This window comes from Zootoca vivipara, chromosome 8 (assembly GCF_963506605.1).
Source record: "Zootoca vivipara chromosome 8, rZooViv1.1, whole genome shotgun sequence".
Taxonomy (NCBI): Eukaryota; Metazoa; Chordata; class Lepidosauria; order Squamata; family Lacertidae; genus Zootoca; species Zootoca vivipara.
Genome location: NC_083283.1, coordinates 6,750,382 through 6,893,521, shown reverse-complemented (window position 1 = coordinate 6,893,521; position 143,140 = coordinate 6,750,382). Strand labels below are relative to the sequence as shown.

The 143,140-nt window shown below is 42.1% G+C and overlaps 14 protein-coding genes and 2 pseudogenes across 18 annotated transcripts in view; 13 read left to right on the top strand and 3 right to left on the bottom strand.

The window, feature by feature from the left end:
• Nucleotides 1-3,084: 3,084 nt before the first annotated feature.
• On the top strand, nt 3,085-4,062 carry LOC118089676 (proto-oncogene Mas-like). The gene has a single exon (XM_035124445.1). The coding sequence runs from the start codon at nt 3,085-3,087 to the stop codon at nt 4,060-4,062; it is 978 nt and encodes a 325-aa protein (XP_034980336.1).
• An 8,773-nt stretch (nt 4,063-12,835) lies between these two features.
• On the top strand, nt 12,836-13,795 carry LOC118089677 (mas-related G-protein coupled receptor member H-like; annotated as a pseudogene).
• Nucleotides 13,796-22,349: 8,554 nt separating this feature from the next.
• LOC118090453 (mas-related G-protein coupled receptor member H) lies at nt 22,350-38,508 on the top strand. 4 transcript variants are annotated; one of them, XM_035126199.1, is made up of 3 exons: nt 22,350-22,400; nt 35,989-36,176; nt 37,049-38,508. In XM_035126199.1, the coding sequence occupies exon 3, from the start codon at nt 37,096-37,098 to the stop codon at nt 38,059-38,061; it is 966 nt and encodes a 321-aa protein (XP_034982090.1). In that variant the 5' UTR covers nt 22,350-22,400; nt 35,989-36,176; nt 37,049-37,095; the 3' UTR covers nt 38,062-38,508. The 4 variants fall into 4 exon arrangements, with proteins under 4 accessions (XP_034982090.1, XP_034982091.1, XP_034982093.1 ...); XM_035126200.1 differs by lacking the exon at nt 22,350-22,400 and adding an exon at nt 35,814-35,874; XM_035126202.1 differs by lacking the exon at nt 22,350-22,400 and having other exon boundaries at nt 35,827-36,176; nt 37,052-38,508.
• Nucleotides 38,509-42,428: 3,920 nt separating this feature from the next.
• LOC118089679 (mas-related G-protein coupled receptor member H-like) lies at nt 42,429-43,521 on the top strand. Its single transcript, XM_035124447.2, has one exon. The coding sequence runs from the start codon at nt 42,467-42,469 to the stop codon at nt 43,448-43,450; it is 984 nt and encodes a 327-aa protein (XP_034980338.1). The 5' UTR covers nt 42,429-42,466; the 3' UTR covers nt 43,451-43,521.
• A 3,587-nt stretch (nt 43,522-47,108) lies between these two features.
• LOC118089680 (proto-oncogene Mas-like) lies at nt 47,109-48,077 on the top strand. Its single transcript, XM_035124449.1, has one exon. The coding sequence runs from the start codon at nt 47,109-47,111 to the stop codon at nt 48,075-48,077; it is 969 nt and encodes a 322-aa protein (XP_034980340.1).
• Nucleotides 48,078-53,736: 5,659 nt separating this feature from the next.
• Nucleotides 53,737-54,747, top strand: LOC132592582 (mas-related G-protein coupled receptor member H-like). The gene has a single exon (XM_060278218.1). It carries the CDS (start codon nt 53,764-53,766, stop codon nt 54,745-54,747), a length of 984 nt encoding a protein of 327 aa, XP_060134201.1. The 5' UTR covers nt 53,737-53,763.
• Nucleotides 54,748-58,748: 4,001 nt separating this feature from the next.
• Nucleotides 58,749-59,907, top strand: LOC118090116 (mas-related G-protein coupled receptor member H-like). Its single transcript, XM_035125468.2, has one exon. It carries the CDS (start codon nt 58,749-58,751, stop codon nt 59,739-59,741), a length of 993 nt encoding a protein of 330 aa, XP_034981359.1. The 3' UTR covers nt 59,742-59,907.
• A 3,084-nt stretch (nt 59,908-62,991) lies between these two features.
• LOC118089681 (mas-related G-protein coupled receptor member H-like) lies at nt 62,992-65,414 on the top strand. Its single transcript, XM_035124450.2, has 2 exons — nt 62,992-63,183; nt 64,359-65,414. The coding sequence occupies exon 2, from the start codon at nt 64,403-64,405 to the stop codon at nt 65,369-65,371; it is 969 nt and encodes a 322-aa protein (XP_034980341.2). The 5' UTR covers nt 62,992-63,183; nt 64,359-64,402; the 3' UTR covers nt 65,372-65,414.
• A 2,063-nt stretch (nt 65,415-67,477) lies between these two features.
• Nucleotides 67,478-70,725, top strand: LOC118090334 (mas-related G-protein coupled receptor member H-like; annotated as a pseudogene).
• A 6,849-nt stretch (nt 70,726-77,574) lies between these two features.
• On the top strand, nt 77,575-85,617 carry LOC118089682 (mas-related G-protein coupled receptor member H-like). Its single transcript, XM_060278185.1, has 4 exons — nt 77,575-77,610; nt 81,063-81,224; nt 82,635-82,645; nt 84,095-85,617. Exons 1-4 carry the CDS (start codon nt 77,575-77,577, stop codon nt 85,017-85,019), a joined length of 1,134 nt encoding a protein of 377 aa, XP_060134168.1. The 3' UTR covers nt 85,020-85,617.
• A 7,570-nt stretch (nt 85,618-93,187) lies between these two features.
• Nucleotides 93,188-95,949, top strand: LOC118089683 (mas-related G-protein coupled receptor member H-like). The gene is made up of 2 exons (XM_060278184.1): nt 93,188-93,204; nt 94,566-95,949. Exons 1-2 carry the CDS (start codon nt 93,188-93,190, stop codon nt 95,479-95,481), a joined length of 933 nt encoding a protein of 310 aa, XP_060134167.1. The 3' UTR covers nt 95,482-95,949.
• A 5,212-nt stretch (nt 95,950-101,161) lies between these two features.
• Nucleotides 101,162-108,030, top strand: LOC132592532 (mas-related G-protein coupled receptor member H-like). The gene is made up of 3 exons (XM_060277587.1): nt 101,162-101,244; nt 102,756-102,766; nt 105,122-108,030. The coding sequence occupies exons 1-3, from the start codon at nt 101,230-101,232 to the stop codon at nt 106,080-106,082; spliced, it is 987 nt and encodes a 328-aa protein (XP_060133570.1). The 5' UTR covers nt 101,162-101,229; the 3' UTR covers nt 106,083-108,030.
• An 8,811-nt stretch (nt 108,031-116,841) lies between these two features.
• LOC118089684 (mas-related G-protein coupled receptor member H-like) lies at nt 116,842-117,822 on the bottom strand. The gene is given in 1 exon segment (XM_035124452.1): nt 116,842-117,822. A coding segment is annotated over 1 exon segment (981 nt).
• A 4,786-nt stretch (nt 117,823-122,608) lies between these two features.
• Nucleotides 122,609-124,874, top strand: LOC118090253 (mas-related G-protein coupled receptor member H-like). The gene has a single exon (XM_060278217.1). The coding sequence runs from the start codon at nt 122,873-122,875 to the stop codon at nt 123,857-123,859; it is 987 nt and encodes a 328-aa protein (XP_060134200.1). The 5' UTR covers nt 122,609-122,872; the 3' UTR covers nt 123,860-124,874.
• A 535-nt stretch (nt 124,875-125,409) lies between these two features.
• Nucleotides 125,410-132,598, bottom strand: LOC118090317 (mas-related G-protein coupled receptor member D-like). Of its 2 annotated transcripts, none has more exons than XM_035125922.2 (2): nt 132,381-132,598; nt 125,410-130,539 (listed from the first exon to the last, which is right to left on the bottom strand). In XM_035125922.2, the coding sequence occupies exon 2, from the start codon at nt 130,514-130,516 to the stop codon at nt 129,500-129,502; it is 1,017 nt and encodes a 338-aa protein (XP_034981813.1). In that variant the 5' UTR covers nt 130,517-130,539; nt 132,381-132,598; the 3' UTR covers nt 125,410-129,499. The 2 variants fall into 2 exon arrangements, with proteins under 2 accessions (XP_034981813.1, XP_060133568.1); XM_060277585.1 differs by having other exon boundaries at nt 132,353-132,397.
• A 10,279-nt stretch (nt 132,599-142,877) lies between these two features.
• Nucleotides 142,878-143,140, bottom strand: part of LOC118090002 (uncharacterized) — a 10,532-nt gene continuing 10,269 nt past the window's right edge. Inside the window, exon 2 of the mRNA XM_035125260.1 lies at nt 142,878-143,140. This exon is cut by the window's right edge and continues 754 nt beyond it. Within this exon, the coding sequence (XP_034981151.1) occupies nt 142,878-143,140 (263 nt within the window).

Sequence of the window (143,140 nt, the reverse complement as noted above, 5' to 3'; positions counted from 1 at the left end):
TGCACTGTTGCTGGCAGACACTCAGCCTTCAGCTGACCCTCAAGTGGATCTTCCCAGATCCTACTGATACTTCTACCTGGAGCACAAACAGTAAATCTAGAAGATAAAGCAAACCAAGGGCCATTGGCAGTCAATAAGCAAGGAGGAAGAGTTATACAAACCAATTATCAACCTATCTCCTCAAAATGCAAAATTATTCTGCCATAGGTTTCTCTTACATGATCTCTTCGCTCCATCCCAAAGTGCAGTAAACAAAACTATGAAGCTGGCCTTCCTTTTCCTCAATTACCCTTCCAGTTTGACCTGTTATTACACAAAGGCACAGAATGACTCTGGGGGAACTGAACACAAGGATATTGCAGATAGATATCTGATATATATGTACTTCCCAATACATGAACATAGCCTCGGCACATGATAGCGGGAGTTAAATGTCAGACAGTTATGGTCTATCATCAAATCTATTTTGCTTGGAAATGTAGATATGAGAGACAGAGTATTCTTGAAGGTGAAGCAGTACTAGAAACAAAGTGGATGTTCTTGTTTCCCCTCACCCCGTGTTCCTAAATCTCAATTCCCTGAAATTATCAAAAATGACGGGAAAAACCCTCCTGAGAAAACTCCCTTGTCATGTCAATATTCTTTTGCTGCAATTCAGAATTGTGCCTGAACCCCTCCCCCCCAAAAAAGTATTTTGAAACTAGTAGAAGCAACAGTAGTAACTTTGTTTCAAATCCAACAAATATTTCCAGCTATGAGGCATCTCCAAAGTTTGGCCTTTGTTTCTTTATTATTTTCTTTTTAAATTTTATTTATGGGACATCTTACATTTGCTATAGCCTTGAAAGTGTTTTGTGCTCTTTTCCATATCCTAACCCAGTTAAGAATTGAAATTTAGAAGCCTTTTTATGATTCTGTTCAACCACTGCATCTCTCCTGAAATAAAATAAAAAAATTCCTTCCAGCAGCACCTTAAAGACCAACTAAGTTTTTTATTTTGGTATGAGCTTTCATGTGCATGCACACTTCAAGCTCATACCAAAATAAAAAAAAACTAAGTTGGTCTTTAAGGTGCTGCTGGAAGGATTTTTATTTTTATTTAATTTCGACTACGTCAGACCAACACGGCTACCTACCTGTCTCCTGAAATAGTCAGAGTTGATTTTACCCTCCTCCACCACTTGGAAACCTACTTTTCTTCCACCTATTCTTAGGAAGAATCTCCTCCTAAGTTTGCTGGTGACAATCTTGATAACCCACTGGCAATCATTTTCCTCATCACATGATACTGGCAAACTGTTCAAGTACAGATGAAGAGTTTTGTGTGAGTTCCGGTATATTTTGCAGTAAGCTTGAGACACTGAATTTCCCTCAGGACCTCAAGGTTTCTCTGGTTTCTGCAAATTTCCTGATTGCAAGCTATTCCAGCACAGAATTATTATTTTTTTGTCTCTTGGTCTCTCTGATTCAGAATACCTGATCCAGAGTTTGCCACAGGTAAGTGAACAACTCAAATTCAAAGTTCTTCATTGCCAAGGGCAGGAGGGAAGTCATTGCTCAGTGGCAGAAGTATGCGGTCATTTTATTCTTGCAGACAGGCACAGGTTCAGGCTCTTGGGGTGAACTGGTTACTGGGGTGCCAACTTAAATAAAATATTGGGGGGGGGAGTAAGCCCTGTCCTGCTCAATCGCAGGACACGATGCACACACACCATTTGAATGGCAATGCCCATCAACGTTGGAGGGGGGCGACCCCCTCAAATTTTATGGGGGGCGGAAGACCCCTTGGGCCCTCGGAGTTGGCTCCTATGACTAGTTAACAGGTGACATTGGTTCATCTAACCCAGTATTGTCTACACTGGCTGGCAGCTGTTCTCCAGGCTTTCAGACAGTGGTGTTTCCCCAGTCCTACCTTAGACACCAGGGATTGAACCAGCGACCTTCTGCTTGCAGGCCAGATGCTCTACCACTGAGCCACAACCCCTTCTCTAGGAAGCATTGGTCTGGTACATTAGCACTAGGCTCAACCCTTGGAGTTAAAAAGTCTCCTGTTTCTGTGTTTGCCTTATTCATTAGGACAGTGAGCTTGAGGTTGTACTGGATCAAGCCAGCAAAGCTCTGTTCTGCAGCTTCTGAACTGCCCGACACCCAGCTGTGACACAAGGTGAGCTCCCCGTTGTCCCTCTGCAAATGTGGATGGCTCCACTGAATGACCACCAAGATGCCTGTAATAAAGGAGGGGTGGGGGACCTCTGGCCCATGGGGCAAACAGGCTCATCTGTCATCCCCATTTAGCCCATGCCACTATTTGGGGCCATTTTGGAAGTTATAAATGACATCAGCTGTGACAGCTTGGCAAACACTGTCCCCATGAGATGCGGTCTGCAGGGACAGAGATGAGAGAGGGAGCCCTGTTTCAATGCAAATTTAGTTGGATTAAAAATGTAGCACTTTTGCATACAGATATATTTACTCTGGGACCCAGGTGGTGCTGTGGTTAAACCACTGAGCTTAGGGCTTGCTGATCAGAAGGTCGGCGGTTCGAATCCCTGTGACGGGGTGAGCTCCCGTTGCTTGGTCACAGCTCCTGCCAACCTAGCAGTTCGAAAGCACGTCAAAATGCAAGTAGATAAATAGGAACCGCTACAGCGGGAAGGTAAACTGCGTTTCCATGTGCTGCTCTGGTTTGCCAGAAGCGGCTTTGTCATGCTGGCCACATGACCTGGAAACTATACGCCGGCTCCCTCGGCCAATAATGCGAGATGAGCGCGCAACCCCAGAGTCGGTCACGACTGGACCTAATGGTCAGGGGTCCCTTTACCTTTACCTTTTTATATTTACTCTACAGAGATGTATAAAAAGGGTGGGTGTGTAAAAAAAAAAAGCACTTCAAAGCATAGAGAATAGAGCCTTTATTGATTGCATACATGTTGGTGAAGATGCAAGAATAAGAATAGGCTCCCAAATTGACACAAAGATGACAAAGATCATCATTATTTTTTTAGTAAATACAAATTCCAACTTTTCTCCCTTCCCAGGCAGAAGTGTCTACACCAGAAGAAGCAAAAGAGGAAAGGTTGGCCAATGACCAATTTAAGCCTAACATCTGTGTCTCCTCTGAGTGCTGGAGAAGACTATTATGGAGCAGACAATGAAACTGTTTTCTACAACAATAGCCACAGTGATGATGATTCAGCATCAAGTGATGAGCTAGAACGAAATATATTGATGATCAGCTGCATGTTAATCAGCATTTTGGGGCTTTGGGGGAATGGGACTGTCATCTGGCTGCTTGGCTTCTGCATTAAGAGGAACCAATTCACCACTTTTATCCTGAACCTCTCCATTGCTGACTTTGGGTCACTCACAGCTAACTTTATTCTGGGCATTTATTTGATTGGATATAGTAATAGGATAGGCCTTCTGTATGCATTATTTGATGATATCTTCTTAGTCATGTACAATGCTGGGCAATTTTTACTGATAGCAATTAGCATTGACAGGTGTGTGTCCATCCTGTTCCCACTTTGGCATCGATGCCACCGACCAGTGAATTTGTCCACCACCGTGTGTGCCATTATATGGGTACTCTCTTTCCTCCCCCCTGCTGCTAACTTCACTCTTTGGCTGACTGTTGACATGGATTATCAGAACATAAGCATTTACCAGTATATTTTAAATGGCTTCCTTTGCCTCCCACTCATGACTATCTCCACTCTGGTTCTCTTCATCAAGTTCTGCTTTAAACCACAACAGCAGAGGCGGAGGAAGCTTCTGATAGTCATCTTGTTGACTCTGTTCTTCTTCCTCTTTTTTTCTTTTCCATTGAATGGCATTTACATTGCCCTGTTTGTTTTTGACTCCCCATTTCCACATCGTACATTTTATGTCTACTTATGTGTCTGCATGAACGGCAGTGTTAACCGTTTGACCTACTTCCTTATTGGAAGACAGAAGAGAGGCAGACCAAGGAAGAGCATGAAAGCCACACTCCAGAATCTTTTCAAAGAGGAAGAAAACTCCCAACAGAAACTTGATATCTCCGTTGAAACTCAGCTATGATGGCTCCAAATGATCGTCACTTCTAGCTTTATCATTCCAGTTCTTCTAATGAAGCTTTCTAGTTCCTACTAATTAAACCTGCCTAACTTTGTGTTACTGGGACCCAGGTGGCGCTGTGGGTTAAAACACAGAGTCTAGGGCTTGCTGATCAGAAGGTCAGCGGTTCAAATCCCTGTGATGGGGTGAGCTCCCATTGCTCGGCCCCAGCTCCTGCCCACCTAGCAGTTCGAAAGCACATCAAAGTGCAAGTAGATAAATAGGTACCGCTCCAGCGGGAAGGTAAACGGAGTTTCCGTGCGCTGCTCTGGTTCGCCAGAAGCAGCTTTGTCATGCTGGCCACATGACCTGGAAGCTGTCTGCGGACAAACGCCGGCTCCCTCGGCCTATAGAGTAAGATGAGCGCCGCAACCCCAGAGTCGGACATGACTGGACCTGATGGTCAGGGGCCCCTTTACCTTTAACTTTGTGTTGAGTTGCTTGTAGCCTTGATGACCTGTGTTCATTGTGGGTTATGGATCTCAGGGTTTGCATAGAATGACTTCTAAAGTCCCTCCTCAATCTGGGAAAGGTGCTAGGTAAAGATTCGTTGAACAACCAGGCATATGCGAAGGATCTATGTAGCAACATTGATTAAATGAATTTTTTTATTTGATTTCTTCAGTTGAAATGATGCCCATGGAAAGCAGAGCAGGATCCAGTCAGGGATTTCAGACAGTAACATTTGCACACTGAAATACATATATCCCAATAGTTGCATACATAGTCCTTGAAACAACATTTTGCAGTGAGGTGTATTTGGTTCAGAATTTTAGCCATCGTGCTCTACTTATAACATTTCCACTTCCACCATATTGATTCACATCCCAAATAATCATAATCCTACCATTTATTAATTTTCAGGGTTTGCGGGGTGGGGTGGGGTTTCCCCAATCTATAACACTATCTTCTCCCAGCTTTGTTTCTCTTCAAAGGTGTGTTGAAAACCATAGTGGGTTTGGCTTTGCATAGCTCTAAACAGGAGTATACAAGAGAATGTGCTTTGGAAGGCAAATTCCATGCTAGGGATCATTGAGAAAGGAATTGGAAATAAAACTGCCGATATCATAATGGCATTATACAAATCTAACAGCTATCAATGGCAATTTAAATGAACTTATGCATTTATCAAATAGATTCTAACCAAAAGGAAAACATTCAGGGAGCTGTTCATTCAAATCCTAGTTTTAGTGTCATCTAAACATTGGGCAATGTAAATGCTGGGGAAGCATTTACATGTGTATCCAAACAGGTTTGCAGACATAGACAGAGGATTTATTCAGTGCAGTGCAGACCTGCATACCAATGTGTGGCACATTTTAAGGTGTGGACGGCAGCATACTTTTGAGGCTCCACATGCCAGTGTTCATGATATCTGGGATGAACTGGCCTTTTTTGCCCTCTACTTTCCCTCCTTACATGACATGTCAGCTTTGGTGCGAATACTGGCTTGCATTGTGCTACAGTCCCCTGTTTCTTCACACCAAGAAACTGCGGTCCAGTCTTGGTTCAACAGAGCAGGAGTGAAGGATGGTGAGAAGTGCTTGGCCTCGATGCCTGTTTATAGCATCATAAACAATTTACAAAGACTCAAATTATCATCCAAACACAGCTTGTGTTTACTTCCCTTCAGCTATCAGTGACAATTTAAATGAACCCATGAATTTATCCAATGCATTCTAACCAAAATAAAACAGCATTTTTCACTGAAGGAGTTGTCCATGCAAATCCTAGTTTTGGTGTCAGTATCATTTAAACTTTGGACAATGTAAATACTGGGGAAGGATTTACATGTGTATCTGAACAGCTTTGCAGAAGTAGATGTAGACTTATTCCGGGCAGGACAGAAAATCTCATTAATGTGTGGAACATTTTGGGGTGGGGCCAGCAATGTTCATGTGAGGCTACATGGGCCGTTTCTCAGAAAATCCAAACCTCCTCTGCAGTAGGAAGTAACACTGGGACAATGAATGTATTCTAAGGAGCTCTAATCCCCCAATCTCTGAAGGTGTCTGATATGTTCATTTAGCTTTAGCTATTAGATAGAACAGGCATCCCCAAACTTCAGCCCTCCAGATGTTTTGGACTACAATTCCCATATTCCCTGACCACTGGTCCTGTTAGCTAGGGATCATGGGAGTTGTAGGCCAAAACATCTGGAGAGCCGCAGTTTGGGGATGCCTGAGATAGAATGTGTTAGTTAAGGACAGAAACGTGTAAAGCAATTATATATATTTGATGATTAAATGATATATAATTATCATTTAACAGAGATAAAGAATGCAATTAAAGATGTGGAATTAGACTTTATTTAGTTTAAAATTGTTATCTCACCCTTCTTCCCTATGGAGGAAAATCACTGAAATATGTGGAGTTAGAATCATTTAAATAGAAACAGTTCACAGGGTAGAGGAGGAATTGGATAAATGGTTACATAATTGGTCTGTATATTAAGTAGGCAGGTAGGTAGGTACTCCTCGGAAGATTCCATCAATGGTGTCTCCCCAAAAAATTTACACATCACTTGGGAAGACAGGCGAACTAATATCAGTGTACTGGAAGAAGCAAAGATCACCAATGTTGAAGCAATGATTCTTCATCATCAACTTCGTTGGACTGGTCATATTGTGTAGATGCCTGATGATTGTCTTCCAAAGCAACTACTATATTCCGAAGTTATAAATGGAAAGCATAATGCTGGTGGTCAACAAAAGAGGTTTAAAGACTGTCTCAAGGCAAATCTAAAAAAATGTAGTATAAACACTGACAACTGGGAAACACTGGCCTGCTCCAGTTGGAGAACAGCCTTTACCAAAGGTGTATTGGGCTTTGAAGACACTCAAACTCAGGATGCAAGGGAGAAACATGCTAGGAGGAAGGCACGCTTCGCAAATCCACACCGTGATCAACTCCAGCCCGGAAACCAATGTCCCCACTGTGGAAGGACGTGTGGATCCAGAATTGGCCTCCAGTCACTTACGGACTCATTGTTAAAACCGTGTTTATGGAAGACAATCTTACTTGGCTACGAGTGATCACCAAATAAAGAAGGTAGATAGGCTTATAATATGAATGGAAGAGGGAGAGACAGAGACAGAGGAAAAAGATTCCTGGCTCCTTATACTGCTAGATGATCATGGAAGTGTCAGAGGCAGACTGAGACAGAAGAAACACAGGCTCCATTGGTTGTAGAAGGGAGGGGAGAGGCAGAGAGTGATGCAGGCAGAAAAACAGACGAATGAAGTTGGAATGGAGCTTCAGTCAGCCTCTGCATGTCTCTCTCTCTGCCTCTGTTATCCCTTGTGTAGCAGCTGCAGAGGAAGGCTGGTTGCCATTCCCTGCTCTCTCCTTCATGCTTTGACACACTGTAGAAGAGAAAAAGCAATTTGCTACTTCCCTCCCAATACAGTGGAACCTTGGGTTATATACCTTCCCCTTACAAATGCTTCAGGTAACGAGTTCCGCTAATCCGGAAGTAGATGCTCCTGGTAGTGAACTCTTTGCCCCAGGATGCGAGCAGAAGTTACGCGCCGGCGGCATGGTGGCAGCGGGAGGCCACATTAGCGAAAGTGCGCCTCAGGTTAAGAGCGGTTTCATGTTAAGAACAGATGAATTTTAACAAGGAGAAATGTAAGGTACTACACTTGGGCAAAAAAATATATGAAAGGCACAAATACAGGATGGGTGACACCAGGCTTGAGAGCAGTACATGTGAAAAGGATCTAGGAGTCTTGGTAGACCACAGACTTGATATGAGTCAGCAGTGTGATGCAGCAGCTAAAAAAGCCAATGCAATTCTGGGCTGCATCAATAGTATAGCATCTAGATCTAGGGAAGTAATAGTACCACTGTATTCTGCTCTGGTCAGACCTCACCTGGAGTACTGTGTCCAGTTCTGGGCACCACAGTTCAAGAAGGATACTGACAAGCTGGAACGTGTCCAGAGGAGGGCAACCAAAATGGTCAAAGGCCTGGAAACGATGCCTTACGAGGAACGGCTTAGGGAGCTGGGTATGTTTAGCCTGGAGAAGAGAAGGTTAAGGGGTGATATGATAGCCATGTTCAAATATTTGAAAGGATGTTGTGAGGGACAGGGGATATCGCGAACAGACCCCCGAGGGAGGGGGGGAGAGGGGAGGCAGGGAGCAACTCAATGAAGCCACGGCCATCCTTGATTCACGGAGAGGGGTGGGGGGCCTGGAGTACCTCATGGCATGGGAGGATGCCCCGCCTTCCCAGAATGAATGGGTCCCAGCCACTCAGATACAGGAGGAATTCTTGGTGGAAGAATTCCACGCCCTCTTCCCACACAGGCCCAAGTCCTGGCACATGGAAAGGGAGAGGGAGGGGGAAGGGGAGGAGGTCGCAGAGAGCAGTTCACTGTGGAGATGGGAAGCGGAGTTTGAGGACCCGGAGGAAGAGGTATGGGCGTCTCCGAGGTCCACCCTGTCAGAGGAAGAGGCAGACTGGCAGCGTATTTTTACCCCCACCAGCTCTGACGCCACGGACTTTTTGGGATTTCAGTCTTCTCAGGCGGAAGGAGGGAGCTCGAGGGATTGGGAAGAGGTGTTCACACCAACCGGCTCGGACAGCACAGAGTTTTTAGGCTTTCAGTCGTCACCGACGCCCTTGGAGCCCCTCGGGAGGGGAGAAGGGGGGCCTGGGAGGGGGGTGGATGTGAGGGACAGGGGATATCGCGAAGTCCCTCCCCTCCTGAGTTCCAGCCCATCCCCGAGCGCAGGGGAAAGCAGGGAGAGTTCCGTCTCAAGTGGGGAAACAGGAAGTGGGGTCCGAGGCTCAGACAGGGTAGCAGAGCCAGCATCCCAGGTGGGACAGGAAGGGGGAAGCAAGGGGGGCAGACCTGTCCCCCCAACTCCGGAATTGCGCAGAAAACGTAGGGGGAAGAGGATGGGTCTCCCCAAGTTGTTATGTTGGAGAAAAACGCGCCAAACGCCATTCGGAGGTTCTGATTCAAGCGGATAAGATGTGTCTCTGTAAATAGCACTGCCTTTAGCACTGTAAATACGCAGCACCAATAAAAAGATAAAATGCAGAGCTGTGTAGAGTCATTACTCTGAAGTAGCCCACTCCGGCCACTGTGACAGATGTCATATGGAGGAGGGAGAAAGGTTGTTTTCTGCTGCTCCAGAGAAGCGGACATGGAGCAATGGATTCAAACTACAAGAAAGAAGATTCCACCTAAACATGAGGAAGAACTTCCTGACAGTAAGAGCTGTTCGACAGTGGAATTTGCTACCAAGGAGTGTGGTGGAGTCTCCTTCTTTGGAGGTCTTTAAGCAGAGGCTTGACAGCCATATGTCAAGAATGCTTTGATGGTGTTTCCTGCTTGGCAGGGGGTTGGACTGGATGGCCCTTGTGGTCTCTTCCAACTCTATGATTCTATGACCTCCGGAATGAATTAAGTTCATAACCGGAAGTACCACTGAAAAGCAGTGGAGACACAGGGAGAGCCTTTGGGCAGGGCATCACCCCAGATTGTTAGCCAGAGGCTTTTGGTTATGTACGGATTTTGCACAAACACACTTCACCTGTAACAGAATTCTTGTGTGTGATGATTGCACTGTAATGCATAATGCACAATGGCACATAACACATAACAAATGACACATACAATGCAACACATCAAATTATACACAATATCAACCCAGCAATACATTGCATAACTCAACCCATTAAAAATAGGAAGTCAGATCACACATGCAGAAGATTGCTGAAGAACCCAGAAGGAGAAAGAGAACCTGCACCTGCTAATGGATTTGCACATTTTAACAGGATATCGGTTTTCTACCCCACCTTTCCTGAACAAACACAAATCTCTCTGATGTTGTCTGACCAAGGTTGAGTGCTGCCTTCTGAATGGGCAACATCTCTTTTGAAACCAGAAAAGAGAGATTGATTCAGACCCAAGAATTCTAAGAGAAGATCCCAAGCCTTGTGGGGGGAAACCAGGTGGGATTGAATAAGGTAGGATATTTTGGGTGGTCCATTTTCCTCTTCTTTGATGCCACTTCCTATTCTCCCTTCCTTCACATCCTCCTCAAAGAAAACCTGTTCTCTAAAGATTTTGGCTTAACTTCTTTGTCATCATCCTAACCAAAATGAAAGCAACCCATTTCTAAAAGACTTTGCTCATATTCATCTACTGTACTGTATTCCTTTCCAGATCTCCTTCTCTGTTTTTGACATTTAAGTGGTGGGTTCCTCTGAAATTTCTCCAAGTGTGACCATGGACCCAAGTAATAGCAGGATGGTCACTGACACACATGTATGTTATATCTATCTTTTCCATCAATGAGATCCACACTACTTGAGTATTTTGGATGGCACATCCCTTAAAGTTTGCATGTACCCTCTCTGAGCAGCTTTGCAAAGATGACTAACTGCAAGGGAAAAGCTTGTTTTCTAGTAACCACTATAGTACAAGATAATACTAAAAACAGGGTGGGTTGAGAAAAAGGAAAACTAAATTCTGTTCCGAAGGAGAAATTGACATGCTGTATCTATGCTATCTTTTCGTAAACCACTTTGAGTATTTCTTTTTTACAATTATAAATATGATTGCAACTTACACACATTTATCATGTGTGAATTGGACTTTATGTGGCTGAAGGCCAGCCAGTGTAAATTATTATTATTGTTACTAGAGATTTATTCATACCCCACCTTCTTCGCTGGCCTGACTCAAGGTGGCTTACAGGTAAAAATACAGACCACTAAAAACACGGGGGGGGGGGAAACCCAATCATTAAAAAACCATTAAACATTGATAGAATTAAAACTGTATACACATAATCTATTAAAACCGTACAAATAATTACAATGAAAGCAACACAGCACTAGCACTTTTGTTAAAAGCCATCAGATCCCAAAAGCCTGTTGAAACAAGAAATCACACAGACGAAATGCACAGAAGGTGTAGAGCTTAAAAACTCTTTTTTTGTACAGAGTTTTCCTGGTGCAGAAAGTGCTTTTAAGCTCTCTGCCTAGCATATTATCCAGGATGCTCTCACGCATGGCCCACTCAGTGCATGGTCCTAGAAAGATAAGAATGGGGGCAGTTCCAAAGAAGTGGTTTGAGTATATGCATTTTTTGTAGATGCACACCACCCCTGGAACACGATCATACTGTGTAAATGTTGTTAAATAAATAACTATTGTTGCATGGTATCTGTTGCAGAACCACCCATTCATTTGCCTGCATTGGCTCCTCTGGTGGCTTCAAAAGATCATACCACGTGGCAGCGTATGAAGTAGGTGACTGACCAAGTCCCGCCAGGACTTCATGTTCTCTGCAAGCAACCATTATTTAATGGGGAAGAAGACAAAAATTCTGCAATCCGGGTGTGTGCATATTCTTGATGGCATATTCTTCCCCTCCCCCAACTCTCCCCAATTGTCTCCCCCCCATGCTGTCCAGAAAGAGAGAAAGTATGTAATCTTCCATCATATCTTCTCAGTTGTTTCCTCTGGGGATGGAAGAATCTGTCCTTTGTAGTTTTCCCCACTCCTCATATTTTTATTTTTATTTTTGCATTATTCAATTCAGTTCTCCACACTTCTGCAGTAACTTGCCATTTCTTAAAATAAAAAAAATTCAAATTAAGATTATTCAGCATTTTAGGGCACTTTATGCAAATTTAAGCAACATTTGTTCAGAGCAGACTCCCCTCACCCCTATGCTGGGCATGTAACACAATTAATAATGTTACACGTATAGAATGTTCTCCCCAGAGCGACTCACCTGGTGCCTTCATTACATATATTTAGGTAAATACATTTATCTTCCTTCAGGTCTTTGGCTAATTAAATAATAGTTAGCCGTTTAACCTGCGGTGGGGTATTGTTTTTGTTTGTTATGATGGTATGCATTTTTGTGGGTTTTTTTAATATTGTAAACCACCCTGTGATCCTCGAATGAAGGAAATTTAATTGATAAAAGATAATAATAGATAAGTTTCTGAGCACACTTGTAGCTAAGCATGTTTTCTTACTGATAAATCATATTATTTGGCATTAGCACACATAGCAACATGCCGTAAGAATTTTCAGGGCACTTCAGTCTCGATTCAGGTGCAGTTTGCAGACTGAATCAGCCTTGGTCACTCTAATTGGAGACCCATATTGAGGGTGAAACTCTGCTTCCACCTCTATGATTCTATGATTCCATGCTCTGCAGGAATGGAGAAGAAAGAGGGATTATCTCAGCAACTATCTGCAGTTCAGCTTCAACCTGGAATTGTTTTTAAAAATCTACAGGAATGTATGGAAAGATAGAAAAATTAATCAATTCAGAGCACGTAGAATAAGGTCATAGAATCATAGAACTGTAGAGCTGGAAGTAACACAGAGGATAATCTCGTCCAATCACCTGCAATGCAGGAATCTGCAGCAGTCCCATAAAGGGATTGAACCTGCAACCTTGACGTTGCCAATATCAAGCTCTAACCAACTGAACTATCCAGGCTAATAATTATCATTATTTTTATGTGTGTTCCTGAAAATGCAACAGTAACTGGAGATGAGCCAGGAAGAAATATTTCAATTCAACAATATTTTATGAAATTGCTATAATGGATGAGGCAAGAAAGACTAAACAGAAAGCTTTAATTCAATCTTCATTTGCTCAGCTTCATTAGCAAAGACTAATTCCACCCTTGATTCTTTACTTCCAGCAGGAATATATACACCAGAAGAAGCACGGAAACCAAGATTGGAGATGACGACCAGTTTCAACCTTACATCTTTGTCCCCTTTGTACAATGAAACTGCTTTTTCCAACAATAGCAACAGTAATGATGACCCCAAATCGATTGTGCATTATGGATTAGAAACATATGTTGTATTTGTATTAATAATTATAATTTGCATTTTGGGGTGCTGGGGGACTGGAAATGTCATCTGGTTGCTTGGCTTCCGTATTAAGGGGAGCCCTTTTACCGCGTACATCCTGAACCTCGCCATTGCTGACTTTGGCTTACTCACAATTGAATTGATTTTAGAAGTAGTTTGGGTAGTAGGAGGTCTGAATGAGAGCATTCTGAATGTATTCCTTGGTGACGTTTTCCAATCCATGTACAATGCCGGTCAGTTTCTGCTGACAGCTATCAGCCTTGACAGGTGTGTGTCTGTCCTGTTCCCACTTTGGTACCGATGCCACCGGCCGCCACATTTGCCCACCATTGTGTGTGCCTTAATATGGGTGTTTTCTTTCCTTCTCCCTGGAATTCACTTCATTGCCCTCCTGACTATTAAGGAAAAACAGGATCTCATAAAATACTATCAGTATACTTTTAATGGCTTCTTTTGCCTACCACTCATGGCTTTCTCCACCCTGATCCTGTTTATCAAGGTCTGCTTTAAATCACAACAACGAAAGCGGGGAAAACTACTAATGGTTATCCTGCTTACTCTGTTCTTCTTCATCTTTTTGTCTTTTCCAATGAATGCCTATTACATGTCCACTTATATTTTTCATTCACCAATGCCCTATTCCTTACCTTTTTGCTACTTAAACACTGCTCTTAACAGCAGTGTGAACCCTTTGATATATTTCCTGATTGGGAGACAGAAGAGAGGCAGACCTAGGGAGAGCATGGAAGCCAGGCTCCAGAATGTTTTCAAAGAGGAAGAAAACTCTACAAAGTAAGTGCATACTTCTGTTGAAATTCGCTTATGATGACTCCAAAGAATATAGGTTTTAGCTATATCACTCTAGTTGCGATAAGACACTATAGTTTCTACTTATTTAGATATTTATGCCAAATCTGCTGATATTTCTTTTTTTGTTCAAGGGAGATGAGGTTTGGCTGCCTTAGTCCAAACATGAGAAGTTCCACATATGAAAACTTAATTTTTTAAGGACATTTATAGTTCACCTAATCATATACCAAAGAAGCATAAGGAGCGAAGTGACCATTGGACCCTATAGCTCTGAATTGTACAGGTGAAACTTGGAAAATTAGAATATCATCGGAAAGTGCATTTATTTCAGTAATGCAACTTATTATTTTTTTAATTTTTACAAATGCTTTCTTTTGGAAATTCCACAGTAATAAAACAAATAGTTACAATAATACAAAAATAGACAAAAAATAAACATCGCTATTATATTTCTATAATTACATTCCACTTATAATTGGCCCGCCTAATGACAAATAATTACAATTACAACACATAAAGGCTTGACATATCTTGCTTTGCATGTCATGCATCTTTCTCATATATTGGTTTCACCTTTTAAGTCGCACTACTGAAATAAATGCACTTTTCAACGATATTCTAATTTTCCAAGTTTCACCTGTATATCACTGACTAACAAGGGGTGCCAACTTGAATGAAATATCGTGGGGGCCCAGGAAAGCCCCACCCCACATAATCAATCACATGGCACAGTGCACACCCACCACCTGAATGGCAATGCCCATCAACTTTGTGGGGGCCCCGGTCCCCTCAAATGTTTTATTGTGGGGGCCAAAGCCCCCATGCCCCCTTTGAGTTGGCACCTATGCTGACTGGTAGGAGTGTTTCACAGCCCTATCTGGAGATGCCAGGGATTAAACCTGGGATGCTCTGCAAGCAAGACAGATGTGCTAACATTGAACTACATCCCTCCCCCTGGACACAATATAGAGAATACAATAATAATAATTCACCATAAAACCAAACAGAATCAAGAACATGCTATGTGGGGCACATGCTCTTGGCTGTTAAATGCCACGAAGTTTTGATCTAACAGCATGGCTTGGACGTATATAGATTAGATTTGAGTGTTTTCTGTGGTGAAGGCAGTTACAACTGCATTTGACACAAAACCCATGTCATGAGAAAAATAACTGTGCTTAAAAAAGAACCTTCCCAAGGAGCCTTCTGTCAAAATCATTTTGATTCCCTTCAAAGGGAAAGCTTCCAGATGTAAACTGCTCATCTGGAAAAGCCCACTGACAACCTAGGGACACACGAGAAAACTCTTCAATCGCATTTTGCGTTCTGTCTCCAAAGTTGCCTCTAGTTTTGCTCTTGCTGACCTTTTGGGTGTCAGTTCCAAATATAATATGGCTTTTACTAGCATAGAGGTTCACATGTGACTGTCTTATAGACCAGCTCAGATCCAGCAACAGGGATACAGAGTTTTACCAATGGTGGAAAGGACTGGGAAGCCATGGAAGGGAATCAGGGGAGATACAACAGAGGGTGTGAATGGCTGGAGATGTGAATGCTTGGGGCAGCCGAGTTTTGGATAAAGTGGAACAGTGAGGAAGCTCAGAGAGGAAAGTGTCACAGTAAACCATGCAGGAGATGATCACTGAGAGTCTGAACCATTTTTAACTGAGGAGATGGAGAAGAATGGCAGGATATTCAGAATCATAGAATCATAGGATCGTAGAGTTGGAAGAGACCACAAGGGCCATCCAGTCCAACCCCCTGCCAAGCAGGAAACACCATCAAAGCATTCTTGACATATGCCTGTCAAGCCTCTGCTTAAAGACCTTCAAAGAAGGAGACTCCACCACACTCCTTGGTAGCAAATTCCACTGCCGAACAGCTCTTACTGTCAGGAAGTTCTTCCTCATGTTTAGGTGGAATCTTCTTTCTTGTAGTTTGAATCCATTGGTCCATGTCCGCTTCTCTGGAGCAGCAGAAAACAACCTTTCTCCCTCCTCTAGATGACATCCTTTTATATATTTGAACATGGCTATCATATCACCCCTTAACCTTCTCTTCTCCAGGCTAAACATAACCAGCTCCCTAAGCCGTTCCTCATTTGTGCAAGGAGAAGCACCATGACTGACTAAACATGGGGAGCAAAGTACAAGGAAGAATGGAGTTGGGGGAGGGGGCACTGCCAATTCTTCCTCCATTTTCCACTGATGCTGCTATGCGACCAACTCGGAGAATGTCAGTAAGGGAGGGATATATATCCCACTTTCCAGTTTGCCAGAAAGGATGTTGTTATGATTATTCTTAGGTTGTAATATTGTATGTATATATGTGGGTGTTTTTTTCCCCTTTAATCAATGCATTTTTATTTAACAAAAGTAATAATCTTAATAACAGGAGAGATGTATAAGTAGCCTATTGCTTCATGAAATAAACCCAGTAGATTTAGGAATTCCAAAGTTTTAATGTTACTGTTGGGAGCTGTTGATGTAAAAGATGCATGTTTACACGTGTAATAAAATGCTGCCATATATCTTGAAATGGAGTTGTTGTTGTTGTTTAGTCGTTTAGTCGTGTCCGACTCTTCGTGACCCCACGGACCATAGCACGCCAGGCACTCCTGTCTTGCACTGCCTCCCGCAGTTTGGTCAAACTCATGTTCGTAGCTTCGAGAACACTGTCCAACCATCTTGTCCTCTGTCGTCCCCTTCTCCTAGTGCCCTCAATCTTTCCCAACATCAGGGTCTTTTCCAAGGATTCTTCTCTTCTCATGAGGTGGCCAAAGTATTGGAGCCTCAGCTTTACGATCTGTCCTTCCAGGGAGCACTCAGGGCTGATTTCCTTAAGAATGGATAGGTTTGATCTTCTAGCAGTCCATGGGACTCTCAAGAGTCTCCTCCAGCACCGGTTACAGGTAGGTAGCCGTGTTGGTCTGGATCGAAGTAAAATAAAAAAATTCCTTCAGTAGCACCTTAAAGACCAACTAAGTTTTTATTTTGGTATGAGCTTTCGTGTGCATGCACACTTCTTCAGATACAGTGAAATGGAAGTTTCCAGGCACTTATGTAGAGAAGGGGTGGGGAGGGGTGGGGATGGGGAGGGGGGATCACTCAGAAGGGTGGTGGAAATGGGTGATTGACTGACTGATAGCTGTTGATGACCGCAAACGACTGCAAATGGTTTTGCATGAAAAAGCAAGGGTTGAGATGGCTGAAGATCGCTTATCATGTATAATGAGATAAGAACCCGATATCTCTGTTCAAACCAGGTCCCTCCATGGTTTTGAGCTTGGTGATAAGTTGCAATTCAGCAACTTCTCTTTCCAGTCTATTTCTGAAATTCTTTTGTAGTAAGACAGCTACTTTGAGATCTTGTATAGAATGTCCTGGGAGATTGAAGTGTTCTCCTACTGGTTTTTCTGTCTTCTGGTTCCTGATGTCAGATTTATGTCCATTTATCCTTTGGCGTAGGGTTTGGCCTGTTTGTCCAATATAGAGAGCTGAAGGGCACTGTTGGCATTTGATGGCATACACAATGTTAGAGGATGAGCAATTAAATAGTCCTGAGATGGTATGTTGGATGTTGTTGGGGCCAGTGATGGTGTTGTCCGGGTGTATGTGGCAGCAAAGTTGGCATCTGGGTTTATTGCAGGCTCTGGTACCAGTGTCCATGTTAAGTCTGGTGGTTGTATTATTGTGGGTGAGGAGTTGTTTAAGATTGGGTGGCTGTCTGTAGGCAATGAAAGGTCTTCCTCCCAGAGCTTGAGAAAGGGAGCGGTCATTGTCCAGGAGAGGCTGTAGATCTCTGATGATGCGTTGTACTGTTTTAGCTTGGGAGCTGTATGTGATGACTAGTGGTGTTCTGTTATTTTCTTTTTTGGGTCTGTCTTGCAGCAGGTTCTCTCTAGGTATCTGTCTGGCTCTGTTGATCTGTTGTTTAACTTCATCAGGTGGATATTTTAGTTCTAAAAAGGTTTGCTGTAGATCTCTTAGGTGAGATTCTCTGTCTGTAGAGTTGGAACAGATGCGGTTGTAACGTAAGGCCTGGCTGTATACGATGGATTGTTTGGTATGTTTGGGATGGTAGCTAGAAGCATGTAGATATGTTTGTCGGTCAGTTGGTTTTCTGTATAAGGTGGTGTCTATACGTCCATCCTGTATTTTTATAGTAGTGTCCAAAAAATGTATTTCTTGCATAGATTGGTTCATTGTTAGGTTGATGGTGGGGTGAAAGTCATTGAATGTCTGGTGGAAGGTTTCCAGGGTCTGTTGTCCATGTGTCCAGATAATAAAAATATCGTCAATGTATCGCAGGTACAGGAGAGGTTTGAGTGGGTAGGAGTTAAGGAAACGTTGTTCTAAATCTGCCATGAAGATGTTGGCATACTGTGGGGCCATGCGGGTGCCCATGGCTGTGCCGCTGATCTGGAGGAACCATCACCAAATTTGAAGTGGTTGTGGGTAAGGACAAAGTGGCAGAGTTTGGTAGCAAAGTCCGCTGTGGTTTTATCTGAAATGGTGTTCCTTATGGCTTGTAAACCATCATTGTGTGGGATGTTGGTATATAGAGATTCCACATCCATAGTGGCTAGTATAGTATTGTTAGGAAGATTGTTCAAATATTGTATTTTCCTCAGAAAATCTGTGGTGTCACGTACGTAGCTGGGAGCACTGATAGCATATGGTTTCAGAACAGAGTCCATATAGCCGGAAACACCCACTGTAATGGTGCCAATACCTGAGATGATGGGGCGTCCTGGGTTTCCTGGTTTGTGTATTTTGGGTAGAAGATAGAAAGTTCCTGGCCGAGGTTCCGCTGGTGTGTTTGTGAGGATCTGTTCTTGGATGTGTAGGGGTAGCTCCTTAATAATCTTGTTCAGTTCTTTTTTGTATGCTTGTGTGGGGTCTGAGTCCAATTTCATGTAAAAGGCAGTATTGGAAAGTTGTCTGTGGGCCTCTTGGATGTAATCAGTTTTGTTCATGATGACGACAGCTCCACCCTTGTCTGCCTCTTTAATTATAATGTCTGGGTTGTTCCTGAGATTTTCTATGGCTCTCCTTTCAGCATGGTTTAGATTTTGTTGTAAGCGATGGTGTTTTCTGGTCACATCCGTTTGGATTCTGTGGCGGAAGCATTCGATGTACAGATCTAGTGTGGTATTGCGTCCATCAGGAGGGGTCCATGTGGAGTCCCTTTTTGTGTAACTTCTTTTCGGTGGTAGTTGGTGGTCAATGTTCTGTTCATTGATGCGTTTGGAGGGTGATGGTTGTTCCCCAGTAAGTTGAGAGGTGTTGTGTTGTGGGGATGTAGTTTGTTCTACTTTGTCTTGTTCTTGTGTGTGATGAAAATACTCCTTCAGGCGTAAACGGCGGAAAAATGCTTCCAGGTCCCCGCAGAACTGAATCATGTGTTGGGATTTGGCAGGGCAGAATGATAGTCCCCGTGAAAGGACGGATTCCTCAGCTGGGCTGAGTGTTTGCTGTGAAAGATTGACAATGTTGTTGATCTTGTTTTGATTGGTGGCCTGTAGGTTGGAAAGGTTGCAGAGTTTTTTATTTTTCTGGTTCTTCAGTAACTCCAGTTGAGAGTGGTAAATGGTTTGTTTTTCCTTGTGGAACTTCTGCCAGGCCGGGTGATTCCTGATGGAGTTCTCCAGTGCAGAGAGTTCCTCCTTTATTAACTTCTGTTTGGAATACAGAACGCCGATAAGATGTTTCAGCAGTTTCTTAGATAAAGTGTGGCATAGTTTTCTGGCATATTCTGTGGGATAAGTTGATTGAAGAGGGTTCTTAATTCTAAGACCCTTAGGTACAATGTCCAGGTTTTTGCATTTAGATAGAAAGAGGATGTCAGTTTGTACCTGGGCAAGTTTCTTGGTGAGGTTGATGGACTTCCATTTCATGCGGCTCAATGTGGTGCCTTCCATAGTTCTGGTTACAGGTAGGTAGCCGTGTTGGTCTGGATCGAAGTAAAATAAAAAAATTCCTTCAGTAGCACCTTAAAGACCAACTAAGTTTTTATTTTGGTATGAGCTTTCGTGTGCATGCACACTTCTTCAGATACAGTGAAATGGAAGTTTCCAGGCACTTATGTAGAGAAGGGGTGGGGAGGGGTGGGGATGGGGAGGGGGGATCACTCAGAAGGGTGGTGGAAATGGGTGATTGACTGACTGATAGCTGTTGATGACCGCAAACGACTGCAAATGGTTTTGCATGAAAAAGCAAGGGTTGAGATGGCTGAAGATCGCTTATCATGTATAATGAGATAAGAACCCGATATCTCTGTTCAAACCAGGTCCCTCCATGGTTTTGAGCTTGGTGATAAGTTGCAATTCAGCAACTTCTCTTTCCAGTCTATTTCTGAAATTCTTTTGTAGTAAGACAGCTACTTTGAGATCTTGTATAGAATGTCCTGGGAGATTGAAGTGTACTCCTACTGGTTTTTCTGTCTTCTGGTTCCTGATGTCAGATTTATGTCCATTTATCCTTTGGCGTAGGGTTTGGCCTGTTTGTCCAATATAGAGAGCTGAAGGGCACTGTTGGCATTTGATGGCATACACAATGTTAGAGGATGAGCAATTAAATAGTCCTGAGATGGTATGTTGGATGTTGTTGGGGCCAGTGATGGTGTTGTCCGGGTGTATGTGGCAGCAAAGTTGGCATCTGGGTTTATTGCAGGCTCTGGTACCAGTGTCCATGTTAAGTCACCCACAATAATACAACCACCAGACTTAACATGGACACTGGTACCAGAGCCTGCAATAAACCCAGATGCCAACTTTGCTGCCACATACACCCGGACAACACCATCACTGGCCCCAACAACATCCAACATACCATCTCAGGACTATTTAATTGCTCATCCTCTAACATTGTGTATGCCATCAAATGCCAACAGTGCCCTTCAGCTCTCTATATTGGACAAACAGGCCAAACCCTACGCCAAAGGATAAATGGACATAAATCTGACATCAGGAACCAGAAGACAGAAAAACCAGTAGGAGAACACTTCAATCTCCCAGGACATTCTATACAAGATCTCAAAGTAGCTGTCTTACTACAAAAGAATTTCAGAAATAGACTGGAAAGAGAAGTTGCTGAATTGCAACTTATCACCAAGCTCAAAACCATGGAGGGACCTGGTTTGAACAGAGATATCGGGTTCTTATCTCATTATACATGATAAGCGATCTTCAGCCATCTCAACCCTTGCTTTTTCATGCAAAACCATTTGCAGTCGTTTGCGGTCATCAACAGCTATCAGTCAGTCAATCACCCATTTCCACCACCCTTCTGAGTGATCCCCCCTCCCCATCCCCACCCCTCCCCACCCCTTCTCTACATAAGTGCCTGGAAACTTCCATTTCACTGTATCTGAAGAAGTGTGCATGCACACGAAAGCTCATACCAAAATAAAAACTTAGTTGGTCTTTAAGGTGCTACTGAAGGAATTTTTTTATTTTCCTCCAGCACCATAATTCAAAAGCATCAATTCTTCATGGATCAATGCCTTGTCGTGGCAAAGGGGCTTGAATAACTCAGAGAAGCTATGAGCTATGCCATGCAGGGCCACCCAAGATGGACAGGTCATAGTGGAGAGTTTTGACTAAACGTGATCCACCTGGAGAAGGAACTGGCAAGCCACTCCAGTATCCCTGCCAAGAAAACTCCATGGACAAAGGTGAAATGGAGTACCTTTAGCCAATCTCTGCAGCCTTAAGAAGGATTAGTCTTCCATACATTTCTTATGCAAGAGCATCACAGAAATCCTGTAAAGTTTTCCATTTTTATACAACAGATAAAACATTCAGTTACCAAGAAAAAATGTTTCAAGTTCTTTACATGCTGTGCTTTTATTATCTCGATCAAACACAGAGAGAAGTGCTATCTGTGGCACCATCTGAAACTGTACCTGTGCAATATCTGATACCTTGGGTTGTGGGTTGTGTATCCCTGATTCTGCTAAGCAGCTTAAGCATGGAAATATAAAATCAAGGCATAACTACAATCAATAAAGGGATTTATCCTGATGAAGTTACTATAGCAGTGATCTACAGGTCAGGAGAACAACAAAGACTTCTCTAGTGCCTCCTCCGTGTCTCTTCTGAAAAGTGGGCTTAATATTATTTCATGTGTGGTCAGGGCTTTTCTTCCTGCCAGAACTCATTGGAACTCAGTTCTGGCACCTCTCAGGTGGGTGCCATTTCCATTATAAGGGAGGCATTCATGGCGAGTTCTGGCACCTCTTCCTCTAGAAAAATAGCACTGTATGTGACCTCTCACTAAGGACTATGTCCACAACATTAATGGGAACACTAAGTCTGTTGTAATCTCAAAGATAGTTTTATGAACAGGATAAAACTATTTTTGAGATTACAACAGACTTAGCGTTCCCATAAATTTTGTTTTTTTTTGTTTTTTCTTAACTGATCATTTCTTCATTTGACTCCTACACATTTTTAGTTATTATGCAGCTGTCTAAATATCATATTTCATCCACTGGTGTGTTTCCTGTTTGGAAGAAAGAAAGGGGGCTGATCTAAGCAGAACATATAGGTCATACTCCAGATTCTTCTGAAGGAGAAGGAAGATACAGAGGAGCTAGAGTTCCAGGAGCAAAACCTGGTATGTTGTCTTCAAAGTACCGGTAATCAGAAACTTTTGCATTTCTCTTCTGATTATAGTGCATGCTCCTTTCAGCTTTTTATTCAAACAAATGCATTTACCATACAGTGTATATGTCTGAAGAGCTTCAGAGATCTCCACTTATTTTATTTTTCCAACTGCTGAGTGATGTTTTTAGATTGTGATGCTTGCTATACTATGGTTATCCAGAGAGCAGCAAGGATGGCTATCTGGAAATCCTGAAATATGATTCATGATGTAATGTGAATTATATGATTTATGCATGAAAGAGATTGCCTTATTATGATATTATTATTTTGATGCAACAATTAGTTGGGATAAGAATGAGAGTTTAGAGAAAGGTAAACTTCCTGAATCGAAGAACAAAGTAAAAGCAATATTAATTGTAAAACTCAACAGAGATCCAACTTGAGTGCCATCCTGTAGACCAGTTTGCTTCTTGATTAATGATTTCAAAGTTTATATTAATATCAGTACTGCACAATTGTATTCATCTGGATCAAAGAGACTTTTCATTGAAAGCATTTGCGGAAGAGCACTATTAATAAAGCATGTTAAAAGCACCTGACACCAGACTCTCGGGTGTCAAAGGCCAGGATAAAGAGGTGCAGGATCTGTATATGGTAAAAGGTGCATAATGAAGGTACCAGATGCATCTGTGTAGGGAGGGAATATCACAACTTAATGTGTGTAACACAGAAGTTATATCTCCTTGCACTCAGCCCCTGAACCTCTGAGGGTGGTGAAAGTAAACAACAACAATATTTAGTCAGATGACACTAATGTTATAGACCATATGAGGATGGGAGAGAAGAGAGGCATGGGGGGAGAGAAGGGGGGGTATAAAACTTTCATTCTTTGACATAATGTATGTGCGAGTTTTTTGTGTCACCGATATGTGGGCAGATTCTTTTCCCATTCATTTATTAGTTTGTTTGTTTTTCCAGTGAGAGAAGTTGCAAGGAGCCCAGAGCTTGGTTGCTTGCCTTCAGTTGACTGCAGTGAGTTTTGTTGGCATGTGTGAGGGGGAGGGTAGGGGATTCCCAATACAGTGGTACCTCTGGATACACACACCTCTGCTTGTGTATCCTTCAGGATGCGAATGCGGCAAACCCAGAAGTATTTTTCTGGGTTTCGCCATGCACACATACGCAGAAGCGCTCTACGAGCCATGCGCATGCGCAGAAAAGGCAGCCTCAGTTGTGAATTCCTCAGGATCCAACCGGAGCTCCGGAATGGATCCCGTGCACAACCAGAGGTACCACTGTATAGAACTCTACTCCATCGCCAACCAAGTGCACCACATAATCCTATAGGACAAGACGAAACAATGGGTGCACATGGAGACAGACACAATTGAAAACACTCCCATCACCGCTTGGTGTTCTTCCAGCCCTACCCGAAAATTCTAAGACTGAATGGTGTTTCCTGCTTGGCAGGGGGTTGGACTGGATGGCCCTTGTGGTCTCTTCCAACTCTATGATTCTAGGATTCCATGAATCTGGAACCTTTGCATGCTCTAAGGAACCAAGTCCATGTTCCTATGGTGTGTGTGTTTTTGCCAACTCAAGTATATGATCACGTTACATTTGACACGTAGCACACTTGTGAGAGGGGAGTCTTGTATGACGTTCTGGAATATCTCAAACCTGTCTGTTCTCATCTGTGATCAAATGATTGGTTGGAAGTAGTATGTTTGAGGCTTGAAATCCCTCGGTCTTCTTTCATCCCAGATGTAGTGTAGATAAAATTGGGCAAGAGCATAAAGCAGTTGCTTGCAGGGATAGAATACAGCAATGTGAGTGCGTAATCAGGAACTGGTGTTTTAACAAGGCAGCAAGAAACCATTTGCAGTATCATTTGGAATCCTTTTAAAGCAACACTTTTAATGGGCTGGCACTGAAGCATGAAATCTTTCCTTCCTGCTTTTTTCCTCCTTCTCTGTGCTGCCCCCACTTCTCCCTCTCTTTCATTACACTCCTCTTCAAAAGCAGCATTTACAGAAAAACCTTGGGTTTGATTCCTTTGTCCTGATCTTTCCTTCAGTCTGTTTTGGCCTCTGTCAGGTCCACAGCTCAGATCTTAAGGTATGTGCATGTCTGTGAAAGCAGGAACATAGGAAGCTGCCTTATACCAAGTTAAACTTATTACTCCATCTAGTTATCCTGCATCACAAGGGGTTGGATTACATGGGCCTTGGGATCCACTCCAACTCTACCATTCTATGATTCTAGTTCAGTACTGTTAACACTGGTTGACAGGCGTTCTCCAGGATTTCTGACAACAACCTTTTACAGCTCTGCCTGAAGATGCAACAGATTGAAAAGCTCCATTGTCGCCGTTGATTCAGTACAGAATCTGACTATTATTGCAACATGATGCCACTAAGCTTGAAACAGCTGCAACTACAAACTGCCAATATCTTCTGAGGCTTTGCTAATTTACAACCAAAACAATTTGAAGCGCACACAGGGGATTGCTGATGCATCCCGGGAAAGGAAGTTAACCCTAACCTCGCCTTTTCTGAAACACCAGCTAATGGATTTGCACATTTTAACAGGATGTTAGGTTTTTCCTTTAAAACTGATGTGGTCAATGGTGCTACACAGAGATGTGTGTTTGTAACCTTGTTCTGAATGTTAGCACACCTGTGAGCTTTTGCTAATTTGAATAATTGAAGGTAGAGTTTGCTTACTGTAATGTGATTGGGTAATTGACTATTTTGAATTCTGTATTTAAGCAAATGGTTCATGGGTGTGGTGGTGATGTATTGTGAAATGAGAAGAATGGAGTAGAGGGGTGTGGTGTATATAATTGTAAATAAAAGCAAGCAGAGATACTGAAGACGACTTTGTTATTTCGTCGACCCTGCCGCTGTTGCCACTCGGTTGGTGCGTATTTTGCCCAACATCCGGTTATGGGCCCAGAAACTGTGCATGGGTGTTTGAACTGCTTGCTAAGAGGGCTGCGAAGCTGAGCTATCTGCCGGTCGAAAAGGAGCCATAAGTATATCCAGGATGGATGACGGCGAAAAGATGGCACTTACCTATCCTCAACTAACTGATGGTAATTATAGCCTTTGGTCCTTTAGAATGAGAGGATTACTCGAATGTAAGGACCTGTTTGACTACGCCACAGATGACCCTCCTCAGATAATCACCCCTGAATGGATACGGGGGGATAACAAAGCCAAAGCCTTTATAAACTTAGCAGTGTCCGACCAGCAAGTTGTATATATCAGAGATAAAACATCGGCTAAAGAAATGTGGGAGAGTTTGGCTGCGGTCCATTTGAGAAAAGAGTCTGCGTCAGCCTTGGCTTTTTACCGCCAGCTTTATCAGGCAAAGCTGCAACCTGGCGGTGACTTGGCAGCTCACCTGAGACATTTACAGGAAATCAGGTTGGAGCTTTTGAGAAGAGACGTTGTGGTTCCTGTTAATCAATTTTGTTTTATAATCCTCTGCTCATTAAACAAAGAGTATGATGCAGTCGCAAGCCAGCTCGCTTTGGTCCCTCCTGACCAGCTGAGTATTGAAGGCGTGACTGCAAAACTGATGGCGGAGCTGGACAGGCGAGACGCCTCTGTTATGTCGGTTCCCAAAGAGCAGAATGTGCATTCAAATGACAATAGGGATGTTGTAGCTTTAAGAGCCAACAAGAAATGCTTTGCCTGTGGCCTTTTGGGACATTTTGCTTCGGAATGCAGAGCAAAGAGTAAAAAAGACTTCCTCTAGGTCGCAAAAGGGACACACAGCCACTCAGGCATGGAAGCCTTCGCAGCGACCGCAACGAGGTAGTCGACCCGAGCCACAAGCATTCTTTGCAGAACCACAGGCTTGTGAAGTTAAAAGAGGTAACTGGGACTTCTTCATCATCGATAGTGGCGCATCGCAGCACTTGTGCAGCAATCGCAGTCTCTTCATAAATTACACACCAGAGACTGGAAATGCGCATTTAGCGAATGGAATAGTTTTGCCCTCACTTGGAAAGGGTACTATAAAACTGCATAGTTTGAATATTACTATATCAGATGTTGTTTATTGCCCTGAACTGTGTGGGAACTTATTATCAGTTTATCAGTTTGCACGTCAAGGTGTTAGAGCTAAATTTACTGAAAAAATGTGCCAATTTTATCGGGCCAACAAGCAGGTTCTCTATGCAAAACAGACTCATGGGCTTTACAGGCTCAAGTTTCACTCCTCTTCAGGAGGAAGCAATAGATGTTGTGGTGTAGCCAATAGGAGCAGGCAGGGGTTGGCAAATTGCCAGCCACATAAAAACTGCCTACATGAAGCTCACCGCAAACTTTGCCATAAAAACTTTGCAGATGTTTTGAAAACAAGGGATATAGTGCATGGTCTAGAGATTAAACCGTGTAAATTTTACATGAACTGTCTGTCATGCTGCAAACATAAAATTAAGGTGGCACGAAAGGGCAAAAGCACTATGAGAGAAGTAGTAGAGCCTTTCGAAAGGGTTCACTGTGATTTAGTAGGACCATTGCCAGAATCACTTGGAGGGTCCCGATTCTGGCTAACACTTGTGGACCAGAAAACCAGATATGTTTGGACATATGCAATCTCTAAGAAGTCTCAAGCACTAGAAATGTATAAAAAGTTTTGCAATTGGGTTAAGACTCATTTTGGTAAAAATATACAAAATCTGTACTCTGATCTTGGAGGTGAATTTATGTCGCAGGATTTTGAAGAGTTCCTAAATGCGCAGGGGACAGTACACCAAGTGTCCTCACCCAGGAGTCCCTGGCAGAATGGGATTGCTGAGGTTGTTAACAAAAACCTACAATCTGGGATAAAAACAATGCTCCATGATGCTCAACTTCCTGATAGCTTCTGGGCTGAATGTTTGAGCTGTTATACTCATATAAAGAATCGATCCTATCATTCTGCATTAACAGTAACACCTTATGAAATGCTTTTTGGAAAGCATCCCAATCTAAAGTATTTGTGCATTTGGGGCAGTGATGTTATGATGCATTACCCAGCTAAAGGGAAGCTGCAGGAAAGAGGTATCCCGGGTAAATTTATGGGATATCAACAAGGGAATTATCGCATTTATTTACCAGACACAAAAAAGTTTCACCTTACCCGTAGCATTATACCTTCAGTACACTGGGATGGTGTAGCTGAGTTTCAAGATAGTGATGGTCTTAAAGAAATATCCCCAAAGAGTACAGCTGATGCTAACGAGCAGCCAGTTGACACCGATCCTGACAGTAATCAGTCAGAGATTGGAGAATGTGAGTTTAAAGGGGAACAAGAGGCAATGGACAACTCAGACCATACTTTAAGTCCAAAGCCCTCTACTAGCCGCATTTCTGAAGTTTTGGAAGGAAATTTAAAAGCTGACAGTGAAAGTTTACCAGAGCTTAGACGCTCCAGTAGAATAACTAGACCGCCACAGCGTTACATCAATGAACAAAAGCTACAAAGGCAGAAACGACAGGAGCAGTTGTTTAAACGTAGAAATATTGCTACTGTTGATGAGGAAATAGAAGAAGTTGCAAACAATGTATATTGTAACCATGTTAATTTTGAACCAATAAGTTTTAAAGAGATACAAACCATGCCAAAGTCACAAGCTCAACAATGGATGAAAGCGATAGACTCTGAGCTTGCATCTCTAAATCAAAATAACACCTGGACTTTTGTGAAGCAAACACCTGATATGCGGGTCATAGACTCAAGATGGGTGTTCAAAGTAAAACTTAATGATAAAAATAAAGTTATGAGATATAAAGCTAGGTTAGTAGCAAGGGGTTACCAACAATTGGAAGGCATTGATTATGAGAATGTGTTTTCTCCGAGTGTGAAGTTTGAAAGTATAAAGTTGATGATGCTAGACGCTGTTAAAAATGAGTGCGAATTGTACCATTGTGATATTTCCACAGCTTATCTTAATGCTGATTTGCATGAAAACATATACATGAAAGTTCCGGATGGTGTAGATGCTGCACCTGGAGTAGTTTGTAAATTAAACAAATCTCTGTATGGCCTACATCAAAGTGGCAGGAATTGGCATGAAACTTTAAAACAAACCTTGATTGAATTTGGGTTTGCGCAGGGGAAAGCTGATGATTGCATTTTTACCAAACAATGTGGAAATTCTGTTGTCAAATTGGCCGTTTATGTTGATGATTTATTATTTTCATGTAAACATTTAAAGGAATACCAGTTGTTTCTTTCTCAACTTTGTAAACGTTTTGATGTAAAAGATTTGGGGAAAGTTAAGAATTACCTGTCCATGCAAATAGACAGGGCTGCAGATTGTTCTTTTGCTGTACATCAAACTGCAAAAATTAAAGATTTAATAGAAGTGCTAAATTTGGAGAACGCAAAAGGAAAAGAAACCCCATTAACATGTGGATTTACTTTTACTAAAGAGGATACACCTTTTCATGACAAAACACTTTACCGGTCGATATTAGGAAAGCTGAACTTTATTCAGCGCGTGTCCAGACCAGACATATCTTTCAGTTTTAATTTTCTTTCCACATTTGTGGAGAATCCAACCAAGCAGTGTTTTCGAGCGTTAAAAAGAGTGGTGCTTTATCTTAAACACACACTGCATTACAGGTTACATTTTAAGGCGCATAATGACTCAGGGTTCGATATTTTTTGTGATGCATCTCATGCGTCTGAACATTTCAAATATAAAGGTGTGTCTGGTTTTGTTTATAGATACAATGAATGTCCATTTGAATGGAGAACGCGCAGACAGCATATAATTTGTATGTCAACCACAGAAAGTGAACTTTGTGCATGTTCTGAAGCCATCAGAGACATTGAATGGTTTTTGCAGTTGTTTGCAGACCTAAAAATAAAAGTAAAATTACCAATACCTGTGCACATTGATTCCCAAAGTGGAATAGCCATTTTGACACCAGAAGGCAATACCCAACGTACCAGAACGTTACGGTTACACTTGGAGTTTGCAAAACAAATGATTAATGAAAAAATTATTACTTTTGAATACGTAGCTGGACTAGAGCAAATAGCAGATATTTTCACAAAGGCTTTGCCAACAGCTACGCATCTTAAACATACACAGAAAATGCTAAATGTTACTGCTACGCATCATTGACCAGCAGGGGGTTGTTGGGTTTTTCCTTTAAGACTGATGTGGTCAATGGTGCTACACAGAGATGTGTGTTTGTAACCTTGTTCTGAATGTTAGCACACCTGTGAGCTTTTGCTAATTTGAATAATTGAAGGTAGAGTTTGCTTACTGTAATGTGATTGGGTAATTGACTATTTTGAATTCTGTATTTAAGCAAATGGTTCATGGGTGTGGTGGTGATCTATTGTGAAATGAGAGGAATGGAGTAGAGGGGTGTGGTGTATATAATTGTAAATAAAAGCAAGCAGAGATACTGAAGACGACTTTGTTATTTCGTCGGCCCTGCCGCTGTTGCCACTCGGTTGATGCGTATTTTGCCCAACAATCAATTACCTGCCCCACCCTTGCTGAAGCAACATGATATTCCATCTGATGTTCTCTGCTCAAAGCTGAGTGCTAACATCTGGATCGGCAACTTGTTTTGACAACGGAGAAGAAATACTGGCTCAGACCTTAGAATTCTAAGAGAACAGCTTGGAGAGCAAACATCTGTGATTGGAATTAAGGTAGGACATTCTGTGCAGATTCCCCCCCCCCTTGGTGACACATCTTCCTCTTCTTTGAGGCCACATTCAAATCTCCCTTCCTCCACACCCCACCTTAAAGACAAAAGCTTTGGGCTTAACATCTTCACCTTCATCCAGAATGAAGGTAAATTATTTCCAAATGCCTTTGCTCATATCCATCTCTTCCTTTCCAAATTGCCTTCTCTGCTGTTGTCATTTAAACAGTGTGTTCCTCTGATGCTATTTCCCCATGGATCAAAGTCACGGCAGGATGGTGACTGTCACCCTTGCAGTCCCCATGTTTTTCCCAGTGGTATTGCTGCTTCTGGGTATTTTTGGGTGGGGCACTCTTGAGATGGATGGGGCACTCCCATCCCAGTTCAGCTTTCTGCAATTGATTAAGTGCAAAAAAAGAGCTGGCTTTTGGGTTACAAGTATAGAACCAGGATACTATTAAAGGGAGAAAAATCACTGCTTACAGAGGAAAAAAAAAAGAACTCTACTAGAACCAGGATAGTATGAAATGCAAACAAGCAACAAGAACAAGCAGCAGCAACAACAACAATAACAAAAACAAACACACACACTTTTTAAGAGGGAGAAAAGAAAACTAAATTCTACTATTTGAAATGAGACATTGACAGCAAGAGTGAAACTATCGTCTGTCACTGCATGATTTCTGTTCCAGAACCTTCCATTCCTTCACCTGCCTTGCCTTCTTTACTGCTCTGGATGGCCGCATTCAAAGTAGGCAAGCAAGTCCAATTGGGATAGCTTCATGTCCTCTGCAAACAATGGGGTAGAAAAATGAAACAATGGAAAGTGGTAGGATAACTTTATTGTCTGTATGTGTCTTTCTGAAAATGCAACTTTAACTGGAAAGGGTATAATAAGAAGCATTTCACCTTAACAGTGGTTTCTCAGACTGAAGCAAGAAAGACTAAACTGAAAAAGTTTGTTCACCTTGTTAGCAAAGGCTAACGTGATCTTTTCTCGCACTTCTCCAGGCAGGAATCTCTACACCAGACAAAACACAAAAGCCAAAGTTGAACACAATGGCCAGCTTCAGCCCAACACCCCTGTACCCTTTGAGTGCTGGAGAGAAATATTATGGAACATCCAATGCAAGTGCTTTTTCCAACAACAGCCACAGTAATGACGACCCAGAATATATATATCAGACAGTAACAGTGTATATAGTGTGTGTGTCAATAATTATAGTTTGCATTTTGGGATGCTTGGGGAATGGAACTGTCATCTGGCTGCTTGGCTTCCGTATTAAGAGGAATCCCTTCACCACCTACATCCTGAACCTTGCCATTGCGGACTTTGGTTTACTTGCTGTGGACTTTATTTTAGAAATACGCTGGCTTCAAAACCGTAAACAGGATGAAGGCATCGTGTTTGAAGTCTTTGAAGATATTTTCCAATCCCTGTACAACACTGGTCAGTTTCTGCTGACAGCCATCAGCATCGACAGGTGTGTTTGTGTCCTGTTCCCCCTTTGGTATCGATGCCATCGGCCGCCACATTTGTCTACCATTTTGTGTGCCTTGATATGGATATTTTCTTTCATTTTCCCTGGAATTCACTTCCTTCTCTTCCTCACTACTAAGAAGGAACACACCTATATAAGGTGCTACCAGTATATTGTGAACGGCTTCATTTGCCTCCCACTCATTACTTTCTCCACTTTGATCCTTTTTATCAAGTTCTGCTTTAAAACACAACGGATAAGGCGGAGGAAGCTGATCACTGTCATCCTGCTTGCACTTGTCTTCTTTCTTTCCTTTTCTTTTCCAATGAATGCCTTTTACATAAGCCATTATGTTTTTGAGTCACCAACTTTGCATCGCTTACAATATGGCTACATGTGCGCCACTCTGAACAGCAGCATTAACCCTTTGATCTATTTCCTGGTTGGGAGACAAAAGAGAGGCAGACCTAGGAGGAGCTTGAAAGGCATACTTCAGAATGTTTTCAAAGAGGAAGAAAGTTGTCCGGATGAAGTGGCACCCTCTGCTGAAACTAAGTTATGATGGCTCCAAAAGATTTATCAATCAGGCAATCACACATTCTTACCCACTGTGCTCAAGATTCACCTTCCGTTTCTCCCAGTACGTTTCCGAGCACAATTCAAAGTGTTGGTGCTGACCTTTAAAGCCCTAAACGGCCTCGATCCAGTATACCTGAAGGAGTGTCTCCACCCCCATCGTTCTGCCCGGACACTGAGGTCCAGCGCCGAGGGCCTTCTGGCGGTTCCCTCGCTACGAGAAGCCAAGTTACAGGGAACCAGGCAGAGGGCCTTCTCGGTAGTGGCACCCACCCTGTGGAATGCCCTCCCACCAGAGGTCAAAGAGAACAACAGTTACCAGACCTTTAGAAGGCATCTCAAGGCAGCCCTGTTTAGGGAAGCTTTTAATGTATGATGAATTTCTGTATTTTAATATTTTGTTGGAAGCCGCCCAGAGTGGCTGGGGGAACCCAGCCAGATGGGCGGGGTATAAATAATAAAATATTATTATTATTATTATTATTATTATTATTATTATTATTATTATTTATTATTATTATTATTATTATTCAAAGAATATGGGATGATTTGCAGTGGCCTACATTGAGCTTGCCTCTTCAAGATGGTTCCCACCTGCCTCTGCATGGATTGAGGCTACACCATAAAACTAGCTGAGAGAGGAACAGAGGAACAGGGCAGGGGGTAGATGTCACCATCTAATAAGTAAACTAGAATCTGCACCTCCTTCTTTCACACATGCCCCCTCCTATTCGCCACCCTTTTCATGCCCCTGCTCTCAACCTCAACCTCATCCCCATGCATCCTCCTCCCTGCTTCGTGGTAAGCCCCTTAGCATCCCAATTTTCACATTCACCCCTTTCCCCTTCACCGTCTTCCTCCCACCCCGCTCCAGTCTCCGTTTCACAGAGATCAACCCTATTTCCGTGCCTAATGCAGAAAGAGAAAATCTGAGAGAAGCTGGAGAGAAGAAGAGGAACCCTTGGGATGCATTCCATCCTGCCCATAGAGTGTGCATAGAGGAACATAAATAAGAGGTTGGGGGCCTCTAAAGCAACATCCAGATACAGGATTTTTTTAAAGAAAGAAACAACAGCCCGTAACTGCAATACCTCAAGGACCACCTCTCGCCATATGAACCAACTCGGACCCTGAAATCATAATCAGGTCCTTCTTTGTTTGCCTCCCCCAAGAGCAGTCCAGAGGATGACAACATGAAAACGAACCTGTCTGTGATGGCTCTCCACTTGTGGAATCTTCTCCCCAGGGAATCTTGCCTGGTGCCTTCCTTACATATCATCAGGTGCCTGGGGGGAACGGTGAGGGATCATTCCTCTCCTCTTTTCCCAGAGCTTATACTAGTTGTACAATCTATGGCCTTTTAAATTGTGTTGGGGGGGGCATCATTTTGTGTGTCATTATCTTATGTATTTTTTGTGTTTTTATACTGTAAACCACCCTGTGATACTCAGATGAAGGTTGGCAAACAATCAAAGCCTCCCCCTCTCTCTTATTGCACGGCCCCCTTTGCAAGCACACCAGTCTCATGTTCACCCCTCTTTTCTACCTCTTCTTTCCTTCTTTTCTCAACTCTCCCTTGCACACAGACCTGCCCCATTTCCATACACCCTCCTCTGCCCTATTCTGAAGCACCATTTGCATGTGCACTCAGTGCTGGTCTATATTAATGTATCTTTAGGATGAATAGACGATTGAGAGTGTTCAGTGGTGTTTGATGGACGTTGTACTTATATAGGTATTTGCTTGCTAATAAAATAGCTATTCAAAATTACTGACTCTACTGTTCTGTTTTTACTGCTGGTGTCTCTTGGGGCGTTTGAGCTCCATTTAGCGTGGGAACCTGGCAGGGCACTTTTTGAGTTGGCAGATAGGCAAACCTTGAGCTCGGCTACCTTCTCCTGCTCTGTGTCTTTCAGGCATGTGAGCCCTTGCTGAGCAGCTTGGTCGAAAGAACAATGTGGGACTTGGGCAGCACACGCCCCACAGAGCTGTCCCCTTGGTGGCTGGTTTGGCTTGTGCCACGAGTGTTGCAATTTAGGGCCCCATGGCCATCGCTCTCTCAGATTTGAGTGTGTGCATTAGCCACCCAGTGGCGGAGGAAGGGGGTGCAGTGGGAGTGGTATGCCCCGGGTGTCACCACTAAGGGGGGGGTGACAAAATGCCGGGCGGCACTCACCACGGGGCCTGCAGCACGCCCAAGCCATGCGTCTCTCCTGGGAGTGATGCAGTGGCTTGAGCACCCACAGGCTCGGCGCTTCCCCAAATGGTCTAAGGCAGCTGAGGGGGAGCAGGCAGGCAGACTCTGGAGGCCCCACAGAGCATCCTGCCCTGGCTCTCCCCGCTCCCACCTGGCTGCAGGGCACACGCGCCGCCCCAGGCGCCCAATCGGCTTGCTCTGTTGCTACAGCCACTTGCCCTTCCCCATTAGCTCTGCTCGTGGCTCTGCTATTTTAGACCCACTTTGGCTATAGAGTCCAGCGCCAGCCATTTTAGAGCAGGCCTGGCTTCAGCACAATGACCATGCCTTTGAACATTTCTCAGATGAAAATAGGGATGACCTATTCTATAATAATAATAATACCCCATCCACGTGACAATGCAGCTTCCAACATATATAAAGCATAATTAAAACATTGTTGTTGTTGTTGTTGTTGTTGTTGTTGTTGTTGTTGTTGTTGTTGTTGTTTGTTACTTTTTTATATACTGCCCTTTCTATACAGGGCTGCCTTCAGATGTCTTCAAAAGGTTGTATAGTTACTTATCTCCTTGCCTTGGGGATCCCATAACCCCATACCCTTCAACACTTCTCCAGTGGAAATAGGGACATCCTAAGGAAAAGTGGGACATTATGGGATCAAATCAGAAACTGAGACGGCATCTGTAAATCCAGGAATATCCCTGGAAAATAGGGACACTTGGAGGGTCTGGTTGAGGGCCTTGGCTTTGTGACCATTTTGAGTGGAAGACTTAGAGAAATATTATTCAGGCCCAGATATTGATAAACCCGTGACCTATGGCTGGTTAGGTCTTGTGGACTTTATAGTTGCACCAGGCAGTAGCCTTAGCCAGTGCCTGCTTTATCCTTAATAGTTGGCTTTTGGGTGGTGGTTGGCACAGAACCTAGTGTGGCTGGGGTAAGAAGATAGGCTTGCCATTGACGCAAGAGGGGTTTGTTTGCCCTAATAGCTATGGGATTTCTTAGTCATAGTCAGTTACCTCACCCACAACTCTTCTCTGCAGGTATATGTCTAACATTTAATGAAATGGACCTTATCCAACCCTGTCTCTCTGTATATATTTCAGCTCTCGGCCACACTAGCATGTTTACCTCCTTAAAAAGCTAGCTTGGCAGTTTGTGGTTAAAGTGTTATGGTGCATTTCATAGAATCATAGAATTGTAGAGTTGGATGGGACCCCAAGGGTCATCTGGTCCAACCCCCTGCAATGCAGGAATCTCATCTAAAAATTCCTGCATCTGTGCATTTTCAGAATCTTAGCATTTGCCCAATATGTCTTCTTGGGGTCCGGCAAAGGGCATGGCATAAAAAACAGTTCATTCTAAATCCACTCCCCCCCCCTTTAGGCAGATGCATATATTGACTAAAGAAAAAATTGCATGTTTACTGGAGTAAAGTTCATTTGAGCTATTGATCTCGCAGTGTCCAGTACTAAAGTTCATATGACAGTTGATTGTCCAGAATCCAAAAGCTTAAGACCCTGTCAAATTTTACTATCAGCTATGACCCTAGAAACACCTGTAAGTATAAAGTATAAAGTGCATATATATCCTGAGGTTTTTGTAAGTTCTAAAGAAACATGCATTCACAAGAGGAAGAGAACCCATGCCTAATGGATTTGCACTTTTTAACAGGATATCTGTTATCTGCCCCACACTTGCTGAACAAACAAATCTTCCATTTGACATTCTCTGCCCAAAACGTGTGCTGACTTCTGGATGAGCATTTTATTTTGAACACAGAGAAGAGATATCAGCTAATACCCTAGAGGCATCAGAGAACATCTCGAACCTTGTGAGCAAACACCTGTGGTTGGAATAAGGTAGGAAATGTTTTGTAGAGGATCTTTTCCTGATGACACAATTTCTTCATCTTGGACGTCACTTTCCATTCTTCTCCTTCACTCCCCTCCTCAAAGCCAGTATTTCCTCTAAAGCTTTTGGCTTAACCTCTTCATCTTTATCCTAAACAAAATAAATCTATGTGCCTTTACCCAAAATCAAATTAATTATTGTTTTAATTGTTGAGATCTGCAAGACCAGCTTAAGAGTCTTATCGCCTTACCCAAAACTCTCCAGTCACAGTACCTGGGGTAAGGCGGTGAAATCTTAATTTTTAATAATAATAATAATAATAATAATAATAATAATAATAATAATAATAATGCAGGTCTCTTTTGCAAATGCTGTCTCTTAGAAAATGTTTGTTGTCATTTGTTCAGCTTTTATTTGCTTTCTAACCTCTCCTAATTAATTCCTCTCCCATCCTTTAAAAAAGAAAAGAAATCCAAAACACTTTGCATATATTCTAATTGCTAAGAATTATTACTATCAGCAGCAGAAGCATTAGAAATTGCTAACAACAAACAAACAACACGAAGCAGCCAGCTTGGGTAGTTTAGCCTACTAGGGTTATATATATCCTTACTAATTAGTGAGCCAGCCAGCCAACCAAAGCTTGTGGGCATATTACCCAACCTTCTGAAATTATTGCTATGGTTATTTCCACTTGCTAACCACAGTGAATATTATTCATATTGAATACTATTTTTCTTTCCCCCCACTCTCACTGCTTCTGCTGGCAATCTGGCCCCTTCTTGACATGGTCTCTTTGTTGACTCCAATGAACATGTTACTTTTTATCATTGCTGACAAACTGCAAAGGCTAATCCCACTTTTCTCCCACGTCTTCCAGCAGGACTATCCACATCAAACGAAACACAAAAGCAAGGGTTGATCACAATGGCCAGCTTCAGCCCAACACCCCTGCCCCCTTTGAATGCAGCATTCAACACAAGCGCTTACGCCAACAGTAGCCACAGCAATGATGATCCAGAATTTGTATACAAGACAGTGACAATGTATATAGTGTGTGTATCAATAATTATAGTTTGCATTTTGGGGTGCTTGGGGAATGGAACTGTCATCTGGCTGCTTGGATTCCGTCTGAAGAGGACCCCCTTCACCACATACATCCTAAACCTCGCCGTTGCAGACTTTGGTTTACTTGCTGTGGACCTTATTCTAGAAATACGCTGGCTTCAGAATCGCAAACAGGATGAGGGTGTTGCCTTTGAATTCTTAGAAGATATTTTCCAATTCATGTACAACACGGGTCAATTTCTGCTGACGGCCATCAGCATCGACAGGTGTGTGTCTATACTCTTCCCAGTTTGGTATGGATGCCACCGACCACCTTATTTGTCCACTGTTGTTTGTGCCTTAATCTGGGTTCTTTCTTTCCTTCTCCCTGGAACACATTTCATTCTCTACCTGACGGTTAAGAAGTATCACGATCACATCAGACTCTACCAGTACATTGTGAATGGCTTCATTTGTCTCCCACTAATAACCATCTCCACTTTGACCCTGTTCATCAAGGTCTGCTTTAAAACACAACAGCAGAAGCGGGGAAAGCTCATTATAGTTATCCTCCTTACTCTTTTCTTCTTTATCGTTCTTTCTTTCCCACTGAATGCTTTTTACATTGGCCATTATGTTTTCAATATTCCAACTTTGCATCGCTTGCAATATGGTTACTTGTGCAGCACTCTGAACAGCAGTGTTAACCCTTTGATCTATTTTGTGTTTGGGAGACGAAAGAGAGGCGGACGTGTAAAGGGCATGAAAGCCATACTCCAAAATATTTTCAAGGAAGAAGAAAACCATACAGAGGAAGTGGAGACCTGTGTTTTAAGTCCCTTGTGATGGCTTTGAAAGAGTACAACTTATAGCTATACTACTCTGGTTACTATAAGCCGTTCTAGCTCCTCCTAAGTAAACAAGTGTATATTTGTAATCCACTGCTGAGATTAAGCTTCAATGGCTCCAAAGGATTTATACCTCTGTAAGTTTTGTATCCATTACCATTACTTTTCTTGACCTGTATTCAGTGTGGGCTATTGATTCCAGGATGTGTTTAGAATTTCAGCAGGTGGGTGAACTAGATGAACTCCAAAGCTCTTAATGATTCTAAGTCTTGTAGAGTTATGAAGCAAAGCATGCTATACCATCAAAAACCATGTCTCTGTTTTACAACTAGTTACCAGAATCATGAATGCACAAACCCCCTCATCTATATTTGATATCATATTGTATGTATAATCACCCCATGTATTGCTTTGTATGCCACCCTTTCTAATACAAGTTTGCATCTAGCTGTAACATGTCTATACTTGTTTGGATTGCCATTGTAAAATGCTGTCATGGACTGGGTGGGGGCAGAGAAGTGGTGGGAGGCAGCAGCTGAAGAACCCCCAGGGAAGAAGAGCTAGGGGATTTGCGGTGGGACAACGATGAGCGGTCAGAGGGAGGAGGAGGAGGAGGAGGAGGAGGAGGAGGAGGAGGAGGAGGAGGAGGAGGAGGAGGAGGAAGCTGAAGAGGTAACAGGGTTTAGTGAGCAGGAAGAGGCTGCGGTAGAGAGAAGTCCACAATCTGTGTGGGAGAAAAGGAAGGAGGAGGGAAAGGATTTGGAAAGAGTCTTCTCCCCACCCTACATTCCCACTCTCGGTCTCACACACACAGAGGTGCAGGGAGAGCTGTTCTAAAGCCCAGACAGTGAAATGAATTGCAAGCTAGGAGCATCAATGGTACCACCTGGAGGTTTCACCCAGGGCAAAAGTCCCAGCTTAAACCTCCCCCTCCCCCGGCCCTAGCTACGGTGCTGCATTTGTGGAAGGCAACAACAGAGCACTATTAATCAAACACATTGAGAGCACTTTGCATGAGACTCCATGCTTCACCCTGACTAAAAGTAAACACAGAGAACTCCGATGTGATGTCATGCAACTGCAGCTGGACATATCAGATACTTTTCCTGCCCCCGCCCACAACTCACATGCATGGTGCACACGAGGGGAGCAAGATTTAATCTACCTCTTCCCCAAAGCTTCTTGCCAGCAGTGTTTGTTTAGCAATAGTTTTTAGAAGCCAGATAAAGAACGGCTCACCAGCATGCAAAGGCATGGGGATGCCAGGAAAGCCTGCCTACTCTCCTTCAGGATGAAGCCTGGGATAAGGGGTATGCACTTCTGCCATGCCAACTAAATATGGTATAAGTAAAGGTAAAGGACCCCTGGATGGTTAAGTCCAGTCAAAAGTGACTATGGGGTGTGTGGTGCTCATCTCGCTTTCAGGCTGAGGGAGCCAGCGTTTGTCCAAGGGGGCTTTCGAACTGCTAGGTTGGCAGGAGCTGGGACAGAGCAACGGGAGTTCATCCTGTTGCAGGGATTCAAACCGCTGACCTTCTGATCGGCAAGCCCAAGAGCCTCAGTGGTTTAGACCACAGCGCCACCCACGTCCCTTAAAATATGGTATTTATCCTTACAACAATTATGTGACGTAGGTTAGGGTGAGTGTTTGTGACTGAATCAAGGGCGCTCACTAAGTGTCATTGCTAAATAGTGATTTAAATCCAGCTCTCTCCACTCTTAGTCCAGCACTGGAATGCAAATGTGCAGGCAAGGACAAGGTTCATGGCTCTCTCAGGCAAAACTTTCAGATGAGTCAAAGGAGTGTTGACAAGACTAGTGTTTTTTTGGGGGGGGGCAGAAGGCTGCTTGGGAATGTTTTTGTATATAGTTATTTTTTCACAAGACATGTAACTATCTTCATCGACAGGAAACACGTGACTATCATCTGCACATGCCCAAGCAAGATAGCTCTGATGGCAGATAATAATGTCCTGGTGTTTAACTGCCAATAACATGTGCCCAGCATGTCATACAAATTCGTATATATGAGACTCATATGCAGTAACACCAAGTTGATACTTCCCATGTTCGGGCTCCTGTAGCCAAAACTGTATGACCTTTACATAAGAGGCATGCTTCAGTAGATTTGGGTGGCTCTGAGAGGGGCATAAAAACCTCTTTTTTTTTTTTAATAAAAAGAAAAACTTTATTTCAATTATACAACGATACAAAATAGACAAAGCAAAATCAAATAAACAATTAACAAATTAGCAAATCAATAAATAAATTGGCAAAATAACAAATAACAAATTAACAAAATTAACAAAAAAAAGAAATTAGCATAATATAAAGAAATTAACATAACATAACCTAACTTAACATAACCTAACTTAATCCGAACCTTAACTCAAACCATAATTTCGATATTTCAAATAAGACTTAAGTAGTAAAGGAACGAGGATAAAGCTAAAATACTTACTTATATTACATGAAATACACAAAAAAGAGAATAAAAATACAGCAAAAATACTTCCTACCTCTTAACACCCCAATGAAAACTCAGTGGGATGGAATGTTGAATGAGTGTGGGGGGGGACTGAGAATGGATTGGAGTGGAATAGAATGGAGTGGCTTTCTCTCCTTCTTTCTTTTTCTCTCTCCCACAAACAATATCCCAGAAATAACATCTTAAGGTATGGCTAAGCCTTGTTCAGACAGATATTTTACCCCATGTCCCCCACGATGGAATGAAGAGTACTCGATACCAATAAATAGAGGCTTTAAAGAACTGGTGCATATGGGACCGGACAGAAGTGTGTCCATGCCCCAACCAAAAAAGCAGGTTGGCCTCCCACACATGTCAAAGTTGTCCCAAGGGGGTTGGAAAATTAAGGAGATTAAGGCCTGCCAGAAGAACATCACGGGGGAGGAGAGTACTGTTGTGTTCAGAAGCTGTTTTTGGTCTTTTGGAAGCATCTGTTTGGCCACTGTGAGACCAGGACAGTTGGCTGCAGGGGCTACTGACCTGATCTAGCAGGACTCTCTTTTTTGTTCTTCAGATATAGTTCTGCACCCCTGCCTACGTTCTTCCCCAGCAGAACCAATGGCAATCAATAAAGATATTTCTCCAGATAGGGACAAAGAGAAGTTGGGCTTGCTTACCACTTGCAAATTCACTCTGCTCAAGAGTGCCTGCCTGGCACACTGAACTTTAGAAGGGAAGAATCTCGTCCTGTGTTTGCCAAATGCTATCCTGAGACCCAATGCACAAAACAACCATCTTATCACATGATGCTGGCAAATGGATTACACAGAACTGAAGACACATGGGAAGGATCCTACACATCTTGCTAAGAACCAGATGAGGCATCTTAACAATTTCTGCAAATCTACTGTTTACCTGCTTATTCCAGCATCACTTGCTGCTCCCACTCACCATGCCTGAGGGATGCTGATCCAAAGTTTTAGACAGGTATGTAAAGAGCTAAATTTGATTTCATTCATTGACAAAGGTAGAAGGCAAGTGTAGCTGAATGGCAATGCTGAGCACCTTTTGCAGATAGGTGGGCCAAGTTAACTCCATGGAGTCTTCAGTTAGAAGGATACAGGTGGGTGGCTGGTGAAGGCGGCAGGAATTTTTGGTTACCACATCCAGTCAGAGCAGAAAGTACTAGGCAGGATAGACTAATGGTTTGTCTTATTCATTTCACATTGTAAAAATCTTGCTGTCTGGCTAATCTATTGTGGGTCTTTTTCTGATTTTCATATTAATTATCAATCTCAATTCAACTTGAGTTTTATTTAATCCACTTTTGTTTTAAAAATCACATTTCAATAATAATAAAATTACAGATGCCTTCCCAATTCATTCTGGCTTTGTTTCCCTAATCACTAGAGCTGTTCAACTCCTTCTCGGAGAATTTCAGTTTGCAAATTATATGCTTACAGATGCTGTGTTTGCAGGTTTTTTACTCAGAGGAAAGATCCATAACCCACCGAAATATTGCATTTCGTCTCTAAGCCTTTGAAACTGATGAGTTTTGATGAACATTCCAATAAACAGGTAGGTAGCCGTGTTGGTCTGCCGTAGTGAAAACAAAATTTAAAAAATTCCTCCCAGTAGCACCTTAGAGACCAACTAAGTGCATGCACACGAAAGCTCATACCAATGACAAACTTAGTTGGTCTCTGAGGTGCTACTGGAAGGAATTTTTATTTTATTTTATTCCAATAAACAATATTCCTAAAGTGTTTGTTTCTTCATCCGTCATGAATTTCCACTATAGCATGTCTCTTTTGTTATTGGTTGAGTGTCTCAGTTTAATATGGTTGAGCTTTATACCTAAAACTGACTCCACATTTATTTTCTCTTGGTAGGAAGATCCATACAATAAATAGCTCAAAAACTGAGATTAAGCAAGATGAGCAATGGTAGCCTGGGATCCTGGTCCACTTCGAATGCTTCATGGGAAGATATTGGAGCAGAAAATGGAACTGACCTCCTAACCCCCCAGGATGGTTTTGATCATGGATCATTACCATATCGTATAGCAAACATTCTTATCTCCGTCTCCATTTTACTTATTAGCATTTTTGGACTTATGGGGAATGGAACTGTCATCTGGTTTCTTGGCTTTTGCATGAAGAGGAATCCTTTCACCACCTTCATCCTCCATCTGGCTGCTGCTGACCTGGGGACACTCATATGCTTAATTTTTTTCGCCATTGTAAGTCTTCTTTGGTCATTTTCACTCCTACCTTGGTATGTTTATAATTTGTTTATGTCATTTGGCACTATTCCTTTATTGTTTATGTACAACACTGGTCAATATTTGTTGATAGCCATTAGCATGGATAGGTGCGTTTCTGTCGTCTTCCCCCTTTGGCATCGATGCCACAGACCACCATACTTTTCCACCCTTGTTTGTGTTTCAATATGGATCATTTCTTTCCTGTTCACTGCAATCGACATTTTTACACCGTATACAGACTTCTACCAGTTTCTAATGAATGCTATACTTTGCCTCCCACTCATGACTCTTTCCACTATGGTCCTGTTTATAAAAGTTTACTTTAGATCACAAAAGTGGAAGAAGGGAAAAGCTTTAACAGCCATACTACTTGCCCTCCTCGTCTTCCTCTTCTTAGCTTTCCCATTTACTTGCATTTTATTAATCTGTTTTTTCACTCCAGTTACAGATTATAATGTGCAATCTGTTGCAATATCTGTTGGGTTATTATGCAGTTGCCTGAATAGCAGTATTAACCCACTGATTTATTTCCTGATTGGGAGAAACAAGAGGGCTCAATCTAGGGAGAGCATGAAGGTCATACTCCAGAGACTTTTCAAAGAGGAGGAAAACTGCAGAGAGAAGCGAGAAGTTCCAGTTCAAACCCAGATGTGAAGACTTCAAAATAGCTCAGAAAACTTCATTTTCTATCTCTTGGTGTATTTCTTGGTACTTGTTTTCCTCTGTACTCACTATTTTTTAAATTTTGGATTCATTTACTCTGTCAATTTCCCCCCTCATTTTAGCAGTATCGTTAAAAACCCCATGGATTGTCTATTTTGCAGGATTAACATGTTGTATGTTTTAGCAAATGAAATAAAAATAAATGTCGCTTCAGCAGACTGAGTTGAGAGGGATGACTTGCGAAATGGTATAGAAAACAGATTCATTGCCAAAGGGAATGAAGTAAAGAAATCTTCACATATAGAGCTCCAATATTTGAAGAAAACAGAAGAAAATATTTCTTAAGGATTTTTTAACAAGTGCATTATGGAACATTCCACCACTATAATCCCTATTTTCTGTGCTATTTTACAAGAAATAGAGGTGCAGAAACTCACCATGAAGACCTCCCTTGTTCTCTTACAATTGTAATGGCACCCACCTGAGGGGTGCTGGAACTGAGTTCCGGTCAGTTCCAGCTGAAAAAGAGCCCTGCTTGTTATACGGATGTAGTGATATAGAAATTATAACTATATGCATATTGAAATCCACCAAATTCTGACATCTACACCTTTATAGGGCAATGTGACAATGAGCAGAAGTGATTCATGACATCAGTTTCTCTTCTTTCCAATAAAGTGTTTGGGGGGGGGGGAACCCAGAGGATACAGGGGGGAGATGGTTCCAAATCATGCCACAATGCACTTTCAACTCAATGCTAGCCATCAAGCCTATATCTTGATGCATACACTAGACTCCTTTGCATGGTGAAGAACCAAAATCACCATGGATAAAGACTCACCTTGACCCATCATTCTAGTCAACACTTATTAAGAAGGATTGGGATGGGGCAGGAGCATAAAGCAGCCAGGGGAAACAAGGCAGTCCACTGTGCATTGCAGAGCAAAGAGCCACCTCTGAGCAGGAGAGAAGACGACTGGGCTCCTCTTAAGCTGATGAGCTTTTCACTGGCACAACCTAAGTGACCCACCACAATGTCCAAAGGCTTCTAATGCAATTGAGAGTCGGCAAGCTGCTCACATAAAAGGCTAACAAAGAAAACAGGCTGAGCAAATAACACTCATCATCAGAATGGTACAAAGCACCCGATGGGTGGCAGGGAGAAATTATTGTCTTCAATGCTCGCTCCTGCAGTCCGTCTCTCTCTCTCTCTCTCTCTCTCTCTCTCTCTCTCTCTCTCTCTCTCTCTCTCTCTCTCTCTCTCTCTCTCTCTCTCTCTCTGTTAATGAAAGTAAATCTGATGTTTATAAAGAGAGGAATTAACTTGCTGTAGGACTGCTGCAAAAGGATGGAACCCAAGGATTGAGAACTGAATGTGGTCTGAGGTCTAGATCTTTAATTACCCCCATCATGTTTTTGAATGCTTTTGCATATAATTATTGCATATATAGTTACTTTCCCCATAATATAAGTTTGGGTTTGATGCTTTTGTAACCGCCTCCTCTCACAGAAAACCCCCACCTATCTCCTGCAGATGTCCAAGCAAGATAGCTCTGGTGGCAGATAACAATGTCCTGACATTTAACGGTCATGAACATGTGCCCAGCATACCATTCTCATACGGAGTCTTCTATATCACATATTTGAGTCTCAGGGCCATCTTAAGCATATCTGGCGCCCTGGCGCTGTGATGCAACGATCCCTCTGCCCCCCCCTGCCCCGATTCCCAGCGTGGCTGCTTGGAGGGCGCTGTGCTCAGCGCGGTGGGGGACACCCTGGCGCCCCGCGCCACCCAGCCTTGCCCTAGGGCCGGCCCTGTTGAGTCTCCTGCACAGTAATATCAAGTTGATACTTCCCATGTTTGGACTCCTGTATTCAAAACTATACCACCATTGTATAAGAGGCATGCTTCAGTAGCTCTGAGAATGGCATAATACCCCCAGAACAAACTGAAGAAGATTCAGTGGCATGGGATATTGAATGACTGAGTGGGGGGGGGGCGACTAAGAACCAGGTGGTAGGCGGCATGCAGAAGGTCTCTCTCTCACACACACAGGATGGAATGAAGAGTACTCCAAAAAGATAGAGGCTTTAAAGAATTGATGAATATCGGATTAGGCAGAAGTGTGCCCAGCTACCACCCAAAAAAACAGATTGGCCTCCCACATGTCAAAGTTTTCCCAACGGGGTTGTATAATTAAGGAGATTAAGGCCTCCCAGCAGAACATCATGTAGGAGGAAAGTACTGTTGTGTTCAGAAGCTGTTTGTGGGCTTCTTGAAGCATCTGTTTGGCCACTGTGAGACCAGGACAATTGACTGCAGGGGCCACTGACCTGATCTAGCAGGACTCTCTTTTTTGTTCTTTGGCTATAGATCTGCACCCCAGCCTACGTTCTTCCGCAGCAGAACCAATGGCAAGCTGATTCCTCTCTCAATACACTGGTTGGTCTTTCTGTCAGGTGACACTCTAATCAATAAAGATATTTCTCCAGATAGGGACAAAGAGAAGTTGGGCTTGCTTACCACTTGCAAACTCTCTATTCTCAAGTGTGCCTGCTTGGGACACTGAACTTTAGAAGGCAAGAGTTTGCCAAATGCTATCCTGAGACCCAATGTACAAAACAACCATCTTATCACATGATGCTGGCAAATGGATTACCCAGAACTGAAGACACATGGGAAGGATCCTACACATCTTGCTAAGAACCAGATGAGGCATCTAAACAATTTCTGCAAATCTTCTGATTACCTGCTTATTCCAGCACCACTTGCTGCTCCCATTCACCATGCCTGAGGGATGCTGATCCAAAGTTTTAGATAGGTATGGTATGCGAATTGCCAAATTTGATTTCATTCATTAGAAAAGGTAGGAGGCAAATGTAGCTGAATGGCAATGCTGTGCACCTTTTGCAGATAGGTGAGCCAAGATAACTCCATGGAGTCTTCAGTTCAATGGATACAGGTGGATGGCTGGTGAAGAGGGAAGGAATTTTTGGTTTCCACATCCAGTCAGAGCAGAAAGTACTAGGCAGGATGGACTAAATCTTGCTGTCTGGCTAATCTATTGTGGGTCTTTTTCTGATTTTCATATTTCTTATCAATCTGAATTTGACTTGATTTTTATTTTGTCCTGGCTTGCTAAAAGTCACATTTTAATAATAATACAATTACAGATGTCTTCCCAATTCATTCTGGCTTTTGTTTCCCTAATCACAAGAGCTGCTTAACTCCTTCTTCCACTCCGCTTTTCCACCACCCAACCATCCCACTCTTAATGTCTATGACAGGAGAGGTTAATTTCATATCTTAAGGCTGAGGGAGAGACCAGAAGAGGGGAATTTTAGCTCAGAACTGCTGTGCCTGAAGATTTCTTTACTTGGAGGAAAAATCCATAACCCATTGGGAAACTGCATCCCCCCCCCCGTCCACCTTTGAAGTTGAAATTTTGACAAATATTGAACAATATCCTTCATATGTTTATTTCTTTATCAGTCATGAATTCTCACCATTATTGTTTGAGTGTATCAACTGAATATCATTGAGCTTTATAGCCAAAACTTTTTATTTATTTATTTATCCATGTTTCTTTATTTTCTTCTTGTAGGAAGAGACAAGCAAGCATTAGCTCAAAGGGAGAGATCCAGCAAGATGAACAACGGGAGTCTGGGATCCTGGTCCACTTTGAATGCTTCACGGGAAGAAATTGGAACAGAAAATGGAACTGACCTCCTAACCCGCGAGGATCGTTTTCATCATGGATCATCACTATATCTTATAGAACTTATTTTCTTTGTCTTAATTCCAGTTATTAGCATTTTTGGAGTTATGGGGAATGGAACTGTCATCTGGTTTCTTGGGTTTTGCATGAAGAGGAATCCTTTCACCACTTTCATCCTCCATCTGGCTGCTGCTGATCTTGGGGCTCTCATGTGCTTATCTTCTTTATCGATTATGAGAATTATGAGTTCATCTTCAAACACAATTACCGATATTGATTTATACATTAGTTTTTTGTTTTTATTCATTTACAACACAGGTCAATATCTGTTGACAGCCATTAGCATGGACAGGTGTGTTTCTGTCGTCTTTCCCCTTTGGCATCGATGCCACCGACCACCACACTTTTCCACCCTTGTGTGTGCCTTAATATGGATCATTTCTTTCTTGCCCACTGTAATCGGCATTAGTCTTTGGAAATTTGGAGATATAACATTTCCCCTTTTCTACCTGCTTCTAATGAATGCTATACTTTGCCTCCCACTCATGACTCTTTCCACTCTGGTCCTGGTTATAAAAGTTTACTTTAGATCACAACAGAGGAAGAAAGGAAAAGCTTTAACAGCCATCCTACTTGCCCTCCTCTTCTTCCTCTTCTTAGCTTTCCCATTTACTTGCATTTTATTATATTTCTCCCGCAATGGTGGAAACGATACTGAAATATTGTTTGGGCTCTTATGCAGCTGCCTAAACAGCAGTGTTAACCCTTTGATTTATTTCCTGGTTGGAAGAAAGAAACACTGTCGGTCAAGAGAGAGCTTGAAGGTCATATTCCAGAGGGTTTTCAAGGAGGAGGAAGATTGCAGAAAGAAGGGAGACTTCGTACAGGTCCAAACCTGAATCTGACAACTGCAAAAATAATCAAAGAAGTGTGCATGCACACAAAAGCTTATACAAAAACAAACTTAGTTGGTCTCTAGGGTGCTACTTGACACACTCTCTCTCTCTATATATATATATAGTGTCAGACCAACACAGCTACCTACCTGAAAGTGAAAAAAGATTGTGAACTGAAAGTGGAGACAACAGATGTACTGTATCTTTCCTTGTTTATATGTTTTCTTTGTAACACATAGGCTTTATAATAAAAAAAACTGAGTGATTCCCCCCCCCCGAAAGCTTCATCTTCTATTTCTTTTTATATTTCTTGGTACTTGTTCTATTCTGAACTCAGTATCTTATTACAGTGGTACCTCTGGTTACAGACGCTTCAGGTTACAGACACTTCAGGTTACAGACGCTTCAGGTTACAGACTCCGCTAATCCAGAAATAGCACCTCGGGTTAAGAACTTTGCTTCAGGATGAGAACAGAAATCGTGAGGTGGTGGTTCAGCGGCAGCAGGAGGCCCCAATAGCTAAAGTGATGCTTCAGGTTAATAACAGTTTCAGGTTATGAACGGACCTCCTGAACAAATTAAGCTCTTAGCCCGAGGTACCACAGAATTATAAATCTATTTGTTAATATCCATATATTGTATATCTCTGTGGAGACATAGAAGTAAACCCTCCCGCCATTTCTTTTGAATGGCTGTTTAATATTTATTGAAATTATATATACCCAGAAGCGTCAGATGAGCGAAGCCTGCAGTTCTTTGTGGTTCTTTTAATTTTTTCTTACCTATTTATTATTTTCAATTTTTTATTTATTATTTTATTTTAAAAATCACCTGCTATATCAGCTCATGTAGGGATGGTGGTGGGGCTCTCGGACCAAAAGTCAAGCATTTTCCTAATTAGAAATTGGCAGTGGGCCATATTCCATAAGATATGAGAGTGGAGAAAATCAAGGTCAATGAAGAGGTATTTGTGCTGGGAAACATACTGGAAATCCCGTAAATAGAATTGGGGATTGATGTCAGAAAGTCTGAATGGTGAGGAAAGGGAATGATTCTGACACCTGAGTGTTGGATAGTATGAACAGCCAAGCATATTCAGAGCTGAGCAGTTCACCCTTCCCCATGTGAGAGATGGACAAAGACATTGTAATGTGAGGAAGCGGATCTGAGTAGAAAGGTATTTGTTGTAAGCCCACCCACCTCTCCTCCACTTCCCACTGATCCTGCTGCTATAGTAATAGTACAACAGATATCAAACATAAGGCACCCCGTAAGAAGAAAACAAATCATAAAAATCAAGCTGAAGAGTTGCTCTTCATAGAGGGCTTGTCTTAATGAATTATTTTTCTTCTTCTGGTGTTTCTTATGTTTGATACAACCTTGCATGCAGTGAAGAATCTCCTCCTACACAACCCATCTTGATAACCAATTGGGAGGGGGGGATCTCACCTCATGATATTGACAAGAACAGAAAGTAGAACAGATAGAAATTAGTGTGTAAAAGCCAAGAGAGAACCATAATTGGGTGGCAGAGGTGGGCATGCAGGAGGAATACTCTTGAAGAGATGCCAGTTTCTTTGTGACATAAATGGTATTCCTGTTATTCTTTACCATGGGTAGGCAAACTAAGACCCGGGGGCTGGATCCGGCCCAAACACCTTTTAAATCCAGCCAGCAGACAGTCCAGGAATTAGCATGTTTTTACATGAGTAGAATGTGTCCTTTTATATAAAATGCATCTCTGGGTTGTTTGTGGGGATTAGGAATTCGTTCATATTTTTTTTCTACAAAATATTGTCTGGCCCCTCCATAAGGTCTGAGGGACAGTGGACTGGCCCCCTGCTGGAAAGGGTTGCTGTCCCCTGTTCTTTCCTATATGCATTCTGTGATTAGAGAGCCCGGATGAGAGCAGATTAGGGTACAATAAAGTGTAGATTAAAATATCATTGTTGTTTTTTTCATATGTGAGCCATGACTGACTTGATTGTTTGTCTGTGTATTTAATATGTGGATTTAGGAACTGACCCAGATGTGTTACTCTAAGAAACAAAATTGGATAAATAGTAACAAAAGCTACATATCCTCTTTGTCCCTGCTACTGTTGTTTTCCCAATACCTTGGCTCACTTTGGTTATCCTCTCAGATTATAGGTGTGAAACTGAGAACCAAGAAATTGAAGGAAGTCTTCAGATTCACAAATGAAATTATTCTTAGTACTCAGGCACAACTCAGTGACATCTGTTACCAAATTTCTGTCCCAAACATAACAGCTAAGTGCTGATTGTGTGAGAATGAGAAATGGTGTGGTGGTTAGTTTTGCAACTAGGTTGCAACAAGAAGGGAAAAGACGACTACCGTAGCAGCAGAACGAACATCACAGTTAGAGGCACTTTGCCCATGCTTGAAATCCAAAGAAATACAAAATGTATACTTGGAACATAGAGGCTAATGTCTAGGGTTTTGGCTGGAACAAGAGGTGAGTATTTCAAGTAATCAGTTCCCTGTTTCTTCTCTGTCATTTCCCCAAATCCTTTTGCAGTGAGCAATGGGTAGATTTTGGGATCCCCTCTACATTTGTGACTTCCCCACAGCCATTTAATTAATATATTTATTGTGAAAATAGATAATGGCCATATCTGCCCAATTCAAATTACACAAATTTCCAAATGTCTCCATTCATGTCTATGGCTGACCCTCTAACATCTCACGGGGCATATAAAAACAGGTACTCAGGGCTCTTCCACACCTCATTTGGCCTTCCATTTCCCACCAGGAAAACCTTCTCTTTACTGCTGAATCAAAACAAATGACCATTGGGTTTTCTGCAGATTGCTGTTCATTCCAATTCAGAGGCAACGAGCGTGTTTTTCAGGGGGAAGCTGCACAGCAAAGGCAAGTCCACTTGGACCACTGCCTGGAAGGTCCCTGGAAAAGACTTGAAACTGTGCCTTTTTGGAATGGGACTGGTGGAAGAGTGGATGCGCCCTCAGTTTAACAAGGAAAATGATCTAGCCACAACATGTCTTGTTATTTACTGCACATAGACCTTAACATACATACGTGTGTGTGTGTGTGTGTGTGTGTGTGTGTGTGTGCGCGCGTGCGTGCCATCGCATCCAACCATTCCATTCTGTTCTCCTCTCCCACCTGTTTAACCATTTTCCCCTTCTTAGTCGTTCAGAGCCCCCCCCCTGCCCCCTTCCAGGTTCCATAGTTATGCTTGTGGGGCTCCATAGATACCATGCCTTCAAAGCATATCATTTCCCCCCAAAGAATCCCAGGCACTGTAGTTTTGAGCCTCACCCAGTTGCTCCCTGCAACTTATTTACTCACTTTTCTCAAGAATGCTTCTCTATGGCATCAAGACTTTGGAGGTAAGAACCTCCTGTTTAATCAGCTCTCTCAACAACCAATGAACAAAAATCTTCTTGTCACAGGATGTTGGCAAACTGCTTAAGAACAAATGAAGCGTAATGGGTGGGGCACTAAACATCTTACGGAGAGCTTGGTGATACATCTATTTTCTCCTCCTTGGGGCTGTAGTCAATTCTGCCAGTCTTCTGACTGCCTCTTCATTCCAGCACATGATTTTGTGCTTCTTGTTGCCTTCAACTCACCTGGTCTTTTGACTGCTGATCAACAGTTGCTCACAGGTATGTGAATGTCTCAAGTTGACATAGCTCATTTTCAAAAGTGGGAGAGGAACCAAAGGCTGAAGTGTACATGCATTATTCACTTTAACTTGTGTTCTAATTTTCTGCTATGGTTCATATTGGTTTTTCCATAAACAGTTTACTGGTGGTGGCACTTGTCTTTCTTCAGTTGTAAATGCTATGTGAGAGACAAAAAAAAATAGGGGTTGAGGAGGCTCAATAGGATAGGAGTGGAAAATGTACCTATTTTCATCTGAGGAATGTCATCGTATCTGAGATTGTACAGAAGTGCCCCCATGCCCTCAAAAAAAGCAGGTTGGTCTCCCACAAATGTCAAAGTTGCCCCCGAGTGAAGGGTTGGAAAATTAAAGAGCCGGTGGACCAGAAGAAAAGCACAGAAGAAGAAGAGAGGACGTTTGTGTTCCAAAGCATCTGTTTGGCCACTGTGAGACCAGGGCAGTGGATTTGACTTGAGTTTTATTTAATCTGGTTTTGTTAAATATCACATTTTAATAATAATGAAAACTTACACATGCCTTCCCAAAGCATTGTTTCGTTATGATTTTATTTATGTTGAAAGCTGTCCACTGTGGCTGGGGAACCCAATCAGATGTGTGGGGTAGTAATAATCATAATGGCTTTTCTTTTCCTGATCACTACGGCTGTTCAACTCCTGTTCCTGTTCCCCTTCTCCACTGCAGATTTGAAGCTCTGGCAGATGTCACATTACCTGTTTATCTGTTTGCTTTGTAACAGAAAGGCATTAATAAAAAGCTGATTAAATTTCACCCCCAGAATACCCCATTTTCTATCTCTTCTTAGATATCTTGTTCTACTCTGAACTCAGTATCTTACTATTATAAATCTATTTGTTAATTTGCACGAATTGTAAATCTCTGAGGAGAGATAGAAGAAAACCCTCTTTCCATTTTTTTCAATGGCAGATTATTATTTATTGAATTCATATAGCGCCCAATACCCGGAGGTGTTAGATGAGTGAAGCCTGCAGTTGTTGGTTTTTTTTTTGCTGTTCTTTTAATTTCTTCTTAACTATTTATTTATTTTTAATGTTTTTGTTTTTGTTTTTTTAATTATGTGCTATATCATCTCATGCAGTGGTGTTGGTGGGACTCTCTGACCAAAAGTCAAGCATTTTCCTAATTAGAAATTGGCAATGGGGCATATTCCATAAGATATGAGAGTGGAGAAAATCAATGTCAATAATGAGGTATTTGTGCTGGGAAACATCCTGGAAATCCTGTCAGATGGGTGGGGTACTACTACTACTACTAATAATAATAATGGCTTTTGTTGCTACAACCCTTCCTTTTAATTTAATGCTCAATTGCTACAACCCTTCCTTTTCTCCACTCCAGATTTGAATCACTGAGCCCATCCAACCATCCCACTCTGTGTTTAGGACACTATATGTTAGTTTTAGATGTTAAGAATGACTCAGAGAGCAGAAGAGGGTAATTTTAGTTAAAAAATGATGTGCTTACTCATGCTGTTCTTGCAGATTTTTTATTTGGAAGAAAAATCCTTAACCCCTCGGCGAACTGCATCTCCCCCCTAAGCCTTTTGACAAACATTCCAATGAACAATATTCCTAAAGTGTTTCTTTGTTTGTTTATCAGTCATGAATTTCTGCTCTAGCATGTCTCTTTTATTTTTGATTGAATATCACAGTTTAATATAGTTTAGCTTTATGGCGAAAAGAAGAGGAGGAGTTTGGACTTGATATCCCACCTTCCACTCTCCTTAAGAAGTCCCAAAGCGGATAACGATCTCCTTTCCCTTCCTACCTCACAACAAACGCTCTGTGAGGTGAGTGAGGCTGAGAGACATCAGAGAAGTGTGACTAGCCCAAGGTCACCCAGCAGCTGCATGTGGAGGAGCGGAGATGCGAACCTGGTTCCCCAGATTAGGAGTCTACCGCTCTTAACAACTACACCAAAACTGACTCCACATTTCTTTATTTTCTCCTGCTAGGAAGAGCCATGCAAGGAGTAGCTCAAAAGTAGAGATCCAGCAAGATGAGCAATGATGGCCTGGGATCCTGGTCCACTTTGAATGGTTCATGGGAAGATATTGGAGCAGAAAATGGAACTGACCTCCTAACCCCCCAGGACGGTTTTGATCATGAATTATCAACATATCCTATAGCAGGAATTATTCTTGTTCTCTTAATTCCAGTTATTAGCATTCTTGGACTTATGGGGAATGGAACTGTCATCTGGTTTCTTGGTTTTTGCATGAAGAGGAATCCTTTCACCACTTTCATACTACATCTGGCTGTTGCTGACCTTGGGGTTCTCATGTGCTTATGCTCTCTTTTGATAATGCTTCTTCTGGCGTTATTTTCATTTTCACCTCCCTATATGGATTTGTTCTTGTATTTTTTTATGTTTATGTACAACACGGGTCAATATCTGTTGACAGCCATTAGCATGGACAGGTGTGTTTCTGTCATCTTCCCCCTTTGGCATCGATGCCACCGACCACCACACTTTTCCACCCTTGTTTGTGCCACAATATGGATCATTTCTTTCCTGCTCACTGTAATCGGCATGATTCCTTCTATTTTTAGAGTTACAACGTATCCCTTTTCCTACCTGCTTCTAGTGAATGCTATCCTTTGCCTCCCGCTCATGACTGTTTCCACTCTGGTCCTGTTTATAAAAGTTTACTTTAGATCAAAACAGAGGAAGAATGGAAAAGCTTTAACAGCCATTCTAGTTGCCCTCCTCGTCTTCCTCTTCTTAGCGTTCCCATTTACTTGCATTTTATTAATCCGTTTTTTCACTCCACTTATAGACAACAATGTGCAATTTGTTACATCTGTTGGGTTTTTATGCAGCTGCCTGAATAGCAGTATTAACCCACTGATTTATTTCCTGATTGGGAGAAACAAGAGGGCTCGATCTAGGGAGAGCATGAAGGTCATACTCCAGAGGCTTTTCAAAGAGGAGGAAAACTGCAGAGAGAAGCGAGAAGTTCCAGTTCAAACCCGAATGTGAAGACTTCAAAATAGCTCAGAAAGCTTCATTTTCTATCTCGGCGTATTTCTTTGTACTTCTTTTCCTCTGTACTATTTATTTTATTTTATTGGATTCATTTACTCTGATAATTTTTGTCCTCATTTTAGGGGTATCGTTAAAAGCCCCTTGGATTGCCTATTTTGCAGGATTAATGTTTTGTATATTTTAGAAAATGAAATAAAAAGAAATGCCGTTTCAACAGACTTTGGGTTGGGTGGGATGACTTGCTAAATGTCATAGAAAACAGATTCCTTGCCAAAGGGAATGAAGTAAAGAAATCTTCACATGTAAGGCCAAAATGTTTGAAGAAAAGAGAATAAAGATTTATCAATGATTTTTTGAAAAGTGAATGATGGAATATTCCACCACTATAACCCCCATTTTCTGTGCTATTTTTCTAGAAAAAGAGGTGCAGAAACTCAGCATGAAGGCCTCACCTGGTCTCTTATAATTGTAATGGCACCCACCTGAGAGGTGCTGGAACTGAGTTCCTGTCAGTTCCAGCTGAAAAAGAGCCCTGCTTATTATGTAGTGATATAGAAATTATAACTATGTGCATATAGAAATCCACAAAATTCTGCCCTGTACACCTTCAGAGGGCAATGTGACAATTAGCAGAAGTGATTCATGACATCAATGTTTATCTTTCCAATAATGTTTTTGGGGGAAAACACCAGAGGATACCGGAGTGTGTGTGTGTGTGTGTGTGTGTCTGACTCACTATACCGGGATTTAGTGTCGTGAATTCCTTCACGGCACTTTAGCAGAAATGTTAAGAGTTCCAGGTTCTTCAGGCAGTATATTTATTGTGAGCTATATACAAATATCTACAGGCTATGATACACAAGGAGTTCACACAAATAAGCAGGATACGTGGCTGCACCTTAAGGCATGTAGGAAGACGTCTCTCTCTCTAATCCTCTCACTGACCACACCCTTATACAAAACCACCACACTCACTTCTGGAAAGGTTTCCCTTTTAAACCAATGACAGCCAATCAACTGACAGCACATTACTGCTGAGTTATTCTGACCCAGCAAAACTATAGAAAGTATTGCACCAGCCAGTTGCATCAGCTACTTTCACTTTACTAGTACACTCAGGCCTGCAGACTTACTATCTCACACAGCATTTTGTGGATCCCAACAGGGAGAAGGTTCCATATCGTGCCAAAATGAGCTTTCTACTCAATGCTAGCCATCAAGCCTATATCCAAACTTCTCTGAGACTCCTTATATGGTGAAGAACCAGAATCACCATGGAGAAAGACTCACCTTGACACATCATTCTAGTCAACCCTTATGAAGAAGGATTGGGATGGGGCAGGAGAATAAAGCAGCCAGGGGAAACCAGGCAGTTCACTCTGCATTGCAGAGCAAAGACTCACCTCTGAGCAGGAGAGAAGACGACTGGACTCCTCTTAAGCTGATTAGCTTTTCACTGGCACAACCTAAGTGACCCACCACAATGTCCAAAGGCTCTAATGCAGGTGCCCCAAACTAAGGCCCGGGGGCCGGATCTGGCCCAATCGCCTTCTAAATCCGGCCCGCGGACAGTCCGGGAATCAGCATGATTTTACATGAGTAGAATGTGTCCTTTTATTTAAAATGCATCTCTGGGTTATTATTAAAAAAAAATTTCAAAATATAGTCCGGCCCCCCACAAGGTCTGAGGGAAGGTGGACCAGCCCCCCTGCTGAAAAATTTTGCTGACCCCTACTCAAATGCAATTGAGAGGCAGCAAGCTGCTCACATAAAAGGCTAATCAAAAATCTGCCTGAGCAAGTAACACTCGTCATCAGAATGGCACAAAGAACCTGATGGGTGGCAGAGAAAGATTACTGTCTTCCAACACAACTCCAGAAATCATGCTCTCTCTCTCTCTCTCTGTGTGTGTGTGTGTGAGAGAGAGAGAGAGAGGGAGAGAGAGAAGGGGGGGGAATTAATGAAAGTAAATCTGATGTTTCAAAGAGGAATTAACTTGCTGTTATACTGATACTGAATGACTTAGCCCAAGGGTTGAGAACTGGATGTGGTCTGAGGCCCAGAACTTTAATTACCCCCATAATGTTTGGAATGCTTTTGCATATAATTATTACATATATACTGTAGTTACTTTCCGGATAATATAAGTTTTGGGTCTGATGCTTTTGTAACCGTCTTCTCTCACAGAGAACACCCAACTATCTTCTGCAGATGTTCAAGCAAGATAGCTCTGGTGGCAGATAACAATGTCCTGATATTTAACGGTCATAAACATGTGCCCAGCATACCACTCTCATATAGAGTCTTCTATAGCCCATATTTGAGTCTCATGTGCAGTAATATCAAGTTGATACTTCCCATGTTTGGACTCCAGTTTTCAAAACTATACCACCATTGTATAAGAGGCATGCTTCAGTAGCTCTGAGAGGGGCATTAAACCCCCCAGAACAAACAGAAGAAGATTCAGCGGCATGCGCTATTGAATGACTGTGTGGGAGAAAAACGAAGAACCAGGCGGAAGGGGGGATTGCAATAGGTCTCTCTCACACACAGGATGGAATGAAGAGTACTCCAAAAAATAGAAGCTTTAAAGAACTGATGCACCTGGGATAGGGCAGAAGTGTTCAGAAGCTGTTTGTGGGCTTCTTGAAGCATCTGTTTGGCCACTGTGACAAGAGGACAGTGAACTGATCTAGCAAGACTCTCTTTTATGTTCTTCAGATATAGTTCTGCACCCCAACCTACGTTCTTCCCCAGAAGAACCAATGGCAAGATGATTACTCTCTGAATACACTGGTTGGTCTTTCTGTTAATGGGTCAGGTGACACTCTAATCAATAAAGATATTTCTCCAGATAAGGACAAAGAGAAGTTGGGCTTGCTTACCACTTGCAAACTCTCTATTCTCAAGTGTGCCTGCTTGGCACACTGAACTTTAGAAGGCAAGAGATTGTCAAATGCTATCCTGAGACCCAATGTGGAATACAACCATCTTATCACATATTGCTGGCAAATGGATTACCCAGAAATGAAGACACATGGGAAGGATCCCACACAATCTTGCTAAGAACCAGATGAGGCATCTTAACAATTTCTGCAAATCTACTGTTTACCTGCTTATTCCAGCACCGCTTGCTGCTCCCACTCACCATGCCTGAGGGATGCTGATCCAAAGTTTTAGACAGGTATGCAAATAGCTAAATTTGATTTCATTCATTAGCAAAGGTAGGAGGCAAGTGTAGTTGAATAGCAATGCTGTGCACCTTTTGCAGATACCGGTAGGTGGGCCAAGCTAACTCCATGGGGTCTTCAGTTCGAAGGATACACGTGGATGGCTAGTAAAGAAGGCAGGAATTTTTGGTTTCCAAATCCAGTCAGAGCAGAAAGTAATAGGCAGGATGGACTAAATCATGCTGTTTGGCTAATCTATTGTGGGTCTTTTTCTGATTTTCATATTTCTTATCAATCTCAATTCGACTTGAGTTTTATTTTATCCACTTTTGTTCAATATCACATTTTAAGAATAATAAAATTACAGATGCCTTCCCAATTCATTCTGGCTTTTGTTTCCCTAATCACAAGAGCTGTTCAACTCCATCTCCCACTCCTCTTCTCCACCACCCAACCATCCCACTCGCAATGTCTACGACAGGAGAGGTTAGTTTCAGATCTTAAGCCTGAGTCAGAGACCAGAAAATGAGAATTTTAGATCAGAAATGTTGTGCCTGCAGATTTTTTTACTTGGAGAAATCCATAACCCATTGACAAACTGCACCCACCCCCCCAAAAAAGCCTTTGAAGCTGATAAATTTTGACAAACATAGAGCAATATTCTCACTACAGCATGTCTCTTTTATTATTGTTTGAGTGTATCACCTTAATATCGTTGAGCTTTATAGCCAAAACTCATTATTTATTTCTTTATCCACATTTCTCTATTTTATTCTTGTAGGAAGAGCCTTGCAAGCATTAGCTAAAAAGCAGAGATCCAGCAAGATGAGCAATGATAGCCTGGAATCCTGGTCCACTTTGAATGCTTCATGGGAAGATATTGGAGCAGAAAATGGAACTGACCTATCCCCCAAGGATGGTTTTGATTATGAATTATCACCATATCTTATAGCAAACATTCTTATCTCCGTCTCCATTTTACTTTTTAGTATTTTTGGAGTTATGGGGAATGGAACTGTCACCTGGTTTCTTGTTTTTTGCATGAGGAGGAATCCTTTCACCATTTTCATACTCCATCTGGCTGTTGCTGACCTTGGGGCTCTCATGTCTTTATCTTCTTTTTTGATCATGAAAGTTCTGAGTTCATTTTCAGACACAATTACCAATCTTCATTTGTTATCAGTTTTCGAGTGTTCATTTTTCTTCATGTACAACACTGGTCAATATCTGTTGACAGCCATTAGCATGGACAGGTGTGTTTCTGTCGTCTTCCCCCTTTGGCATCGATGCCACCAACCACCACACTTTTCCACCCTTGTGTGTGCTTCGATATGGATCATTTCTTTCCTGCTCACTGTAAATGGCATGGTTCTTTTGATTTTTACAGTTACAAGGTATCCCTTTTTCTACCTGCTTCTAGTAAATGCTATGCTTTGCCTCCCACTCATGACTGTTTCAACTCTGGTCCTGTTTATAAAAGTTTACTTTAGATCAAAACAGAGGAAGAAGGGAAAAGCTTTAACAGCCATTCTACTTGCCCTCCTCTTCTTCCTCTTCTTAGCTTTCCCATTAACTTGCGTTTTATTAATCTGTTTTTTCACTCCACTTATAAATAATAATGTAGAATCTGTGACAATATCTGTTGCATTATTATGCAGCTGCCTGAATTGTAGTATTAATCCACTGATTTATTTCCTGATTGGGAGAAACAAGAGGGCTCGATCTAGGGAGAGCATGAAGGTCATACTCAGGAGACTTTTCAAAGAGGAGGAAAACTGCAGAGAGAAGCGAGAAGTTCCAGTTCAAACCCGGATGTGAAGACTTCAAAATAGCTCAGAAAGCTTCATTTCTATCGCTTGGTGTTTTTCTTGGTACTTGTTTTCCTCTCTACTCACTATTATTTTTAATTTTTTAAATTCATTTACTCCGTTAATTTTTGTCCTCATTTTAGCAGTATCGTTAAAAGCCCCTTAGATTGCCTATTTTGCAGGATTAATGTTTTGTATGTTTTAGAAAATGAAATAAAAAGAAATGCCGTTTCAACAGACTTTGAGTTGGGTGGGATGACTTGCTAAATGGTATAGAAAACAGATTCCTTGCCAAAGGGAATGAAGTAAAGAAATCTTCACATGTAAGGCCAAAATGTTTGAAGAAAAGAGAATAAAGATTTATCAATGATTTTTTGAAAAGTGAATGATGGAATATTCCACCACTATAACCCCCATTTTCTGTGCTATTTTTCTAGAAAAAGAGGTGCAGAAACTCAGCATGAAGGCCTCACCTGGTCTCTTATAATTGTAATGGCACCCACCTGAGAGGTGCTGGAACTGAGTTCCTGTCAGTTCCAGTTGAAAAAGAGCCCTGCTTATTATATGGATGTAGTGATATAGAAATTATAGCTATGTGCATATAGAAATCCACAAAATTCTGCCCTGTACACCTTCAGAGGGCAATGTGACAATTAGCAGAAGTGATTCATGACATCAATGTTTATCTTTCCAATAATATTTTGGGGGGGAAACACCAGAGGATACCGGGGTGTGTGTGTGTGTGTGTGTGTGTGTGTCTGACTCACTATACCGGGGTTTAGTGTCGTGAATTCCTTCACGGCACTTTAGCAGAAATGTTAAGAGTTCCAGGTTCTTCAGGCAGTATATTTATTGTGAGCTATATACAAATATCTACAGGCTATGATACACAAGGAGTTCACACAAATAACCAGGATACATGGCTGCACCTTAAGGCGTGTAGGAAGACGTCTCTCTCTCTAATCCTCTCACTGACCACACCCTTCTACAAAACCACCACACTCACTTCTGGAAAGGTTTCCCTTTTAAACCGATGACAGCCAATCAACTGACAGCACATTACTGCTGAGTTATTCTGACCCAGCAAAACTATAGAAAGTTTGCACCAGCCACTTGCATCAGCTAGTTTCACTTTACAAGTACACTCAGGCCTGCAGACTTACTATCTCACACTGCATTTTGTGGATCCCAACAGGGAGATGGTTCCATATCACGCCACAATGAACTTTCCACTCAATGCTAGGCATCAAGCCTATATCCAAACTTCTCTGAGACTCCTTATATGGTGAAGAACCAGAATCACCATGGAGAAAGACTCACCTTGACACATCATTCTAGTCAACCCTTATGAAGAAGTATTGGGATGGGGCAGGAGAAGAAAGCATTCAGGGGAAACCAGGCAGTTCACTCTGCATTGCAGAGCAAAGAGCCACCTCTGAGCAGGAGAGAAGACGACTGGACTCCTCTTAAGCTGATTAGCTTTTCACTGGCACAACCTAAGTGACCCACCACAATGTCCAAAGGCTCTAATGCAGGTGCCCCAAAATAAGGCCCGGAGGCCGGATCTGGCCCCATAGCCTTCTAAATCCGGTCCGTGGACGGTCTGGGAATCAGCATGATTTTACATGAGTAGAATGTGTCCTCTTATTTAAAATGCATCTCTGTGTTATTTTATTTTTTTCAAAATATTGTCCGGCCCCCCACAAGGTCTGAGGGAAGGTGGACCAGCCCCCCAGCGGAAAAAGTTTCCTGCCCCCTACTCAAATGCAATTGAGAGGCAGCAAGCTGCTGACATAAAAGGCTAATCAAAAATCTGCCTGAGCAAGTAACACTCATCATCAGAATGGCACAAAGCACCGGATGGGTGGCAGAGAAAGATTACTGTCTTCCAACCCAGCTCCTGCAATCATGCTCTCTGTGTGTGAGAGAGAGAGAGGGGGAGGGGGCAGGAATTAATGAAAGTAAATCTGATGTTTCAAAAGAGAGGAATTAACTTACTGTTGGACTGCTGCAGAAGGATTGAACCCAAGGATTGAGAACTGGATGTGGTCTGAGGTCTAGATCGTTAATTACTCCCATAATGTTTTGGAATGCTTCTGCATATAATTATTGCATATATAGTTACTTTCCCCATAATTCTGGTTACAGGTAGGTAGCCGTGTTGGTCTGGGTCGAAGTAAAATAAAAAAATTCCTTCAGTAGCAGCTTAAAGACCAACTAAGTTTTTATTTTGGTATGAGCTTTCGTGTGCATGCACACTTCTTCAGATACCATAATGTAAGTTTTGGGTCTGATGCTTTTGTAACCGTCTTCTCTCACAGAGAACACCCAACTATATTCTGCAGATGTCCAAGCAAGATAGCTCTGGTGGCAGATAACAATGTCCTGACATTTAACGGTCATGAACATGTGCCCAGCATACCACTCTCATACGGAGTCTTCTATATCACATATTTGAGTCTCATGCACAGTAATATCAAGTTGATACTTCCCATGTTTGGACTCCTGTATTCAAAACTATACCACTATTGTGTAAGAGGCATGCTTCAGTAGCTCTGAGAGTGGCATAAAACCCCCAGAACAAACTAAAGAAGATTCAGTGGCATGGGATATTGAATGACTGTGGGAGGGGGGGATAAGAACCAGGTGGAAGGCGGCACACAGAAGGTCTCTCTCTCTCACACAGGATGGAATGAAGAGTACTCCAAAAAGATAGAGGCTTTAAAGAATTGATGAATATGGGATTAGGCAGAAGTGTGCCCAGGTCCCACCCAAAAACACAGATTGGCCTCCCACATGTCAAAGTTTTCCCAACAAGGTTGTAAAATTAAGGAGATTAAGGCCTGCCAGCAGAACATCATGTGGAAGGAAAGTACTATTGTGTTCAGAAGCTGTTTGTAGGCTTCCTGAAGCATCTGTTTGGCCACTGTGAGACCAGGACAGTTGGCTGCAGGGGCTACTGACCTGATCTAGCAGGACTCTCTTTTTTGTTCTTCATATATAATTCTGCACCCCAGCCTACGTTCTTCCCCAGCAGAACCAATGGCAAGCTGATTCCTCTCTCAATACACTGGTTGGTCTTTCTGTCGGGTGACACTCTAATCAATAAAGATATTTCTCCAGATAAGGACAAAGATAAGTTGGACTTGCTTACCACTTGCAAACTCTCTATTCTCAAGTGTGCCTGCTTGGGACACTGAACTTTAGAAGGCAAGAGTTTGTCAAATGCTATCCTGAGACGCGATGTGCGATACAACCATCTTATCACATGATGCTGGCAAATGGATTACCCAGAACTGAAGACACATGGGAAGGATCCTACACATCTTGCTAAGAACCAGATGAGGCATCTAAACAATTTCTGCAAATCTTCTGATTACCTGCTTATTCCAGCACCACTTGCTGCTCCCACTCACCATGCCTGAGGGATGCTGATCCAAAGTTTTAGACAGGTATGGTATGCGAATTGCCGAATTTGATTTCATTCATTAGCAAAGGTAGGAGGCAACTGTAGCTGAATGGCAATGCTGTGCACCTTTTGCAGATAGGTGAGCCATGGAGTCTTCAGTTCAAAGGATACATTGGCTCCCAGTACGTTTCTGAGCACAATTCAAAGTGTTGGTGTTGACCTTTAAAGCCCTAAACGGCCTCGGTCCGGTATACCTGAAGGAGCGTCTCCACCCCCATCGTTCTGCCCTGACACTGAGGTCCAGCTCCAAGGGCCTTCTGGCGGTTCCCTCACTACGAGAAGCCAAGTTACAGGGAACCAGGCAGAGGGCCTTCTTGGTAGTGGCACCCACCCTGTGGAATGCCCTCCCACTAGAGGTCAAAGAGAACAACAATTACCAGACCTTTAGAAGGCATCTCAAGGCAGCCCTGTTTAGGGAAGCTTTTAATTTTTGATGGATTTCTGTATTTTAATGTTTGATGGATTTCTGTATTTTAGAATTTCTGTTTTGTTGGAAGCCGCCCAGAGTGGCTGGGGGAACCCGGCCAGATGGGCGGGGTATAAATAATAAATTATTATTATTACTATTATTATTACAGGTTGATGGCTGGTGAAGAGGGCAGGAATTTTTGGTTTCCAAATCCAGTCAGAGCAGAAAGTAATAGGCAGGATGGACTAAATCTTGCTGTCTGGATAATCTATTGTGGGTCTTTTTCTGAATTTCATATCTCTTATCAATCTGAATTTGACTTGATTTTTATTTGGTCCTGGCTTGTTCAAATAAATGAACAATATTCCTAAAGTGTTTCTTTGTTTCTTTATCAGTCACGAATTTCTGCTCTAGCATGTCTCTTTTATTATTGATTGTATATCACAGTTTAACATAGTTTAGCTTCATGGTGAAAAGAAGAGGAGGAGTTTGGACTTGATATCCCGCCTTCCACTCTCCTCAAAAAGTCCCAAAGCGGATAACGATCTCCTTTCATTTCCTACCTCACAACAAACACTCTATGAGGTGAGTGAGGCTGAGAGACTTCAGAGAAGTGTGACTAGCCCAGGGTCACCCAGCAGCTGCATGTGGGGACCGGGAAAGCGAACCCAGTTCGCCTGATTATAATTCCACCGCTCTTAACAACTACACCAAAACTGACTCCACATTTCTTTATTTTCTCCTGCTAGGAAGAGCCATGCAAGGAGTAGCTCAAAAGTAGAGATACATCAAGATGAGCAATGATGGCCTGGGATCCTGGTCCACTTTGAATGGTTCATGGGAAGATATTGGAGCAGAAAATGGAACTGACCTCCTAACCCCCGAGGACGGTTTTGATCATGAATTATCAACATATCCTATAGCAGGAATTATTCTCTTTCTCTTAATTCCAGTTATTAGCATTCTTGGACTTATGGGGAATGGAACTGTCATCTGGTTTCTTGGTTTTTGCATGAAGAGGAATCCTTTCACCACTTTCATACTACATCTGGCTGTTGCTGACCTTGGGGTTCTCATGTGCTTATGCTCTCTTTTGATAATGCTTCTTCTGGCGTTATTTTCATTTTCACCTCCCTATATGGATTTGTTCTTGTATTGTTTTATGTTTATGTACAACACGGATCAATATCTGTTGACAGCCATTAGCATGGACAGGTGTGTTTCTGTCGTCTTCCCCCTTTGGCATCGATGCCACCGACCACCACACTTTTCCACCCTTGTTTGTGCCACAATATGGATCATTTCTTTCCTGCTCACTGTAATCGGCATGATTCCTTCTATTTTTAGTGTTTCCTACCTGCTTCTAGTGAATGCTATCCTTTGCCTCCCACTCATGACTGTTTCCACTCTGGTCCTGTTTATAAAAGTTTACTTTAGATCAAAACAGAGGAAGAAGGGAAAAGCTTTAACAGCCATCCTACTTGCCCTCCTCTTCTTCCTCTTCTTAGCTTTCCCATTTACTTGCATTTTATTAATCCGTTTTTTCACTCCACTTATAGATTACAATGTGCAATTTGTTATATCTGTTGGGTTATTATGCAGTTGCCTGAATAGCAGTATCAACCCACTGATTTATTTCCTGATTGGAAGAAACAAGAGGGCTCGATCTAAGGAGAGCATGAAGGTCATACTCCAGAGGCTTTTCAAAGAGGAGGAAAACTGCAGAGAGAAGCGAGAAGTTCCAGTTCAAACCTGGATGTGAAGACTTCAAAATAGCTCAGAAAGCTTCATTTTCTATCTCTTGGTGTATTTCTTGGTACTTGTTTTCCTCTGTACTCACTCTTTTTTTAATTTAGGATTCATTTACTCTGTTAATTTTTGTCCTCATTTTAGCAGTATCGTTAAAAGCCCCTGCCTATTTTGCAGGATTAATGTTTTGTATGTTTTAGAAAATGAAATAAAAAGAAATGCCGTTTCAACAGACTTTGAGTTGGAAGAGTCACCTCTGAGCAGGAGAGAAGACGACTGGGCTCCTCTTCAGCTGATTAGCTTTTCACTGGCGCAACCTAAGTGACCTACCACAATGTCCAAAGGGTCTAATGCAGGTGCCCCAATATAAGGCCCGGGGGCCGGATCTGGCCCAATTGCCTTCTAAATCCGGCCCGCGGATGGTCCGGGAATCAGCATGATTTTACATGAGTAGAATGTGTCCTTTTATTTAAAATGCATCTCTGGGTTGTTGTTTTTTCAAAATATAGTCCAGCCCCCCACAAGGTCTGAGGGAATGTGGACCAGCCCCCCTGCTGAAAAAGTTTGCTGACCCCTACTCAAATGCAATTGAGAGGCAGCAAGCTGGTTACATAAAAGGCTAACAAAAATCAGTCTGAGCAGGTAACACTCATCATCAGAATGGCACAAAGCACCGGATGGGTGGCAGAGAAAGATTAATGTCTTCCAACCCAGCTCCAGCAATCATGCTCTCTCCCTCTCTCTCTCTCTCTCTCGGGGGGGGGGGGGGGTAATGAAAGTAAATCTGATGTTTCAAAGAGGAATTAACTTGCTGTTATACTGATACTGAATGACTTAGCCCAAGGATTGAGAACTGGAGGTGGTCTGAGGCCCAGAACTTTAATTACCCCCATAATGTTTGGAAAGCTTTTGCATATAATTATTGGATATATACTGTAGTTACATTCCCCATAATGTAAGTTTTGGGTCTGATGCTTTTGTAACCGTCTTCTCTCACAGAAAACACCCAACTATCTTCTGCAGATGTTCAAGCAAGATACCTCTGGTGGCAGATAACAATGTCCTGACATTTAACGGTCATGAACATGTGCCCAGCATACCACTCTCATACAGAGTCTTCTATATCCAATATTTGAGTCTCATGCGCAGTAATATCAAGTTGATACTTCCCATGTTTGGACTCCTGTTTTCAAAACTATACCACCATTGTATAAGAGGCATGCTTCAGTAATTCTGAGAGGGGCATTAAACCCCCAGAACAAACAGAAGAAGATTCAGTGGCATGTGATATTGAATGACTGAGGGGGAGAAAAACGAAGAACCAGGCAGAAGGGAGGGTTGCAATAGGTCTCTCTCACACACAGCATGGAATGAAGAGGACTCCAAAAAATTAGAAGCTTTAAAGAACTGATGCATCTGGGATAGGGCAGAAGCGTTCAGAAGCTGTTTGTGGGCTTCTTGAAGCATCTGTTTGGCCACTGTGACAAGAGGACAGTGAACTGATCTAGCAGGACTCTCTTTTTGTTCTTCAGATATAGTTCTGCACCCCAGCCTACGTTCTTCCCCAGCAGATCCAATGGCAAGCTGATTACTCTCTGAATACACTGGTTGGTCTTTCTGTTAATGGGTAAGGTGATCAATAATGATATTTCTAATCAATACTGATATTTCTCCAGATAGGGACAAAGAGAACTTGGGCTTGCTTACCATTTGAAAACTCTCTATTCTCAAGTGTGCCTGCTTGGGACACTGAACTTTAGAAGGCAAGAGTTTGTCAAATGCTATCCTGAGACGCAATGTGCAATACAACCATCGGTCAGCATAGGGTCAACAAGTGAACATTCACAGCTGACTGATTTGGATGGTGGCCCAGAATTGGGGAATGCAGAGGGGGAGTGAACAGTTTAGAGAGATATCAGGAAACAGCTCTCCCGAAGCTCTTAATAATCCACTTGGCGTGAAGCAGAGACAGAGGGCGGGTTACAAGAGAGAGGGAGGCTGACGTCACTTGATAGAAGGAAGAAGGTGTGGTTCCCACAGAGGGATAAAGGGAGGCGGAACAACGCCGAACACTCAGTGAGAGCCGTGGCTTGAGACTGTAGCTTGTTGTATTTTGTTACTGTAAATAAAACTTCTCTTCAACGTTGGAACGTGTGGCCGTCTTGAGGTTCGAGACTTAACACCATCTTATTACATGATGCTGGCAGATGGATTACACAGAAATGGATACACATGGGAAGGATCCTACACATCTTGCTAAGAACCAGATGAGGCATCTGAACAATTTCTGCAAATATCCAGATTACCTGCTTATTCCAGCACCACTTGCTGCTCCCACTCAGCATGCCTGAGGGATGCTGATCCACAGTTTTAGACAGGTATGTAAATAGCTAAATTTGATTTCATTCATTAACAAAGGTAGGAGGCAAGTGTAGCTGAATGGCAATGCTGAGCACCTTTTGCAGATAAGTGGGCCAAGCTAACTCCATGGAGTCTTCGGTTAGAAGGATACAGGTTGGTGGCTGGTGAAGACGGCAGGAATTTTTGGTTTCCAAATCCAGTCAGAGCAGAAAGTACTAGACAGGAAAGACTAAATCTTGATGTCTCACTAATCTATTGTGGGTCTTTTTTGATTTTCAAATTTCTTATCAATCTCAATTCGACTTGAGTTTTATTTTATCCACTTTTGTTCAAAATCACATTTTAATAATAATAAAATTACAGATGCCTTCCCAAATCATTCTGCCTTTGTTTCCCTAATCACAAGAGCTGTTCCCACTCCTCTTCACCACCACCCAACCATCCCACTCACAATGTCTACGACAGGAGAGGTTAGTTCCATATCTTAAGGCTGAGTCAGAGACCAGAAAATGAGGATTTTAGTTCAGAAATGCTGTGCCTGCAGATTTTTTTACTCGGAGGAAAGATCCATAACCCATTGACAAACTGCATCCCCCCAAAGCCTTTGAAGCCGATAAATTTTGACAAACATAGAACAATATTCTTCACATGTTTATTTATCAGTCATGAATTCTCACCATAGCATGTCTCTTTTATTATTGTTTGAGTGTATCACCTTAGTATCATTGAGCTTTATAGCCAAAACTTTTTATTAATTTCTTTATCCACATTTCTTTATTTTCCTCTTGTAGGAAGAGCCTTGCAAGCATTAGCTAAAAAGCAGAGATCCAGCAAGATGAGCAATGATAGCCTGGAATCCTGGTCCACTTTGAATGCTTCATGGGAAGATATTGGAGCAGAAAATGGAACTGACCTCCTAAAACCCCAGGATGGTTTTGATCATGGATCATCACTATATCCTATAATAGACATTATTCTCTTTGTCTTAATTCCAGTTATTAGCATTTTTGGACTGATAGGGAATGGAACTGTCATCTGGTTTCTTGGTTTTTGCATGAAGAGGAATCCTTTCACCACTTTCATACTACATCTGGCTGTTGCTGACCTTGGGGCTCTCATGTGCTTATCTTCTCTTTTGATTATGAGAATTCTGAGTTCATTTTCAGACACAATTACTAATATTTATTTGTTCATAATTTGTTTTTCTTCATTTACAACACAGGTCAATATCTGTTGACAGCCATTAGCATGGACAGGTGTGTTTCTGTCGTCTTCCCCCTTTGGCATCGATGCCACCGACCACCACACTTTTCCACCCTTGTTTGTGCCACAATATGGATCATTTCTTTCCTGCTCACTGTAATCGGCATGATTCTTTTTATTTTTAGAGTTACAACGTATCCCCTTTTCTACCTGCTTCTAGTGAATGCTATCCTTTGCCTCCCACTCATGACTGTTTCCACTCTGGTCCTGTTTATAAAAGTTTACTTTAGATCAAAACAAAGGAAGAAGGGAAAAGCTTTAACAGCCATCCTACTTGCCCTCCTCTTCTTCCTCTTCTTAGCTTTTCCATTAACCTGCATTCTATTATATATCTCCCACAATGGTGACAATGATACTGCAATATTGTTTGGGCTCTTATGCAGTTGCCTAAACAGCAGTGTTAACCCTTTGATTTATTTCCTGGTTGGAAGAAAGAAACACAGTCCGTCTAGGGAGAGCGTGAAGGTCATATTCCAGAGGGTTTTCAAGGAAGAGGAAGATTGCAGCAAAAAAAGAGACTTTCAGGTCCAAACCCGGATCTGATAACTGCAAAAAAAAAAAAAAATCGAAGAAGTGTGCATGCACACAAAAGCTTATATCAAGAACAACCTTATTTGGTCTCTAAGGTGCTACTGGAATACAGTATATATATAGAGAGAGAGTGTGTCAGACCAACACGGCTACCTAGCTGAAAGTGAAAAAAGATTGTGAACTGAAATGGAGATGACAGATGTATCTTTCCCTGTTTATATGTTTGCTTTGTAACACAAGGGCTTTAATAAAAAACCGATTGGTTTTTCCAATTGGTTTTTCCCTCCCAGAAAGCTTCATCTTCTATTTCTTCTTGGTACTTGTTCTACTCTGAACTCAGTATCTTATTACAGTGGTACCTCGTGTTACAGATGCTTCAGGTTACAGACGGTTCAGGTTACAGCAGGCATCCCCAAACTGTGGCCCTCCAGATGTTTTGGCCTACAACTCCCATGATCCCTAGCTAACAGGACCAGTGGTCGGGGAAGATGGGAATTGTAGTCCAAAACATCTGGAGGGCCGAAGTTTGGGGATGCCTGGGTTACAGACTCCGCAATCCCAGAAATAGTACCTCAGGTTAAGAACCTTTCTTCAGGATAAGAACAGAAGTCGTGGGGTGGTGGCGCGGTGGCAGCGGAAGGCTCCAATAGCTAAAGTGTTACCTCATGTTAGAAACAGTTACAGGTTAAGAACGCACCTCTGGAACGAATTAAGTTCTTAACTCGAGGTACCACTGTATTATAAATCTATTTGTTAACATCCACATATTGTCTCGCCAGAGTGGTGCATGCTCTAGTTATCTCTCGCTTGGACTACTGCAATGCGCTCTACGTGGGGCTACCTTTGAAGGTGTCCCAGAAACTACAATTAATCCAGAATGCGGCAGCTAGACTGGTGACTGGGAGTGGCCACCTAGACCATGTAACACCAGTCTGAAAGATCTACATTGGCTCCCAATACGTTTCTGAGCACAATTCAAAGTTTTGGTGCTGACCTTTAAAGCCCTAAATGGCCTTGGTCCAGTATACCTGAAGGACTGTCTCCACCCGCATTGTTCTACCCAGACACTGCCCAGTGCCGAGGGCCTTCTGGCAGTTCTCTCACTGCGAGAAGACAAGTCACAGGAAACCAGGCAGAGGGCCTTCTCGGTAGTGGCACCCACCCTGTGGAATGCCCTCTCACAGATTTCAAAGAGAAAAATAACTACCAGACTTTTCGGAGACATCTGAAGGCAGCCCTGTTTAGGGAAGCTTTTTAATAATAATAACAATAATAATAATAATAATAATAATAATAATAATAATAATAATAGCTTTATTGAAAATAATCAAAAACATAAAAATATAAAATTTACAAATCATAATTTACAAACCTTCAGATAATACATAAAGTTGTAAATATACTCTATTATGCAACTTCATCTCTTATAGCCTACCTCTCTATCTATTCATTTCTCGGCTTAACTCAAATTAAGTGTCATACAGTAAATAAGGATACAATACTAACTAAAATAAAACAAATAAAACTATCCTCTCCTCTCATACAACTTCCACTTATCTTCCTCCCGGATTAACTGGATTGATTTAATTACTGCTTCCCTTAACTTGCCCATACTTCCTTGATTATTCCTCTCATGAACATAATTATGTGAACAGTACAGATTATTAGTGTTTAGGGAAGCTTTTAACGTTCAATATATTATTGTATTTCAATGTTCTGTTGAAGAAGAAGAGGAGGAGGAGGAGGAGGAGGAGGAGGAGGAGTTTGGATTTGATATCCCGCTTTATCACTACCCTAAGGAGTCTCAAAGCGGCTAACATTCTCCTTTCCCTTCCTCCCCCACAACAAACACTCTGTGAGGTGAGTTGGGCTGAGAGACTTTAGAGAAGTGTGACTAGCCCAAGGTCACCCAGCAGCTGCATGTAGAGCAGCGGAGACGCGAACCCCATTCCCCATTCCCCAGTCTACCACTCTTAACCACTACACCACACTGGCTCCCTTGGAAGCTGCCCAGAATGGCTGGGGGAAAAGAGCCAGATTGGCGGGGTCTAAATAATAATAATAATAATAATATGTTGTTGTTGTTGTTGTTGTTGTTGTTGTTGTTGTTGTTGTTGTCTCTGTGGAGACATAGAAGTAAAACCTCCCTCCATTTTTTCAATGGCTGATTATTATTTATTGAATTTATATATGCCCAGAGATGTCAGATGAGTGAAGCCTGCAGTTCTTTGTGGTTCTTTTAATTGTTTCTTAACTATTTATTACTTTTATTTTATTTATTATTTATATTTTAAAATTATCTGCTATATCAGTTCATGCAGTGATGGTGGTGGGGTGGTGGGGTTCAGCCTCAGAAAGTAACACTCATCATCAGAATGGCACAAAGCACCTGATGGGTGGCAGAGAAAGATTACTGTCTTCCAACCCAGCTCCAGCAATCAGTCTCCCCCCCCCCTCTCTCTCTCTCTCTGTGTGTGTGTGTGTGTGTTTTAATGAAAGTAAATCTGATGTTTCAAAAGAGAGGAATTAACTTGCTGTTGGACTGATGTCAAAGGACTCAGCCCAAGGATTGAGAACTGGATGTGGTCTGAGGCCCAGAACTTTAATTACCTCCATAATGTTTTGGAATGCTTTTGCATATAATTATTGCATATATAGTTACTTTCTCCATAATATCATTTCTGGGTTTGATGCTTTTGTAAAGCCCATTACGCTCCATAGAGCGTAGTGGGGGTTGCGGATGAGCTCAAAAGAAATGTGGGAGGGGGTGAGCTGTTCTTAGGCTGAGTCATGGGGCATGTCGCAGTTTTGATTGACAGCAGCCTTTTACTTAATGCTCAGTTGCTTTCGTTTTAGCCTCACTCTCGGAAAGCCTTCGAATCTCCCACCCGCCCGCCGCTGCTCCTGTAGGCTTTAATCGACACTGCTTGCCCGTTTGCGGGGGTCGTCTGTCTTCAGGGGCCCAGTAGGAATTTTGCCACTTGGCTGATTGGCTGTTGCCATTTGGTTTTGCCTACTGACAAGCAACTTGTCACAACTTGTTAGGTTGGCCGTTAAAAATTGGTATAGGAGGGGCATGGCATAAAAATGCCTACCCCCCTAACTTGCTCCTTATAGAAGTATTCCATTAAAGGAATCCTGGGGCTCAGGGACTCTAGTCCATTCATCCTGCCATAGGCAAGGATGGTGCGGCCATTACAGAGATGAGCCTTGGGGAACATTCCTTGCGGGAGGAGAGTGCCTGTGAACTGTACCTCCAATCCCTTAGGGTGTTTACTTGACTTACCTACCATTAGGTAAGTCGGAGCTGGTCCTGACCCAAAAGGGGGTCAGATGGAAATGGTCCTGACCCAAATGGGTCAGATGGAATTGGTCCTGCCCAACCTGGGCAGATGGAATGGTATTTCTTGGTACTTGTTTTCCTCTGTACTTATTATTATTATTATTATTATTATTATTATTATTATTCATTTACTCTGTTAATTTTTATCCTTGTTTTAACAGTATCGTTAAAAGCCCTTTGGATTGCCTTTTTGTTAGGATTAATGTTTTGTATGTTTTAGAAAATGAAATAAAAAAAAATGCCGCTTCAACAGATTTTGAGTTGAGAGGGATGACTTGCTAAATGGTCTAGAAACAGGGGCGTAGGAAGATAGGGGCGGTAGGGCGGTTGGGCGGTCTGCCCCAAGTGGCGGGCTCCAAGGGGCCCCATTATGGGCACTCGCCCTGCCCCCAAAATGCCTGCCCCGCCCCCCAGAATGTGTGTCATGCCCCTCCAGGAGGAGCGCCCCGCGCCTGGAACATACGCCACGGCCCTCTGGGAGGCATGCCATGGCCCTGGAATGGGCGCCAGCCCCGCCCCCGCCCCCCAGGGCGGAGCATGAAGCTCCGCCACTGTCTGGAAAACAGATTCATTGCAAAGGGAATGAAGTAAACAATTCTTCACATGTAGAACTCGAATGTTTGAAGAAAACAGAAGAAAATATTTTCCCCAGATTTATTAAAAGACTGCATGATGGAATATTCCACCACTATAAACCCTATTTTTTCTGCTACTTTTCTAGAAAAAGAGGTGCAGAACCCCCCCCCCCTGTTCTCTTATAATTGCTATGGCACCCACCTGAGAGGTGCTGAAACTGATTTCTGGTCTGTTCCAGCTGAAAAAGAGCCCTACCTTTTATATGCATGTATAGAATTATATAGAAATTATAAGTCTGTGCATAAAAATCCACAAAATTCTGCTGTCTACACCTTCAGAGGGCAATGTGCAATTAGCAGAAGTGATTCAGGACATCAATGTTTCTCTATCTTTCCAACAAAGTTTTTGGGGGAAACAAAACAAAACACCAGAGTACTGGTGGGGGGGGGGGAGAGATGGTTCCATACCATACACATCATTCTAGTCAACCCTTATGAAGAAGGATTGGGATAGGGCAGGAGAATAAAGCAGTCAGGGGAAACAAGGCAGTCCACTCTGCATAGCAGAGCAAAGAGTCACCTCTGATCAGGAGAGAAGATGACTGGGCTCCTCTTAAGCTGATTAGCTTTTCACTGCCACAACCTAAGTGACCCATCACAATGTCCAAAGGCTTCTAATGCAATTGAGAGTCGGCAAGCTGCTCACATAAATGGCTAACAAAGAAAACAGGCTGAGCAAGTAACTGTCATCATCAGAATGGCACAAAGCGCCCGATGGGTGGCAGGGAGAAATTACTGTCCTCAAATCTAGCTCCTGCAGTGGGTGTGTGTGTGTGCGTGAGAGAGAGAGAGAGAGATAACTCAAGCCTCCAGCACTCACTTACGATGCCTCCAAAAGATTACCATCTCTAACTTTATCACTTTTGTTCTAATGAGTCATTCTAATTCCTAGTAAGTCGGTGTGCATAACTTTGGGTTGCACTTTGGGTCCAGACCCTTAATCCTTATATTATTATTATTATTATTATTATTATTATTATTATTATTATTATTATTATTATCACCCCCACAATGGGCTAGGTTTGGCAGGTGAGTCGGGCCACACAACTGTCAATTACCTGATGTCATACTGAATATCTGCCAAGATACATTTAACACTGATCCCTTCTTCCGTGTCAGTCGCTAACCTCCATTCTCCCAGTGCCCATTCATCAGTGTCCACTGATGAGTAACTTATTTATCTGAAACAAGAAATGGGTGTCAATGAGGAACTATTGCACCAGTTGAAGACAAGCCAAAAACACTTTCCAAAGAAACTTAAGCACTTCCCTATTACAGCAGTTCTTGGTATCGCCTTATTGCATTCTAAGAAGAGGATAGCAGTTGCCTTGAATAATACACTGATATGAAATCTTCTGACATAAGAAAAGGGAAGTAACACAAGAAGCAAGACCAACACTTTTTTCTTTTTCTTTTTTGCAATGTGGTAATAGCAGAAACACACATCAACAGCTTCCATAATGTGCCAGCCTAGGGAATGCATTTCTTTATTGCTCAGTTTTATTTCATTACTACATTCTTATATTTCAGAGTTTGTATCTCTTTATCATACAGAGTGTGTGTTCCTGGCATTGGACAATCGGGACAGATTATAAGGGCTTCTGCCGGTTTACTGCCCACCTTGCTGCCCAGCAGTCTCCCTGCTTGAGCTGACAGAGCTGGTTTCAGAGGTGGTATTGAGGACTTCCAGACTGCTGGTTCTGGGAGACTTCAACATCCATGCCAAGGCAGCTGGGTAAGAGTAAGATAAGATAATCTTTATTGTCATTGCCCCCTGTGGGAACAACGAAATTACTCGGCTGCTCCATCCACTCAGATAAGGCACTCCACATAAATTTAAAATAACTACAAAACATTAATTAAACAATACAATATGAAATGGCAAGTAAAAATAAAATGACTTCAAAGTCCAGACTTTCCATTTAACGCTGAAATTGTTCTAGGGAAGAAACTGTTCTTGAGACGGCTCGTTCTCACCTTCATTATTCTGTATCTCCATCCCGATGGCAGAAGCTCGAAGAAGCAGTGACCAGGATGCAATGGATCTCTTGATATGTCCAGTGCTTTCTTGTGGCACCTGGTGATATAGATTTGTTCTAAGGTGGAGACTGAGCAGCCAATAATGCTCTCCGCTGTTTTAATAATTCTACACAACCCTATCCTATCCTGGGAAGTACAGCTTCCATACCATACTCATAACCCATAAGTGAGCACACTCTCAATGACACAGTGATAGAAGGCAAGCAGCAGCTTTTGCGGAAGAAGGTTTTTCCTTACAATTCTCAAGAAGTACAGTCTCTGCTGCGCCTTCTTCACAAGCCCCATTGTGTTGACACTCCAGGACAGATCCTCCTGTAACTCAATGCCCAGGAATCTGAACGTTGTTACCCTCTCCATGCAGATTCCATCAATCAAAAGTGGCTGGACATCGTTCTTCTGTTTTCTGAAGTCCACCACGAGCTCCTTTTCTTTGTATTTATGAGCAAGTTATTAACTCTGCATTACTCTGTCACCTGTTCAACCTCATCTCTATAGTCCGTTTCACCCTCCTTATCAGAGATGAGCCCAATCACGGTTGTGTCATCTGCAAATTTGACAACCCTGTTACTAGAGTAAGCAGCGACACAATCATACGTGTAGAGAGTATAAAGGAGCGGACTAAGTATGCATTCCTGTGGTGTTCCTGTGTTAGTCCTAAGCATATTAGAGGTGTAAGGGCCCAGCCAAACCCTCTGGGGGCGATCTGACAGAAAGTCTAATATCCACCCACAGAGTGATGGCGGGAACCCCAGATCTCCCACTTTAAACGTCACAGTAGAATGGTATTAAATGCCAAGCTGAAATCTACAAAAAGCAGTCTGGCTCCAAATGTGCAAAAACAGCATGTAGGGCAATCGCCACAGCATCCTCTGTCGATCTTTTCATTTTATAGGCAAATTGGAATGTGTCTAGTCCCTCTGGTAGGCAGGTGCAACAAACTCACCCTAGTAGGAAATATTTTAGTGTCCACCTGTATGAAAAAGGGTTAATACATCTCCTACCTTGAGTGACAGCACATGATCATGGGGGCGGGGTTATGGACATTCTATAAGGAGGGAATGGCAGTTAGTGACAATTGGGAGAGGGAAGAAGAGGGACGAGGGAGTGAGAGAAATATAGTGAGAAAATGAGAGGTTTTGGTTGGATACTAGGGTCAATCGAATGTACTAGTTTTATGGATTAATCGAATATGATGAACTAAGAGCTTAAAGAAATGAAACCATGAAGAAATATACATGTTCTCCAGTTAAATAAAGCTTTCATCTATGTTGTGTCAAATTAGATGTTCCTCCTTATTCCAGCAACGTATCTGAACTCAAAAAGGTGGTGACTGAAGAGGGGAGATAAAACTAAGCCTGAGGAGCAGGTGGATAGTTTGTACCTCAAAGTCAGGCACAGAGGAGGCAAGTGGAGGGAAAGAGTGCCTGGAAGTAGCTAGAGTGCTGAGGCAAACAGCTGCTGAGGTGAACCTGAGTTGAGAGGGAAACCTTACTGAGGGCACAAGATTGTCCCTGTAAAATTTGCCTGGAGTTTTTAAGGATACAGAGCCATGTTATTTGGAAAGCTGGAATTGTACTCTATGTACTAGCAAACCCATATACAGTATAAACAGGGAGTTTATTTAGGAGAAAGAATGAATAGTGGGTTGTTGGAACAATAACTGAATTCCTTCAGCACACAGTTAGTAATAGAGGAGTGAGGTTCGTTACAGCAGGCAATAACATAATTGTGCACCAGCTTTTCAAAGCACTTCATGATTACAGGTGTGAGTGCTACTGGACGAAAGCCATTCAGATTTTCCAGATTAGATTTTTTTTGGTATGGGAACAATAATAGAAGACTTTAGGCAGGATGGAACCGTAGCCTGGGCTAGGGGTCGATTTAAAATCCCAGTGAAAACTCCTGCTAGTTGATCTGCACAGTCTCTTGATACCCTTCCAGCTACCCCATCCGGCCCTGTGGCCTTCCTTGAGTTGATTCCCTTCAACACCTTCCCCATCTCTCCTTCTTCCACATTAAATACTACATTCCTTTGTACCGATGATGGTGACTGTGGTGATGGTGGCAAAGCCTCCACAGGTGTGGCTGCAGTTGTTGCTTCAAAACGGGTCTGGGGCGGCTCAGGACTTCATGGCCTCCACGACAACCATGGGACTATCCCAATATGTCACTGGTGCAACGCAGGTGGCAGGCCACACTCTGGACCTTGTTTTCTTGACTGGGAAGGAAGAGGGTGACTTGTTTGCAAAGCATTTTGGAGATGAAATTCCTTGCCTCCACCAAGATTTTGACTCTGCTGTTATAGCAGATGAATTTCATGTGGTGTCCAGAGCATGTTGTGTTGAATGAGTTTCAGTTGGTAAGGCTCAAGTATGTGGACAAGGTGTTCGGATTAGTCAGGGCGACCGCTTGCACTCTAGACCCCTGCCTCTCTTGACTGATAAGAACCAGCAGGGAGGGAACAGCTGGTTGGGCCAGGGAGGTGATCAATGCCTCTTTACGAGAGGGGGTGGTCCCTGTCTGTTTGAATGAGGCAGTGGTAAAACCACTCCTTAAGAAACCTTCCCTGGATTTGGAAAACCGAACTAACTACCAGCCAGTTACTAATCTCCCTTTTTCTGAGCAACGTTCTGGAATGAGTGGTCACAGACCAGATCCAGGCACTTTTGGAAGAAACTGATTTTCTGGATCCATATCAATCAGGGTTTAGGCCCGGTTTTGGCACAGAAACTTCTTTGGTTGCCCTGTTTGATTACCTCTGTCGAGAGAGAGACAAGGGAAACATGTCCCTGTTAATTCTTCTCAACCACTCAGTTGCTTTTGATACCATCGACCATGTTATCTTTCTGAAGTAGCTGTCCGAACTAGGGGTGGGTGGTTCCAATCTTACTTGGATGGTCATTCCCGGAGGGTGTTGCTTGGGAAATGCTTTTCAGACCCGTAGAACCTTCAATGTGGGGTTCCACGGGGCTCAAGCCTATCCCCCATCTTGTTTAACATCTACATGAAACCACTATCTGGAGGTTTGGAGTCCACCTATTCCAAACTTGTTAATTCCAGCAGACCTCTGATTGGAATTGTGCTGTAAGTATATCAGATCTATGGCTGCTGAGTGTCAAACACCAGCAGCATTTCAAGTGGCAGGAAATTACAAGGCTGGGCTGCCACCATCACAAAAAATAATACTGTCATTATCCAATTTAAAGATCCAGATATTGGATCTTAAAGATATTGTTGATTCTGTGCTCTGATACGCACACCCAAAATGCATGCAGATACAAAACAAATGCCCTTTGCAGCAAAATGAAGAGATTTGATCACAGCAACTATGTGAGCAGAAATGAGCATAGTAATTGGTGAGATATTTCCTGTGGTTGAAAGCTGATAATGAAGCATGTGCAGCAAATGTCTTATCAAGGAAAGATGTTGAACCAATTCCATAGGTTTGAATTCTTTTCTTCCTTTTCTAACGCCTACTTCCTATGACGTTTGTTATCCAGATCTATTTCAAACTCTTCTGGTGCTTCAGTGTCCTCTTTTGATTCCTGCTTAATTTTGTTGCTGACTAGCTCATTAGCGGCTGTTCCAGCTACAACTCTAGCTTGGGTTTCTTGGGGGACCAGTACATTTTATGGACTATCCCATGATGGATTATTACGAGGTAAGCACTCTTAAACCAAAGCTCCCTTTTAATTGCTTCCCCATTTGCTTTTACATGATGATGATTTAGGTGTCTGTTTGCTGATACTGTGGCAATTTCTCTCTGCTTGCTTTCATGAGTTAGGATGAGGCTTGAGATTGAATTTAAGATGTTTAATGTTTCAGCTATTTCCACTACCAAACAACCTCTGCTTAAAAAACGCCAAGGTTAAACAGCTCTTCTTGTCAGAAAGTTCTTCCTGATATTTATTTGGAATCTCCTGTCTTGCAACTTGAATCCATTGGGTCAGGTCCTGTCCTCCAAGGCAGGAGAAAACAAGTTGGCTCCATCTTCCAGGTAACAGCCCTTAAAATCTAAAAGGTGCTGCACTAGATGACCCTTGGGGTCTCATCCAACTCTACAGCTCTACGATTCTGTTCTCCTCTCTATCTCCTCTGAGTCTCCTCTGTCCCACGCTAAACATGCCCAACTCCCTCAACAATTCCTCATAAGGCTTGGTTTCCAGACCCCCGATTATAAGATAAGATGATAAGATATAAGATATAAGATGAATACTGAAACTGGTCCCCCTATTGAAATTCATTTTGTTTGGGTCCAGTTCTACAATCTGTTACGGTCATGTTGAATGCACTGTAAGAGTATCTCATGCAACATACATGCACCACGCTATTATAAAATGTTCTCCAATGTTATCTACTTTGATTCAGTACGTATATTTGGTTTGTAAAATTGCAATGCACTTTATTAAAATTAAAATACCGTATTTCTGCATTCTTTCTTTTCCTTGACCTCTTTGCTCAGTTGCTATAAGCAACTAATCTGTTAAACCAAAAGTAGCCTCTGTAACTGGATTCTAATTGTGATTTTATTTTCTCTTACATAAATCCTCTTCTTCTTCAAAAAAATGAAGTATATAACGAGGTAAGTGCATTTTAAACAATAATTTCTTGTTCAGTATTAGCACTGTATACATTAACTTCAACACACACCTAAGAATAATTTTTAGTTTTCCAGGAAAACCTCTAGGAAAAATGTTTTCCCTGTTATGAGAATCATTTCCTAACTGATAATGTTGGGATATGATACTGCCTTGCTTTGAAACTCAAACTTCCCTTATTTTGTGATAAGATATCAGTTTAGTTGTTTCAAAAATTGAAAAGCTATTGGCAGGATTTAAATTCCTGACAGCCATCTGTTAGGAATGCTTTGATGGTGTTTCCCGCTTGGCAGGGGGTTAGAAAGGATGGCCATTGTGGTCTCTTCCAACTCTATGATTCTATGAAATCAATATTTTCAACTTTATTTACAGAGAACAGGAAATACAATTAGTCATAACAGAACTAGTTACAGGCAGGTAGCCGTGTTGGTCTGCTGTAGTCAAAACAAAATAAAAAATAATTCCTTCCAGTAGCACCTTAGAGACCAACAAAGTTTATTGTTGGTATGACCTATCGTGTGCAGTGTGCATGCACACGAAAGCTCATACCAGCAACAAACTTAGTTGGTCTCTAAGGTGCTATTGGAAAGAATTTTTTTTATTTTGTTTTGATAACAGAACATTATGTATAAACAGCAGAATGTAACATTTGGAGTAATAAACCAGAAATGGAAGTTGGGGGAAGTCAAAGAGGAGGGGAAACTAGAAAATGGATGTTAAATGATGACATTGAATATGTCTTATGTGAAAAGAAAACCATTAAAAATATTTTTTTTAAAAAAATAATAAAATTAAAAGCTACCAACCAGCTTATTTTGAAGACTTGCGAAAACTGTGTAGTACCTTAGCTACACAAGTGTTGAACTAGACAAGAAGAAAATCACATTATCTTTTCGCAATTGGATAATCCTGACTTTTGATGATATCCTATAGTTAGTGTATATCCAGAAAAGATATCCTGTTGTCTCCTCCAGGCTAGAGTATGGCAATCAAAATCACTATTCTGGAGATTCTGATGATGGCTCAACTGTTTCTTTGAAGTTACCACAAAGCATTGTCAACAGTGCCTTTTTTCCCATAATGAATGATAGCACGGTAAGCACTCTTGCAGAAAAACTCTCTTTGTAGATCTGCTTGTTCAATTGCTTCCCCATTTGCTTTTATATGATGGTGATTTAGGTGCTTAATTTCTGATATCGTGGCAATTTCTCTCTGCATGTTTTCATGAGTTAGGGTAGGGCTTGACACTTATAGCAGCTTGTAGAAGAGAAAATGGAGAGGTTGACTGTCCAATTCAGCCACTGACACTCCCAAACATTCTAAAAGCCTAAAACCAAATAAGGGTAAGCAGGTAAGTATTCAAGGATAATGTGTAAAGAAATATATATATTGTAGATACATAGAATCATAGAATTGTAGAGTTGGAAGGGACTCTGAGGGTCTTCTGGTCCTACCACCTGCAGTGTAGATTTTCATCCAACCTCTGCTTTAAAAATGTCAAGGTTAAACAGCTCTTCTTGTCAGAAAGTTGTTCCTGATAGTTATTTGGAATCTCCTTTCTTGCAACTTGAATCCATTGGGTCAGGTCCTGTCCTCCGAGGCAGAAGAAAACAAGTTGGCTCCATCTTCCATGTAACAGCCCTTTAATATCTAAAGGGTGCTGCACTAGATGACCCTTGGGGTCTCATCCAACTCTACAGTTCTACAATTCTGTTCTCCTCTCTATCTCCTCTGATTCTCCTCTGCCCCTGGCTAAACATGCCCAACTCCCTCAACAATTCCTCATAAGGCTTGGTTTCCCGACCCCCGATTATCTTGGTCACACACACACCCTGAACAGGCTCCAGCTTTTCAATATAATTCTTAAATTGTGGCACCCAGAACTGGACACAGTATTCCAGGTGTGGTTTGACCAAGGCAGAAAAGAATAGAACTACAATATTACTTCCCTTGATTAGGAACTATATGTCTGTTGATGCAGCCTAGAAAGAAGTAGCTTTTTCCTGCTGTACCACATGGCTGACGTGTGAAGCTTTTGGTCTACTAAGACCCCTAGATCCTTTTCTCATGTACTAGTGGTGAGACAGGTTTCCCTTATCTTATATATGTGCAACTGGTTTTTTCCTGCCTAAGTGTAGACCTGAAACTGATCCCTATTGAAATTCATTTTGTTTGGGCCCAGTTCTACAATCTGTTAAGGTCATATTGAATGCACTGTAAGAGTATCTCATGCAACATACATGCACCACGCTATTATAAAATGTTCTCCAATGTTATATACTTTGATTCAGTACATATATTTGGTTTGTAAAATTGCAATGTACTTTATTAAAATTAAACTTCCATATTTTTGCATTCTTTCTTTTCCTTGACCTCTTTGCTCAGTTGCTCAGTTGCTCAGTTGCTATAAACAACTAATCTGTGAAACCAAAAGTAGCCTCTGTAACTGGATTCTAATTGTAATTTTATTTTCTCTTACATAAATCCTCTTTAAAAAAAATGAAGACTCGACTGTGGTAAGTGCATTTTAAAAAATAATTTCATGTTCAGCACTATATACATTAACTTCAACACACAGCATATGTGATTAAAACAGGACCATAACTTCATTTTATAGTCTCCATAGGGATAGGTGGAGATTTCCATTTTGGGTTCTCTCAATTTCTCAGGTTTTGAATTCTCTACATTTCTGCAACAATTTGGATTAAAAAGAAATAACTTCATGTAATATGTAAAAATCTGTTAGTGTGACATTCTTTTTAAAAAATGTATCATTTGTGCTGAAGAATGAACACACTTTTACAAGCATATTCCCAAAATACATGCATTTTTTTGTAAACACTTTAGTTGGAGAACTTCATCCAAAAATGTGGGTAAATATGAATTTCAAAGAAAATGTTGTTGTTTGCATATTGGTTCAGGAAGTTTAAATTAGGTAATGTCTAAGTAAAATGCAAGGAGATTCAAATCCCACTCCCCCAATGACTAGTTCTGCAATTATGAAAAGCATCATTGCAACATTAAATTGGATTAACTTGATCATTCATTTAGATTCATAATTCAACAATTTTGGATTAAAGAAAAAAAATGGTGCTTTCTCTTTACTTGGAAATGTCTTTGAATTTGTAGTTTTCCAGGAAAACCTCTAGGAAAAAGGTTTTCCCTGTTATGAGAATCATTTCCTAACTGATAATGTTGGTGTATGATACTGCCTTGCTTTGAAACTCAAAGTTCCCTTATTTTGTGATAAGATCAACTTGGAAGGACCCCAAGGGTCATCTAGTCCAACCCCCGGTAATGCAGGAATCTCAGCTAAAGCATCCATGACAGATGGCCATCCAACCTCTGCTTTGTTGTTGTTGTTGTTTAGTCGTTTAGTCGTGTCTGACTCTTCGTGACCCCATGGACCATAGCACGCCAGGCACTCCTGTCTTGCACTGCCTCCCGTAGTTTGGTCAAACTCATGTTCGTAGCTTCGAGAACACTGTCCAACCATCTTGTCCTCTGTCGTCCCCTTCTCCTAGTGCCCTCAATCTTTCCCAACATCAGGGTCTTTTCCAAGGATTCTTCTCTTCTCATGAGGTGGCCAAAGTATTGGAGCCTCAGCTTCAACTTCACGATCTGTCCTTCCAGGGAGCAACCTCTGCTTAAAAGCCTCCAATGATTGGGAGTCCATAATCTCATGAGGGAGTCTGTTCCACTGTTGAACGGCTCTAACTGTCAGAAAGTTTTTTGGAATGTTTCATCAGAATCTCCTTCAACTTGAAGCTATTGGTTTGAGTCCTATTCATTTCCATGTGACAGCCCTTAAGATATTTGAAGATGGCTATCATATCTTCTCTCAGTCTCCTCTTTTTCAGGCTAAACATACCTTCAACTGCTCCTCATAAGGCTTGGTTTCCTGACTCTTGATCATCTTGGTTGCCCTCCTCTGTTTATACATAATGTTCTGTAATCTCTTCCAGGATAGAGTATGAAAATCCAACTCGCTATTCTGGAGTTTCAGATGATGGCTCAGCTGTTTCTTTGAAGTTAGCACAAAGCATTGCCAACAGTGCCTTTATCATCATCTGCATCTTTGGCTTCCTGGGGAATGGAATGGTCATCCGGCTTCTGGGCTTCCACATTAAGAGGAATCCTTTCACCACCTACATCCTGAACCTCTCCATTGCTGACTTTGGTGTCCTTGCAGCTCTCCTCAGTATTATTTTGCCTATTGTAACTCTCTATGAGAAATCCCATGTTGCTGTTTTGATCAGAAAAGTATTATTTGAACTATTTTTCTTCACGTATTCTGCGGGCCAGTTTCTACTGACAGCCATCAGCATCGACAGGTCTGTGGCTGTCCTCTTCCCACTTTGGCATCGATGCCACCGACCACCACGTTTATCCACCATTATCTGTTCCCTGATTTGGTCCCTCTCTTTCCTGCTCTCAGGCATTCACCTTACTCTCCTACTGACTCAGAGCTTTCCAAACTCTAACTTAGTGTACCAGCTTATTGTAAATGCCCTCATTTGCACTCCTCTGATGGTCACCTCCACTCTGATACTGACCCTCAAAGTCTGCTGCAAATCAGTGCAGAAGCAGCGTGGGAAGCTGCTCACCACTATTTTGCTTACCCTTCTTTTCTTCCTCATCTTTGCCTTCCCACTAAATGCCATTTACACTGCCATCTATTTTAATGAGAACAATATGATTCTATTGGAAGTTGGCTTTGTGTGTGCCTCTCTGAATAGTAGTGTCAACCCGGTGATCTATTTCCTAGTAGGGAGGAGGCAGAAGAAGTGCCAGTCCACGGTCTCCATGAAAGTTGCACTCCAGAGGATTTTCCAGGATGAGGAAGAATCGGCATCCAAAACTGAAAACTTGGTTATGATAGCAACTTAATGCCTTAAGGCAGGACTAACCAATTCTTTATTATCATAAGCACAATAATGTACAGAGTGTAGTCTGTGGTGTGAATGACTTATTTTAATGCCTTTCTATCTATTGTCCAACATAGGAAATTCAAACTAGGAGTTTTGTATTGTAACATTTGCTTTGGATTGAGCAAGACTGTGGAGATGGGCTTTGGACAGAAGGTCTACTTGAGCGTAGCCTTCTTCACCCCTATATTTTTAGAAGGGTTGGGCTAAAGATTCTCTCCCCACCACCTCCCCATGCCATAATGTTGATTGACGTCTCAGCATTTAAGAAAGCACACAAGTAGACTGGACAAAGAACACAACTCCAAGTTAGACAGCAGTGGGACATGATGGATTGGCATAGCCACATCCATGACCACAGTCCCTTGCTCACGCTGACTGCAGTGGCTGAGAACAGCCCTGATATCTAAAGATATAGGGTGGTATACTAATTGAAGACACAATGGATTAATAATAATAATAATAATTATATGCATCTTATATTGTTCTTTTTTGTTTCTCTGTTGTTCTTTTTCATTTCTCCATTGCTCACTTGCATTTCATTTATGTATTCTTTTCATTCTTATATCACAGAGTTTTATCTTAATCATTTCTCAGCTGCAATTTAAATAAATCTTTCAATTTCATTGTACTTTGCATCTGACTCCAGTCCTTTCTGAACAGCACACACTAACTCACTATTGAAAAGTCACAGTCCATCACATTGTCACTCCATGGGTGTACTTGTGGGTAGGCAACTTGTTAGCCGCTTCCATCCATTTAGCAGATTTTCTGAGAAGCAGTAGTCAGCAATAGAAGCTACACTTTGAGAAGAAACACATATGCCGTAACACTCAGACAAGTGATTTATTGCTTGACTGGTCATGGTATCATTATTTACAATCATTATAGCAATAGCTGTAATGGAATACTTAAGTTTCAGCCCTTCTTTCTTTTAAGCAATGATGGAGGCAGACACAGTCTATTGGCAGGTCATGAACCAGCAGTGGTCAGTCATCTAGTTCTCCTTTTATTGGCACTTCCAGCTGAAGCTGTGCATGCTCGGAGTGACTCTCCCACTTATATACGACTGTTCTGGAATCTTCTCCCTGTTTGTGGATGAATGACTCCCTAACACTCACTGGAGCAAGCTGTTTTCAGGCCACCCTGCATATTGCTAACAGCCTATATGGCAAGATTTGTCAGATCTTACACTGCAGTGGACCTCTGGTTGAACCAGGAGCCAAGCCAGGTTGAGCTATGTTGGTGTAAACTAAAGTCCACCTATTCGAAATTTGCTAATTCCTACAGGCCTTGGATTAGAATGATGCTGTAAGTATACCATACCCAGGCCTGCTGAGTGTTAACAACTACGGTATCTCCAAAAGTCTATGGAAAAATCTGTTTTTAGCTGATATCTAAGTGACATCAGTGCAGGGAGCAGCAGAATTTCACGTGGCTGGGCCACCATCATCACACAAAAATGTCACAAGTGCCATTTTCCAGATAAAAGACCCAGCCAGAGATTTCAGATTGGAGTACACTGGTACATCAGTTTAAAAACACCTCGGGTTACAAACACTTCGGGTTACAGACTCCACTGACCTGGAAGAAGTACCTCAGGTTAAGAACTTTACCTCAGGATGAGAACAGAAATCGTGTGCCAGATGCACGGTGGCAGCGAGAGGCCCCATTAGCTAAAGTGTTACCACAGGTTAAGAACGGTTTCAGGGAAAGAACGGACCTCCGGAACAAATTACGTTCTAAACCTGAGGTACCACTGTATCTACTATTTGGGGGTGAGGGGAACAAACCATGTTATTGATTCTGCACTCTGATACACACCCCAAAAATGCATGCAGTTACAGGACAAATGCTCTTGACAACACAATGCTAGGCCTGCTGAGTGTTAGCCACTATCTCCAAAAGTCTATGAAAAAACTGTTTTTAGCTTATATCTAAGTGACATCAGTGAGGGAGCAGCAGAATTTCAAGTGGATGGGCCACCATTATCACACAAAAAACCACAAGTGCCATTGTCCACTAACACTTCAGGTTACAGACTCCACTAACCTGGAAGTAGTACCTTGGGTTAAGAACTTTACCTCGGGATGAGAATAGAAATTGCGCGGCGGCAGCACGGCGGCAGCGGGAGGCCCCATTAGTTAAAGTGGTACCTCAGGTTAAGAACGGTATCAGGATAAGAACGGACCTCCGGAACGAATTAAGTTCTTAACCAGAGGTACCACTGAATCTACTATTTGGGGGTGAGAGGAATAAACCATATTGCTGATTCTGCACTCCGATACACACCCCAAAATGCATGCAGTTACAGGACAAATGCTCTTGACAACACAATGCTAGTTTTTGAGGAGATGTGGTCATGGCAACTATGCACACAAATCAGCAGATTAACTGGTGAGATACTTCCTGCGGTTGAAAGCTGATAATGAAGCATATGTAACAAAATTCTTATCAAGGAAACTTCTTGAAAAACACAAGCTCTTGCAGAAACTGAATCTTCAGTAAAAAGGAGAGGGGAGCTTCCCCGAGGGAAAATCTGTCAGCAAAATGAGGTAGAACCTTTGCAAAAGAAAAAATCAACAGCATCACACCATCTTTAAGACTTGATGTATGAAATTCAATTATTGCTTAGATGTTTTGCATGAAAGGACTACCCCAACATTTTCTTCAAATGTTCATTTCAGATGAAATTTGATGAAATTCTTACACCTGGACTTGCCACTATGAACACTCCTCTACATGCCTCTGAACATATGTCATACGTAACAAGTAGCTAATCAATCAAACAAGTTATCCATAGTCATATTGGGGGCCAGGGGGATTAGAGATGAAAGACCATTTCCTATCCCATGGGTTACTCACTCCACTTTGTTATCCATGAGGAAGGAAAGGTTATACCCAGGTGGGGCACACAATTTTGAGAGGGTGTGAACCAGGTGCCCCAGCACAGCTGCCATCTTCCATGAGGATCCCTGTTCTGCCCAGGCATGTTCTGGCAGGCCCTGTCCACAGCTTCCTGTCCCTCCCTCCAGGGGTCTCCTCATTTGGTGCATCAGTGCGGAGGCCAAGTGAGGCGGGAAAGGGGTGAACCACAACAGCACAGCCTGGCATCAAGCACAGTAAACATTAAAAGCTCCATTCTTCTTTCTCTAACACCGACTTCCTGTATTTCAATACAAAATACAAAATGTATTTCAAGATTAGCTGGTGATTCAGTTTCCTCTTTCGTTTTCCACTTAATTACTTTGCTAACTAGCTTATTATGCATTGGAGGCTGTTCTAGCTACAACTGTAGCTTGATTTCTTGGGGGACCAGTTCATTATTTTTTGGATATTCCCATAATGAATGATAGCACGGTAAGCACTCTTGCAGAAAAACTCTCTTTGTAGATCTGCTTGTTCCATTGCTTCCCCATTTGCTTTTATATGATGGTGATTTAGGTGCTTACTTTCTGATATCGTGGCAATTTCTCTCTGCATGTTTTCATGAATTAGGGTAGGGCTTGACACTTATAGCAGCTTGTAGAAGAGAAAATGGAGAGGTTGTCTGTCCAATTCAGCCATTGACACTCCCAAACATTCTAAAAGCCTAAAACCAAATGAGGTTAAGCAGGTAAGTATTCAAAGATAATGTGTAAAGAAATATACCGTATATTCTGGCATATAAGACGACTGGGCGTATAAGACGACCCCCAGCTTTTCCAGTTAAAATATAGAGTTTGGGATATAATTGCCGTATAAGAAAGATGAACTAGTGTATAAGACGACCCCCGACTTTTGAGAAGATTTTCCTGGGTTAAAAAGTAGTCTTATATGCAGGAATATACAGTATATATTCTAGATACATAGAATTGTAGAGTTGGAAGGGACTCTGATGGACATCTGGTACAACCACCCGCAGTGTAGATTTTCATCCAACCTCTCCTTAAAAAATGCCAAGATTAAACAGCTCTTCTTGTCAGAAAGTTCTTTCTGATATTTATTTGGAATCTCCTTTCTTGCAACTTCAATCCATTGGGTCAGGTCCTGTCCTCCGAGGCAGGAGAAAACAAGTTGGCTCCATCTTCCATGTAACAGCCCTTAAAATATAAAAGGTGCTGCACTAGATGACCCTTGGGGTCTCATCCAACTCTACAGTTCTACAATTCTGTTCTCCTCTCTATCTCCTCTGAGTCTCCTCTGCCCCTGGCTAAACATGCCCAACTCCCTCAACCATTCCTCATAAGGCTTGGTTTCCAGACCCCCGATTATCTTGGTCACACACACACCCTGCACAGGCTCCAGCTTTTCAATATAATTCTTAAATCGTGGCAGCCAGAACTGGACACAGTATTACAGGTGTGGTTTGACCAAGGTAGAAAAGAATGGAACTATTACTTCCCTTGATTAGGAACTATATGTCTGTTGATGCAGCCTAGAAAGAAGCAGCTTTTTCCTGCTACACCACATGGCTGACAGGTGAAACTAAGTCTACTAAGACCCCAGATCTTTTTCACATGTACTAGTGGCGAGACAGGTTTCCCTTATCTTATATATGTGCAACTGTGTAGAACCTGAAACTGGTCCCTATTGAAATTCATTTTGTTTGGGCCCAGTTCTACAATCTGTTAAGGTCATATTGAATGCACTATAAGAGTATATCATGCAACATACATGCACCACACTATTATAAAATGTTCTCCAATGTTATCTTCTATGATTTAGTACGTATATTTGGTTTGTAAAATTGCAATGCACTTTATTAAAATTAAAATACCGTATTTTTGCATTCTTTCTTTTCCTTGACCTCTTTGCTCAGTTGCTATAAACAACTAATCTGTTAAATCAAAAGTAGCCTCTGTAACTGGATTCTAATTGTAATTTTATTTTCTATTACATGAATCCTCTTTTTCCCCCCAAAAAATGAAGCCTATAACTGGACTAATGGGGTAAGTGCATTTTAAACAAAAATTTCTTGTTCGGTATTAGCACTGTATACATTAACTTCAACACACACCTAAGATTAAAGATGTGGCACAGCATATGTGATTAAAACAGGACCATAACTTCATCTTATAGTCTCCATAGGGATAGGTGGAGATTTCCATTTTCGGTTCTCTCAATTTCTCAGGTGTTGAATTCTCTATATTTCTGCAGAAATTTGAGGAGTCTTGGAGGGGAGGGGGGAGGTTGTGAAAAACCTGTTGGGGTAAAAAAATGTTGGGGTATGATACTGCCTTGCTTTGAAACTTAAAGTTCCCTTATTTTGTGATAAGATCAACTCTGAAGGACCCCAAGGGTCATCTAGTCCAACCCCCGGTAATGCAGGAATCTCAGCTAAGGCATCCATGACAGATTGGTTTGAGTCCTATTCTCTTCCATGTGACAGCCCTTAAGATATTTGAAGATGGCTATCATATCTTCTCTCAGTCTCCTCTTTTTCAGGCTAAACATACCTTCAACTGCTCCTCACAAGACTTGGTTTCCTTACTCTTGATCATCTTGGTTGCCCTCCTCTGCACATGTTCCAGCCTGTCAAAATCCTTCTTAAATTGGGGTCCCCACAATTGGACACAGTATTCCAGATGTGGTCCGACCAAGACAGAATAGAGTGGTACTATTACTTCCCTCAATCCTGCCACTATACTTCTGTTCATGCAGCCTTGAACAGTCCCTCAGTAGCACCTTAAAGACCAACTAAGTTTTTATTTTGGTATGAGCTTTCGTGTGCATGCACACTTCTTCAGATATACGGCAGTGTATCTGAAGAAGTGTGCATGCACACGAAAGCTCAAACCAAAATAAAAACTTAGTTGGTCTTTAAGGTGCTACTGAAGGAATTTTTTTATTTTGCTTAGATTCAGACCAACACGGCTACCTACCTGTAACTAGAGCCTTGAATAGTGTTGGCTATTTCCTAACTTGCTATTGAACCTCAACATTTCATCTACTATGTGTCAATATTTACTCAATAGTTGTAAAAATTGAAAAGCTACCAGTTGACTTTGAAGGTTCCAGGAAAATGTGTACTGCCATAGCGACTCAGGTATCGATTGAGACAAGAAGAAAGTGCTATTATCTCTTTGCAGATGAGATTGATCATTGATTGGGCCATGCTGACTTTAGAGTTAATGAAGGTGAACCTAGACATCATCCATATTAATACATATCAGGTACTGACTGAGATCCTTTTATCTCTTCCAGGGAACTATATTTTGAGAAAATAGCTGATTCAGATGATGGCTCAGCTGTTTCTTTTTTGGATATTCCCAAAATGAATGGTAGCCCGGTAAGCACTCTTGCAGAAAAACTCTCTTTGTAGATCTGCTTGTTCCATTGCTTCCCCATTTGCTTTTATATGATGGTGATTAAGGTGCTTACTTTCTGATATTGTGGCAATTTCTCTCTGCATTTTTTCATGGGTTAGGGTAGGGCTTCACACTTATAGCAGAAGAGAAAATGGAGAGGTTGTCTGTCCAATTCAGCCATTGACACTCCCAAACATTCTAAAAGCCTAAAACCAAATAAGGTTAAGCAGATAAGTATTCAAGGATAATGTGTAAAGAAAAATATATATTCTAGATACATAGAATCATAGAATTGTAGAGTTGGAAGGGACTCTGAGGGTCTTCTGGTCCAACCACCTGCAGTGTAGATTTTCATCCAACTTCTCCTTAAAAAACGCCAAGGTTAAACAGCTCTTCTTGTCAGAAAGTTCTTCCTGATATTTATTTGGAATCTTCTTTCTTGCAATTTCAATCCATTGGGTCAGGTCCTGTCCTCCGAGGCAGGAGAAAACAAGTTGGCTCCATCTTCCATGTAACAGCCCTTTAATTTCTAAAGGGTGCTGCACTAGATGACCCTTGGGGTCTCATTCAACTCTACAGTTCCACAATTCTGTTCTCCTCTCTATCTCCTCTGAGTCTCCTCTGTCCCAGGCTAAACATGCCAAACTCCCTCAACCATTCCTCATAAGGCTTGGTTTCCAGGCCCCCGATTATCTTGGTCACACACACACCCTGAACAGGCTCCAGCTTTTCAATATAATTCTTAAATTGTGGCACCCAGAACTGGACACAGTATTCCCGGTGTGGTTTGACCAAGGCAGAAAAGAATGGACCCATTACTTCCCTTGATTAGGAACTATATGTCTGTTGATACAGCCTAGAAAGAAGTAGCTTTTTCCTACTACACCACATGGCTGAGGGGTGAAGCTTTTGGTCTACTAAGACCCCTAGATCCTTTTCACATGTACTAGTGGCGGGACAGGTTTCCCTTATCTTATATATGTGCAACTGGTTTTTTCCTGCCTAAGTGTAGAACCTGAAACTGGTCTCCCTATTGAAATTCATTTTGTTTGGGCCCAGTTCTACAATCTGTTAAGGTCATATTGAATGCACTGTAAGAGTATCTCATGCAACATACATGCACCACGCCGCCGAGACCACATAACACTGGTCTTGAAAGATCTACATTGGCTCCCAGTACGTTTCCGAGCACAATTCAAAGTGTTGGTGCTTACCTTTAAAGCCCTAAATGGCCTCGGTCCAGTATACCTGAAGGAGTGTCTCCACCGCCATCATTCTGCCCGGACACTGAGGTCCAGCACCGAAGGCCTTCTGGCGGTTCCCTCGTTGCAAGATGCCAAGTTGCAGGGAACTAGGCAGAGGGCCTCCTCGGTGGTGGCGCCTGCCCTGTGGAACGCCCTCCCAACAGATGTCAAAGAGGAAAACAACTACCAGACTTTTAGAAGACATCTGAAGGCAGCCCTGTTCAGGGAGGCTTTTAATGTTTAATAGATTATTGTGTTTTAATTTTCTGTTGGAAGTCGCCCAGAGTGGCTGGGGAAACCCAGCCAGATGGGCGGGGTATAAATAATACATTATTATTATTATTATTATTATTATTATTATATAATGTTCTCCAATGTTATCTACTATTATTCAGTACGTATATTTGCTTTGTAAAATTGCAATGCACTTTATTAAAATTAAAATACCGTATTTTTGCATTCTTTCTTTTCCTTGACCTCTTTGCTCAGTTGCTATAAACAACCAATCTATTAAACCAAAAGTAGCCTCTGTAACTGGATTCTAATTGTAATTTTATTTTCTCTTACATAAATCCTCGTCTTCTTCTTCAAAAAAAATGAAGTATATAGCGTGGTAAGTGCATTTTAAACAATAATTTCTTGTTCATGCACTGTATACATTAACTTCAACACACACCTAAGATTAAAGATGTGGCACAGCATATGTGATTAATACAGGACCATAACTTCATCTTATAGTCTCCATAGGGATAGGTGGAGATTTCCATTTTCGGTTCTCTCAATTTCTCACGATTTGAATTCTCTACATTTCTGCAGCAATTTCAATTAAAAAGAAATAACTTCATATAATATTTAATAATATGTTAGTGTGACTTTCTTTTTAAAAAATGTATTGTTCGTGCTGTTTCGAAAAATGAACACACTTCATTCAGTTGGATTAACATAAACCAACAATTTTGGATTAAAGAAAAAAATGGTGCTTTCTCTTTATTTGGAAATGTCTTTGAATTTGTAGTTTTCCAGGAAAACCTCTGGGAAAAATGTTTTCCCTGTTATGAGAATCATTTCCTAACTGAGAAAGTTGGGGTATGATACTGCCTTGCTTTGAAACTCAAAGTTCCCTTATTTTGTGATAAGATCAACTTGGAAGGACCCCAAGGGTCATCTAGTCCAACCCCCGGTAATGCAGGAATCTCAGCTAAAGCATCCATGACAGATGGCCATCCAACCTCTGCTTAAAAGCCTCCAATGAAGGGGAGTCCATAATCTCATGAGGGAGTCTGTTCCACTGTTGAACGGCTCTAACTGTCATAAAGTTTTTTGGAATGTTTCGTCAGAATCTCCTTCAACTTGAAGCTATTGGTTTGAGTCCTATTCTCTTCCATGTGAGAGCCCTTAAGATATTTGAAGATGGCTATCATATCTTCTCTCAGTCTCCTCTTTTTCTGGCTAAACATACCTTCAACTGCTCCTCATAAGGCTTGGTTTCCTGACTCTTGATCATCTTGGTTGCCCTCCTCTGCACATGTTCCAGCCTGTCAAAATCCTTCTTAAATTGGGGTGCCCAGAATTGGACACAGTATTCCAGATGTGGTCCGACCAAGACAGAATAGAGTGGTACTATTATTTCCCTCAATCCTGCCACTATACTTCTGTTGATGCAGCCTTGAATAGTGCTAGCTATTTCCTAACTTGCTATTGAACCTCAACATTTCATCTACTTTGTGTCAATATTTACTCAATAGTAGTAAAAATGGAAAAGCTACCAGTTTACTTTGAAGGTTCCAGGAAAATGTGTACTGCCATAGCGACTCAGGTATCGATTTAGACAAGAAGAAAGTGCTATTATCTCTTTGCTGATGAGATTGATCACTGATTAGGCCATGCTGACTTTAGAGTTAATGAAAGTGAACCTAGACATCATCCAAATTAATACATATCAGGTACTGACTGAGATCTTTTTATCTCTTCCAGGGAACTAGATTTTAAGAAAAAAGGTGATTCAGATGATGGCTCAACTGTTTTTTTGAAGTTAGCACAAAGCATTGCCAACAGCATAATTATCATCATCTGCATCTTTGGCTTCCTGGGGAATGGAATGGTCATCCGGCTTCTGGGCTTCCACATTAAGAGGAATCCTTTCACCACCTACATCCTGAACCTCTCCATCGCTGACTTTGGTGTCCTTGCAGCTCTCCTCAGTATTATTTTGCCTATTGTAACTCTCTATGAGAAATCCCATGTTGCTGTTTTGATCAGAAAAGTATTATTTGAACTATTTTTCTTCACGTATTCTGCGGGCCAGTTTCTACTGACAGCCATCAGCATCGACAGGTCTGTGGCTGTCCTCTTCCCACTTTGGCATCGATGCCACCGACCACCACGTTTATCCACCATTATCTGTGCCCTGATTTGGTCCCTCTCTTTCCTGCTCTCAGGCATTCACCTTACTCTCCTACTGACTCAGAGCTTTCCAAACTCTAACTTAGTGTACCAGCTTATTGTAAATGCCCTCATTTGCACTCCTCTGATGATCACCTCCACTCTGATACTGACTCTCAAAGTCTGCTGCAAATCAGATCAGAAGCAGCGTGGGAAGCTGCTCACCACTATTTTGCTTACCCTTCTTTTCTTCCTCATCTTTGCCTTCCCACTAAATGCCATTTACACTGCCATCTATTTTAATGAGAACAATATGATTCTATTGGAAGTTGGCTTTGTGTGTGCCTCTCTGAATTGTAGTGTCAACCCGGTGATCTATTTCCTAGTAGGGAGGAGGCAGAAGAAGGGCCAGTCCAGGGTCTCCATGAAAGTTGCACTCCAGAGGATTTTCAAGGATGAGGAAGAATCGGTATCCAAAACTGAAAACTTGGTTATGATAGCAACTTAATGCCTTAAGGCAGGACTAACCAATTCTTTATTATCATAAGCACAATAATGTACAGAGTGTAGTCTGTGGTGTGAATGACTTATTTTAATGCCTTTCTATCTATTGTCCAACATAGGAAATTCAAACTAGGAGTTTTGTATTGTAACATTTGCTTTGGATTGAGCAAGACTGTGGAGATGGGCTTTGGACAGAAGGACTACTTGAGCGTAGCCTTCTTCACCCCTATATTTTTAGAAGGGTTGGGCTAAAGATTCTCTCCCCACCACCTCCCCATGCCATAATGTTGATTGACGTCTCAGTATTTAAGAAAGCACACAAGTAGACTGGACAAAGAACACAACTCCAAGTTAGACAGCAGTGGGACATGATGGATTGGCATAGCAACATCCATGACCACAGTCCCTTGCTCACGCTGACTGCAGTGGCTGTGAACTGCCCTGATATCTAAAGGTTTAGGGTGGTATACTAATTGAAGACACAATGGATAATAATAATAATAATAATAATAATAATAATAATAATAATAATAATAACATGCATCTTATATTGTTCTTTTTTGTTTATCTGTTGTTCTTTTTCATTTCTCCAATGCTCACTTGCATTTCATTTATGTATTCTTTTCATTCTTATATCACAGAGTTTTATCTTAATCATTTCTCAGCTGCAATTTAAATAAATCTTTCAATTTCATTGTACTTTGCATCTGACTCCAGTCCTTTCTGAACAGCACACACTAACTCACTATTGAAAAGTCACAGTCCATCACATTTTCACTCCATGGGTGTACTTGTGGGTAGCCAACTTGTTAGCCGCTTCCATCCATTTAGCAGAGTTTCTGAGAAGCAGTAGTCAGCAATTGAAGCTACACTTTGAGAAGAAACACAGATGCCGTAACACTCAGTCAAGTGATTTATTGCTTGACTGCTCATAAACTTGTCATGGTATCATTATTTACAATCATTATAGCAATAGCTGTAATGGCATACTTAAGTTTCAGCCCTTCTTTCTTTTAAGCAGTGGTGGAGGCAGACACAGTCAATTGGCAGTCATGAACCAGCAGTGGTTCTACAATCCCATTCTGCCAAGGACTTCTAGGGCAGGACAACTCGTGAGCAGTCCCCTGCGCTTCCAGGAAATGTGAAAAATCCTCAGAAATAAATTCTCCTCCTCTGTCAGAAAATAAATGCTTTATAGGTTTGTTAAAGTGGGTTTTTACCCAGTTGCAAAAAATCTTGTACTTCTCAAGTGCTTGTGACTTTTCAGCAATGGTGTAAACAAAACAATATCTGCTGTACTGATCAATAAGAGTAAGCCAATATTTTGAATTTCCTAAAGAAGGAGGGAGTGGCCCTACTAAATCACAATGCACACGTTCAAATGGCTCTGTTACTTTCCTGCCTGAGCATTTACCCTTTCTTGCAACCTTAATCTTATTCTTACAACAAGATACACAATGCATATAGCATTTACATGGCTTCAAGTTTAGTCCATCAACAATCTTCTCTGTCTTTATCACATCTGTGAAATTTAAATGTCCCAAAAGTCTATGCGCCTCATGAATACATCCGGAGTGAGGCTTTACATTTCTCAGCCCCTGCCTTTTTCTCAACCCTTGCCTTGGCTGGGTTACTCTACAGTTCACAGGTGGCTGTGAATGCTTTTTAAAATATAGTCTATATTAACCTTCAGACTCTCTGGCATACAATACACGCTTTCCCCCTTTGTAGAACTCACATAGTGATTTTGTGAAGCACACAGTTACTCCTTGGCGTGCAAAGCAACTTACTGATAATAAATTGTCCACTGATGGGCAATAAGTGCAATTTGCTATTGTGATATTTAAGGAGTCAAGTTTCACAGTACCTCTGCCAAGCGACTGTAGAACGTTGGAGTTGGCCAGATGAATGGTGCCAATTTCCTCTTCGAAAGAAACAAACAGACTTCGGTCATTACAAAGATGAATTGACGCCCCGGAATCTACTACAAACGATTTCCACGTGTCATCTTTAATTACTTTACGACCTAATTCACGAACATGGAACGCTCGCGGCTCACGTCCATCTTTACTATGTGCTGCCGACTGCTGGGTTGCTGTCTGTGATTTACGAACTGGAACGGACCCTGAAGCATTTTGCTTTTTAAATTTGCAGTCCCTCGCAAGGTGCCCCTGCTTTTTACAAAACCAGCAATGCTTGGAAGTTTTGAAGGCAGATGAATCACCGCAGACTTGAATACGGCGTTCCTCATTATTTTTAGAAATAGGAGTGCTAATCCCACAAGCCTCCCTTCTGTCCAGCTCGCCCATCAATCTTGCTGTTACCCCTTCCACAGTTAATTGTGCTGGAGGTACAGCAGATATCTGGCTAGCTATGGCATCAAAGTCTTCACCAAGAGAACAAAGAATAATAAACACATATTGAATGTCAGTTATATCTACGTCTCTTTGAATTAGTTCGCCGCCTATCGCCTCCAGACGTCTTAAATGTGCTGCCAGGTCGCCTCCAGGCTGCAGCTTTGTCTGGTACAGGCGTTTAAAAAATGTTAGGGCAGACGCTGACTCCTTTCTAACATGCACTGCCGCAAGACTGTCCCACATTTCTTTGGCAGTTTTCTTATTTCTTATGTACACAACTTGCTGATCACTAACAGCCAAGTTAATTAATGCCCTTGCTTTAGCATCACCTTTCGACCAGGCTTCGGTCACAGGAGCAGCAGGAGGGTCCTCGGTCACGTACTTCCACACATCACGGGAAGTCAGAAGTGCTTCCATGCGAAAGGACCATAAGCTGTAGTTCTCGGCCGTTAGTTGCGGGAATGTTAAAGCCTTCTCAGCCTCAGCAATACGGTCTGCCATGCTGGAACTTTTCAACCACCAGCCCACAAAACCGTTGCAGCAGAAAAGAGGGAAAAAACCTTTCTAAACCTTTCTCCAAAAACTAATGTGGGGCTACCTTTGAAGGTGACCCGGAAACTACAACTAATCCAGAATGCGGCAGCTAGACTGGTGACTGGGAGCGGCCGTCGAGATCACATAACACCGGTCCTAAAAGACCTACATTGGCTCCCAGTACGTTTCCGAGCACAATTCAAAGTGTTGGTGTTGACCTTTAAAGCCCTAAACGGCCTCGGTCCGGTATACCTGAAGGAGCGTCTCCACCCCCATCGTTCTGCCCGGACACTGAGGTCCAGCTCCGAGGGCCTTCTGGCGGTTCCCTCATTACGAGAAGCCAAGTTACAGGGAACCAGGCAGAGGGCCTTCTCGGTAGTGGCACCCACCCTGTGGAATGCCCTCCCACTAGAGGTCAAAGAGAACAATTACCACACCTTTAGAAGGCATCTCAAGGCAGCCCTGTTTAGGGAAGCTTTTAATGTTTGATGGATTTCTGTATTTTAGAATTTCTGTTTTTTTGGAAGCCGCCCAGAGTGGCTGGGGGAACCCGGCCAGATGGGCGGGGTATAAATAATAAATTATTATTATTATTATTATTATTATTATTATTATTATTATTATTAATATTATAACATGTGCAGTTCCACGCTCAACCACTGGGCCCATAACCAAGATGTTAGGGTTAGAAGCAATTGAGTTGCATCAGCAGAAGCTGGCTGAGGGACTTACACATAGAGTCTCACCAAGACTTAAACAAATGCTTGGTTTAATGGAGAAAGTAAAAATATCAAAAAATAAATTAGGCTTACACAAACCACCCACACAACCAAACCACCCACCAAGAGCACACTGGGAAATCGCCCAGCACAGAGGCAACACACAACACCCCTGATATACCCTGCATCATCAGCTTCACAGCAACACCTGCGGAGGTGCTCCACAGCTGCAGAACTCCAGCCACTAGATCTTTCCTGACTCTTAAAGGTACAGTGAAACAATAATGACAATTTTACACAATCATTCAACAGTCAGTCGTCTAGTTCTCCTTTTATTGGCACTTACAACTGAAGCTGTGCATGCTCGGAGTGCCTCTCCCACTTATATACGACTGTTCTGGAAACTTCTCCCTGTTTGTGGATGAATGACTCCCTAACACTCACTGGAGCGAGCTGTTTTCAGGCCACCCTGCATGTTGCTAACAGCCTATATGGCAAGATTTGTCAGATCTTACACTGCAGTGGACCTCTGGTTGAACCAGGAGCAGAGCCAGGTTGAGCTATGTTGGTGTAGCCTAAAGTCCACCTATTCCAAATTTGCTAATTCCTACAGGCCTTGGATTAGAATGATCCTGTAATTTTATCAAACCCAGGCCTGCTGAGTGTTAACAACTATTTCCAAAAGTCTATGGAAAAATCTGTTTTTAGCTTATATCTAAGTGACATCAGTGCAGGGAGCAGCAGAATTTCAAGTGGCTGGGCCACCATCATCACACAAAAATGTCACAAGTGCCATTGTCCACTAACACTTCAGGTTACAGACTCCACTAACCTGGAAGTAGTACCTCGGGTTAAGAACTTTACCTCAGGATGAGAACAGAAATTGCACGGCGGCAGCACGGTGGCATCAGGAGGCCCAATTAGCTAAAGTGGTACCTCATGTTAAGAACGGTTTCAGGATAAGAACGGACCTCCGGAACGAATTCAGTTCTTGACCAGAGGTAGCACTGTATCTACTATTTGGGAGTGAGGGGAATAAACCATATTGTTGATTCTGCACTCTGATACACACCCAAAAATGCATGCAGTTACAGGACAAATGCTCTTGACAACACAATGCTAGTTTTTGAAGAGATTTGGCCATGGCAACTATGCACACAAATCAGCAGATTAACTGGTGAGATACTTCCTGCGGTTGAAAGCTGATAATGAAGCATATGTAACAAACCTCATATCAAGGAAACTTCTTGAAAAACACAAGCTCTTGCAGAAACTGAATCGTCAGTAAAAAGGAGAGGGGTGCTTCCCCGAGGGACAATCTGCCAGCAAAATGAGGAAGAAAAAATCATCATCATCACACCATCTTTAAGACTTGATGTATAAAACTCAAAAATATTGCTTAGATGTTTTGCATGAAAGGACTACCCCAACATTTTCTTCAAATGTTCATTTCAGATGAAATTTGATGAAATTCCTACACCTGGACTTGCCACTATGAACACTCCTCTACATGCCTCTGAACATATGTCATATGTAACAAGTGGCTAATCAATCAAAAAAGTTATCCATAGTCATATTGGGGGCCAGGGGGATTAGAGATGATAGAACACTTCCTATCCCATGGATTACTCACTCCACTTTGTTATCCATGAGGAAGGAAATGGTTATAGCCAGGTGGGGAGGTGGCATGGCTCCAGGCACACAATTTTGAGAGGGTGTGAACCAGGTGCCCCAACACAGGTGCCATCTTCCATGAGGATTCTTGTTCTGTCCAGGCATGTTCTGGCAGGCCCTGTCCACAGCTTCCTGTCCTTCCCCGTCTGCCGCTGGGGGTCTCCTCATTTGGTGCATCAGTGCGGAGGCCAAATGAAGCAGGAAAGGGGTGAACCACAACAGCACAGCCTGGCATCAAGCACAGTAAACATTAAAAGCTCCATTCTTCTTTCTCTAACACCGACTTCCTGTGTTGATGCTGGGACAATACCAGGATACATTTCAAAATTAGCTGGTGATTCAGTTTCCTCTTTCGTTTTCCACTTAATTACTTTGCTAACTAGCTTATTATGCGTTGGAAGCTGTTCTAGCTACAACTGTAGCTTGGGTTTCTTGCGGGACCAGTTCATTTTTTTGGATATTCCCATAATGAATTATAGCAAGGTAAGCACTCTTGCAGAAAAACTCTCTTTGTAGATCTGCTTGTTCAATTGCTTCCCCATTTGCTTTTCTATGATGATGATTTAGGTGCTTACTTTCTGATATCGTGGCAATTTCTCTCTGCATGTTTTCATGAGTTGGGGTGGGGCTTGACACTTATAGCAGCTTGCAGAAGAGAAAATGAAGCGGTTGTCTGTCCAATTCAGCCATTGACACTCCCAAACATTCTAAAAGCCTAAAACCAAATAAGGTTAAGCAGGTAGGTATTCAATGATAATGTGTAAAGAAATATATATATATATTCTAGATACATAGAATCATAGAATTGTAGAGTTGGAAGGGACTCTGACGGTCTTCTGGTCCTACCACCTGCAGTGTAGATTTTCATCCAACATCCATTGGGTCAGGTCCTGTCCTCCAAGGCAGGAGAAAACAAGTTGGCTCCATCTTCTATGTAACAGCCCTTTAATATCTAAAGGGTGCTGCACTAGATGACCCATGGGGTCTTATCCAACTCTACAGTTCTACGATTCTGTTCTCCTCTCTATTTCCTCTGAGTCTCCTCTGCCCCAGGCTAAACATGCCCAACTCCCTCAACAATTCCTCATAAGGCTTGGTTTCCAGACCCCCCCCCCCCGATTATAAGATAAGAAGATAAGAAGATAAGAAGATAAGATGATAAGATATAAGATAAGATAAGATAAGATGATAAGATAAGATATAAGATAAATACTTTATTGTCATTGAACGTAGTACAACGAAATTGAGTGCCAACACAATTACAGCCACACACACACACACACACACACACACACCCATCACAACTCCCCAATATCATATTATTTAGTTATCTTGGTCACACACACACCCTGAACAGGCTCCAGCTTTTCAATATAATTCTTAAATTGTGGCACCCAGAACTGGACACAGTATTACAGGTGTGGTTTGACCAAGGCAGAAAAGAATGGAACTACAGTATTACTTCCCTTGATTAGGAACTATATGTCTGTTGATGCAGCCTAGAAAGAAGCAGCTTTTTCCTGCTACACCACATGGCTGACGGGTGAAGCTTTTGGTCTACTAAGACCCCTAGATCCTTTTCACATGTACTAGTGGCGAGACAGGTTTCCCTTATCTTATATATGTGCAACTGTGTAGAACCTGAAACTGGTCCCCCTATTGAAATTCATTTTGTTTGGGCCCAGTTCTACAATCTGTTAAGGTCATATTGAATGCACTGTAAGAGTATCTCATGCAACATACATGCACCACGCTATTATAAAATGTTCTCCAATGTTATCTACTATGATTCAGTACGTATATTTGCTTTGTAAAATTGCAATGCACTTTATTAAAATTAAAATACCGTATCTTTGCATTCTTTTTTTCCCTTGACCTCTTTGCTCAGTTGCTATAAACAACCAATCTGTTAAACCAAAAGTAGCCTCTGTAACTGGATTCTAATTGTAATTTTATTTTCTCTTACATAAATCCTCTTCTTCAAAAATATGAAGTATCTAGCGGGGTAAGTGCATTTTAAACAATAATTTCTTGTTCAGTATTAGCACTGTATACATTAACTTCAACACACACCTAAAACAGGACCATAACTTCCTTTTATAGTCTCCATAGGGATAAGTGGAGATTTCCATTTTGGGTTCTCTCAATTTCTCACGTTTTGAATTCTGCAGCAATTTCGCGATTCAAAAGAAATAACTTCATGTTATTTTTTTAATGTATTGTTTGTGCTGTTTCGAAAAATGAACACACTTCATTCAGTTGGATTAACATAATCCAACAATTTTGGATTAAAGAAAAAATGGTGCTTTCTCTTTATTTGGAAATGTATTTGAATTTGTAGTTTTCCAGGAAAACCTCTAGGAAAAATGTTTTCCCTGTTATGAGAATCATTTCCTAACTGATAATGTTGGGGTATGACACTGCCTTGCTTTGGAACTCAAAGTTCCCTTATTTTGTGATAAGATCAACTTGGAAGGACACCAAGGGTCATCTAGTCCAACCCCCGGTAATGCAGGAATCTCAGCTAAAGCATCCATGACAGATGGCCATCCAAACTCTGCTTAAAAGCCTCCAATGAAGGGGAGTCCATAATCTCATGAGGGAGTCTGTTCCACTGTTGAACAGCTCTAACTGTCAGAAAGTTTTTTGGAATGTTTTGTCAGAATCTCCTTCAACTTGAAGCTATTGGTTTGAGTCCTATTCTCTTCCATGTGATAGCCCTTAAGATAAGATATCTTTATTGTCATTGTCCCCTTGCGGGAACAACGAAATTACTCGGTTGCTACATCCACTCAGATAAAGCATTCCGCATAATCCAAAATTACAAAAAGCTAATTAAAAACAGTAATTATACTACAAAATAACAAGTAAAATAAGATGACTTCAAAGTCCGGGCTTTCCATTTAAGGCCAAAATTGCTCTAGAGAAGAAACTGTTCCTGAGACGGCTCGTTCTTGCCTGCATTGTTCTATATCTCCGTCCCGATGGCAGGAGCTGAAAGAAATGGTGACCAGGGTGCGTTGGATCTCTTGATATATCTAGTGCTTTTCTATGGCACCTGGTGGTGTAAATTTGTTCTAAGGTGGTGAGTGAGCAGCCAATAATGCTCTCTGCTGTTTTAATAATTCTACACAGCCCTGCTCTGTCCTGGGAAGTACAGCTTCCGTACCACACACATAAACCGTACGTGAGCATGCTCTGTATGGCACAGTGATAGAAGGCAAGCAGCAGCTTTTGTGGAAGATGGTTTTTCCTTAAAATTCTCAAAAAATACAGTCTCTGCTGCGCCTTCTTCACAAGCCCCCTTGTATTAACACTCCAGGACAGATCCTCCTGTAACTCAATGCCTTCTTTAAGATATTTGAAGATGGCTCTCATATCTTCTCTCAGTCCCCTCTTTTTCAGGCTAAACATACCTTCAACTGCTCCTCATAAGGCTTGGTTTCCTGACTCTTGATCATCTTGGTTGCCCTCCTCTGCACATGTTCCAGCCTGTCAAAATCCTTCTTAAATTGGGGTGCCCAGAATTGGACACAGTATTCCAGATGTGGTCCGACCAAGACAGAATAGTGTGGTACTATTATTTCCCTCAATCCTGCCACTATACTTCTGTTGATACAGCCTTGAATAGTGTTAGCTATTTCCTAACTTGCTATTGAACCTCAACATTTCATCTACTTTGTGTCAATACAGTGGTACCTCGGTTTATGAACACAATTGGTTCTGGAAGTCTGTTCATAAACTGAAGCGTTCATAAACTGAAGCGAACTTTCTCATTGAAAGTAATGGAAAGTGGATTAATCTGTTCCAGACGGTCCGTGGAGTACTTAAATTGAAGCGTTCATAAACTGAAGCGAACTTTCCCATTGAAAGTAATGGAAAGTGGATTAATCCGTTCCAGATGGGCCTGCGGAGTACTCAACCTGAAGTGTACTTAACCCAAAGCATGGGTGTAATTGGTTCCGGAAGTCTGTTCATAAACCGAAGTGTTCATAAACTGAAGCAAACTTTCCCATTGAAAGTAATGGAAAGTGAATTAATGCGTTCCAGATGGGTCCACAGCGTTCGTAAACCGAAAATTTGTAAACCAAGGTGTTCATAAACCGAGGTTCCACTGTATTTACTCAATAGTAGTAAAAATGGAAAAGCTACCAGTTTACTTTGAAGGTTCCAGGAAAAGGTGTACTGCCATAGCGACTCAGGTATCGATTTAGACAAAAAGAAAGTGCTATTATCTCTTTACTGATGAGATTGATCACTGATTGGGCCATGCTGACTTTAGAGTTAGTGAAGGTGAACCTAGACATCATCCATATTAATACATATCGGGTACTGACTGAGATCCTTTTATCTCTTCCAGGGAACTATATTTTGAGAAAATAGGTGATTCAGATGATGGCTCAGCTGTTTCTTTGAAGTTAGCACAAAGCATTGCCAACAGTGCCTTTTTCATAATCTGCATCTTTGGCTTCCTGGGGAATGGAATGGTCATCCGGCTTCTGGGCTTCCACATTAAGAGGAATCCTTTCACCACCTACATCCTGAACCTCTCCATCGCTGACTTTGGTGTCCTTGCAGCTCTCCTCAGTATTATTTTGCCTATTGTAACTCTCTATGAGAAATCCCATGTTGCTGTTTTGATCAGAAAAGTATTATTTGAACTATTTTTCTTCACGTATTCTGCAGGCCAGTTTCTACTGACAGCCATCAGCATTGACAGGTCTGTGGCTGTCCTCTTCCCACTTTGGCATCGATGCCACCGACCACCACGTTTATCCACCATTATCTGTGCCCTGATTTGGTCCCTCTCTTTCCTGCTCTCAGGCACTCACCTTACTCTCCTACTGACTCAGAGCTTTCCAACTTCTAACTTAGTGTACCAGCTTATTGTAAATGCCCTCATTTGCACTCCTCTGATGGTCACCTCCACTCTGATACTGGCCCTCAAAGTCTGCTGCAAATCAGAGCAGAAGCAGCGTGGGAAGCTGCTCACCACTATTTTGCTTGCCCTTCTTTTCTTCCTCATCTTTGCTTTCCCACTAAATGCCATTTACACTGCCATCTATTTTAATGAGAACAATATATTTCTAATGGAAGTTGGTTTTGTGTGTGCCTCTCTGAATTGTAGTGTCAACCCGGTGATCTATTTCCTAGTTGGGAGGGGACAGAAGAAGGGCCAGTCCAGGGTCTCCATGAAAGTTGCACTCCAGAGGATTTTCAAGGATGCGGAGGACTGCGTGGAAGAGTCAGTGTCCAGAACTGAAAACTCAGTTTTGGAAGAGTCGAAGTCTGGAACTGAAAACTCAGTTATGATGGCTTAAAAGCTTAAGACAAGCGTTGCCAACTTCTGTATTATCATGATCACCATGATGTATAGATAATAATCTGTTGTTTGAGTGTCTTCTTGTAATTCCTTTCTATCTATTGTCAAAAGTTTCACTTTAGGAGTTCTGCATTTTAATGTTTGCTTTGGAAATAGCACTATTGTGAAGATGGAGCTTGGATGGAAAATATGTGTGAACATAGATTTCTTCAACCCTATATTGTCCAATGGGTTGGGCATCTCTCTCCACCAACAACTGTCATAATATTTCTTGGAGTTACAGCCAACCCAGAAGCAACTTTAGTCTACATTGTTTAAAATCTTGGATCTAGTAGACCCATTTTGAGTCACACAATTCAAATTGATTAATTTTTTGTTGTATCTATTTCAACAATCCCAAAGTTTTAGAGTCTGTAGCATGAATGTTATAAAGATATGGTGATATGTTATGGAACTACCCCATTGAAGAAAATAACAATGGTTACTTAGACTTTGCTTCTGGTTGCAAAGGGCCCCCCATAACAATTCAAGCTTCAGGGCCCCAAAAATGTAGGTCCACCATAACTGCAGCCCCTTGCTCATGCTGACTGTGGTGGCAGCCAGGGGCGGAGCTTCATGCTCCAGCACAGGGGCGGGGCTGGCGTCAGTTCTGGGGGCAGGGCGCACCTTCCGGAGAGGCAGGGCACACATTCTGGGGGCGTGACACGCCTCCCGGAAGGGCGTGACACGCGTTCCAGGGGTGTGGAGTGCCTCCCGGAGGGGCATGGCATGCGTTCCAGGGGTGGGGCGGGCAGCCGCGATGGCATCCCTGGGATCGCACTGCCTGGGGCGCCCCGCCCCCACCACCCCTATCTTCCTATGCCCCTGGTGGCAGCCCATGCCCGCTCTTTGCTATCAGGCCCAGATTTAGGTCAATGCCCTCTAGAAATGACTATTTTTTTAAAAAAAAATTACATCTGTTGAAAGCCACCCAGAGTGGCAACCCAGTTAGATAGGTGGCATCTAAATTATAAATTATTATTAAAACTGGATCCACTTTTCCAAATTCTGTCTATGACCTCGCAAAGCCTTGTTCAAGGAAGCCCTGATCTCCATAGTCATCCCCTCCTCCTAGCAGATAGTTAAACTGCCATCTAGTTTATTTAGTAAACGTTTGATAAATTCAGTCCGGTGGAACTATGAGGATGATGCAGTTTACGGCAGAGGACATGAATAATTCATAGCCACTTGGTTATTACCAATCGTAACCATGTCTACTCAGAAGGTAAATAGGGTTATGAGTGTGGCCCTCATTATTGGTCTGTAAATTTTTGATTCTTTATATGGCCATTGTTTTGCCTTACTAAATCTTCTATTGTTTCTGTATTCCTGTATAGTTTATCTCATATGTACAAGTGGTACCTCAGGTTAAGAACTTAATTCGTTCCAGAGGTCCATTCTTAACCTGAAACTGTTCTTAACCTGAGACACCACTTTAGCTAATGGGGTCTCCCGCTGCCGCCGCACCACCACTGCACGATTTCTGTTCTCATCCTGAAGCAAAGTTCTTAACCCGAGGTACTATTTCTGGGTTAGCAGAGTCTGTAACCCGAAGTGTCTGTAACCTGAAGCGTCTGTAACCCGAGGTACCACTGTATTGTCCTTTTTCTCATTTCTCTATTGCTCACTTGTGTTTCATTTCTACCTTATTTTCTTTCTTATATCTCAGAGTTTGTATGTCTTCATCATCAATTACTTGGATGATGGGCTTGAGGGCATCCTGAGCAAGTTTGCAGATGACACCAAATTGGGAGGGGTGACTAATACCCCAGAGGACAGGATCACACTTCAAAATGACCTTAACAGATTAGACAACTGGGCCAAAGCAAACAAGATGAATTTTAACAAAGAGAAATGTAAAAGTATTAAACTTGGGCAAAAAAAATGAAAGGCACAAATACAGGATGGGTGACACCTGGCTTGAGAGCAGTACATGTGAAAAGGATCTAGGAGTCTTGGTAGACCACAAATTTGACATGAGTCAACAGTGTGATGCAGCAGCTAAAAAAGCCAATGCAATTCTGGGCTGCTTCAATAGGAGTATAGCATCTAGATCTAGGGAAGTAATATTACCACTGTATTCTGCTCTGGTCAGACCTCACCTGGAGTACTGTGCCCAGTTCTGGGCACCACAGTTCAAGAAGGATACTGACAAGCTGGAACGTGTCTAGAAGAGGGCAACCAAAATGGTCAAAGGCCTGGAAATGATGCCTTATGAGGAATGGCTTAGGGAGCTGGGTATGTTTAGCCTGGAGAAGAGAAGGTTAAGGGGTGATATGATAGCCATGTTCAAATATATAAAAGGATGTCATATAGAGGAGGGAGAAAGGTTGTTTTCTGCTGCTCCAGAGAAGTGGACACGGAGCAATGGATTCAAGCTACAAGAGAGAAGATTCTACCTAAACATTAGGAAGAACTTCCTGACAGTAAGAGCTCTTTTTTTAAAAAAAATAAAAATCATCTTTATTTAAATTTCATAAAATATAACAACATAAAATCATAAAAATCACAACATTTGTATAGATCTTGTTATACAATATATGCTTGCCAATAAGAAAAAAAGGTTACCTTCCCAGTCATTTCACATCGCTTACCTTATAAATTCACTTTAAATTTGTGTTGCTTTCATTTATTATATATGTCTTTGATTTATCTTTTTTACTTTCCAATTTTTGTTTTCCTCATGACCATCTAATTTAAACAGATCACCAGCTCCGTTTTTATACCATTTTTTTAAAAAATACTCTTCTACAAACCCCCATTCCAATTTGGATTTCTGTTTAGAGGTATTTCTAATTGCTGCCGTCATTCTCTCTAGATTCATAAATTCGATCATTTTTAATTGCCATTCTTGAATTGTGGGTAGATCGTTCTTCCTCCATTCCTGAGCAATCAGTAGTCTTGCTGCTACACACGCATATAAAAATATATTTTTCCTATCATCAAGTATATTGTCTGGTATGATGCTCAGTAAAGGATACTCTGGCTTTTCCCCCAAAGTCACCCTCAACATTTTTTCCTTTCTTCATAAATTTCACCCCACAATTTATAAACTTTTTCACAGCTCCACCAACAATGAAAGTAATTTCCTCCTTTTTCACCACACTTCCAACAATTGTCTAAATCCTTCCTATATATTTTTGCTAATTTATTCGGGGTCAAGTGCCATCTATAAACGAGTTTCAATATGTTTTCTTTTATATTCATACTAGCTGTAAATCGCATCGAAACCTTCCATATACTCTCCCATTGTGCCATATAAATCGGCCTCCCCAGATCTTGAGCCCATTTTGTCATTACCTCTTTAATTGCTTCATCTTTTAGCTCCCACTCTAAAAGGAATTTACTTTTGATAGTGGTTTCTCCTTATTTTCTATTAATAATTCTTGTAATTTTGACTTCCCAATTGTAAATCCTATTTTTTTATGTTCCTTGAAAAGGCTTTGTATCTGCATATATTGCAGCCAACTATTGCAATATTGTTTAATTTCTTCATATGGTTTTAACTTCCATTGTCCATCCTCACTTACCAAAATGTCCTGATATGTCAACCATTTTTCTTTTTTCCACTTTCTCCCTAGGGCCGTCATCTCAAAAGGTGAAACCCACCAGGGTATCTTTGGTTCTATTAATTTTTTAAATTCCTGCCAAATCTTAAATATTGATTTTTTAATCACATGGCCGCTAAATTGTCTATGTTTTCCTTTCTCTGTTTCTAATAAATATGTTTCTAAATCCTTCCACCTCTAATAGCTCTTCATCCTCTAATGTTAGCCAATCTTTGAGCCAGCACATACACGATGATGCATAATAAAGTCTCAAATCCGGGACCCCCACCCCCCTCTTTCTTTAACGTCTGTAAGTAATTTGTATTGAATTCTTGGTTTCCTATCCAGCCATATAAATTTACTCAGGTCTTTCCTCCACTCCTCAAAAGTCTCTTTTCCCCCCAATATGGGTAACATTTGGTACAGAAATAAAATTCTAGGTAAAACTGACATCTTTATTGTTGCTATCCTACCTGAGAAGGAAAGATTTAGGTCCCTCCATCTCTCCAAGTCTTTCTTTACTTCCCTACATAATTTTACATAATTATTTTCATATAAATCGATATTATGAATACTAATTACGATACCTAAATATTTAAATCTATTCACAATTTCGCAATTTGAAATTTGTTGCAATTTACTCTTATCCATCTGCCCCATATTTTTCAACATCATTTTTGTCTTTTTTTCATTAATCTTTAATCCTGATAGTTCTTCAAAAAAAAATTAACATCTCTTCTAAATTTTTTATTGAATCCCTTGGTTCTTCTAGCATCACAATCATGTCATCAGCAAAAGCTTTTATCTTAATTTTTTTGTCTTTTACTCCGATTCCTTCAATTTTCTCCTCTTTTTTAATATCCACCAATAAGAATTCTATTGATAATATAAATAATAAGGGGGATAAGGGGCAGCCCTGTCTTGTCCTTATCGCAAAATCCTCCAATACCTTTCCATTTAAGATCAGTTTAGCCGTTTGATTTTTATATATTGAATTGATTCCTCTCATAAATTTGCCCTCGATTCCAATTTCTTTTAATGATCTTTTCATAAAATTCCAAGATAAAGAGTCAAAGGCTTTTTCTATATCTAGAAAAACAAAGGCTGCCTTTCCCCCCGGGAACCAGTCCAAAAATTCCAATAAATCCAATACAACTCTCACATTCTTTGCCATTTTTCTTCCCGGTAGGAATCCTTGTTGATCTTGACCTATAATCCTGGTTAATGTTTTTTTCAATCTAGTTGCTAAAATATCAGTAAAAAATTTATAATCGACATTGAGTAACGAAATTGGCCTGAAAACCCCTACCTGTCTTTCATCTTGCTCTCCTTTTGGAATTAATACTACATATCCTTCTTGCCATGACCTGGGTATAGCTCCATTTTCTAAAATATCATTCATCACCTTTTGCAGAGTTTCTCCTAATTCTTCTCTAAATATTTTATAATGACGGCTCGACAAACCATCTGTCCCTGGTGATTTCCCCACTGTTAATTTTTTTATGGCTTCATATATCTCTTGTTTTGACACTGGTTTGTTAAACATTTCTCTCTCCTCTTCTGTTAATTGTTCTTTCCTCCTTTTTGAGAAATATTCCTCTAATTTCCCATAATCGATTTTCTTTTCCTCATATAAATTCTTATAATAATGATTAAAGCATTTTTGTATTTCCTCTTGCCTTCTCAATTTCTTTCCTTTATGTTTTATTTCCGTAATTAATCTCTCTTTTTGGTTTTTCCTTAATTTCCATGCTAGCAATTTCCCTACCTTGTCTCCCCACTCAAATGTTTTTTGTTTAATCCATCTTATTTTATTCTCAATTTTTTGTCCTACCAGTGTGGATTGTTCCTTTTGTAATACCTTCACTCTCATTCTCAAATTTTCATTTTTTGGGTTACCTGCCAATTCCCTTTCCTTTTCTTTGATTTCCTTTTGTATTTTTTCCATATTTTTTCCCTTTCCTTTTTTACTGTACTTTTTTGTTGTATATACAGTCCCCTTATGAAGGCCTTACCCGCATCCCATGTTGTCTTTAGCTCTACTTCTTCCGATATGTTTTTCTCATAAAATTCCTTTAATAATTTTTTAACTTTCTTTATAAAATCTTCATCATTTAATATCCTTTCATCCATTCTCCACCTACTGTTTTTCATATCTTTCCCTTTAATTTTCACCATTGTTGGATTGTGGTCTGTAATTGATTTAGCCAGAATTTAAGTTTTCCCCATCATCTGTACCAGTTTAGGTGAAAGCCATATCATATCAATTCTAGAGGCTGATTTTTTTGCCCCCAAATAATAAGTAAATTTTTTCTCTTTTAAATTTTCTTTTCTCCATACATCTTCTAAATTATAATTATATACTAAATTTCGAAAAACTTCTGGTAACCTGACAGTAAGAGCTGTTCGACAGTGGAATTTGCTGCCAAGGAGTGTGGTGGAGTCTCCTTCTTTGGAGGTCTTTAAGCGGAGGCTTAACAGCCATCTTTCAGGAATGTTTTGATGGTGTTTCCTGCTTGCCAGGGGGTTGGACTGGATGGTCCTTGTGGTCTCTTCCAACTCTATGATTCTATGATTTCTCTGTTGCAATTTAAATAAACCTTTCAATTTTATTCAACTTTGCACCCACCAGCTCACTAGAGCAAGCTTTTTTCAGGCTCCTCTGCATGCTTCTGACAGTTACACATAGTGGCTGATATTATGGCAAGATTTGTCAGGCTGCTCAGCCAGGTTGAGGGAGCCTAATGTTAGCCTACTCCAAACTTTCTCATCCCAAAAGATTTTGGGTTGGAATTGGACTGTAAGCATATCGAAGTGATCACTGGAGTGTCAACAATAATGTCCATCTACTATTAGGGAGCATGAGTAGATCATACTTTAGATTCTGCACTCTGATACACACCCTAAAATGCATGCAGATAAAAGTCAAATGTTCTTGGCAGCACAGTGCTAGGAATTGATAAGATTTGATCAAAGCAACTATGCGCAGAAATGAGAAGAGGCACTGGTGAGGTGTTTCCTATGGTTAAATGGTGATATTGAAGCACATGTCACAAAATTCATATCAAGTAAACTTGAGGAACACAAACCTTTTCGCAGAAACTGAACTTTAAGGAAAAAAAGGAGAGAGGGACATCTCCATCCCCACCATTCAGCCCAGAGTGAAGATCTGGCACCGAGGGCCTTCTGGCAGTTCCCTACAAGGAACTACAAGGAACCAGGTAGACGGCCTTCTTGGTAGCAGCACCCACCCTGTGGAATGCCATCTCATCAGATGCCAAGGAGATGAGTAACTATATAAGCTTTAGAAGACATCTGAAGGTAGTCCTGTAAAGCCCCTTCCGCCGTAGAAGGAGGGGGGTTGCTGCCATCACTTCCCCCAAAATGCTGAAGGGTACTCCCTTAAGGAGTCCGGGGACGTGGCCATGTCCGAAGCCGTGGTAGGTGAGGGCCTAAGGCACGCCCCCTGGCGGTGGCCCCAGGGTGAGTTCCTAGTTGATCTGCATTGCAGGGCTCACCCAATGGTGGTTAACCCTTCACAGACTGCCAGCAGAGCGGGCTGGAGTCAGATATAGACGGTTAGATCCAATGCCTAAGCCAATACCTCTCTGCATCCGTAATCAATAAAGCTGTGGCCTTTTTACGCCCATTAACCTTATGCAATGTGTCCTGCATCTTTATTTATTCTGGGAAGGATTGGGTTATCGCCACACAAATGGAAGCTTTTAAAGGTGTAATGTGTCGTCATGTTTTCATATATGAAAGCTGCCCAGATTGGCTGGGGATGTATAAAACTCACACAATTCCTCAGATGTTTTGCAAAGGTAAGATTACCCATACATTTTCTTCAAACTTTCAGTTGAGGTGAAATTTCATAGAAAGTCTACCCCTGAGCTTGCCACGTTGAACATGCCTCTGTATACAGTCAACATACATAGCAATTGGCTTAAACAAGTTATCCATAGTCATCTGAGGGGCTAGGAGGAAGACAGAAAACAGGGCACCTCATATTCCCCATTCAATGCTCATTACTTCATGTTGTTATTGATGAGGAAGGGGAAAGGGTTATAGGTTAGTAGTACTTCACCTGCTTTTTACAAAGAAGGTCCCAGGTACATTCCCTGTGCTCTCCAGGTAGGTTTGGGGAAGTCCCCCTGCCTGAAATGAAGAGCAGCTAACACCAGTCAGTGTAGACTATACAGAGCTACATGGACCATTGATCTGAAATGGTATAAGCAGTGCTGGCTTGTAACCACAGGACCTGATGGGGCTGCCTATAGCCAAAGTGTTAGGCAGGTGCAGGGCTGTCACAACCATGTCGGGGCGCCTTGGCGCCGTGGTGCGGAGATCGCTCAGGCGCCCCCGCTCCGCCCTGTTTCTTGTCACGGCTGGTGGGCGGGCGGGCGCAGGGTGCAGCATGGCTTCCGCGTGGCTCTGCCGCATGATGCCCCCCTGCCGGGCCAGCACCCTGGCACCCCGCGCCACCCAGCCTACCCCTAGAGCCGGCCCTGGGCAGGTGGGACCAATAAGGTCACAAGTTGTTCTGGTTTTCTTCTCATGCTTCTCCCTTGCAATGATGTGGCTGAAAAATATTCCAACTGTGTAAGAACATAAGACGACCCTGCTGGATCAGGTCAGTGGCCCATCTAATCCAGCATCCTGTTCTCACAGTGGCTGAACAGCTGCTTGCGCATAAGCATAAGCAATCACCACTCCTCTGATTTCCAGCAACTCAGTTTGAATTTCCTAATCACTAAAATATTAAACCACTAAAATAATAGCTAGACCCCCCTCTATCTATCTATCATCTATCTCTCTATCTATCTCTCTCTCTCTCTGTCTATCTATCTATCAATCATAGAATCATAGAGTTGGAAGAGACCACCAGGGCCATCCAGTCCAACCCCCTGCCAAGCAGGAAACACCATCAAAGCATTCCTGACATATGCCTGTCAAGCCTCTGCTTAAAGACCTCCAAAGAAGGAGACTCCACCACACCCCTTGGCAGCAAATTCCACTGCCGAACAGCTCTTACTGTCAGGAAGTTCTTCCTAATGTTCTTCCAATCATCTATCATCATCTATCTATCATCCATAGGCTTGAATTCTGTATCTCCTCTTGTCTTCATTTTCTAATGCCTACTTCCTATAAGGTTGTTGGAACAATATAAGGCTCTATATCAAAATCTTCTGATGATTCAGTTTCCTCTTTAGTTTCCTGCTTAGTTAGAGGCTGTTCTGGCTACTACAACTGTAGCTTGGGTTTCTTGGCGGGACCAGTTCATTTTTTTGGATAATCTCATAATGGATTAAGGTAAGCACTCTTCTACAAAATCTCCCTTTGTAGGTCTCCATTCTCTCCTCAATTTGTTTTCCTCGCCCTGACTTCCACAGGCGGGCGGAAGTCAGATAGTTGTAACCAATGCGTAAGCAACCACTCACATTTTGTATTTTAAATAAAGTTGTGGCCAAACTTATGCCAAAAACCTTAAACTTTAATTTCTGTGTGAAGTGTGAATTATTGGGGGTGGGGGGTGTTTTGGGGACCTCTACACTCAATGTGATTAAAATATTATTATTTGAACTATTTTTCTTCACATATTCTGCTGGCCAGCTTCTTCTAACAGCCATCAGCATTGACACGTCAGTGGCTGTTCTCTTCCCACTTTGGCATCAATGCTACAGTCCAACACATTTATCCACCATTATCTGTGCCCTGATACGGACCTTCTGTTACCTTCTTTCTGGAATTCACTTTACTCTCTTTAAATGCTCCTCTTGCTCCATCCCAGCTGCTGCCAATCTAGCAGTTCAAAAGCACACCAGTGCAAGTAAATAAATAAATAGGTACTGCTGCAGCCAAAAAGGCAAATGGCATTTCTGTGCACTCTGGCCCTCATCACAGTGTTCTGTTACACCAGAAGAGGTTTAGTCATGCTGGGCACATGACCCAGAAAGGCAACTCCCTCACCCTGAAAAGCGAGATGAGCGCCACACCCCATAGTCACCTTTGACTGGACTTAACCTTCCAGGGGTCCTTTACATTTACCTCTACATATTGTCCAAAGAATGAGATTTAGACTAGGAGTTCTGAGTTGAATTATTTCCTTTGGAAAGTGGAACCCTTTCCAAAGGAAACAGATTTATGCTTGAGCATGAACTTCTCCACCCCTATAAAATCTAAAGGGTTGTGCTAAATCAGGCATCACCAAACTTCGTCCCTCCAGATGTTTTGGGCTACAATTCCCATCATCCCTGACCACTGGTCCTGTTAGCTAGGGATCATGGACTGCAAGAAGATCAGACCTATCCATTCTGAAAGAAATCATCCCTGAGTGCTCACTGGAAGGACAGATCCTGAAGCTGAGGCTCCAATACTTTGGCCAACTCATGAGAACAGGAGACTCCCTGGAAAAGACCCTGATTTTGGGAAAGATTGAGGGCACAAGGAAAAAGGGACAACAGAGGACGAGATGGTTGAATAGTGTTCTCGAAGTTACCAACATGAGTCTGACCAAACTGTGGGAGGCACTGGAAGACAGGAGTGCCTGGCATGCACACGACTAAATGACTAAACAACATCAACAATGAAGGGATAAAGCATCCAACTCTGATTTGCTTCAGGCCATCTTGTGCTTAGGTTTGCTTCCTTAGTCAGTAAGCAGCATTACTCCTGCTCCTCCTGCTCCTCCATAGAAGTATACAGGAAAACTGCATAAACCCTGATCAGATTAGAAACAATAGGAAGGAGAAAGGGCGTTGCAAAGGGCAGGCGTACCAAGAAGGCCCTCTGCCTAGTTCCCTGTAACTTCACTTCTTGCAGTGAGGGAACCGGCATGAATTGTTGTTATTTATTAATTTTTATGCCACCCAATGCCCAGATTAGTTTTGCATTTAAAAAGCAAAATAAGAAGCCCATAGAACACATTATTCAACTAAATGGAATAAAGTGAAAATAGATTTGTATGCCCCTTAAATTCCATATTAGCTTATAAGCAAATCATAAGTGTAAAATCCAATGGGGCAAACATTTTTGAAAACCAACATCCATAATTAAAATATGCATTGAGTTCTGCAGAAAAACTGGATCTGTGGAAGCTTTTCCAGAAGCAAATATTGTGTTTGGTTATCGCTTATGTCAACCCCACAGCATACCTTACAAGGGGGGGATTTAAGAAGTCATCATCATTGAATCTGTCATGGTTGGAGGACTCTGATCTTCTCTGCGATCAGCTTTGTCACTAAATACTCTTTCCAGCACTACCTTCAAGGGTTCTCTGGGTCGACGTTTCTTTCCCCTTCCAATAAGGAAGTAAAGGAAAGGATTAACACTGCTGTTGATAATAGCACATGTCATACATATTAGTGGTTCCCATGCTATGCTTTGAATGTCAATAAGTTCGAAACCTAGAAGGGTCATCATGGCACTGAATGGTACACCGAAAATAAGGAAGAAAAGAAGAGCAAGCAAGAGGGCCGTGTAGAACTTTCCTCGTGGGCGTCAATGTAAACTGCAGCAGACCTTGATGAAAAGGATCACAGTACAGATGACTACAACAAGTGGGCAAAATACAGAGCTGATTGTGGAAATGACTTGAAAAGTTATGGAAGATTGTATGAGAAAGGAATCAATTCCAAAGAATAGACTGGACATTGCCCATATTAATGCACAAACAATTGCAGACAGGTGTTCAGGACGGCGGCATCGGTACCAGATTGGGAAGACAACCAAGAGACACTTCTCGACACTGATGGCTGTCAGGAGATATCCGCTTGTGGTATATGTGTAAAAAAGCAGGTCTGGCGATATGGAGCTTATGGAATTAGGATCACTTTTATTCAAAGAGGAAGAGAAAACTACTGCAGAAACAAGGACACAAGCATCAGCAACAGCCAAGTTCAAGATGTAGGTGGTAATGGGGTTCTTCTTAAGAATGAAGCAGAGATAATAGATGACGATTGTATTCCCCACCAGACCACATATAAATATTATAAGGATGGTGAGAATACCAAAGAGCAGTAGGCAGGCTGTGATGGAAGAAAGCTCAAATTCAATATCATCTTCTGGGAATATCGAAGGGCTTAATTCTCCAGAGATGCCATCAGTGGTGTGTGTTGAAACAAGTGATACGGCTGTGCTCAGCTCAGTCATGATGAAATCTCTTCCTTTGGATTCTACCTTATTTTTCCTTTACCTGCACGACTGCTGCAAGCAGAAAGGATGAAGATCAGAAGACATCACCACTAAAGACCAGTTAAAACACATACCTAATGCATAATAATATTTTTTTTTCTTAACTGAAGTTTCTCCAAGCATACTCTCCAGGGCTTATCCCCAGGCAATCTCTCATATCCCCATTTATGTCTACTCACTCAAACCATAATTAAGAACTATTTGGGAGGAATAGCAAAATAACATTACACATGAACCTAATATATTTAGAACAAAACATATTCAAAGTCTTGAACTGTACATCTGAGGAAAAGAAGAAGCTCAAATTCTTGTGAAAATGAAAATCACATTTGGGTGATTTTTCCATGATGTTCACTAAACCATAATATCCCAGTCTACTCATGCATGTCTCATTGAACTAAACAGGACATAATTTGCAAGTAAGTGGCAATATGCAAAGCTTATAACTAAAAACTAAGTAGCATGGGAAAGATATTAAGTTTTTGGCAATACTAACCTTCTGCAGCTTCAGAAAGAATTAAAAGGGTTTGGGTGAAGCAAAGAAGAGGCACAACTTTCCAAATGCATATGGATTTGACTTCTGGTTATACAATCTTCGCTTACCCCTCCTCTAAGATGCTATCTAGGCCAACTGTTGAGACTGTTTATCAGACAGGAACCCAAGGGAAGCATGCAGGGCAGAAGAGAACCTGTGCACACGTTTTGGGACAGTGTGATTTGAAACAAGCCTTCCCCAATCTGGTGCCCTCCAGATGTTTTGGACTACAACTGCCATCTGGCTGTGCTGGATGGGACTGTTGGGAGTTGTAGTACAAAACATGGTGGTCACCAGGTTGGAAAAACAAAGTAGTAGAACAGATTATAAAGTAAGGATCTTAATTATGGGTTGGGAGTATTCTTTTAACTGAAATGATCTAACTTCATCTGCCATGGAATCATAGAAGAGTTGGAAGAGACCACAAGGGCCATCCAGTCCAACCCCCTGCCAAGCAGGAAACACCATCAAAGCATTCTTGACATATGGCTGTCAAGTCTCTGCTTAAAGACCTCCAAAGAAGGAGACTCCACCACACTCCTTGGTAGAAAATTCCACTGCCGAACAGCTCTTACTGTCAGGAAGTTCTTCCTAATGTTTAGGTGGAATCTTCTTTTTTGAAGTTTGAATCCATTGCTCCGTGTCCGCTTCTCTGGAGCAGCAGAAATCAATGGCATTGATTTGATGGTCAAACTACTCAGGAAGCAATGCCTTTTGAGACAAGTAAAAAACTGGGAGGAGTGTCAGACGATGTTCTGCTGTAAATTGGCATGGGGACCTGATCATATAAAAAGCATGCTATGGATTGGAACTGTGTGACAGTTTTTTCTTCAAAAGGAAAGTATTATCAAAACCTAAATGATACAATACAGTAATTTGTTTGGCTCACATCTGTGCATACTAAAAGCAACAATGTTAAAAACAGCATTTAATCTATGTATAACCTTTTAAAGCTGGATTGATTAAGTCAAGCAAATGCAATGTTTTATTTTCATAAGCATCGTGTTTCAAGATTGGGAAAAGGGAGTAGTGATGCACAAGTCTAGTATGCAGGTCTGGCCTGCCTCCAAAGGATGTTACAAAAATACAAAGATGCCTTTTAACAAGCTCAATTGGTGTTGCATTGGAGTAGGGAAAATCAGCTACATGGCCTGTTCTCATGTCACTGGAACCAGCAGAAGCGGGGATAATTGTCACAGTTTTCTCATGCAATACGATCCCAAACACATTTCACAGGAAATAAGTTTCACTGAGTTTGGTGAGATTCCTTTATGAGTGTGCTTAGAATTGCAGGCTATAGTTAAGTCCAGTGGAGAGTTTTGTACTCTAACCTGAAGAATCAGTTCATGTGAGAAATTGGTGATGATTGCTGTGTTCACCTTTTTATTGGGAAAAGCACACATTAAAGTTCAAATCACAGACCCAGAACATGCCAACCTCATCTCATTTCTGCCAAGGACCTCATAATTGTCTCTGGCCAGGTAAATAATTTACATGACTCCACATTAGCTTAAGAGGTATCAATTGGATGAGAGGAGGCACTGTACAAGCTATCAGCGCCCTAAACATTCCTTTCATCTGTCAGACTCCAACTCTTCAGTCAGTTCAGTCCTTTACTGACAGGTCCAGAGCATTAAGGCAATTTCACTATATACAGACTTCCCCTAGATCCCTAGTAGAAGGTACAGGCTTCAAATACAAAGCAAGTACAATTCACAGCAGACATACAGCACAGAATTCAGTATTAATTTGCCAGAGCTTCCTCGCATCAAAGCAAGCAGGCAATGTACAGCCCCCTCTTAAAAGACCCAAGAATGACCACATCCTTGGCCAGTTACCAGCTCCCAGTGGCCTACTTGGCTGGTTGCCAGGTCAGTGTCCTTCAAACACTAATCACAAGACTTGCAGGTGAAATATAAGGGAAGCATGTGCACCAGGTGGGCAGGGTATATTATTATTATTATTATTATTATTATTATTATTATTATTATTATTATTACAATTAAAGGAACCTCAACACCATCCTCTGATCAGCTTTCTGACTGTAAGAGAGAAAAGAGGCATGCTCACTGAATCAAAACACAAAAAGACCATATCAAGTACTTGCCATCAACTGTCATAAGTATTATCTTGAATAGAGTAAGCTACACATGTGTTCACTGATTAGTTTATCACATGCCTACCACAAACGGACAGAGTCACCAGATATCATTGTCTAATCATTGCCTCTCGCTTACTCAGTCATTAGGTAGAATTTGTAACTGTATTTGACTGGGCTCCGCCACCATTTTTGCAACATCCAGCTGGTTCCGTTTACTAGCACCTGTTTCATCCTTGAACACCCTTCCGAGCACATCCTCCAAGGGCTCCCTGGATTGTCTCTCCCAACCAAGTAATATATTATTGGGTCAATGATGCTGTTGAATGGCAAATATAATGAAGAAGAGGAGAGCAGTCAATAAATTTGTGTGCACCCTGGTGGCTGATGTCTGTGAGATACAGATGAAGGGGGTCGGCATGGAGCCAAACATAAAGGGAGGGGGGAAAGCCCAGAAAGTTCACAATGCTAGTGATCATTGGACCCTGATGAAATACAGTGGTACCTTGACTTAGGAGGACAATCCGTTCCACAGCGCTCTTCCAGGGCCATCTCTAGGCCCGGGTCCGGTGGCGCAGGGCGCCAGGGCGCCAGGCCACCAGGGGCACCGCTGCGCCCGCTGAGAGGCACGGCGGAGGCTGCCCCAGACGCAGCAGCAGCGGCCCCAGGCACGCCTCTCAGCTGTCCAGCGGCTTCAGGCCACTCTCTGGAGGCACGCATGCCTGGGGCCGCCTCCGCCGCGCGCAGGAGCATCACAACAGGGGCAGGCAGCGTCCCCTGGCCCAGGGCCGGCCCTACAGCCAGGCTGGGTTGCGCAGGGTTCCAGCCCTCCAGGTGGCAGCTGCGCTGCACCTGCCCACCCGCCGCGCTGGAAAACGGGGCGGGGCGGGGGAGCCGGAGGGATCCATCGCGCCAGGGCACCAGGTATGCTTAAGACGGCCCTGTGCTCTTTGCAAGTCGAGGTTTTCGGATGCCGAAGTGCCCGTTCTGTGCATGCACAAAGCGCGATTTTGCACTTCTGCACATGCGCGGACCGCGCACACCGCTTCTGCCCTGTATAAGCAAACAGAAGGAGGTAAATTACTGACCTCTTTAGTGATGATGATCTTATTGATGATTTTTGAGAGTACTCGGTGCCAAAAAAAGGGGAGTGAAACAAGCACAAAAGGGAAGAAGTTTAAGTCAACTACAGGCAAGTTCTGCAAATTAGATGATTAGGGGAGTACTTATCTTTCTGCAGATGCACCAAGCACATGTTCAGAAACCAGATGGCAATTCCAGTCTTCACCAATCCAAACAGAGGCGGATTTAGGGAAGCACAACCAGTTTGCCAGCACTGGGCACCACTCCAAGAGGGCCCTGCAAGGAGCCCTGCAAGAATGACTTGGAACAGAAGATGAGAGGCGGAAGGAGCGAAAAAAATAGGCATTGCACAGGGCGCTGCTGAAATTTTAAACCCCAAAGTCCACTACTGCTCCAAACATGCAAATAAAAATGCTGATGCTGTAGACGATCAGTAAATAACCACAAGCATTGTCATAGCACCATGTTCTCCATTGTTTCCGTATGGGGAAAGTGGCTTCTCAACATCACGGTCTTCACAAAATTGCTGGTGTTTCATTACAATTTGTAATTCATTACAATAATACCTGAAGGGCTTTTCAGGACTGGTCCTGAGACATTTTGCCTCTAGAGGCTATCCCCAGACACATCTGAATTGGCATCTAAGAACATTGCACCCTTGCTTTAGAATCTACTCCATTTCTTTGTTTAAGGCAACTTTTCCCAACCTGGTGCTCTCCAGATGTTTTGAACTACCCACTCCTACCCACTCCCACCCAGCACAACATGGTGGGACTTGTAGTCCAAAAGATCTGGATGACATCAGACTGGAGGAGGCTTGTTTAAAGTCATGCCATCTCAGAACTTGTGTACAATTTATCTTCCTCTCCGGACTCTGATAATTCCAGCCTGATAAACTGTTAGAACAGTTGGCCGAGATACCATCATAGAGGAAGGGGCAAAGAAGACTGTGTAATCAGAGTTAATTCTTATATGCATTTGGAGTCTTGTGCCTCTTATATGAACCTCTTCTTTATTTTGCCCAAAACCTTTTCCTGCATTGCAGGGGGTTGGACTGAATGGTTCTTAGGGCCCCTTAACAAACTCGACAATTCTCTGTTTCTGTACTTCTTGAAGCTGTAGCAGGTGAGTATTGTTAATCTCTTTCCTGTGCTACCTATAGCAAATTAGTTAGAAGCTTTCCATATTGGAATTGTATAGGCACTCACTTTTAGTGATTATCCCTTCTGATCCTCATCTCTTCTGCTTGCAGACATAGTGCAGGGGACGGGAAAGAAGGAAGAGATTTCATTATGGCTGAGCTGAGCACAACAGCATCGCTTGGTTTAACCATTGATGGGGTTTCTGGAGACTACAGCCCTTCAGCATTCCCAGAGGAAGATGCTGAATTTGAATTTTCTTCCTTCATATATTACCTGCTTCTCTTTGGCTGTCTTTTCATCGTTACCCTTATAGTATCCATATGTGGCCTGGTGGGGAATGCAATCGTCATCTGCTTTCTCTGCTTCATCATGAAGAAGAATCCCATCACCACCTATGTCTTGAACTTAGCTGTAGCCGATTCTTGTGTCCTTGTAACTTTAGCACTTGCAATTTCAGATAGCATTTGGGATGTAGGAGGAATTTCCACTGACCTGGGTTTTGGGCTGTTTATTTCCACACATGCCACTAGCTTATATCTACTGACAGCCATCAGTGTCGAGAAATGTCTCTCTGTTGTCTTCCCAATCTGGTATCGATGCCACCGTCTAGAACACCTGTCTGAAATTGTTTGTGCATTAATATGGGCAATGTCCATTCTGGTCTTTGGAATCTATCACTTTTTCATTTCAGCTGAATATGAAGACTCTCACATAATGATTTGGGTCGTTCATATGATCAACTCTGTATTTTGCCCACTTCTTGTAGTCATCTGTACTGTGATCCTTTTCATCAAGGTCTGCTGCAGTTTACATCGACGCCAACGAGGAAAGTTCTACACAGCACTCTTGTTTGCACTTCTTTTCTTCCTCATTTTTGGTGTTCCACTCAGTGTCATGATAACCGTTCAATATTTTATTGTTGATTTTAATCCAATAATGTTATTTTTTGGAGGAGTGTGTGCTATTATCAACAGCAGTGTTAATCCATTCATTTACTTCTTAATTGGAAGGAAAAAGACACATCGATCCAGAGAACCCTTGAAGGTGGTGCTGGAAAGAGTTTTTAGTGACAAAGCTGATTGCAGAGAAGATCAGAGTCCTCCAACCATGATAAATTCAATGATGATGACTTCTTAAACCTCTCCTTGTAAACTAAGATGCCAGGATGGCATTAGAGATGACCAACAACATAGGTTTATTCTGGGGGGGAAAGTCTGTAGATTCATGTTTTTCTGCTTCTTTTCTGCATCTTTTAATCATGGGTGTTTATCTTTTAATGTTTGCTTCTTTGGTTTTTATACTTGTCATTTGCTTAGGAGCTAATTTGAGCATCAGATGGCATACAAATTAATAAAGAATAACAAATCATTCCAAAGTGGGGATACCAAGGGCTCCAAAACTTCAAAGGAATAAGCAGAATTCTTTTCAACTCCATCACTTTGGAAGCTCTGCACACCCTTGGTGTGAAAGTGTGAATTTAACACACCTGGTCATGAAGTGTGAAGCCTGATCTGCTGTAAAAGCCATCTGGTCCCCCAGCAGAGCCTCCTGCATCTCCAATCTAACCTGGTTCCACCCATAGCTGCCAAGTTATCCCTTTTTTAAAGGGATTTTCCCTTATGCTGAATAGGCTTCCTCGCGAGAAAAGGGAAAACTTGGCAGCTATGGTTCCACCACAAAAAGTATTGTTACAGGTTTGTGGGGGAGCAAGGTATCCCCAGACCCTGTGTGTCAGATATATTCCTGGATGTGTTCTGGGAAGAGGAAGGAGAACAATGGTGAGAACTCCATGAGTTGCAGGCTGCAACCTAGAAACTGGCAAGTATAGCTGACTGCTCAAGCTGAGAGGAGCAGCAAGAGACATTCTAGGGGAGGGAGGTTCTGCACTCCCTCCATCTAAACTCAGGTGTAAATATGTGTAAATAAGCCATACTTCTTAATGACTCTGCAGACTCCACTAATTAAATGTGTGTCCTGAGCTCCCACAACTGCTGCCCACCTTTGGCAAGATTCGCAACAACAGGAGTAGATATGTTCTATGCTTACAATAACATTTTATTATCTTGTTAATTATGCTGTTTTAAATGTGCATTTTATATTTGGCTTCTTCTAGTAATGTTTTCTTTTGAAATGTTTAAGATAATATTTTAGTTTCCTGGTAACTATTTTGCTTTGAATGTATATTTAACTTTCTTCAGTATTGTTTTATTCTGGATTTGATGCTCTAATGTGTTTTAAACCACATGGAGGTTTTTTTCCTTTAAAATATACAGAGGCATAGCAATGAAATGAATAAGAACAATAATAGAAATTGCTGAATTGTAGTCTCAGCTTGGTGATCGTGGCCAACATAAAGTAAGCACCTTGGTAGCCACTCGGAGAATTGCCTTGGTTTCCTCTCTGTTGTCATGTATCCTGTCTTTCATTTTCCTTCCTCCTGTTTTCCTAAAGTAGGCCACTGTTTATCTTACTAAATATATAATAATAATAATACCTTTATTGTCAATGTACTACAACCTGTGTACACTGAAATTAACCGAGCCTCCCTTCCCTGCACACACACACTCAATCTCATTGCACTCTGTGTGCTTGTCGCACAACACACCAACCCCAAAAGTCAGTTGCACTATATTATTTTCCATTCAGCGGCCTAACAGCCCATGGATAGAAACTGTTTTTTAGCCTGTTGGTATGACTGATTATACTCCTATATCTCCTGCCGAGGGTAGAAGATTAAAGAGGTGCTGGCCGGGGTGTGAATCATCCCTGAGAATTTTTCTCGCTCTCCTAAGGCAACAATCCCTTGCGATGTCATCTGGCAGGCTCAGGGGACAGCCCATGATATCATGTGCTGTGTTCACCACCCTCGGTAAAGACTTTTTTTTTCTGTCTGTGGCTGTCAAGCCAACGTACCACACTGTGATACAATATGAGAGGACACTTTCTATTGTGGACCGGTAGAAGGAGGTAATCAATTGTTGTTTAACATTGTTCTTTCGCAAGACCCTGAGGACATGGAGTCTCTGTTGGGTCTTCCTAACCACCTGAGTTATATTGTTTTTCCAAGTGAGGTCTTCACTAAGGTAAACTCCCAGGAATTTAAAGGAAGAGACTCTCTACACACACACACACACACACACACACATACACACACACACACACACACGGATATATAACAGGGCGAGTTCCCCTCTCTTCCTCCGGAAAGTCCCACACCATCTCCTTTGTCTTGCTAATATTTAGGTGCAAGTTATTCTCTAGGTACTATGTAGATACATTTTGAACCCCCCCCCCTGCAAAGGCAGGAGGCTATAAATAAAATTATTACTGGTGGTGGTGGTGGTGGTGTTAAACCTCTACCTAAACAATCTTTTAAAAATTGCACTTCCAAAGTCACAAACACTGGACATGAGAGCTAAACATCACTCTTTCCTGCACACATGGGGACATTTTCAAAGAGAAAGAAGCTGTTGGAACAGAGAAAACAATCAATATCGGCTAACTTTAATCTTTAGTTTCATTACGTATTTATTGACATTGTCAAAAGGCTTAAAAGCTGCTAGCCATGAATGGAGTGATGCAGCTCTGGGATCATAAAAAGCAACATGATATTCAGTAGTACACCAAAGAAAACAAAAGGCAAACCTTTTACATCCAATAATAAGCCAATGCTATAACAGGCAAATCAGTGGCAAGGGGGCTCATGGTTGTTGGCTCGCATGGACAGGAGCAGAAGAAACTGTGGATCTGGCTGTGGTACATACATTATCAGGTCAGTCCTCCTCCAAGTCTCTGGTCTTTCAAATTTCACTGGCGCCCTCTGCAAGGCAAAAAATTGGTGCCCTGCACCTTTGCCCTTCCATTCAGTACATGCACTATGTCAGAGTTGTGATGCCTTCTGATGACCCCAGTGCAGTGGAAACAGTCACATTGCTCTAAATCCAACTCCTCCAACCTCCTTGGCCACCTGCTTCCCACTTTAGAAGACAAGATGCAAGTTCATAGCAAGGCAGAGCAGCTGCATACGCTATTGTTATTCTTCTGAATAGCCTTATTAATTCATTGCCTTATTCAAGGCTGCAAGGTGACTATAGAGCATAGCTGCCAAGTTTTCCCTTTTCTCGCGAGGAAGCCTATTCAGCATAAGGGAAAATCCCTTTAAAAAAGGGATAACTTGGCAGCTATGCTATAGAAAATCCTATATAATAAAGTGCAAGTGTCTCTGCGTCCAGATTCCCTGGTCCCGTTTTCCGCGCTACTGAGCATGTGCCCCAGGGACACAGGGATTGGACGCAGAGACTGCACGCACGCACGCGCGCACACACACACACACACTCCCCACCCCACCCCTCTGCCCTGCACTGGCTCAATAAGCAGTTAAAACAGAGGCCACCAGGTGGAAGGCAGGAGCAGGCAGCAAGGCCCCTAAGCAGGGCAGGCCCTTTCTCAACGTGCCCAAGGGCCTGAGCAGGAAGCCGGGACGACCAAAAAATTGAGGCCCCGGCTTCTCCTCACTAACAGGCCCGAAATTGAGGCCCAAACAGCGCAAGCAACCGGGAGACCCCCACTGGGCCGGAACGGCCAGGAAAGGCGCGGTGAGGCCACCGAATGCTCAGTGCCAACCGCGGGACCCTCAGAAAGCGCCGGGGCAGGGGCAAGCCCCCCGGACGGCAAAGCTCCCTCCCGGATGCAGCAGGCGACTGAAAAACAGCCGCAGAGGCCAACAAAAGTAGCGGGAGTCACCCCCACACCCCCCAAAACTGGGCGTACACCCCGGAGCAGCCGCCCGGGCTGTCCAGGAGCCAGAATTCGGCCACTGGGCCCTGGCAGCAGCAGCGCTATTGACGGGGGGAAATTAGGAACCAAACGGCAGGCACAAAAAGCGCGCGAAAACAGGGTGGGGAGGGATCCGCACTCCAAACACAAGCGTTGGAGGGGGTAAAGGAAGAAATACCCCCACACACACCCCAGCCGAGCCCAGGCTATAAAGGTAAAAAAAGGGGGGGGACTTTGGCTTGGGGTTTGGGAACGGGGGGCGAGAAAATTAGGGATAAATTAAGGATCAAAGGGAGGGGGGAGGAACAATCAATTAGACAAGGAATAAAAGCCCCCTACGCGCCGCTGCCACCGAAAAAGGCCGAATGTTCTAGCCCCGTTTATTAAACGGGCTGAATGGCACTAGTTGCAAATAAAGCGGGAGGGATTCAGCTAGCAAGCCCCACCAGCAGAAGCCCAGAGCAAGTATTCCTCTTGTGCAACTCCACCACCACCCCTATGTGCTCACCAAAATTGACCTGCAGGGGGTGGGATAAACCTTGCAATACGAAGTGCGGCAGAAGAGGGTGATCATTCTGTCTAGCAAGCAAAGGTGATTAATTAGACAGAATGGATGCCTTAGTACTTCACTGAATTCCTCCCAATCGAACATTTCAAAGAACCCATGGCAGTGCCTAAAACAGTGTCAGGGATTAGTCCGAGGAGGAATGGTGGAGACAACCCCCCCCCCCCGGCACTTACCAGAGAAGAGGGAGACAGTATAGATTTACAACAGTGGTTTGCATAAGGTCACAGTTCAGAGGCTGCAGAGGGTAGAAGCTGGGAAATATTGGGAGAGGAGCAGGAGGAAGAAGAAGCACCAGAGGAGAGAGAACTGACAGACTCAGTGTCTTTGGAAAGCATGCCAGACCCTCCTCCCCCCTATCCCAGGTCCTGGCGAGCATTGAGAGCAGTAGAACAGAAAGCTCAAAGGCAGAAAGCACAGATTGGACGGTGCAAGGATGACGTATGGCAGGAGAGATGGAGGGGGTGGGACTTTACACGGAGCAATGCCATTATCTAAGAGAGGTGGCATTGCTATGCCTTCTACTGTGAAGCTTGAATAAAAGACTTGGTAAGAACTCTTCTTTTTTATCTGCTTATTGGCTGCCACCCTGGGAGGGATCGGATTCCCTGAAGCCTGACAAACAGATAGGCAGTAAAAAAAAACCCAGCAAACTCCCCTATGAGGAAAGGTTACAGCATCTGGGGCAAAAGAAAATATTTCTTCACACAGATAAAACAATTCACACAGTGCATAGTTAAACTATTATTACTATATATTAAATTTGTATGCTGCCCTATACCCACAGGTCTTAGGGCGGTTCACAAGATACAATCACAATATAAAAACACAAAATATATAATATAAACAAAAGCAGCCCAATAACAGATTCCCCCCAACACATTTTAAAAGGGTATTGGATGTGAATCACTCAAAGGCCTGGTTAAACAGGAGCGTTTTGCCTGAAGGGGCCAGGCTAATCTTCCTGGGGAAAGCATTCCACAAATGGGGAACCACTGCAGAAAAGGCCCATTCTCATGTTGCCGCCCTTGAGACCTTTTTGTGGAGGAGGCACATGAAGGAGGGCCTCAGATGAGGATCTCAGGGTCCAGGTAGGTTCACATGGAGAGAGGCCATACTTGAGGCATTGAGGTCCTGAGCAGTTTACTATGGGACTATGCTCCCACAAGAGGCAGTGATCATCATCAACATGGCTGACTTTACTCCACACACGGAGGTACCCTGAGGTTTCTGACGGCAACGGACTGTGCTGCAGCAACTTTATCAATACTGAGCTGGAGAGAGGTGGCAGTTAAACCAGTATGGCAAGAGAAGAGCACTCCTTTGAGTTAATGAAGCTGTGGCTTTTCGTTATGCCTATTGATTACATCTGGTATCTTCATTCCTGGGTAAGTCCAGGATCAAAGCATTTCCATTCAAGAACAACGCTGGCTTAGTCAGTTGATGGCTTGGCTTGAACACGTTACTGTACTTAGTATCTCTGCATCAGTCAACACGTTCTCTTGCAGAGGATAGTATTCATCCTGGAAGACCCTCCTGAAAATGACCTTCAGGGGTTCTGTAGAGGACCATTTGCCCTGTTTCCCCACCAAGTAATAAAGCACTGGCTTAATGCTGCTATTGACAGAGTGGAGGAGCTGAGAAAGTGCAATAAGAGTTTGTGAATGCTTAGGGGAGGATAGCAGAAATGTGATGCTCCATGGGCCATGGCAGAGGAGGAAAAACAGGAGGGAGAGAAGAATGGCAGTAGTCAGGCTTCCTGGCAGTCGGCGCTGAGAGTTGCAACACATTTTGGCAAGCAGGAGCAAAGTGAAGACAGCTAAAATTGGAGGCAAGACCCATATGACCACAATGAACATGCTCCTGACAACTGGGTATAATATCATATTAGAGACCAGGTAAAATGAAATTTCCATTCCGCAGAACATGACACACAGGATCCAGACTAGTATGGATAGCCCAGACGAAAGGGATTGTGGCCGCCGATGTTGGTAGCAGCTTGGAAAAGAGGCAGAGAGGCATCTTTCTATGCTGATGATTGTATGGAAACAGAGACTGGCAGTATAGCAAAATTGGCATAAGTGTAACAGGGGTATTGCAGAAATGTGGGCAGGGAGCTGTAATCCACAGAGGTCATCAGCAAACAAAAGGATAAGGGACAGAGACAAAAACAAGAGCAGGCCAAAGTCAGCTGCGGTCAAATTCAGGATGTAGGTGGTGAAAGGATTTCTCTTAATATGGAAATCAAGGAGCCACAAAACATATCCATTCCCAAACAACCCAAATATGCAGATAAGGATGGCAATGGGTTTAGTATAATAACCCAATTCAGAAAATGCATATCTGTAGATTTCTTCTTCGGAGCATTTTGCACGGAGTTGCTCTCCGTACACTTGATATGTGTTGTCAGTGTCCATGGTGAAAATGTTGCTGTCCCACTCACTGCTGCTCATAATACTCCACACTGTTTTTTGTTCTGTTGGAGAGAGGACGACAGAGGGGAATTAGTCACTCTGGTTGAGCTGGACTACAGAAGTATTTGAACATTTCATCTCAACACTTTTACTATTTTGTAAGGCGAGGCAACCGAAAGCTAGCAAGAACGGGTGACATTAGAAGCTCCAGACATGGCTTTGCATGAGAATTCAAAAACAAAAAACTAAATAATCAGCAAAGTTTTGAAATCAGTGATTAAAATGAACAAAGTTTTGAAATCAGTGGTTAAAATCAGTGAAGTTTTGAAAGTTTCAGTCTGCCATCTTGATTCATAATGACATCCAGTTGTATTAAAACATAGACAAACCCTGCCCCTTGATCTCAGGAACTATCATGCAAAATAAGAATGCAATATCTCAATAGGTGCCCAAGTACAGAGTTTAACAAACAATCATCCAAAAATTTTCAGCTGAATTCCAGCATTACAATTACTATTATAGTAACTGTTTAAAAGGACTTTATCAGAGATTTTATATAGAAACTGGAGAAATATCCATTTGGATTACTAGAAAGATATTAGAAGAGTCATATTGTGCTGTCTGAGTAACTAAAAGTTAAAGGCTGGACTCGAGAGAGAAATTTGGGCAAAATTACAGCCTACAGAGGTGACCAAACTGTTATGTTAAACAATTTGAATAATTGTTGTTACAGATAATTGTCAGATAGGGAGGCAGGAGTTCTTCTTTTTAATCATTTTTTCTAGTCTTTTCTATTCTTTTAGTTATTTTAATCTGTTCTTTATCTTGCTCTTTTTTTTATTTAATTGTGTTTTGTAAGGGTCGTGGGTATTTTATTTTATTTTTTATTTTTGTTGTTATTATTCTTTTTTGATATACTCTTTTATTATCTTTTTATAAATGAATTTGGGTTTTAATGCTCAAAACGTTATAAACCTTCCCATAAAATTGTTTTAAAGATTACTGTTATTATGCATCCAGGGGACTGATACTTAAAAGCAACACTTACATTCTTAAAATATGGGGGTTGGGAGGTTAAGGCAGAAGGATGACAAGAATGAATGGAAGCAGAAGCTGAATTAGCCCACAGAGGAAGTGGTGGGAGAGGAACTGCTTTCATCACAATCAGACATCTAACAAATCTTGGAGCCCCGTTGTGGTTAGCTGGAAGCCACTAAAAACTTTTACAATTTTGAATACTACTTTTAAAATGAAAAGGAGTGAGTGTGGGGGAGAGAAATGTCTTGACCTGGCCATGAAAAATATTGCGAACAGTACCAAAAAAACTTCTCCATGCTCCCAACAGTGGCAGCCTCCTTTGGATCAGACTCTGTCCAGTGGAAGGGATTTGGTTTATTCCCGTCCCTTCAAAGAGACACCTTCCTGCATTAGAGGTTGAAAGCAGAGGCTGGATAGCCAGCTATCAGCAATGCTGCCATGGTGCGACCGCAGCCTCACCAGAGGGCTGGGCTAAATGAGTTTCCAGGCTCCTTCTCATTTCACAATTCCGTGTTCACAGAGGGCAACTCCGGATCCAAGCCGGAGTGACTTGACCCCCACCTAAATGAAAGGCATAGCCTGGATTTATGTTGGGGGAGCAAGCTTTATGTGAGGGGGCGCAGTTAAGTGCCCCCCCTGGCTACACCCATGGTTACCGGTGCCCTCTGGGGTGCCTGGGCAAGGAGAGATTGCGAAACCAGAGAAGGAGCCCCCAGGAGCATCACAGATCCCCACCAAAACCTGGAACTTTTAAAGGAGGACAAAGCGAGGAGATGGGAACACAAAACTCTTTTTTAAAATAAATAAAATTGAAAAACCAGGAAAATCAAAACTTACAGATATAAAAGTTACAGATATAACTTACAGATCCTTTCTTTGTCCAGTTCCTGCTGGGGAATCCAAAGCTTCCAGCAAAACGCGCGATCTGGCTGGCTGGTAACAATCTTTCCTTCCTCCTTCAGTGGGGGGGGGATGTTTTCTGCCTGATTGCTTTCCTGTTATTCACACACCCTTCTGATTCTCGCTCTCTTGCTCTCCTTAGCGGCTCTTTCTCGACTGGCGTCTCTCCAGCAGCTCTTTTCCCTCCTCCTCCACCCCTTGTAGCCAGATCCGCCCTCTTCCCACGCACCCCACTCCCTCCCAGACACCACACATTCCTGAGAATCTCCGGATGTTCATTCAGCCTAGGGAATCTCCAGTCCCGAGCAAGTACTGCTGTTTCTGAAGAAGAGAGGGCACGAACTGCTTTCCCCTGGCTCACGCTGCTGACTGATCTGAGAGCACATGTGTACACAGTGTGCATGGTGAGCCTGGGAGGGAACTACACAGGCTGCATTTTTTTTTAAAAGATGCTTGAATGCTACTCTCACTTAAAGAGGAAGCTGCAATTTGCAGAAGGAGCTGGTTATCTGTGGCGCTGAAGTGCCAGAAACAGGCCACAGAGACTTTGCAAAGTGATCCAGCAGTCTTTCTGGTGAAGATTTCGATCCCCTGTGCACCAGAAACTTTGCATGGCGGAAGATTTAACTCTTTGTGGACCCACAGCTTACAAACAAAAAGAGGATTTTCTGTTTCTTCCAGCTGGCAGAGGATATAGAATCATAGTATTGTAGATCTGGAAAGAACCCAATGTCATCTAGTCCAACCCCTTGCAATGCAGGGATCTCAACTGACAGTTACCATCTAACCTCTGCTTCAAAACCTCTATTGAAGGAGAGTCCACCACGTCCTAAGGGAGTCTCTTCCATTGTCAAACTACTGTCAGAAAATTCTTCCTGGTGTTTAGTTAGACTCTCCTTTCTTCAAACTTTTTTTTTACTTTCTGCACTTCATGAGGAGTCTAGATGCATCTTGGTTGGAGGGGTGTTCCACAGCCTAACCATGGCCACTGAAAAATAAGAAGAGTCTGACAGCTGGATCAGACCAAATGCCTACCTGTCCCAACATCCTGTTCCTTCCCGTGGCCAATCAGATGCCTTTAAGAAGCCCACAAACAGGGCATGAGCACAATAGTACATTCATCCTGTTATTCCCCTGTTGGTGATCCTTTTTGGTAGACACGTGTTTCACACATATTCTAGGAGTCTCATGAATCATGACCTTTAGATAGTGGTAGCAGCATGTCTTGGCAGGCTTATCCAGGAAGTGCTCTCTACTTCAGCAAGCAGTGATCCAGAGAAGTAGGAACTGAAAGAGAACCCCGAAAGGAGCTTCTGCCTCAAGCAGAGACCTGGAGGTAGTGAATAAAAAGCAGGGGACGGCAACAACGTCAGACCCTGAGTTCCATCCACGGCTAAGTGATTTGCAACATGGTTGGCACTGAGCAAACAGAACAAGTTGTATGTGAAGCTTGGAGTCTACCTTCCTGGACAAAAGCTTCAAAGCAAATTCAAAAATTGACTGGTTACAGGAAGGTGTTGTTCCTGGATAGCCTTGCCTCTCCCGTACCTAGCATAGCTCTGCACTTATTGGCAGGATGAGTTTGATCTTAACTTGTCCTATTGGCATAGCTGCCAAGTCTCCTGCTGAAAAATGCGGGATCAGCAGCGACGCGGCACCAGAAGTCGCTTCTACGCATGTCTGGACATGCATAGAAGCGACTTCTGGTGCCGGCACTGCCCGATTTCCGGTGCCCAGACACGGGCAGAGCAGCACCCGAAATGGAGCCTCCCTGGCAGGTAGGGAATCCGGGGGATTTTTTTCTATTCGCGATAACAGCGGGAAACGGATTAAAATCTGAGGGTTTCCCGTGAAAAATGGGAGACTTGGCAGCTATGCTTGGTGTGGTGGGAGTCATGAGATATTTGGCACGTGAGCTATGGGGGGCTTGAAATGCAAAGGTCCTTGTTTTCTTCTAAAAGAATGGTTCCATGGAATGGTGGAGGGGGGAGGCAGAGATGATTGTAAGGTTAAGGAATAAATTAGCTGCTGGGCTGCTTGTTACTGGCCCCACCCAATAAATGTCATTAGGGCCATTGGCACAGATCAGGCTCCCTCACTGATCCCTCACTGCCGCTCACAAATACTATTGCTATTTTTAAAAATTGTGATTGCCACCAGAGAGACCCTCACAAAACTCTGCCTGCTGTTTCTTTCTCTTGCTTTGGAGCCAGATCCAAATACATCATGTTAGCTTCGTGTTGTTTTTTTGTTTGTTTTGTAGGCTGCTGCTTCTGCCAGGGGTGAATAAGTTATTTCATGCATTTGAATAAAGGAAGCTGGGAGAGTTCTTGCGGTTCTAAAGAGAGGAAGTGTGAACTCTTGCAAAATGTGTGCCCTCCACATAGCCACAGAGGAAAGCAAAGAGTACAAATGATAAATAATTAGGTCTCTGAGAAAGCATAAAAGGAAGAATGTGAGCTGGGAAGGGAAAGTGAGTGTGCTGTTTGGAGCTAGACCAAGGACTGCAATACACTTGCATGGAAGTACTGAGCAATCATCATGGAATAGGATTATAATTACAGGTAGGTAGCCTTGTTGGTCTGCCGTAGTTGAAACAAAATTTAAAAAATTCCTTCCAGTAGCATCTTAGAGACCAACTAAGTTTGTTATTTGTATGAGCTTTCGTGTGCATGCACACTTCTTCAGATACTTCTTCTGATCAGCAAGCCCTAGGCTCAGTGGTTTAAACCACAGCACCACCAGGGTCCCTTAACCGGCAAGCCCTAAGCTTAGTGGTTGAGACCACAGCCCCACCCGCATCCCACTCCAACAGGATAGAAAGTGGCAAAATGTCTCCCTTTTGCAAATTGTTTGGTTTTGGTTCTCGACTCAGTCATGATTTGCAAGGAGATCTACTCATTTGTGCCTTTCCTCTGCAGCCTACACAAAACCATTTTTTGACTAGCTGTTCAAGAAGCCCTTGGCCACATCCTCCCTTTTCATGTAATCTGTGCAGCAGACCAGCCACACATAAACCAGGTTGTAATGCTGTGAAAGCTGCAGATTTCCATTGCTAAGCTGATGGCCTCTCGATTGTGAATTCAACAGCTAGGGCACTATAAACAGTATTGGTGGGTTGGGTCCAATAGTGCTGTGCTAAATAGATGAATGAACTTCTTTGATTTAATACTGCAAACCAAAAAATAAATTCTTCAATAAATTCACCATTATGTTGGAAAAGCTGTAGAGAATGAGATTCCTATTTTCATGTTTGGTGGGGGTGCACCCTGGTCCACCCTGATGCATGGCTTTTAGGGGAAAAACTTTTATCTGACCTCCAAAATCACTAAACTATCTATCAGGCACTTGCCTTACTATCACTAGATTTGACCACAAATTCCACCCTTAAATCAAAAGAATTAATTTCCTTCCTGTTAACAGTAGCTAGACTAGTTATTGCCCAGTGATGGAAGGAAAACTCTAATATACCAATAGAGGCTTGAGTTAATAATATCTGGAACATTGCTCTATCAGAATACCTCTCATGCCATTGTCAAATAGTCATAGGCAAAAAGAAGCACACCTAAAGAGCTGAATTTTCAAGTTGCCTAAATGGCTGTGCTTTCCCTCATAAATAACCTGCAAGGTATTACCCAAAAGAGTGCAATTTTTCACAGGAAGCAATTTCTTTTACACTAGGAACATTGTCAAAGCATCTAGGATAATGGAACATTACCTTAATAGGCTGGTAGGAAGTTTCATCGCGATATTATGACCATGTGCCACCCTCACTGAAATGAGAGGAAACATTTCAGCGATATTCTCTACCTAGAATGGGAAGTTTCTTCTGAACTCTAGAAAGAGGTTGTGAATAAGATTCTGACATTCTGAAGGGTGAGATCTCACACCTGCCTCAGCCCTGCTGATGGGCTTTTGAATTGGAAGAAAGTAGGGCATTCCATGCATTAATTGTTTTATGGGTTCTCTCTTTGACTCAAATGGTTGTCTTGTGCGTGTCTTGTGTCTCTTCAGTCGCACTTCTTCTGAAAAGCAAGCTTTCCTGTAAAGCAGACATCCAGATGTCTGCACAGCCAATAGGAGCTGCGGTCCAAAAACACCAGATTGTGGAAGGTTGCTGTAAAGTCTGTGACACTAAATACTGATATTAACAAACACCACTTTAACCATTTATGTTGGTGAAATCAAATTTAAATTCTAGACAGGTAATTGTTATTTATGTTCTACATGTTTTTAAGAGGTTAATGTTCTCAGATGTTTTAAATGATGCTGGCTGTTTTGCCATAATAAAAACAAACAGATGTTTTAAATCAGGGGTCAGCAAACTTTTTCAGCAGGGGGCCGGTCCACTGTCCCTCAGACCTTGTGGGGGGCCGGACTATATTTTGAAGATATATATGAATGAATTCCTATGCCCCACAAATAACCCAGAGATGCATTTTAAATAAAAGGACACTTCTACTCATGTAAAAACACCAGGCAGGTCCCACAAATAACCCAGAGATGCATTTTAAATAAAAGGACACATTCTACTCATGTAAAAACATGCAGATTCCCAGACCGTCCACGGGCCGGATTTAGAAGGTGATTGGGCCACATCCGGCCCCCGGGCCTTAGTTTGGGGCCCCTGTTTTAAATGTTTATGTTTATCTGTTTAAATGTGTGATTTACTTAGATATGTGCACGTTCAAAAATGTTGTGTTGAAAATGCAAAAGAGTGCACTCTTTTAAACAGAACTAAGCTGAACCTGTACAAGGTATTTTGTTTTGTTCTGTTTTCGTTCACTTCTATTATTCCCAAAACCAGCCCCAAATTTTGAGCTCTACCCCCTGCCATGGTGTAATGGATAGACGCTATGATATGCACAAAGTTAGTAGGATAATAAAATAGAAATTATTATTGTGTTAAGGAACAAGAGCTTCCTGAGCCCTTGTGTGTTCTTTGGTCCTACCTGTGGGAGAAATTAGATTCATAGAATCATAGTGTTGCAGAGTTGGAAGAGACCACAAAGGTCATCTGGTTCAACCCCCTACAATGGATGAATCTTTTGCCCAATGTGGGACAAACCCATGACCCTAAGATTACGAGTCTCATGCTCTACCTACAGAGCCCATCCTCATTTCTTCATTCAGTTTGCAATTATAGGTGAAACTTCCTGATTCTCACTTTACAGATCAATATGTGAGATGAAACACAGCCATTTCCCATTCTTACTCATCTGAATTTTCCACTACAGTCCTCCAGCCAAGTAATGTGTACAAAGATGCAGATATGAGAGCAAAACTTCATTGTATAAGGGAAAATTGATTTGCAAAAATTTGTATATTAGGGGGGAAATGCATGAAAAGACATGCCAGATAGTCTCATCTTTTTTTGTATGCAATTTTATTAAGTTTTCTGTTTTACATTTTAAAATACTCATTTTTGGTCCTTAAGCTATCAATGCCTTCCCATCTTCTCTTTCCATGGTTCATTTTACATATCGTAAATCCATGCATATTTTACAAAAAACTATACTATTCAGTATTCCATTATTGCACCCATCAAAACTTGTTTCAACTGTTGAATCTTAATGCTGCCAGCGTTGTCAGCTGTACACAGTTATTTCCCATATACTGTATTCAGTAAACGTTTCCCAATCTTCTTTAAATGTATGTTCTTCTTGCTCTCTCATTCTATATGTTAAGTCTGCAAGTTGGGCATGTTCCGCCAGCTTAAGTTGCCATTCTTCTTTTGTTGGAACCTCGCAGCTGGGGAGTATGTCACACTTGTGTGCCCGTAGCTCTTACCATCACATCATAATTTATCTTACTCTGTCCTTCTTCTGGCCTGCCATTTTGTGAGTTTCAACCTCACAAAATCCTCACAAACTTCCTGACCCTGTTCTTTTTCTCACACTGAGCAGATGAATGGGCAGATCAGTTGGCTCAGGCAGAGTGAGCACTTTAAGCAAAGTTCAGAACCATGGACAGCATCCATCAGTTCCCACTGCTTTAAGGCCTCTTCCCATGTTGTAGGTATGGAGGGATATTTTCCCCAGTTTAGAGCTGAAACTATCTCAAGTCTTGCTAACATTAGGTGGGCACACTCAATATAATCTCATGGATGCCCGTGAAAAACTTTTTTTTTTATGTCAGCAAGTCTATCCAGACAAATAAATTACTATTTGCTTTTTTTTTCTTGCTGATTTTATCCATTTCTTTAGTTCACAACAAACAGTTAAAGGCAAAAGGTTGCAGTTAAGGGAAAGTGTTTAAAAGGTTTAAACAACAATTAAAGCCATCGGTAAATTAAAAAAAGAGATTAAAACTGAGATTAAGAAGGCAGCAGCCAAGAAAAAGTGAAGAGGCTTCCCCCGTGATGAATCAAAAGCTTTGAGGAAAGGGATTGAAAATAAAACTACTAACAGCATGATGCTGCTATACAATTTTACAGTGCAACCATATTTGGAATAGTGTGTACATTTCTGGTTGTTTCACCTCAAAACGGAGAGCTGGGAAAAGTTTGGGAAAGGTTGAACAAATGAGGGGGAAAGTCAGTAAGAGGGAACAGGATAGAACTGCATAATTATGCATTGCATAGATAAAGTCAATAGGAAGTTATTGTTGTTTTTACTTGTAATAGTAGAATTCAGGGCCACCTGATGAAAATGAATTTTGGAAAATTTAGGATAGAGAAAATAAAATATTGCCTCTGAATGTCTTTGAATACCAATTGCTGGTAACTGCATGGGAACAGAGCAATGTGGCACGCAGTTCCTGCTTGCATGCTTCCCAGAAGCAGACAGCTTCTAGATGGACCTTTGGTCTGAATCAGCAGACAAACGCTTCTTATGTACTAGAAATAATGAATATAGAGGAGAACTGTTGTGGAAACTGGGAAAGAAAGACATTTAGAGCCAGGACCCAGAACGTGTCTCTCTTTCACTGATTTTATTCATGACACTCATGAGCCATCTGCTGGCAAGCTGGACTAATAGCACTTTGAAAAGGGAATTTCAATCCCCCCCCCCCGGTTGTTCTCTAGCAACATTTGCTAATGGCTAGAAACACACACAATTCAGGCAAAGCTACCTCTTCTTCTTGCAAGTGCATATCGTGAAGTCAAGCTCAATTGACCAATTTCGCAGGAATGCTGTGTGTATGGAAGTGGAGGGAGAGAATACCTGTTCAGGAAAATATAATTTTTAGCACCCTTACATCCAGCACCCAAGGTCAATGTATGTAATCACATTTCTGATATTTCATTCTAACCATTTGCAGAGTGGAAGCCATATTTATGTGTTGTAGCTGAAACAACAAAGGTTCTTGTGGGCTCTTTAACACAACCACATTTATTGTGGCATGTAAGGTTTCACAGACTGTACAAGTCAGACAAGGTGCAGTCCCAAAAAGTGTATGCCATCCTAAATGTATCAAGCTCTAAAGTGTCACTCTTAGAATGCATTTGGATGTGGCTATTATTGTGTTAGTCTTCCTAATTAGAAGGCTAGTGCTTCTAACATTCCTTTTGCATTGCATTACCTGCTGCATTAAAGAATTTCCCGTTTTGGATATGTCCAAGCAGGTGGGTGCGATATTACACAACAGCAGATGTCATCAGACATGTCACCACCCTTTATGAGCATGTGTACTTCTGTTTCCCCATGACTGGCCCAAGAAAATTTGTGGGGGAAACTGTATGCTAGAATAAGCCCATATTTCATCACAATGGTGTGGTTTGTGAACATGGAGCAAAAATGTACAGCACAAAATTCCTGCAATTTTTCAGGTTAATTTGTTGTTGTTTAGTCGTTTAGTCGTGTCCGACTCTTCGTGACCCCATGGACCACAGCACGCCAGGCACTCCTGTCTTGCACTGCCTCCCGCAGTTTGGTCAAACTCATGTTAATAGGGTTGCAAATTTGTTTTATTTTTCTGGAAGCTGTTATCAAAGAATTGTGTGCTAAACCTCCTCTAGATTCTGCTAGTTATCCAAAAGTGGCTTTTATGTCCTGTTAAAGATCTTATAAAACACAGAAATTATCAGGTAAGGAAACATTAGGGAAATGAAGAGATGTGCTGTCTGAATGCAGTCTTAGTTATTTCTAGACTTTATACCCAAGACTCCAATGAAACTTGTGAATGAGACAGATTCTTATTCCTCAGCCTATAAATCCTCATCATATAAATAAAAGCTGTTAAAGAGTAACTTTGGTGGTCGTCATTGTATATCTGAATCCAAAATAATTTACTGCCTTTGACAGCCAAAATCTTGGGCAGAACAGGTTGCCAATTTTTTGAGGACAGTGGACACATTTGGAGTTCTGAGCAAGTGACATGGATGCCACCCTCTTCTGTCAACATTCTCCACTCCCCGAAGAGAGACAGGAAAAGGCAAACTGCACAACACTTCCCCAAGGCAACTGGGTAAAAGTTGGATCCAGCAGAATTAATCTGAGAAGCACTTAGAGTTGAAAGAGGAAGTGGGAAAGAGTTTCACTCTCCAAGCTTCCTTCGTCAGCTCCACATACTTTTCAAGGAGAGAAAAAGATGTCCACACTAACTATGGAAAAGCAGCTGACAATAAAATGATGCTGGTTGTGGTCCCATGTGCATACCCAATGGAATTACCCAAAGCATTTACACACAGGAGGATTGGGTAGGAAAGCTTTCCTTGGACAACACCGTTTTGACGCAGTTGTGTGGGGCTTGCAAGTTTGAATGCTTCCCTTGATATAAAAAGTTTGAATGTCAAGCAGAAGTATTCAGCCTTGTTCTCTTCCTGACATCATGGTTTTTCTGTACAGAGGAGGTGTCCCCCCCCCCCCAATTCTTTCCATGAAGAGAATATTCAGACATATACTCTCACCACCTGCAACCTCGGTTCCTGGGCAGTTTAATTATTTGAGTTGCTTAAAGTACAAAATGACACCAGCTAAGACCCTGTCCTTGAATCCACTGTTCTAAAGAGTAGTTTGCCTTGAAAAAAAAGCATTATTCTATCTATCAGCCAGCAAAATGAGTAATGGATATCAGCTGGCCCTTTTTCTAACCTGCAAAGCATTGCTTACTGTTGCTTCGTGCTATTTTTAGCTGCCCTTTCATTGAAGTTGCAGAGGAATTCGGTCTGGATTTACAGTTCCTAGTTGAAAACTGTGATTCTTTTTGCTTGCACAGGAAAGCATCTCTTTAACCAATGCATCTGAGCTAGGGACGTACAAATATGTTTCCCTTTACTTCCATTTTATTTGGGCATATGTTTGTCCGTGATTCTATTCTTTTGTTTCCTATGTTAATCTCTTTCTGTGTATGTATTCACATGCACACATTTCCCCACAGGCATCATTAAACTGTTCTTCTCATGGAAATTATCATTCAGAACTTCGCAATTTTGTGTATCATTTTACATGCATATGGGATAGATGATGTTCTGGCTTCTCTTTAACCCGTTCAATCAATATTCCTATGCTTTCCCCAGAAGCAGAGGAGCCCTAACACTTGTGACTTAGCTGTGTTGCAAGACAGCAGAGAACTGTGATGGGTGGAGGGTCTGAGATGTTTCACCCATTCCATGTTCCAAATCCATGCACACACCAGCATCCTACCCATGGCTCACAAGGGCACACACACATTTGAAACTCAATGAAGGGATATGTCACTACTCCTAAAACTGATTTTCATTTTAAATGCATAAGTACATTAGAAACTGGCTTATACCAACTCAGACCATTTGCTCATCTAGCTCAGTATTGACTACACTGACTTGCAGTGGTTCTCCAGTGTTTCATGCAAGGGTCCCTCTCAGCCCTACCTAGAAATGCCAGGGTTTGAACCTGGGACGTTCTACATGCAATGAATTTGCTCTGCCACTGAGCTACAGCCTTGTCTTCAAATACAGTCTGATTCCCCCCTTTTAACCTTTCTTCTTCTTTTTACATTTCAGATTCACAACAAAAAATCCAGGAGGTCCCCTTGACTTCATCACTTCACTTTAGGTGTTCAGTTCTCCTATTAATATTCCTACCACAGAGGTAAATTTCCTATTTAGATCCCTTATCTAGTCATTCCCCCTGACCACACCCAAATACTAACCACATGATTCTTCTGTAGGTATCCCGTTGTTATGGTTTGGGTCTTGTGATACTCCTATAGGTGAGCTTAGTGGTCACTCAACTCAAATAGTATTCCTCTAAGTCAACTTCTAGCATGGCTGCATCACACAACCATTTAAATAAGCAAGAAGAAAGTTTTGAAGGACACCAAGACACATAGAAGAGTCCATAGAACAGTGGACAACTGATATTTATTGCACAACATAGTTCTCCTATAAAACTGTGAAGCTGTTAACCATTAAGTAAAATGGCTATGGAGAAGTGTAATGTTGATGATCTTCAGGAAGTTGTAATTTTAACACTGTTCATTTTCAAGGATTAGGACTGAATGGATTGGGGTTGAGCTAAAGTGGAAATAAGATCCAGATTTACTCTTCATCCACCAGAATAATATCTCCCAGCACCATCCTTCGTGAGGCTGGTCGCATTGCAAGGAGGTCCTCATCAATCTCATCAGGCTCTCCCCCTCTCCCCCTGTGCTTTTTGGCTACATTGTCTAGTAACTTGTTTGCATGGGTAAGAGTCTTCTGAGCTCGTTGGCCAGCTGTTTGGACCTTCCCTTCCTCCAGGCCGGTCCCTGTGACCTTCAAAGGTTTGGTCTTGCCTAAACGCTCCTGTTGCTCTTTCATCT

Coding starts and splice junctions, on each gene's coding strand:
- LOC118089676 (XM_035124445.1), top strand. CDS start 3,085: ATGACCAATTTAAGCCTAACATCTGTGTCTCCTCTGAGTGCTGGAGAA.
- LOC118090453 (XM_035126199.1), top strand. CDS start 37,096: ATGGCCAGCTTCAGCCCAACACCCCTGCCCCCTTTGAATGCAGCATTC.
- LOC118089679 (XM_035124447.2), top strand. CDS start 42,467: ATGAGCAATGGTAGCCTGGGATCCTGGTCCACTTCGAATGCTTCATGG.
- LOC118089680 (XM_035124449.1), top strand. CDS start 47,109: ATGAACAACGGGAGTCTGGGATCCTGGTCCACTTTGAATGCTTCACGG.
- LOC132592582 (XM_060278218.1), top strand. CDS start 53,764: ATGAGCAATGATGGCCTGGGATCCTGGTCCACTTTGAATGGTTCATGG.
- LOC118090116 (XM_035125468.2), top strand. CDS start 58,749: ATGAGCAATGATAGCCTGGAATCCTGGTCCACTTTGAATGCTTCATGG.
- LOC118089681 (XM_035124450.2), top strand. CDS start 64,403: ATGAGCAATGATGGCCTGGGATCCTGGTCCACTTTGAATGGTTCATGG.
- LOC118089682 (XM_060278185.1), top strand. CDS start 77,575: ATGGTGACTGTGGTGATGGTGGCAAAGCCTCCACAG. Junction 77,611..81,062: donor TGGTGGCAAAGCCTCCACAG/GTGTGGCTGCAG, acceptor GATATCCTATAG/TTAGTGTATATCCAGAAAAG.
- LOC118090253 (XM_060278217.1), top strand. CDS start 122,873: ATGGCTGAGCTGAGCACAACAGCATCGCTTGGTTTAACCATTGATGGG.
- LOC118090317 (XM_035125922.2), bottom strand. CDS start 130,516: ATGAGCAGCAGTGAGTGGGACAGCAACATTTTCACCATGGACACTGAC.